This window comes from Rhamphochromis longiceps, linkage group LG16 (assembly GCF_057381845.1).
Source record: "Rhamphochromis longiceps isolate RC_006_pf linkage group LG16, R_longiceps_female_GT1.1, whole genome shotgun sequence".
Classification (NCBI taxonomy): Eukaryota; Metazoa; Chordata; class Actinopteri; order Cichliformes; family Cichlidae; genus Rhamphochromis; species Rhamphochromis longiceps.
This window is the reverse complement of record NC_140572.1, coordinates 23575822-23699173: the sequence shown is the minus strand read 5'-3', so window position 1 is coordinate 23699173 and position 123352 is coordinate 23575822. Positions and strand designations below refer to the sequence as shown.

Genomic DNA, 123352 nt, shown 5'->3' with positions numbered 1-123352 from the left:
TTAACTTTGAAGAATTTGTTTTTGTTTTTTTCCTAAGGTTGTGTTTTGGGTTTACCGTAGATGGCTGGGAAATTTGACTCAAACTCAGTTTAATGGTTGAGGAGGTGTGCGGTCACCAAGTTACACCCACTACACTTTTCATAGCGTTGGCCTTTTCACACTGTTTAACTCAAAACTCCACCTTTAAGACACTCAGCTGTCTTAAGCCTCATCATCACCACCCCCATATAAACATATAAGTCTAAACATTGAGGGAAGGCAAAGAGATCTCACTGCACATCTGGTGTCCTGAGCGTCATGCAAGAGCAAAAATGCTACATGAGTTCTGTCAGTGTTCTCTCGAGGTATGAAACTCTGTGGGAGTTGTGTTGCTTCTGTGAGGATACTGCAGTACTTGTCACTCGTCTGTCTGTGCCATCAGAAAAAGGCTTTCCCTTTACGCTTCTGATTGCCAGGTCATAAACTGCAGTACAGAACATTTATTATTATTATTATTATTATTATTATTAACAACTATCTGTTATACATCATGCATCATGTAGTTGTGGTTTATAGTTGCATTCCAACATTGCAAGACTATCAGACTTGAGTATCTGTTGTACACTGTGCATGACATCCTTTAAGCCACCATTATTTAAGTGTCTTAGCGATTATCATCTTTTTTTTTTTTTTTTCCTGGAAGAGAAGTTTCATCCAGCCGTGCCTGCAAGATTAAGGGGGCCTATTATGCTTATTTCCAGCTCCATGATTTTAAATGAGACTTCATTAGAGAAACTTTGCTTCTTCACAGTTCACAAGAACATAAAAAGCCCCTTATTTATTATCATTTCTTCTTCTTCTTCTTTAAAATGTCTCTTCAAACCTCTGTCAACCTAAAAGCTCACTTTCTTCTGATTGGCTGCCCTTTGCCTGGCGTCCCAAAAACCAAAACCTAGTGCTTGCAAGCTCCGCCTCCTCATCTCACGTTCAAAACTGCAGTTCGGCACAGGAGTTGGGGAAAACTGTTGTGAACTGAGCAGCTTAAAGGAATTAGTTGTTATCAGCATCCAGCACATCAATGACCCAGTTTATTTGTAAATGACAGAAAAAGAGAAAAGGCATAATAGGACCCCCTTTTTTTTAATGCTTACTTTCAGTGATGAGCACACAGCTGATATCCCTGATGTTTGGTTTTGAAATGCTGGGTCACATTGTGCTGCATCGCAGAATCTCTAAGGAACAAGTCGACACTTGAAAAACTTCCTCTTGAATTCATGCATGCTGCTTTTTGTGTTTTTTCCTGTCTCTCTTATTTTTGTTGTACCCACTTCGTTAATGACCGCAACCAAATAGCCAACGATGGGTGTAAATTGTAACTGAAAGCTTTTGTGTGTTTTCCTGTATGAATGGGGAGAGAATACAGTACATTACTGTAGGTGCTGACTCAAACTTTCTGAGTTTGACCAGAAAGTGTGACTTGGGACATTTAATGCAAAATGTAACATATGTGAATAAAATATAAACACAGTGATTTTGTGTCTTTTTTCATTTTTTATGATCATTTTGAACATGACAGTAATTTCTCTGTACTGGATCTCAATCCAATTTATCTCCTTTGGGATGTGGTGGGACAGGAGATTAATATTTTTCTTTCATTTATCTAATCTTGGCTTACTTCAGTCTCTTTTCACTATTGTGACTTGTAGAGGTAATGCAAATGTTATGACACGTACACCTCTGAGCCTGAACAGCAAATTCTGGAGATACTCATTCAGACTTTACTGTATTATTCCTGCTGTGAGAGGATGCTGCCATCCTTCTCTGGGGGTAGACTGGTCTGCAACAATGTTTAGCTAACATTCCCACAGGAAGATTACATTGAAAAGAAATGATATTATTTACTGTGCTGAGTGAAGAAGTGGTGACTAGTCATTGTTCAACTCATAATGAAAACTGCAGGTCTCTGGGCCATTGGTGCTCAAATCCGAGGAGGTAGAGACAGACAGATCTGGTCAGGTTTTCAACAAAGACGAGAATAGAGGTGCTGCAAAAAAAAGTTGAATATATTTTAAAATCCAGTACTCAACCATTATCATTATAAAAAAGAAAAACTACAACACAATTGCAAACAAGTAGCCGTCTGTGCTGGTTTCTCCTTGCACTGCTCCATCTAGTCTCTGGCCCAGTGCTCTGAAAAAGGTTTCACTGCCATGTGACTGAGCAGGATAATTGGTGTGAGGCCCTCTGGGTAAAGACCAATGGTCACACAAAGGCTTTGGTTGCTACCAATTAGGCCAAAAAGAAGTAAGAAAAAAAAAAAAAGAAGTAATCTGCACAGGCTGGGAGTTTTTATGAAGGACACAGCTGAGACCGTGTCACCAGTGTCAGGCTGGGAGATGCTGCTGTTACAGGCCGTCCTCCGGGGGGCCATCACTCGACATCTCCTTCTTTTCCCCCCACGCAGGTAAGTAAAACGCTGCTCTCCACAGCATGAATATACTGTTCAAGGTTACATCAGGTGATACTGGTCAGCCAGTTAACCGTTTCCGGTCTGCAGGACAACATGCTCAGGTGTCCATACTGTTAATAATTAAAGTCTTTGCTGAATAAACAGGGAAATTACTTCGCATATGTTGCTATGGACGGTAAGATGGGTCTAAAGAGTTGATTCAGACAGTGTGCTTTAGGCCTTTATTAAACTCACACGGAGATGGAGATTCAGCTGTGCAGTGATGCTCTGTCTTAAACAGGTTCCTGTTTTGCAGATGACAGAGATGGAAATACTGAGGCGACAATGTTGAGGTAGGTACGAGACTCCTCATCTGTAGCGCTAAAAAAAAAAAAAAAAAATGTACAGCCCTAAATCTTAAACCTAAATATCTTTAATCACTGTGTCAGTTTGGTTTTTACTTTACTCTGTGAAATACTGTAAACCAGCAATCATTCAGGGAAGAAACCAGAAGTTACATGAAAAAAAGTTAAATAGGCTACATTATGATAGTTATGCAAAAATCCCAATATATACAACACTTTTTGTGTTTTACACTTACTTTAGCTTAAAATGCTCCTTTTTCTTTTCTTTTCTCTTTGTCTCTGTTCATTACCACAGTGGGTTTAAAGCAGAACAATAAAGATGTGAAATGTACACTTCCATCTTTAGTACAGAAGCTTCATCACACTCTGAATTTCCTTCTTTTATAGGCTTTGCCAGACCTATACCACCTTCAGTTTTGTCTTTACTTGGTGAAAGACATGGTCAGGTGACTGACTCTGATGTTTAAGAGTATTCTCTTTATTGGCATTAAGAAGCATTGGGCTTCAGCAGGAAGTATAACTCCATGCATTTAAGAAGATGTCCTGCTTCTGGTCAATAAACAGCAGTGACCCAGTTCCGTTGGCAGTCAAACAGGCCCATGTTGTCACACCACCTCTGTGTTTTCAAGGGGTCTGTTTTGCCTCAGAACTGCTGTTGATTTGGTTAGATGCTGTGAAGTGGTTTTCCAAGTAAAAGATTCTGTAATCACCCTCTTTACTGCATTGTTGATTTGGCCACTTCGGAAGCTTCCTGTCTCTCTGATAGGTCAGTTTGGTATTTTTCTGCCTTATGGTAGCCTTCTTTAGCCTTCTTTACTTGGTCTGATGACTCTTTGTGCCTCTATGTTATGAATTCTCATTCTCAACAGCTGCCGAACTTAAACAACTGGAATCAACTCCAGACTTTATATGCCAATAATGTGGAAACAGACCACACATGGCTCAAAGCTGCATGTAAACTGTGTAAAAAATGAACAGACCTTATAAAAAAAGGTTTTAAACCTGTTTCTTAAACCCCTTGAGTTAAAGTTTAAAGTGTACAATTAAATCACTTGCTGATTACATCAGGTGTTGGTGTCCATACACGACACTGTGTGAAACACTTAAAGACCTGACTTCAGGTAACACATTATTAGAGTAACACTAAAGAAAAAAGCACTGGGTCACCTACACATTACATTAACAGGAGCTGCCTGGCCATGGAAACCCCGGCCATGAAGCTCCCAGCACACAGTTTTGGTGCTGATGTTAATGCCAAATGAGGTACAGAGCTATGGACTTATCAGAGCATCGGCAGCTTTTACATGCTATCCGCCTCACTCGACTCCAGTCTGTAAACTTTACGTGGTTTGCTTGTCATGCCTAAATGTTTTCCACTTTACAGTAATACCGCTTACAATAGATCAATTGATTATCCTGAAGGGAAGAAAATTTCACAAACTGCCTGATGACTGACCAAAACAAATGTAAGACCAAAAAATTGCTTCCCTTGCGTTCAAACAGTAGCACAGCCATACTCACATCCATCACAGTGGCACAGCTGTGGTGTTTGTGATGATATGGCTGAGGTTAATTTATAATTAATTATAAATAATAAATTATAATTCATTTAAGACTGATTACTTAGATGGTGATGGTGCCTTTTTGTTATTACAGTTGATGCTTTGTGTATCCAAAGATGTCAATCAGGGATCATTAATCATGCAGGTGCACCGCTAAGATTAAAGATGTTAATGTTTAAAATAAATGCATTTGTGTCTGCTTGTGTGAGGCTTTGGCCTTCCAGGGTGAGAACAAGGGCGAAATGCTTCAGGCCTGACTCATAGCTAGTGGAGGTTTACCGTAAAGCCTCTTCATATCCCCTTAAAAGGGATTATTGGTTTTTTCCCCTCTCCATAGACTTACCAAAGGGGTTTACCCAGCGGACTTCCCATAAGGCTCTGCCACAGAGGGTGGAATTGTGCGAGTTTGATGGAAGCAGAAAATTAGATTACTGCCTTTCACTCTGTACTGTTTCTGGTGACAAAGATGTGCTGCAGCCGGTCACGTCATGTGCAGCTGTTACCGCCTCAGACCTACACTTAGCATTATGTAGATGCACAGAAAATGTGCCCGATGAGCAAAGGCAGAGCAGGGTAGTTTTTCCAAATATAATCACCGTGTTACTATGCACATATTCCTGTTTTGTAACTGAAAATACCATGTACCACTGTGTATCAGACACAGCATCCCTTTTTTAGCTGTGCTGACAAGAATGGTAAACAAAGGGTAACCTGAGCACTGCAATCGAAGAGCAGCGGTGTCCTGTTCTTAAGCGCTATTTCACTGTATCTCCTGCCCATTTAAAGAAATTCTCGTTGCCTTCTTGCAGTAAAAAAGAGCTTGAACAAGTCTTTATTGATCAGATTTGGTTCTCATTTATGTATTTACATTGTTTATTTATTAAGTAGGCATCGAGCGGTTTAACACAGTTCCAGTACAGAGCATAAAACTGATGCTGAGCTGAAAAGAGACATTTTATAGCTGATGCTATTTTTAACCTTAGTTGGCTTCCACAAATACATTGTATAATTTAAATGCTTTAATGGTCACTATTATGCCGATAATCACTTAGCAAACATGTCAAGTGGAATGCAAGAAAAAAAAAAATCAATAAATTGATCTTGTTCTCTTTCAGCATCTGTTTTTTTTTCTTCTCTTAGATGCTATAAAACTTTGCTCAGTCTATTTTGTGATCCCTCGTCATAGATTGTACCTGTCTACAAATTATAGTCAGAAAAGTTTTATTCAAGAAATATAATACCAGTAATTGTGTAGGAGATTAAATGAAGGCATGGTTGTTTGGAGCGGCTGTTTCAGCTCCAAGTACACGCGTGGAGAGAACCTTTTGTGTCTAAAAATGTTTTTAATTTGCACAAAAAACTGAAGAAACATGCTCTCTATGTTTTTAATTAGTTTGTTAAAAAATAATAGTCATATTGTGTTTTTCCCCCCCTTATTTGCTACTGCTGTAGTGATTAATCAAAATGTGACAAATGCCCATATTTGGGAAAACGTTCAAAATGAGGAACGGTATAAAAATGTTAGAAACTTTGTCATATTGCTTTAAGGTTTATAAGGCTGTAGAGCATCAGAAGCTGTCTGAACGAGTGAAGCAGCAGCAGCTCGGTGTGTAAAGGACATTATGAGCTGAGTGAAGATAGGCAGAAACCATGTGACTTAGAAACTGTCACGGACTTCCTGGTTACTGGGCTGCAACAGGGGATGCTTCATATCAGCCACCATTATGAGTGGCTACATCTGCCACCTGAATATTTAACAGCACTGTGCATCAGGTTGCAGATTACTAGTGAATTATTAATCCCTATAGATTGGCATGAACTAGCCTGGAGTGTTTTGTGGTGAGGCAGTGGCAAGCACGTTCACAGTAGCAGGTATGTCTCACTTACAGCTTTATCATCTGCACTTTATTAATTTTAAATGAGTTATGAATAGATTTAAGCGAGTGAGCTAACATGTGGTATGTTTTTGATGGATTCTTTTCAAAAGGTAGGTTTTGGGGAGGGTTTGTTGCTCAAATTGGGTGAGATCAAAGTTCTTGTGCTTCTTGTAAAGTTCTAAAAATCTAATATTTACACATTAATCACTAAATTAATTGTACATTTAACAATAATCTGCATACAGGCTAGTTGGAGGAAAACGTTGCAGATATCTCAGAGAAAAGCTACTGTAGAGAAATATGAGCTGTCTGTTATAGAAAAAAATAGAAGGTGTGGTGGCAACAAGTGGCAGGTGATGTTACAGTACTTACAGAACTTGCAGTAGACATCCTTAAAGAAAAAATATATTATTAAATCTCTATTATTAAAACTGAATGACTGTAATTAGTCTTTACTGCTACTTATGTAAATTCCAACAGTGTGTGCTCCACTTATGTGGGCAAACTAACTTTCTATGTGATGAGATAAAAACATTACAGCTCATGGGGGGAAAACTCTCCACTTTGATGGTTTTGCAAAGAGATGTTGATTGATGGGTAAGACAACATATTTGTTTATAAATAGTAATATATAAGTGATCTGGTATATTTGTATTTAAATGTGTGATGTGAAAAAACTCATAATTACAGCAGGCACTTTGGCTTTTTCTGCGATCACATGCAGCTCCTTGAAGGACACTCTGAAGGGTGTCACTCTGTGCTGCATGTCTGTGCGTCTCTGCAGAATCGTGGTATATCCATCTAATATCAGTTAGCATGCCATTGCTCACGGTGCATGCACAACATTTCATAAATCTGTCCTCATGTGTGAGTTGCTGCGCCCCTGAGGGTTAAACATCATTCACTGTTTTTCCCATCAGTATGCGAACTTCCCCAGCCTTTCTCAGGGTCAACCTCCGTGATGCATAACACATTTATGACAAAAGGAGCATTCGTGGGATTGCACACAAACATCCCTCTCCATCACGCTTATCTGGATTATGTGTCGTTTTGTAAAAATAAGATTCATGCATCCCGACGTGGCTGTATCACTTGCTGATCCATCATGTTATTTGTTCTCAGCTGTTTTGACACTTAATCCTTTGCATCATTGGCCATATATGTTGTATTTTGCCACAGAAGCATCACATGTTGACTACAAGGATGATTTACATTGGTGTTTTCCATTCCCGTTGGTCATTAGTGCTGAAGACGTGCAAACGCTTTATAGTTTTATACAACAGTTTATTTGGAGGTGTGGCAATGCTTCAGTGTTCACTCAGGACAGCGCTTCTCAAGATAATCTCTGACCAATCCGATTGATCTTTAGAAGATTGCACTTCTTAGTGTGCAGTGACAAGGTCCCTGTGGAGAGGGCTAATTCAGTAGCTGTGGGAAATGCCACTTGTTGCCTGTCCTCCCATGGAGGCCATTCCTGTTGCTACTGGTGTTGTTATATTATGATCGCCAGAGAGTCTTTGGTTGTAATTCTTCTCAGCCCAGATGAGTCAGGAGAAAATAACACTTGCCATGTAAGTAGAGTGTTGTCCTCTCCATCCATATCTGTGGACTTATTTTGCTTTGATTTGTCCAGGTCGATGCAGTCATTGGTTTTAGCTGAACAAAAATGCCTCAGGGAATAAATGTACTCTGTGTGCTTTACCTGCACAGTTTATAGGTTTTAATTACTTGCTGCTCTGTCACGGTAAGGTTCAACTGTTATTCACAACAAGCATCCTTTCTGCAAGACGAAGTAGTGAAGGTTTTAAGGGAATTAACATTTCCATTTGTTTCTGTAAACTTTGCAAATTATTCAAGATTTATTTTTTTAAATCTTGGTATGACTGTTTTTATTGTCCAGGAGATCACTATATGGACTGTACCCCTACAAGTCCAGCATGCTTGGACTGGAGACTCTGGGCGATCCATCAGGTGACTGGGATATAGTGGAAACCATTGGCAAAGGAACTTATGGAAAAGTCTACAGAGTGACCAACAAAAAAGATGGGAGTCAGGCAGCTGTGAAAGTGCTGGACCCGATTAATGTAAGTCTGATTAAAGTGTGTTTACTGCTGGACCCGGCTTCTTGTTGACTGTTTTCAATCTCACAGAACTGGTTAGGGTTTAGATGCAGTATCTGTTCAGGCTATTTTTGCAGAATAGTAATGATGTGTATGTATGATGTCAGAAAGTTTGAGGTGTATGAGTTTATGCTGATGCTGTTTGGCAGCGAAGTAATGGCGATCTTAAGGTGTTTTGTTGTGGGAGTAGATCTAGCTCTGGATGAGCACCCATTAGCTCAGTGGTTCCCAGCTTATTTGGTTTATAGCACCCTGAAATGACACTATTTGATTTAACCAAGACAGCAGGCAGAAAGAACAAATGAATGTTTGCAAATGCAGAAGAAATCTGTTGAACAACTCCTCACCTGACTGCCATGACCTTTGTGATTATGCGATTATGAGAGGAATATGCTTTGTAGATTTGAGCTTTTGCTGTTTGCCCTTCCTGGTGCTACCCCCAAGCGATTTGTGTTTCCTCTTGGTCTTGAACCAGGGATCATTTGCATGTTAGGTGAATGTGTAAACCACTACCTACACATGCAGTTAAGACCATGGAAAATTCAAATACCTGAATTTCACTAAACTTGGTGCACAGACTTCTTGGATATGAAGATAACATATAAACTGCACAGCAGTTATTCGTCAGATAATTGCATTTCAATAAGAGAGAGATCATTTGGAAAAATAAATTATTTATTCAAAGACAGAATTTGAATAAAAGCTATTTGGTGATCAGACTCAGATGAACCATTCCAGCAGAGCGGACACCCATCAGTGATAGAAACTGAAGATGAAGATGACAGGTTAGATGGGGCTCCGAGAGACTGGGGTAAAAAAATAATTATAGTTGAGGTCTAACCGACCACCTGTTTAGATACCCACATGTTGCTCAAAGGAACCACACGTGACTTTAAGTCTTAATACAAGTAAAGCATCTGAGTTATAGAAGAATGTATCCCCATGGAGTTGTCACAAAAGGGAGAATTGGAGACAAATCCTTTTTCTTTTTGAAATGTCACTGTCAGCCTCCTAGATTCACTTGCATGGCAGTGGACCGTGCTGTTAATTGAATCTGAGGGCTTTGACCCACATGTTGGGAACCACTGATTTAGATTAGGGCATGCTAATGTAACGTGTAAATACAGCCAGTTCTGCCAGGTGTTATCTCATAGCTAAACAAAAGCATAACTAAACCTGCCTAAAACTCCTAAGAGGTTTAATTACTCTGCAAATCCATTTTTAAACACTTTATTTAGTTGAACCTGCACCTTTTTTATTGTTTGTTACCTTCTATGGCCTTTTTTGGCTCTTTGTACATCACTCACAAGCCTATCCTGTAGAAGTAAAACTTAGCTTAAAGATGTAATTTAACTGCTGGCTTTATGCACATTAAACCTCCAGGTTTTCCCGATGAATGATATGATATCTGACATTGCATGTATGGCTCACTGTAACCTTTTATTATATAGTGTTGGTGAGGAGGTTTCTACCTTGCAGGACCTCATAATACTGCGACAGAAAACTAAAACCACTGTGTTTTTCTTTGTAACCAACTTGTCTCAGCATTCGAACCATTCAAACAGAGTAAGTTGCCGGTACTTTTCCCCCTCTCCATCTTGATGCAGTCGTACTTGCACTTGCTCCTGTGATATATATCAATGTCTCCCCTTTTCATTTATTTCCTGTCGTGCTAAATTTAACGTGCTCTTACCAGAAACTGTAGCTCCTGCATCGCCTGTATCCTCTCTGTATAACCGTCCATTTGTTTGCGTGATAAGGATACTGTAGACTCTGAATTGGCAGCATATTGTGGGAGTGTGACTCGGTCTGAGGCGAGCCTGTGATTGTGTCAGTGGAACAATCCCCATCCTGGCAGCGCTATCCACCATGATGCGCCCCTGATGGCCATGAAGATGAAGCTGCCTCCTCTCCCATCCCTCTCCCTGATTAGACTGCTGACACTATCACTCAGACATCCAGGAAGAGAAATTCTGCCTCTCTGACTGTTGATCTTCCCTCCCACTGAGATTTACTTTGATAGAAAAGTGCTTCCAGAAATAGTTCAGCACAGCGGCCCATCCCTTCCTTATTTACTGAGTTTATAACCCCAATTTTAGGTTTCTTATTATAGTAGCCTAGTTCACTAAAAATGAAACGCAGCCTGAAATATTGAAGCACAAATACACCTTTTATAACACATCACAGTGTTGGTTTATCTCTTTCCTTGCTGTACTTAAACACTGCTTGTTTGCTGATGCTGTTTAAAGGATGTGGATGAGGAGATTGAGGCAGAATACAACATACTGAGGTCCCTGCCCAACCATCCTAACGTGGTGAAGTTTTATGGCATGTTTCATAAGTCCGACAAATTAACTGGCGGACAGCTCTGGCTGATACTGGAGGTGAGCACTTTATTATGTATATTTGTATAACACGTGTTACACTTTTCATACTTTATGAAGGGCTTATTGTCAGTTCTCATTAATGCAACTGTGGTTGGGAAAATTATTGCGACCATGTTCTATAAACTGGCAATCTGAAGAAACTGAAGACAGGGACCAGGTCTGCCACAGCACACAGTTAGTTGCTGTCTTCAAAGTGACGTTGGTGTTTCAAGACAGCCATTAAAACAGTCACTCTGTCAGTCTGTTATCAGTATGTGATCTCATTGGCCCTGACAGGCTAAGATTAAATGTAATGTGTTGGCACTTATTTAGAAACTGGCTGACTGCAGTCTTTCTGAGTCAGACTGCGATTGTTAGGAAATAGGTTGCCTCCCGTCGAGCAACTTGTGCAATCGCTTTGTGATCAACAGCTAGTCTCCTTGCAGTCTGTTGCTTATAGCAAACAAATTCAGTGCAATCACCAAATTTTTCATAGTTGCAAGGAGGTTGCTGTCTAGTTTTTACTCTAGTGTGATTGAGCCATAAGAGTTAGATCCTTATGTTTGTAGGTTAAATATGAATCTACACCATAGCCAGTTAGCTTAGCATAACAAAAGAAACAGCTAGCCTGGCTCTGTCTGAAGCTGTCTAAATCTGGCTCTCAGCCCCTTTAAAACTCGGTAAAGATGATATTCTGTCACTATCATTTAAATCCCTGCAAACAACAGTGTAGAAAGAAACAACACATTTTGGTTTTATTACCAGGTTTATACCACTTGGAAGCTTTTGCTAATGCTTTATGTCTGCTTTGGCTCAGTGGGAAATGGGCCATTTGTGTGTCAGGTGTACTCTTCAGTTCGGCCATAATAATGGTGGATAAAGCTGTCATTTACCTCAAAGACCACCCATGTCTCTGACAGTCAACAAAACGGCAGAAAGGAAGAAGCGTGCTAGTCAATAATAGCATTACAAGTTTCAGAAACAAAGAAATTGAGAGAAAAACACGTTATTAGGCCTGAGGGATACACAGTGTGAGGTTGGTGGGAAATGCCAGGGTTATTCCAAGCTTCAAATTAACCATGCGTGTATGCACAGTTAGTGCAATGATTGTGATACCAAACAATCTGTTACCTGGAGTGTCTTTTTCCTGTATTTCGTCACAATTTCATAATCAAATGGCTCAAGTAAATAAAACCCCTATTTAAAAAATGAAGTTTAAAACTCTTAAATCCTTTTTCACATAGACCGGTGACAAATTAAAGGAAAAACATTAATCCACTGTGGCTCACAGTCTGAGAAACCTGGGAATTAGTTATGCCAGCAGAGACATTTTGCTGGGATAGCTTTTGCCTTTAGTCAGAAGGTCAGTGCAAATCAATATAAAGTGTTCTGAGTTATCAGCTTTACAGCTTTTCAGGATCAGGATCACAGTGACTGGTTTGATTAGAAGTCACCAGTTCTTAACCTGTTTGAATGCTCTGAGACGTTTTGGAGTGATGTGTTAGGTTAGCTGATTCACAGACATGAAGAATCTTTGCATATTGAAGCTGCTCTCTGACCAAGTACTGACCAAACACAATAACACCATACTGAGACACTTTATGTTGGTTTACCCTTTAATTTGTCGCTCTTCTGTATATAAGAAAGCATTGATCTGGGTCTCAGTTAGCCAGGAAACACCACCTACACGAATGTCAATGCTATTGTGCTGCTCTGCTTTCTCTAACTTGTGTGTGTGGGCTAGCTCTTTCCATGAATCATAATCTGGAGTGGTGAGTGATGGACGAGTCACTGGAGTTTCTCTGTCTCCCTCCCAGCTGTGCAACGGCGGCTCTGTCACAGAACTCATCAAAGGCCTGCTGATGCGTGGCCAGCGTCTGCAGGAGCCTGTTATCGCATACATCTTATGCAGTGCCCTCTTGGTAAGATGGCCCTCTGCAAAGCTGCAAATGCAGGGGGAGGAGGTGGGACACCAACATGCAGAGAGCTGGCTGAGGATTTATTTTCAGCTGGGGAAGTGTGACAAGCAGTTATGAATGTCTCTCCTTACGAACAGCTGTGGGAGTTCTTTTATGTAGTTTGTACAGCTCAACTTTTAATGCATCATATGCAGATTTATTTATTTTTTTACGCAAATGACTAATTGTGTGTCGTGATTCATGCTCAGCAGCACCTTGCATTATCTGTCCTCTAATTTAAAAGGGTCTCCAGCATTTGCACAACAACCGGATTATCCATCGTGACGTCAAAGGCAACAACATCCTCCTGACAACTGAGGGAGGAGTCAAACTGGTTGACTTTGGTAATGATCTTTGAAAGAGGCAATTTAGCCGCTCCAATCTTTTCTCTGAAGTGCGCTGTTATAGATAAATGACTCTTTTTTTTGTGAGTGATCTTTTGGAAGTGTCAGCAACATTGTTTGTGAAGGCAAACACAAGCGCAGGATAAATCATTTAACCCACACTTTAGTCCCATGCTCACCATAACGTCTTTTAATTCATGGACCGTAGCCTTAGCCCGAAGCTATTATTGCTCATTTAAATTGCATTATTTGATCCTTTGCATATTAAAAGAAAGCTGCTATGGCAAATGACTTTGAGTCGCCCCCAGGCATGTTTATGTCCCCTGTGTCATGGAGATGAAGTGGACTCACGCTGATAAAAATCTGTCCTACATAATTTGAAATGATTATAGCCCATTATTATTGCTGCTTGGCAGGTTGCCACACTAAATTATATGCCAGGATTTATTGATTAGTTCAAACATTTACTGTCTGCTGTAATTTATCCCAAGAAATATTCACGCTAATGAAGTAAGATCGAATTTTGCGATTCTTTTTCCATTTCCATTTTTTTTTGGTAGGTGTTTCAGCTCAACTGACGAGCGCACGACTGCGGAGGAACACGTCAGTCGGGACACCGTTTTGGATGGCTCCTGAGGTCAGAGTCTAAGGGCTGCACACGCATGTTCATGTCTGGTAATGCAGCAGTAAAACATGCACACGTGTTTTAGTGGCTAATGGATTCTTTTTATATACATGTACAGTGTGATGTAGCTGTTAAACAGAGCGCCTCAGTTATTTCCGTGTGACTCTCCCTCCCATGTGTCATTGTGTATTCCTCTCCACGGGTGCAGCTCTTGAGGTCGCCTCAAGGTTAATAGCTGGGAGTCTGTGGCCCCTCGGCTTACTCTTTTGGCAGAAATGAGGTGCGGTGATTGAGCTGGTAGGGAGGGACCTCGGGGGCAATTAGAATAAACTCAGCTGTAAAATGTAGTGCCAGTTATAATTATTGACTGTGGCAAAGAGAAGCTCGTACCCGGAGCTACTGCACTGACCTGCCTTTCAGTGCTTGTTTTTAAATGGGCTGTGAATGAGCTTGGCTGACTGTTTTTGGCATTAAGAGGATTTTTTCAGGTTCACAATGCTTTTTTTTTTTTTTTTTTAAAGTAATTTTCTTTGAATCATTAATCTGAATTTAATACCCTAAAAATCAAACAAAATTAATCTCACCCCTCTTAAACGGACTTTCCACTCGGTGACTGTCTAAAATGGACCCTGTGAATTGTTTCCAGGTCATAGCCTGTGAACAGCAGTACGACTACTCCTATGATGCCCGCTGCGATGTGTGGTCTCTCGGCATCACAGCCATCGAGCTGGCAGACGGAGATCCCCCTCTGGCTGAGATGCATCCAGTAAAAGCCCTTTTCAAGATCCCACGGTGAGTCCAGTAGAGGGCGCTCCTGCCACACAGCTGGAGGCAGCTGCCACAGGGACATAAAAAAAACCCCTTTCCTTACTGTCAGGAGGAAAATTCTGAACTGAAATTTATGATCAAATGGATAAAAGGTAAAAATCACTGCGGCTTCTCTGACAACTGATTTTGTGCTGAATTTAGAAAATAAAAAGCTGAATCGGTAGGCTCTGCTTCACTCTCCCAGTTGCCGCTGCATTTTCGTCTTTGCTATCTGAAAGGACGCATCTGCTGAATAATCAGTGTTTAAAATCTCCATCATCAGAAACGTAGAAGTGTTTGGCCTTAAAATTAATGCAGTGATTGAATCTGTAAAAATATTCACTGCTGGAAACCGTGTGTGTCTGATGATCATCTGAGAGCTTAGTGGCTACACGCAGTTGACCTTTTGTTATCAGTACAATCGCGCAATTATCTCTCAGTTAGGTAGAGATATGCCCCTTCTGATTGCAATTTGCATTGGTGATTAGCTCCATTCACATTGAGATGAGGCTGTCACCTCCTCCCAGTCACAATATTATCTCCTCCCTGCCAAGACTCGGGAGCAGGCCTTGTGTAGCAGGAATTATGGGAGCTAACGCAGCATTTCATCAGCACCAAATTTTAACCAGAATGTAAAATAATTATACGAGAAATTACAGCTGATGGCAGAGCGCATGGGTGAAGATTTTGTCAGGCTTTGACTCTGTAACACATTTGTAACTCTTTTTCTCGCTTCGGGATCGAGTTTGGAGGATTCATCATTCATGTCTTTATGTTTTGCACGGAAATAAATGCAATTATTTATTGAAATGTGCAAAAAATAAGTAAGGCAAAAACAGAGTTTGTACAATTCCAAGTTTGATTGTCAACACTTGGTATGATTGCATTTTCTTAGAGCAGTCTTCAGGAATAGTTTTCCAGGCTTCTTGAATGATATTCAAAGCTCTTCTTTGGATGTCAGCTGCCTTTTGCTTCAATAATGTTGAGGTTTGGGCTCTGAGGAGGCCAATCCATGACTGATAGTGTCCCACTGTGTGCTTTTCTATTAATGTTTGCTTCTACTGCACTGGCAGTGTGTTTGGGATCATTGTCAGGCTGAAAAATAAATCCGTTGCAAATCATAAACCAGTCTCCGTGATGTTTTACAGACGGCTGTAGACACTCACTGTTGTACCTCTCACCTATACATACATATAGATGAGAATTTGAGACAGAAATGTCAAATTCTTCCCTATTTTTTAAAGACACGACTTTCAGATGCTGTTCATCTGCTGTAGATGTTTTTTAGGCCTGCCATTTCGTCTTTTATCCCTCAGTTTCCTAATATTTGTAAGGACACACTGCACAACATGCTGTTATACATTTTAGGATAATGTCTCTTTGGGAATCACCTCGATAGTGCAAAAACTTTATTTTGGGCCTGTCAAACTGTGCCATCTTTGGCATATTTTGTCAATTCAGCTAAAGACATGGAAACAAAATATGTGTTTTTGTGACAGGCTGCTGGTAAAGGGCCTAAAGATGCACTTTAAAATGTTATGTGTAGATGCGACACTGGTTCATCCCTTGAGTTAAGCGCCTTTCAGATGCATGTATGATTCAGAGGTCAGTGTTAAGTAGCTTAGCAAAAAAAATCCCAAAAGTCCTCTAAAAAATGATGAGGTACCACAACTGAACTGGACTGAAAATGAATATAAAAGCACCCAGTGTCCAAAGAAACGTTTTAAAGACCTTCACAAAGCCGGGACTGTTAGTCAAGACCACAAAAATTAAAAGAAAGTCTGGCTTCTTGGAGGCAAAATATAAAGAAACAAGTTGCAGTCATACTTCCCTATTAATCACCAGCCATAATATTAGACATTTCCATTTCACCAGACAGTTTTCAATCATTCCTTGAGGTTTCTTTGACCTTTCGCCCTTTATGAATAACTCTGATGATGATAGAATTGGAAACAAATACTTCAGTGACATTTCGTCATCTTTTTTCCAATCAAAATGTGTATTTTAGCTTTTTAGTGTAAAACGGGACCTTAAAGGTTTAGAAGTTGTTATAAATCACCATGAATGTGTCGAACCATGAAATGATTCTGTTAACATGTCATTTATCTTAAATATGTTTTCCCCCATTGCTGCAGCGGCGCAGGCAAAATCATGAGAAAAACCTTTTATGACTTTGTGAATAAGGAAATGAGTTTCACCTTTGGGTCTTCGGTGGCAGTGAGAGTGATTCATGAGGAAATCCAAGAGATTCATCGTCACAGGTTTCGATCAATCCACAAATTTTTTTTCCTTCTCAATTTAATACATCACAAACTATTACTAGCCCCTGGAGGATCTTAGAAAAATGCATACGCTATCGGACCTAGAGCCACAAATCGACCACGCCCAAAAAGTGCTATAAAAAATTTATATATTAATATTTTATTCCACTTTAAATTAGCCAATCTTTTAAAACTACTTCTCCCTGAACTATCCATGTAAAGTTTTAATTATATTTCGGGGGTTTTAACCCTTTTAATCGCAGTTTAATTACATGTGCGCACCGTTTTTTTTAGCCCCCCGAAACAAAACGAAATATTTAAAAAAAAAAAAAACATTTGAAGTAATATTTGATTGTTATTATAATTAGGCCTTTAGATGGACTAAAGATTGGCACCAACCTTCATTTCGATCGCCTTTTATTTTTTTTTTCCGGACCAGAAAATGGTCTCCAGGCGGCAAATGCTCCTCCTCTAGGCCGGAATCGGTGCATGCTCCCGGGTTGACTCGCGACGATGACCGGGGCATGTTGCGTCGGACCCCTTTTTCCAACACACACATCCGGTACCACGTCACAACAAATACGTCATTTCCTGTTGATTAAAAAAAAAAAAAAAATCCAACCTCAAACGGTCCTGGGGCCGAAAATTGTCCCGCCCGATCAGCGGGCGAAGCCGCTGCAGCACGCCGGAAATGACGCTTCATTCCCCGCAGGTCTCTTTAAGCAGCCCGCTGTTTTCCAGCCCCGGGTCAAATGTGGAGCAAGGGCGCCACCCGGTGGACAAATAAAAAAATTACAACTCTAAGGCCAGTACTGCAAGCGGAAGCGGAAGCATTACCGATCACGATCGATTTGACCGTAATTTTTTTGCCGTGAAAAATAGCGTTTATAATGGGTTTCAATGGGGCACAAATCGACCACTAGGTCCGATAGCGTAAGTTTATCGATAGCTTAGCCACTGAAGCTAATTTCCGGAAGTCATACTGAAATTTTAACAGTAAATGTGACCGAACTTTTTTTTGCAGACTTTCGCTATATTCCATTCAACACTGTGCAAATGGCAGGTAATCAAAATTTGAAAATAGCCACAAATCGACCCAAGACCCTCTTAAAGGAGCCTCTACCTGGAGTATTGTCCTTGAGTGGTGCATGTTTTATGAAACCTGTGTAAGCGCTAAAACATGTAATGAGCATTTTCATCTCTCTGGTATTTTACAGTTGCACGTAGTAATGTGTTTCCAGGCTAAAGGTTTCACTGTCGGGTAGTTAATCTTTTCTGTATTATCCACTTAGTCATTCTTTCTCAGCTGAAACACATCCAGATAGTAAAAAGGAAGACAAATATGCACAGTTGTGGATCACATTCCTTGCTTTCCTATGCTGTTTGCTGGACAGTCTCTCGAGTCAAGCTGTGGATTTAATTGCCCATGTGTGGGGCCACTCCTGAGCCCAGCAGCAGATAGCCATTATGTCACCGCTTTGGCCGTGCTTTTGGTGGAAATGATTCTCATCCCAGCAGGCTACCATGGATGATAAGAGAAGCACTGACAGCTGTCAGAGAGGACACTGATGAGCTCGATGAATTAGGGGCACCTTGGTAAATGGTCTGTTTGTGCGACAGAAAAATCACACACTTGATGAGTTGTGACACCCTGTTGAAGCATGCATATGCTTGTTGCTTAATTTCTAAATTGAACCCAAGGTGTCCATGATGCTTTTTTAACTATTACCTGCTGTTTTGAGTGCGTATGACAGATGTATGATGATCATGGTGACCATGAATGAAGGTAATGGAGCATGTCAGAGGACAAAGCTGTAAAATCAACTGCAAAACTAATTATAGATACTCAAGACGAAGATGGTGTCTGATATTTAATATGCGGAAAGGTTAATTGCTTGAGCCAGTGCTCTCGTTGCCACACAGCCTCACAGTTTCCATGTAAAGTCAAACCAAAGTGTGTGTAAAATACTTTGTAAAACTTAGAGGCGGCTGGCAAAGATGTCCAAGGTTGTGTTTATTCAGCGTTACCCCTGTCGATATTAGCTACGTATTAGATAGTACATGTATGTGTCTGAGTAAGACCAGGACAAGCAGAATAAAAGTAAGTGATGGCTTGTCAGAGGCAACAAAGGCTAACACAATCATTCAGCTGAAGGAAAGATATCCAGACTTGTGTGCTGTTTTGTATTATAGTGTGTGCAGCAGAACAGATGTCAACAGAAGTGGTGTCCCCTATTGCTTTCAGGACACCATATTTTGAAGCCTTGGTGTCAGCGCTTTTTTCTGCCACCATGCTGGTCGTCTAAATATGGCAAACACTGCCGTATTTAGACCAGAGGATGGAGTGCTAATTCAGCAGCTGATGCTAGCAAGCTCGATCAAGAAGCTGCATTCATAAGCTGCGTGGGTGGAGCGCACAGAAACAGACACCTGCTAATAAAGCAGGATATTAATACTAGTATTACTATCGCTATTTTACTCACCAAAAGTGCAGCATAAACCTGGTTATTTGCCAAATATTAATTTAAAAAAACAAACTTTGAAAGCCACCACAGATAGAGACGAGAGGTCCACATGAGGAACTGGAACTGTTGTGGTTGGCGGCAGCAATAAGTTGAACTCAATATTAGTTTTATTTTTTTTTGTAAATGTTCAAGGGAGATGGAGGTTATTGTAGCTGTCATAGGGCAAGAGGTGGGGTACACTCTGGACAGGTTACCAGTATATCTATAAAAATGTGGACTAGGTAGAGTAAAACCCCAACAGCTAATTAATCAATATTCCCATTTTTTCCCATTTTAGCCTCAGCCTATCCAAGCATACATTTACCTGTGTGAACAAATCACTCTCTGTTGTGGTCCCTTTCACTGATTGCATGCTGCCATCTCCTCTGTAACCTCATGTACACAGATTAGTAGTTGGCATATGCCATGGACATAACAGCTCTCGTCCAGAGCCAAGGAGAAAAGTCAGAATTGCACACTTTGTTTATGGCCATGTTCACGAGTGTTATGGATCCCATCCCTGCTATATAGATTACTTCCTGGTTCCAGACTTATCCGAGTTTCATATTGTAATTTTTTTTGTAGCGATTTCTCCATTAAAGCCACTCTTTAAGCTTTAGCCTTGTCTCAAGAGTCATGCATTTGAGTCATGCATTCAGCCTGTCTCACAGCTACTCTTGACAGATTTCCCGCAATGTCCTCGATCCATCTTGTCACGGTTCACTGCTTCTTTTTTCTCAGAGAATATAAGGACGGCAGAGTCCACCAAACAATCTTTGAGAAATTCTCCATTAAAGAATAACTTATTGTTTTTTGCAGTATTATGGGAAATTGCTGAATTCTGGTCTTCTAGCACAGGAGTGTATGGGGATTGACTCGTGTTTGCAGCCTGCCTCGAGTGGCCATTGAAGGAACTGCAGCTTTGGCACTTTAGCTTGGCTTCATTTTTCAGTCCTGAAGGTTGCTGGTGGATATAGAAATGTTAGCATGTATGTGCCCTGTGCTGCAACCAGTGGTTAGAAATTAGTGAGGTTCCTTATTCCTCAAACTGTGCCCCAGTAGAAAAGGCCATTCTTCTGTAGAGACTAGGTCCTAAAGCTGCAACACAATCAAACCCAGAAATTTTGAAAGCTATAAAGGATTTTATTTTGTACAGCTTCCCTCTTTTGCAGGAGCAACAGTGTCTATAAAAATATGAACGCAGAGTGTTGTTTGTATAAAACAATGAAATAAAACAAAATGTCAAAATACAGATTATTCCTTCCCCTGAAATTAAAATAGCACAAGGGAGAAAATTGCTTACTCAATGGCTCGCTGTGCCTCTGGTTCACCAATTAGGATTCCTCATGAGTTATGCATTGAGCTGACCTCCTAAACGCCAAAACAGAGGCCAACAATTCTCCAATTTTTCCTAAAGTCTTTTCAAAATAAAAGCCGTCTAGGTTGTCAGACTGTCCAAGTGATTTGTACAAATTTCTACTGTATTATTTAAAAGGTCCAGACTTTGGCTGCCTCGTAGCTTGTTATGACAATGATCTGTGCCTAAGGCTGTTTTTAGGCTTTGTTTTAAATGCTATTTTTTTATTGCAATAACTGCTGATGAACATTTAACAGGTTATGGAGCTAAGACTGAGAGAAAACGCATCCATCCTTAGTTGCTTTCTTGGCTCAAAATCCCTCATCCACCAGCAAAAATGAAATATTTTTGTGGATGATCAGGGTTGGAAACCTGCCACATTTTCTGTCACAGATGAATGGCAGAAATAATGCTGAATTTTGAAACCGTGTACCCCACTGATGTTTTATCAAATCGCTCATTGTTACTGTAAAAAACCTGCCACATCGCCTTGATTTTTCTATATTGGCATTTTATGTAGGAAAATAAAGTCAGTGTAGTGAAGTAATTGTACACTTAATGTTCCAAATTTCCCATTATCTGACACTGACGATCCCTGACAGGAAATCACTGTCTGGTTGGATGACTTTCCAATCACGATTAAAGGCTTCTCATATCTCCACCTTTGATGCAGTTATCTTACCGTCTCTGTGTGCTGTCCTGGACTGGAGGCACTGGTGATGTAGCTACCAAGGACATGATAAATGTAGCTGTAGTTTCTCAGTGTTCATGCATGTATGCTCAAAGAAGTACTGGTGCTGTGGCGGCAGTGATGGATGAGCCAAAATTTTAAGTATGTGCTCCATTCGCTGACTAAGTCTTTATTTGGGGCCCTGGTACTCCTTCTCTGTTAAGCTTATATAAAGGCCACTGTGTCTCTGCTTAATGCAAGCTGGAGAATACAACAGCAGTGTGTAAGGTACTGAAACCTTAAGTGTGGCTTTAGTTGATTTGTGAAATTTAAAGGATGTCACTGCTTGTTTCAGATGCTGAAGAACGGTCAGGTTTTATAATGACGATGTTGACTGTAATCACACGTGCTGTTTGCAATGTCTGCATTGTGTGTCCAGGCTGGAGAATAGACTATGGAGAAGCTTAAAGTACTTCTTAAGTTTCTCCTTGAATATAAATTGTAATATTTTATGTCCTATGGTAAATACAGGACTTAAAAATTACACATATCTAGTATCATATTCAGACATTTTACTGACTTTATTTTTGTCTTGCTACAGCTGTCAGGGGTTGTTGACACCTCGATCCACAGTGACTCGAGCCTGACAGTACGAGCTCTGCCTGGTCCAAAATTTGAATAAGCCATTCTTGTTTACAACATTAGCTGGCAGTACTCGCAAAAACTGAAGGAAAAAATGCGGCCTGAGTTCACTAAGCACAATGAGTGCTCTTGACAGTGTTATCAGCAGTGCGCTGCTATATTGACTACGTAACGTATAAGCAGTATGGTACGACGTCAAGGCGAGAACGTGTCTTCGGGCTCATATTAGAGGTTGCATTGAGGCAGTCAGTTACTGGCTTTGATCTGCACTTTGGAAAGGATTGCCTGTCTGAATTCTTATCAAAGACTCGACTAACTTAGTGCTGTAGAAAATGACAGATTTTGTGCCCTAACACCCCCCTTGCCCTTGTATCTTTAAAAAAAGATATTAAACATATGCCGTGTTTTTCATAAACTAAACTGTTTTCATTTTTAATTCAAACTGTGTTTTTCCCTCTTTGCTCTGCCTGTCTGGCAGCTTTCTAGAGCAGCATGTGCGATCTAATTAACACAGTCAGTAAATGCATTGACCAGGTGTGTCACTGTTTGCCTGACAGTGACAGAAAGCTCGGCCTCCGGCTGTCAGGCTGACGGCTCCTGGTGAAGATGACTGTACTCAGGCTCTTTCCAGCCTTGGCTCCTCATACAGACCTGCTTCCTGTCATCGTGCGCACTTGAAAAGTGTTAGGCTCATTATGGATGGCCTCCGTAAATGCTGCTGACAGAGGTATAACTAGCTCCCATAATTTTGGCTCCCAATGGCAGATGCTTCCTGCCAGACAGTGGAGGAGCAGTTATCATTTGTCACTTTTTCTCTGGCTGCCACAGACCTGGACCCCGATCAGCTTGTCCTCGGACCATCAGACTCTCAGAGGAGTCTGATGGTCGCACTCTAACTGTCAGCCGTCATTTGTCAAATGATTCAGGAGACATGCTGACAATCTTGGTCATTTACAGCAATAATCATTTAATGCGAATTTCCTTTAATATCTCCTTAGCTTTTGTTTTTTTTTTTAAATGTTGTTTTGATTTGTGTTTCAGAAATCCCTCACCCACATTACGACATCCTGAAGAGTGGAGCAGGAGTTTCAGCCATTTCATCAGCCAGTAAGTCTCCTCTGACTTCAGCCTGTCAGCCTTTGTCATCTTACAGTCAAGATTTTGTAGAAAAGTGGATGTTTTCACAGAAACGGCTGTGAAGAAAGAAAGATTTAATATTTGGGCCTCCTGCGGGAAATTACAGATTTTGCTGATTTATGGTGACAAGAAACAAATAGAAGCATTACAGGAATTGATTTGGGAAAAAAAAGGTGCTGTGGACAAAAGCTCAGACTTCTATCCACAGCACAAACGGTATTAAGGAGAAAAAAGGAGCAGCATTTCAAGAACAGAACATTTTTACTGTTATCTGCTATGTCATAAAAGTGAAACTGAGACAATATCTGCTCTCACAGCAGGATTATGATCCACAGTGGGCTTCAGCTTTGAAATACAAGCTGTAGCTTATGAATTAACCTTTTAAATGCCACTGAAGATCTTTGAGGTGACCTTAAAGATGCTGTGAGTGCCAAGGCAACCTAAAAATACTGTATCTCAGAACTATGGGTGATCTACATTATGTCGTATTAGTGCCATTGATACTATAACAAATACTGAGCTCAGAGGATAATCATTCTGAGAATTTCTCAGCTTGGGTGCTGGTAAAGCTCAGTGGGTTCAGTAGGCAGACTGTTTGCTGTGAGGCTGCTGCAGAGGACATGGTTAGAATCCACTGCGTGGCCTTATACTGTGTTGTCTGTTGTCTCTCCCAGCTTTTCAGTCTTCTCTCCACTGTCCTATCTCAAAAAAAGGTCTGAGATTAAAGCCATAGATTTACAAGAAGAACTTGACATACACCAAAAGTCTGTAAAATTGTATAGATTTACATTTACTGGATAAAGTAATACTACCTTTCAAAATATGTTCATGAAGAATGTTAAATATTAAATGTTCCTGGAAAAATAATAATACTAATTTTAAATATAATACTTTCATTACATTGCCTCAAATAAAAGAGGAAACTTCAAATAAGAAAAGGTCAAATGTACAAAGCAATAAAAACTGTGGATAATTAATTGAATAATTATTAATTCATTAGTTATTAGTTTTCACATATTGAGATCCCTTCCCAGACGCCTTAAGGCCCACTCACATCCTGGGCCATCTGACCTCAGGAATTTGCATGATAAGGTGGGGCCAGGTTTCACAATGAACACACCCGAAACTCTGGCTGATTGGGACCCACGCCCAGTTTCCCACCTTGGCTCAGGCGATTAGAGGATCATCAGGGGGTCCTTTTGTCCCTCTGTGGGGGGTCACTCCCACTAGGTTTATATCTGGGACTCTCCACCATTTGACCTTAGAACTGAAGAAGCTTCTCGGATGAGAGGTGAAACGTCTTCAAGCAACTTAAAGAAGTCCAGACGCTTTCACAGACATATCACCAGTCGTCTGTTCATGCACAGAGTATACTGAAAGAAGAGCTGGGCTTGTTTTTGTCATAATTATGTGATACACCCAGTGAGTGCTGGTCAGCTGGACCTTCAGATAATTTTATGATGAGAGCTGTTTTCTACAGACAGATAACAAAAAAACAGAATTAATTGAAGAGGTCACTAAAACATGACCTCTGAAATTTAATTTAGACGTGACTCTCGTAAATCTGTTTTCGTTTTGTTTTTGTTTGCTTTTATTATTTTTAGTGCTTTATTAATGTCGTTCTGAAGCGTGTTGATGTGTGTTTTTAATGGAGTCCCCTAAATGATCAGCTGCCCTTACCCTAATGGGAATCCAAATAAACAAATAAAAAATACCATGTCAGTGCCTCCACACATAAGACAAATAATAAGACAAATCTTTTTTCTTTTCTTTTCTTTTTTGCATTACTATTTTAGTAGTGCAATGAGTGTGTGAAACTGTAAAACATATGGAGACAGATCTGTACATCAGGGGGGAATGTGCATGTAAATATAGAGGGAACTGAAATTGATATTTTATTGCCCGATTCTATCAACCTCTCTTTCTATTCATTGACTTTCTTTTGTATAAATCTGCCACAGAGGAACAAACTAATTCACCTGAGTTATCAGTGCTATCTGAGGGCCAGATAACTTATCATTTCCTACACTGTGCAAAGCTAATAATGTCAGAGGTGGCTTGTAGTGGAGGCCTAGAAAATACAACCCTAATATCTACTGCAGAGAGGCGTGCAGGCCTTAACTGTAATGAGAAAATAAATTCAATTTGTTTGGAGGGTTATTTGTGTAGGGATGGTTTCTGATTGCATTGGTGGAAAAAAGAGTAAAAACAAGCAGACGTCATCTGCCTCAAAGGCCTGTTGGATTTTTTTTTATGTCACTTCAGTTTTTGATTGGTCAGGAGGCATATTTCTCCTTAAATCAGCACAGATATTACTTTTTTACAATGTCATTGTCCTGGTTTTTATTGGCTACTCTTTGGATTGCAGCTCTGTAATCTGGGTTAATGGATTGTGTGATATCATATCAAAGTTAATCTCCTCAAACAAAGCCCACCAGAGTTCAATGTGAGGAGGCTGGACAATGTTATCAAGCTTTGCAGGCTTTTTGTGAACCCTCTGACAGTCCTGTCAGGCTTGTTGTGTATATGTGTGTGTATGGAAGGAGGAAACTGAGGCGGAGGGTGGGGGGGATAATAAATCCATCACCGGTGTCTGCACTTGTGCAGCCAAAGAACTGACTCCTATGACAAAGTGGCCTGCCTTTCAGTCTCCCAGCAGCACAGCCTTGCTAATAGCAGCAACCTCCACTTAATGTTCTGACGGTAATGAATTCATGGAATTAACTTTCTGAGCCTAAACTGATAAAAGAAACAGAATTTCAGTGTCGATTAGGTGTTAGAAGCTAGATCAGTGTTTTTACTCCTATCTTTCCTCTGAGTGCAATTGTTGGTGTTCAGAATCTTTTAAGTCTTTGGCTGTAAACGAACAGCACGAATCTGGATGTCTGGTAGATGTATCGTGGCACTCGGGTAGTGATTTCCAGTCTAGCAATATATCAAAACTGTCAGAGGGTGAAGCCAAATGTGTTCTGCGGGTGTTTCAGTGTGTGTGTGTGTGTGGCGCAGAAGAGTCAATATTAGAAGAGCCTTTGTATCAGCAAACTGACATCAGTGGCTGAAGGGTTGCTGCAGGCAGGCCTGTATCACAAAGTGACATCACTTGCTGGCAAACACTGCAGATCACAGATAGGACCTGCCGCTGTGCCACAGCAGGGCTTGTTTGGACTCGGGGCCATGGTGATAGTGACCATGTGGTCCTCGGAGAAGGATCGATTAGTGACCCACGCTTAAAAACACTTGCAAGCGGCACCGCACTGGTATGAGTATCACTCACAGTTGATCCAGACAAATCAGCTCCCCGCAATGTTCAGGTGACTGCACTTAACTGTTTAATTCACTCTGATTTATAGACTGATGAAGGACAGTTTGTCTGTCTGAGGGTTTTAGAGGTAACTGTGTGATATTTTGTTGCTTTAAGGTGTCTGATAAAGGATTTTGAGGCACGTCCATCTGTGACCCACCTTCTGGAGCACCCCTTCATCAAGCAGGCCCATGGCAAGGACATAGCTCTCCGTCAGCAGTTAGCAGCTCTCATCCAAGAGCAGCAACAAATAGGCTGCAAAACCAAATCCAAGTAAGTATCCCAAATCTTATGTTTTGTTTTGTTTTAAATTTCCCTGTTATGAAATAGTAAAGATGCAAACTGTATTAGTTCATTTGGATGTTGAAGATCTCTATTTCACTGATAGGCATGGATTGGGTGCTGATATTTTTTCTGTCCAGTAGGGGGCAGGGTCTCATCTTCTTACACTCCAGCACAGAAATGAAGATGAAACAGAGTAATGGAAATTACAGTATGTGATTAAAGAGAAGTAAGGGCAGTATGACTAATTCAGAAGGAGTTATTGTGCTGAGTAACCTTAGATTAATAAATCCCAATTAGTCCAGTGGATGTACTTAGTACACATCACTTCTCCAACCAATTAACCCAATGATGGAATAATTAAATATAGATTTGCACCCAGAAATAGGTGACATGGCAGCATTACAGCCTGTTCACTTTTAATGAGCTAATTAGTTATTTCCTTCATTAATTAAAATAGCAACTACCTTACAACCTCCTTATGTGTGTAAAAAATGAACGCAGCCATATGAAAAGGCACATGTTGAAAGTTAAATCTTCACCCTGACACTCACATGGCAGCAAGCGACAGAGCAGAAAGTCTCCTGTTTACTGGAGAAATACTGACTTTGGCATTGCTTAATCTTCATTATAAAGGAGTTTGCTGAACCTGCCCTTGACTGAGAGTCTTGATGTTGTGCCAACTCTGTTTACTCCCGGGAGTGTGCAGAGTCTGTGCCTGAGCCTGATCCCGAATTCCTGTCCACAGTGAAAGTGGATAATGGGATTAGGAGCTTGTAGGGTGAGAACTGGGCTCGCCTGGTTTAGTCTCTCATGCCACAGATCAGCAAACAATGACTCCAGATAAGAATAAAGACATAGAGAACTTAAAAGTAGCTGCCGTAGGTGGAATAGTGTGATTTACTTCAAAGCAGGAGCGAGTGAGACGCTAGAGGTCTCAAGTCTTTCTCTAAGGGACATGATGACGGGGATTGACTTTATAGGGACCACATACTGAGCATATTTCTGTGCTGTTGCATTTACACTATATTCAGAATAGAGAATTAATTCAAAAAGTAGATGAGGAAAAAGCTCCTAACCTGAAGCTTGAATTTATATTTCGAGCTAGTCTTATGATTGTATATTTATTATAATGGAATATGGATGCATGTTACAAATGTGACAAAAGAAAAGAAAAAAACTATTGTTTGTGCTTTTGTTGAAGCCCCAAACCACCAAGCATTAAAATTAGGTTGCACAATGCAACCTAACTAGTCCACGTTTAGAGATTACTTGTTACTGTTACTTAACCCTGTTTTATCATAAGCTCTTCAGGCTTACGAGTCAAAGAAGTGAAATTAAATATGGCCCACTTATCTGACCTGACACTTGATTAAATGCTTATTAATATTGTTTGAAAACTGGGACGGCTTTCAGCTGCATGTTAAAAAAAATAGCATAGACAAGTCAAAATGTCATGATACTAATACTGGGCTGGTTAGGTTAAGATATGTTATGGCTATCTCAGTATTACTATATGATTTCGCTGAGTACATTCGGCAATATTATTATTGTGGTTTCTAAAAAAAATGAAAGAAAAAATCTGTCAAGTTCATTTTTAATTGTATTTGCTTTTTTCTTCTTGTTTGGAACGTTAATAACTCTGGAAACAAAAGTGGTGAAAGAAATGTTAACGCTATCCAAAATGCAGTATTGCTCCCTGTGTTGTAGTACCAACCACAAAGCTACTGGTTATTTATAGAAGTGCATGCTGCAGTATTGTTTAGTCTGTCGTGCTGCTAATAAACTGATGTACTTAATCACACTTACAAAAGCAAAAATAAAAAAACCAAAGTAAATAAAAACTAGGGGTGTTAGATGTTGTTTAGATATAAATGCACTGCTTCCCCTTTCAGCCACACACTTTCCACCCCATTCAAGTATATATAATGAAAAATTGGTATGAAAGATTTTGTTCAATCAAATATAAAAATCACAAGGTCAAAGAGGATTTCACAATTACCTATACGTGTAAATAACATGCTGGAATTATATTCCAGCTAGACTCATTCTAGTAGCTTTAAATGCCTTTGCCTTAAAGTACAAATATACAAATATTTTTCTAATATTAAAATCTTGATATGGTCTACAAATACAGAAACCTTGATTTCACAAGGTAATGTGACAGTTAGTGTAATTTATTATATGGAAATGCAAATACAATTTGGAGATGCATAACAAAATGAGTGTATTGGTATTTACTAAAGTAGATGTTACTGTTGTGAAATTAAAACATTACAGAGCTTAAGTGTCTTATAGGAAGATAAGGAAATGGGTCACTCTAGCCCAATGGTGTGTGGTTGCTGTGCAACATGATGTCATAATAGAACCTTCAGTGATTTGGTGTATTATAAAAAGGTTATCATAGGAGGCTGGACAATGAATATTTATATTATTAGCACAATATAAATATTTGATTGCTGAAAAAAAAACCTAAATAACCCCCTAAATTTAAGAAAGATTGTAAGTTTGATTTTTTTATGCTGTCTTAAGCAACTATTTTTGGCAGTTATTCTCAGATTTGTGACACTTTATTTACTTTTTAGACTGTAGATGGCCTTTGACTGGATGTTGCTACAATTGGCTCCCAGCAAGATTTTCACACTAAAGTCTTAATTGGAACAAAGTGGGTTAAGCTCAGCAAAGGGCTAGATTGACTAGCTAGTACTGGTAGTTACTCACTTGTAAAAGGCTTTGTATGCAGACTTAACTATTGGAGTCTGGATTCATGGTAGTATATGGGATTTTTGACTCCACTAAACCATATTACGCTGATAAAAATGGTCTAAATTTTATGGCTGTTAGGTTTGGCTGATGTCAGTCTCTTCTCTGTGGAATTGACTACATTCATGTTGTCCTAAGCGACTATTATTGGTAGTCATGCTAAGATTTGTGATGCATTACATGTTATAGAAATGTCAAAATGTCCACTCTGTGTTGTGCATATACACATACAGCACACAAAGCAGTAGGCACTCACAAGCACCGCTCTGTTTTACTCTCTTTCTCACACTCTGTGGTTTCCCCTGAGGTTTTCGTGGAGCCAGCTGGAGGTTAGTTGACCTCTGTCCACAGGGGCTCTTTGGAGAGTGATAGGTCAAAACATGAATAAAGTGCAACCACATCCTGTGATAATAGGAGTTTTGTCCCCTGGGAAAGCTTAAAGGGCCTCGTGAAAAACATGGAAGTGACTGGGTATTACATTCAGCCAGTCACACTACTGTTTCTCATTTAGTGGTCACTTTACAGGCTTAAAAGGCATCTCGTGTCCTTGACTTCATACAGGCACGTCCGGATCAATACTCGTAAAACCCTCATAATAGAGAGCTGTCCTGATGATGATCTGGTGAACCTGGAGTTCTTAGACGAGGTAGGATTTTATGTGTTTATCTCGTCATGCATTGATGAGCCCAAGCTGAAAAGTTGTTGATTTTAGGCTGTGTGTGTGTGTTTTCTTTTCTGCAGGAGACAATCATCAGCCATCTCCACAAGAGGTATGATGAGCTGCAGGTGTACACTTACGTCGGTGACATCCTCATCGCTCTCAATCCTTTCCAGAATCTCAGCATCTACTCTCCTCAGGTCGGTAACACATCAGTCACAAATAGTTTTTGTGTTTTTTTTACAAACACAGTGGAAATGATGAATGGATGCCAGTCATGATGCAGGTTCTGCTTTAGTGGATACTCTATTTGTAGGGCTAGTTATTGTTGTTATTATTATTATTATTTTGTTTTTATTCACAGTAACAGCAACTATTATGGCAATTGTCATATTAGTTAGTGCAACAATCTGGCCCCCAAATTTTCTGCTCAGTCAGTTTAAATCAACTATTTTTAATCTTTTAAATTACTCTAAACATCTCTAATGCATAGTCAGCAACTTTGCATGCATTTTTCCTCAAATTTTCTCTTCACTGGATATCCGATATTGATATTATGTGACGCTGCAGAGTTTTGTCTTCTCCAAGCTGTTGGTTGTTAATTTCTTCAAAGCCGTAATAAAAATAAAAGTCTTCATGAATACTTTTATGCCCCTTTTAGTTCTCTAAGCTGTACCATGGCGTAAAGCGAGCTGACAACCCTCCACACATCTTTGCTACTGCAGATGCAGCTTACCAAGGCATGGTGACATTCTGCAAAGACCAGGTATCTTCCAGAAAAGTGACTGAATAGGTTGAAGCATTGTACCGTGCAATCCTAAAACTGATAGAATAATAATGAAAATTATTTTGTATAAAGCACTGTAGGTTTTACAAATGCTTTCGAGCAATTTCTTTTAATTACAATCAGTTATTTTTTAATGTCGATTTGGAAACTTTTGGACAAAAGCAAAGGAGCAAGGAAATGTTAGTAAATAACATATGAAAAAATTATGGTATATGATGTCAGTGTTCCCGCTTGATGAACTGTTATCTCGTTTGTTTAGTGTATCATCATTAGTGGAGAAAGCGGTGCTGGGAAAACAGAAAGTGCTCATTTAATTGTTCAGCATCTTACTTTCCTGGGAAAGGTACTGCATAGTAGCTCTTTGGTCACTATTTTTCATCATCATTTCTAACTTGTTAATACCAGACTTAACTACTTGATATAACTACTTCATAAACTATCTTAAAAATCTACCAGAGTTCATGAAATAATTATTTTGTTGCTCTCAGGCAAACAATCGGACACTCCGTGAGAAGATTTTGCAGGTTAACCCTCTCGTCGAGGCCTTTGGAAACGCTTGCACGGCAATCAATGACAACTCCAGTCGCTTCGGCAAGTACTTGGAGATGAAGTTCACGCCGACAGGAGCGGTTATTGGGGCCAAGATATCTGAATACCTGCTGGAGAAGTCGAGGGTCATCAAACAGGCTCCGTAAGCAGCTGCCCTTGCTTTTTTCCTTCCTGCGGTTGGATTTGAGTAATTCATCTAACTTCTGCTTGTTTTTCCTTCAGAGGGGAGGAAAATTTCCACATATTCTATTACATATATGCCGGCCTTTACCACCAAGACGAGCTGAAGACTTACAGGCTGCCAGATGGGACACCTCCCAGGTTTGTGATGCAAATAATCCCATCATTCGCTCCTCACAATGTGGAAACTAATTTGACTGTCATAACATGAATCTGCAGGTACATTGACAGTCAGCACTGCAAAGTGATGCAAGACATTGTGTCAAGGAAACAATATAAAGAGCAGTTTGATGCCATTCAGGAGTGCTTCCGAAATATCGGCTTTACAGAAGAGGTACTAAACACTCAAGCAATCACATATGCAATGTTTGGGCACAGATCTATTGAGAGCTGTAATATATAAAATACGTAATATGTAACAATTTTCTTTTGATATCTTGTTTTTAGGAGGTCGACTCTGCTTACAAAATTCTCTCAGCAATTTTGAATACTGGGAATATTGAATTTGCCTCCATCACATCCCAGCATCAGACCGATATTAGTGAAGTGCCTAACTCAGAGGCCTTAGAGAACGGTGAGATGTTAGGCAATGTGTGTTGTAAGCATTGACTGTAAATAAAAAATGGTCATCGGTGACTCCCATAAACTTGTACGACCTGAAGTGTTTTAGGAAGTTAATCACTGGCTGCAAAAAAACAGGATTGTACATCTTTAGCTGCTTTAAAAACAAGAACTTGTAGGGTGTAGTGTGATTTTGAATGTATCTTGGATATTCTCTAAACCACACATGGTCAAAAGTATGCATATAGGCTCAGACATATACATTACCTCTCACTAATATTTGGTTAAATGCCCCTTAGCAAGCTGCACCATGATCAGCAAGCTTGGATATTTGACCAATCTTGTTGGGAGAATTGGTAGAGCTCAGCTGGCTTTTAAATAAAGTCCACAAATTTTTATCCATCCCCAAAACAGTTTAGATGTGTGTTTGGGATCATTGAGCTGTTGATTTGAGGTGATGTTGTAGAATTTGAGAAAAGGGAATCTTTCCACTTTCCACTTTAAATATCTGCAGTATAACCATGTTATAGTTTGTTATTATAGTATTGTGATAAGATGCAGTAATCTCTTCACTGTGAAACTGATTGACTGTCTCGCCTTTTTCTCAGCTGCGTCTCTCCTCAGCATTGGACCCGAGGAGCTCCAGGAAGCACTTACCTCTCAGTGTGTGGTCACGAGGGGCGAAACCATCATCCGCTCCAACACCGTGGACAAAGCCGCCGATGTCCGAGACGCCATGTCCAAGGCGTTGTACGGACGCCTGTTCAGCTGGATAGTGAATCGCATCAACTCACTCCTGCAGCCTGACATGAATGTCTGGTCAGTGCGTGCTAGTGATGAACAATTTGTTTGCATGCCCACTGTTTTTGTCTTTTCTGTAATTTCTTGGGGTGTAATTTCTCACTCAGTTTCTGCAAAGCTCTGATGACCTTTCTGGAAGTCTGCAGAGGTAGATGCAAACATGAAGAGGGGAATATCAATGGGAAAGCACAAGACAAGCAAAAGGAGAGCAAAAAAGAAAAAAGTTTTAATAAATTTTTGATACAGAGTTGCGTGCAGAGAAAATAATGTTCAGATGATTAAAAAGACTTCAGAGAGACTGCAAAGAGGCTTTTCATTGATCCAAAAGAATTCCTTCATAAATATGAGCATTGACTGTCAAGGAGTCGTCTCTCAGAGATGAAGCCAGAGTTCCCGTCTGCATTCCAGTCATCTTAGCCGTTTCCTTATTGCCATTAATAACCTGGTAGCACTGGTTAAAGGTGACCTCTACATACTGTGGGTAATGACTGATCATGAAAGTAGCAGCTCCAAGCACTGAATATAAAATACAGGATCATAAATAATCTATGCTGTGTTGCAGAAGTGAGTATTGTTAGTGCAGACATTGAAAATAACTGGAGGTTAAATCAATAGAGCCTGAAATAAAAGCCATTTAAGAAGATCTGACTTTTTCAAAGACGGTGTTTATGATTTCTCGTCAGACTAGGCCATCCAGACCAGACTCCGTATTTGGGTGGAACTTGGATTATCATTAAAGTTTTATCAATTAATATGGCTGCTGGGGATTTTCTTGTTCCATCGCATAGAAGAATAAGTTTGTTTGTCCCCCTTTTTTTCCTTTGAAGTGCCGTAGAGAGCGGCATGAATGTGGGAATCCTGGACATCTTTGGATTTGAAAACTTCAAGAAGAACTCGTTTGAGCAATTGTGCATCAACATCGCAAACGAGCAGATTCAGTTTTATTTCAACCAGCACATATTTGCTCTCGAACAGGTGAGTTCTTCATGCATAAATAGGTTTTAAATGATCCGCTCTAATGCACAAAGTAGAAGATACCACTGTAATGTGTTTGGGGTGAAAGAATAACACAAAATATGCAGAGAACATTCCATTTAAAACACTATTATGGAAATTAGTCACTTAAATAAATTTGGTGTTTACACAGTTACCAATTCAGAAAAGCTCTCAACATTAATTTTTCCTACAAGTCACCCCAAATTACTCTCTTAATTGATTTAATGAAGCTGTTTACCCTGAAGTGCGAAAAGCCTTTTTTCCTCGATGGAGATGAATTGACATCAATCAGAAACCCTTTTGTTTGAAGTAACTTTGCAACAGTCTTTTTTAAAGAGAACTCAAGAAAAGTGGCTCGGTTTAGTGATGTGGCACATTTTCTCATTAGATAGCTCAGTGTGCATTTCTTTAGAAAAATACAAACTATTATTTATTGAGGCCAAACTCCGCACGGCATATGGACTAATAATAGCCTCTGCACTTTCATTTACATTCACATTTTTAGCTCTCTCCAGGACCAGAAGTGTTATTGGAAGCTACATTTTCCCCGTTCAGATTAATTATAGCAGTGATCTCTGAAAAAAAGGCCTTTAGCTTGTGGAAAACATCCTCCCCTGATGTAGGGCTAATGCTCGGTGGAAAAGGGATCTTTATTTTGTGTGTGGATGTCTTCAGTCTTGCTGTACACAGAAACTGATTATTCTGACTTAATGATTTAAACATGAGGATGGTTTAGATCCATTGGTTCCACTTTATTAGTAAAATATATATTTAAAACAACTTTTTGATCTGAAATTAAATAGATGCAATAATGTGATTTGACTCTGGGTTATTTGCACATTGAAATAAATTATGAATAAGTAAGTGGCTCTATTTGTTGGTTTGGAGCTGTTCTGTTTTATGCATTCAGTAAAAGAGACTATTACGCTGTAAATTTCAGCCGTAGACACACACAGCTGGCTGCAAGTGTGTGGTTTGCTTGATTAGAAACTTTTTTTTTTTTTTTAAACCACACATGCACATTGCATATTTAGCCTAGATTGTTTAATTGGGTCATTTAGGGAAACCATAACTAGATTATTATTCTGCATTCACTGGTTCTAATTAGATGGAATACCAGAGCGAGGAAGTTGATGCCAGCCTGGTGGAGTATGAGGACAATAGGCCCATTCTGGACATGTTTCTGCAGAAGCCCATGGGTCTGCTGTCCCTGCTGGATGAAGAGAGCCGCTTCCCTCAGGCCACCGACCAGACCCTAGTGGGTAAGATTGGAACTACAGTCGCAAACATGCTGAGATGTAGCACATAAAATAACTCAGTTACATAAGAGTTCACAGATCAATGCATAATGAGCCTTCACGTGCTGTAATTTTCTTCTACATGTCTTCTTTACAGATAAGTTTGAGGACAATTTGCGCTGCAAATTTTTTTTGATACCAAAACGAGTGGAGCTTTGTTTTGGAATTCAGCACTATGCCGGACAGGTATCAGATACTTCATTGGATGTGTTTAACTAACAATCTACTGCCTTGATGATGATGGGTGTGAGCATGTAAACCAGTGTTCAGGCCTTTGAAATGCTTGGTAAAACCTTCTATTCTGATTATGCCTTTACTTTGAGTATTTCATAAACATCTGCATACTTTATGGAAGGATTTTTCTCTACATCTGTTTTGGGGTCTGATTAGGTTTGTTGTGACTTAAAAAAAATTATTACATCCCATATAGAGAAAAATAGGAAACAAAATCCTATAAGTCTGTGAAATTTTACTAAAAAGTCTATCTTAGTTGATCCTTCACATTTTCTCATAATGTTAACTTTTTTCATACTTATTTCTTATAAATATCTTATATGAAGAAAATGTGAAAAGAGACACTTTTTTGAGTGGATTATAATATGAGACATGCGAACATATGAAGAGTGGCACAGTGCAGCAGTGGTTAGGACTGGAGCCTCATAGCAACCAGGTCCTGGGTTCAAATCTACCACCCAGCTGGGGCGCCCTACAATGAGTCTACCCTCTTTCCCTGCACCTGCATAGATTCTCTCTGGGTACCCGAGCTCCCATACTACAAAGATCTGCCTGTGTAGGTAACTGGTGATTCTAATTTGGCCAAAGGGGTGAATGTGAATGGTTGTCTGTTTCTCTGTGTTATCCCTGTGACAGATTAGAAACCCTGCCTGTCAACTCATGACAGCTAGGATAGGCCTCAGCCCTTTTTCCCTGTTTCCCTTCTTTAAGAATGACTTCTTGACAGCCATCCTTCGCTGGGAAACCATTTTTGACGAGGGTTCAGCAAACAGTAGATTTCTTCCTATTTCTTAAGGCCATGACTTTCAGATACTGTTCATCTGCTAGACATTTTTTAGTGCTGCTACTTCTTCCTTTGTCCTTTAGTTGTTCAGTTTCCTCAGATTTTTTAATGACATACTGCACACCATGCCGAGATATGCCAAGCTTTCAGCTAATAGCTCTTTGGGAATCACCAAGCTGTTTGAACTGTGTTATTGGAATTTTTCATAAATCCAGGACTGGATAGCGGCACAGCAAACTTATCGCATGTCACTGAGGAAAAACGCAGGTGTTTCTAAAAACATCTGTATTCCAGTAAGCTTTGACAGTTTGGCAGAAGCAGCATGCGCAACACCGGCAACTGAACCTCAAATGGATTTCAGCCATCAGTATTTTTATTGCTCACACCTGTGGTTTTTCTGTGGTTAAAAGGAACATCAGTTTTCTCTGGGATCTTTTTACCCTCACATAAGATGTGTGTGTGTGTGTACATATATATATATATATATATATATATATATATATATATATATATATTAAACCATAAATTAAACCATACCCCAGCATTAATTTCAGCCTTATCATAGAGTGATGACAATTCAGATTCAGAAAATGTGAATTGACTGTTACACGTACGTGTATTTCTCATGTCCTACTCAACAGGTAATGTACAATGTGAATGGCTTTTTGGAGAAAAACAGAGACACTCTCCCTGCAGACATTGTTGTGGTGTTGAGGACGTCAGAGAACAAACTTTTGCAGCAGCTGTTTTCCAGCCCCTTAACTAAAACAGGTATGATATAATGCTATTTAGAAAATCTCAGCAACTAACCACTAGCCACAGAGGAAATGGAAACTTTCCTTTTGTTAACAATTGCGGGACTATATCACTCAGTGAATAGTGCTGCTGTGTACTCTTCCCATAAATGTTCAGGTAAGTGGGTTTCTTTAAGACGCGACTCCCAGGCATCTGCTGCCCCCCCCCCCCCCCAGCCCCCCTTCATTTCAAGCCTCTGCGTGCCGTGCTCGGATAAATCTGCAGTCTCCATTATCTCTTGAGAGGCTCAGCTCTCCGCATGGCGCTCTGTTTTTATTTTCACTAAGCTGTCCCTCTTGGTTTCCCTCTGCTGAATGCTATCTACAGATTGTGGGTGCAGTGGGATATTTTTATGATAAGGTTTCTAAATACCCAGGGGATGAAAAAAGAGTATTTAGAGAACACAAAAGCAACTCTTCCCACCTCTTTTCTGTTGGTTAAATGAAGGTAGAGTAATGTGCTTGTCATTAGCTGGGGCTGGGGCCCTCCTGGTCACTTGATTTAGCTGAAATGCTAATAGATGTTTTATATTATCAGATTCCCACTTCCTACTTTTATTTCAGCTAAGCCACTTTATGTGATTCACTTCCTTTTTTAGGCACCTGTAAATTCCTGCTTTCTCTCCCAGTGGCATTAGAAGGAGATTCGATTCACAAAAGGCACCTAAGCTGAGACTCCTGTAGAAATCTGTGCAGCGTGTCTGCAAACTTCAATTGCTGGCTGTGCACGAGGGAGCCTTCAGCCACTTCCTTTCTGCAATTACGAGCTTCAGAAAAGTACACTCTATAAAACCCAATTCAGTGAACACTTAATTTCAGTGCACAAAGGCACTGAATAGAAACTAAGATGTGCTGCAGTGTTTACTGCTGCACTCCTGAAAGCTTCTTTATTTCCTTTTTTCTTTTCAACTGTGTTTGTGTCTGTCCTGACTATCCTGAAATGTTTAAGATTCTTTTAGAAACACCGTGCTTACACAGATCTTTTTTAATTTTAGAGTCAGAGGTCCGATTTTCATATTGCAGCTTGTGGACCCGCAGATCATCTCGTTAGATAAAGAGCTATGAAACACTGCTCGGGCTTATCGTGCCGGAAAAGATGGAGCACTGTTTAAGTGAGATACAGTAACGCATGAGAAAATTATAAATCTATTCTTCGGGGTAAAATTTGTGGGGAGATTTAATTTGCATTTTACTCCACATTATGGATTCTCTGTTATCTGTGAAATTACCATTATCTGGGGCAATCTGATGGAAATCTGTTTTACACCAGGGTGGTTTCACTGTCTGGGCCGCCCCCTCAGTGTGTCACCACTAGGGGACATCATCGTAGACCTGCAGCAGCCTGGATGCAGAGATGAAAGCGAAATGCTGGATCTGGGGTTTTGGACTACACATATTGTGCATGAATGCACTGGAGGTTAATGTTTGTGGTGATGCACATGTCACACTGCAGTGAGGACACAATACCTATAAATCAGACAATTTAGCTTTTTGGTTTCTGTCGACTGTAAAACAAGCGACCGCAATTTGAGAATGTGATATCCCGACCGTTCATGATTGAAGGGTAGCAGGGAAGTGTGAAGGCCTCAGAAAGTAAAAAGTTCCCAGGCGGTGAATAGCGAGGGCACTTGAGCCTTGCAGAATGTGGGTCCTTGAGGCTTGGACATGTGGTGGTGTTTTGTCAGAGGAAATGGGATGTATTTGCATGGACAAATTCCTCAGAGCCAGGGCCTTTCCCAGATCAGGGGAATCACAGTGTTTGAATTGGCAGAGCTCACTTGGGTCTACCAGGGCTTGGGCAACCCACGGTCACAGTACAGTGGACGTGTGTGTGTGCGCGTGTGTGTGTGGCCTCAGGGCTGCCTGGCCCTGCTGATTGTAGCATAGCACATCTGCACATGCACACTGCTCATCGAGACTGCCAGTTCTTTGTCAGAGGATGGAGTTCACAGATAGTGGGCCGCGCAGGCACACACATGCTATATTCTCATTCAACCGATAAGGTTTTAACATCTTATACTGTACGCTGAAAAATAACAGGTATGAACGGGACCTGCACTGATGTAATTTGGTGTCATTTTGAATTATTCATTGGCAAGCCACCATTTAAAAAATTAATCACGGGATGATTTCTGTATATAAAGATTTACTATTACATGCCGTCTTTGAAAGGGACGCTATTAGCACCTAATACATAGCATTCGTGACTTCTTATTACCAGCTTCTAAACAAATAAACCCTCCCTGAGTTTGTATGCATCTTTGTATTTTCCTCTTTGTATTTGCAGAATAAATAATTAGATATATCATAGATCCTGCACTATCCTTCAGAACAAATGTGAAATATTTATCCTCTGTCTGAGTTTTTCCCATTTATTTTCAAGTTTATACTATAATTTAATGTCCCTTTGATTACATTTATCTCATACCTAACTCCCCTAGTTATTTTGCAGATTTAAAAGCAAAAAGCTGTTTTTAATGGTCAGTTTTACCACGTCACATCACAATCTGAAGTCTAATATTTGTCAGCTGGAGCATTTATGCCATTTGCCAATTGCTGCAGTTGCTAAAGAAGCTCATGCCGTTAATATGCTCTGCAAGATCTTTAGGGCTGTGGAGTTCATATTGAGCAATTTACATATTGGTTTTACATCTTCACACAAAGCCACAGTTGCAGCTCTCCCATCCTCTGCCATCTCCCTCCGTCTCCCTTCATGTAAGGAGATCCTCCTGTGTGGAAGTGACAGGCTTCTCCCAGCGATATGACATATTTGGCTCTTTGTTCTCTGCCTTTTTTCATCCCAGTCGGCAGACACTGCAGTCTTTCACTGCACTTCCACATATTCTCTCTAGCAGGAGAGACACTCACCAAGTAATACTTTTGTTTGAATTCTCTCCTAATCGCAGTATTGGGGAATGTTTTGAGTCAGCAGAGGGATTTTTTTTTTTTTGACGGGCCTTGCACATCAATAGCAAGAAGCCGGCTCTCCTAAGTCACATGGTACAACATCCTTTGATAAATGCAACACTGTGTTGTGTCACTAAAAGCCAATTACACCATGCTTTTTTATGATTGATCTGCTTTGACAGTAGTGGATGGCATTTAAATCAACAGCCCCCGAAGCCATCTCTAGGCATAACCGGTGGTGGTTATAGAGGGTGGGTAGGGTGGCGGGGGGTTACGGGTGCTTTAATCTAATTTGCTTGGTTGCTGAGTTGAGTTTCTAGATCACATGTTTTCAAAAAGAGAGCGGGAGAGCGGGCAGAAATATCCAGCAAGGCTCTGCTCACTCAGCTCAGGAAGGCTGCTCTCTCTTACAACTTTGATTGTCCCCCGTGTCGACAGCTCGATCCACAGCTTCTGAAGTACAAGGCGCACACTGGCACTCATAAAAGCATGTAGGGAGGTGTCATATTGAACGCGGGATTGCTTTTTAATCCCGAGCACATTGACTATTCTTGTCAATAGAACCCCAATACAACTGCCAGCTTGAGCTTTTTTTTTCCTACAGGATTCTTGCTGGGCTTAATTTTCAAAGTGAACGCACAGATGCCAAGGAAGGGTTTTTTTCTTCTCTTTCTACCCCCCACTCCCCACACGCCGCTCTGCCTCTCTCTGTTTGCGTCTTGGTAGTCCATGCCAAGAGCAACATGCGTGAAGCAGAAACGATCAGTGGGACGCTCCTCCACCTGTTTCTCAAGTCTGAATGACCTGGGAAATATTCCCCTCACCTGCTCGCCCTCCTTTTCAATTATTAACCTCTTATATTTCCACTCCTTTTCTCTTTTCGTTTTATTTTTATCATGAGAACTCTGAGAATAAGGGCTGTCTCCATCTGTAACTTAAAACACATGTAGCCTATTCTTCAGCTGAATCCGCTTTCAAAGAACAAATCTTCCTTTTCTAGCTCGTCTCTGTGTTTGAATAATTATTATCCACATCATTAGACACGCTCCTTACTGTATCTAAATTAGAAGGTCTTCTTTTCAGGCCGGACATCACAGGTGTTCCCTTGGCTTCGTGTCTCAGGAGGCAGAAATCTTTGAGGATACTGACTATTAACCAATGCTCTAATCATCTAGTCAGGAGGGGATATGAAACCCGCCGGAAGAATGAATTAATACGACCCGCCAAGGAATACACGAAGAAAGCAGCGAGTGTCCATTTGCAAGGCTTAGGTACAACTGTCATAGTTTCTCTCATCGCAGCGCAGCCCCTTCATCTCCTCTTGATGGTGTCATGGAAGTGAGAGGCGTAAAAGCACAGTGACACTCCACGAGCCCGTTCCACTCGCAGCCGCTAATTCATCATGACAAATGTGCTCAGATGATCTGGCCCAGCAGCACTAATGGGGAGAAGAGAGAGCGCACTTCATTTGCACAAGACCCACTCCAATTAATCCATCCAGCTTTACTCTGGGCTAATTGGAGCAGGGCCCTCCCTGCCTGTGTGCTGGTAATATACCCGACACAGTTTAACAGCCTCTGTTCTCAAAGATCATACTTTTTGTGCGTGCGTGCGTGCATGTGTGTAGGTTTTGCCGAAGGGGCCTTTGAGGTTGTAAAATCTGTTCCCGGTATCCTAAACACAAGACCTTCTCACAAACATGTGTTCATAATGAGCAATTAACTGCTCACATTTCCATCATATCGGGCTTTACTCTGTCCTTTCTTCTATTTTTGGGTTCCAGTTTTGATCCGTTGGTTATTTTTCCAAACGTATTTACAACAAATATAAAAAGCATATTTTAATATGGCAGAATGTCTTGCATTTAGTTTGTTGCCTGATACAAAAAAAAACTGATTTATTAGCAGAATAAACAAGCAGATGCATAAATAGAAATCGGGAGATAACTGTCAAAAGCTAAAAGCAACATCAGTACTAGCTTAAAAGACTCTTTTGAAGAGTGCTCACATCATATGTTTTTGGTTGTTTTGACTACAGCAGTGTGTGTGTGCACATATTTGTGTGTGTGTGTATCTATGTGTGCTATGAACGGCACATTGCTTTGGCTCAGTGCAAAACCCTTTGGCACCAGTAGGACACCCTTTGTCTAAAGTTAGAAGTGCACTGCCTGTTAATTAATCCATCCTAAATTGATTTTGATCAGTCCGGCTTTTGATTGAAGCTTCTAATACATGTTTGATAGTGCAGCGTCCTCTGGGAAAAGGCAGGCGCTGATCCGGTGTTTAAGTTTCTGGCTCGCTGTCAGACGATGTCCTCACCAACCGATGCGAGTCTTGAAATGATATCGCAGAAGACGAGAGCATATTTGCATTTTCGAAGTTTGTCTGTGTGCGGTAGAAAATCTAGAACAATTGTTGGGCTGTCACTTTGGCTTTATCTTTAAAAAAAAAACTTAAAAAGGTTTTCCTTCTTGCCATACACGGCTGCTCGGGTAATGCTGCCTCCTGTGTCTGCAGACGTATTTTTCTAAAGGTGTGTGTGGCACATCTGTGCAGCTATTGTTTATTCATGGAGTAAACCCTTTGAAATGTGTTAAGATACTTCCCACTCATTATAAAAATCCTGCCACCCATGGATTAGGACTTTGATGTCACCAATCCTGCTTCAAAGGCTTCTTTCACTGCTATTAATCACAGTTTAGCCTCTGAAGATATAGCCAGAGAAAACATTTGGACATCTTGTGCAGAAACTTTGAAATGTTCAGACTGTCTTGCATATGCTATGTTCACATCCTTTCCACTGTGTGTGGGGCTGTTGGACTGCTGTGCACACAGATGCACTCCTGAGCCCATGGATTCAGCTTAGTTTTTTTTTCTTTATACTCTCCTGCTCTATGAACACCAACATAGTGGTGCACGCTTTATACACCTTTTTCTTGTATGTTGAATAAAAAAGAAAAGAAAATCAATCCCGGAGTGTTTACTGAAACGCCGCTGGCTCATTCCCAAATATTATTTGCTTTCTCATATTACTGCATGAAAGTCCACTGGCTTCATTCTTGTGTTCAACAGGAAATCTGGCGACGTCCAAAGCGAGAGTCACCGCCGCCTCCAGATCTCTCCCACCACAGCTTGGTTCAGGACGCACCAAGGTGAGCATTCAGCCGTAGCCCGAATCATCACGTGCAAAAAAAGCCCCATAATGCTTTTTTTACATTTTTTTTTATTTGTTGCTCACAGGCATTGCACCATAAGAAACCCAGTAAAAACCTGTGCTGTGAAGCATAGCCACATTAATTGACTGCCCTGTTATGTTTGCTGTCTTGCTTGTGGTGATACAGCATCGCCATCTGGCACTCAGTGTCTACATCATAAAAGTAGTTTCTGAGACTTAGTGAATATTGTTGTTTTTGTCGCTGGCAGGTAGCGTTTTAAATTTTAAGGATGACTTTTGCAGATTCTCCTAAATCAGCTTAAATCACTGCATTGGCTTGACGGTTTTCTTTCCATGATATTTCATGTAGAATCTCTTGTTGCATCCAGCAATGCTGATTGTTCATGTTCACTCTAAGTTTGTTTGAGCTGAGTCTTGGCAGCATCAGTGGCTGGAAATTTTCTTAAAAGAAAAAGCTCTTACTGCCTCTCCCTCTGAACTTTAACACTTTCATTTCTGGACCTTCTTTGTTTAAGGGGCAGAATTTCACAAGCTAATAATATCTCTAAGATCGCGTTTCTTAAATGACTGAAAATATTCAGCCTATGTTGACTAACTTTAATCTGATCTTTGTGTAGGAAATACGAAGTCACATGATGCTTTAACACTCGAACCTCTCTTAAAACTGAGTTTCAGATTCCTCTTGTCTTTCCATTTCTCTCTTCCTTTCCTTCCATGTTATTCGACAACATGTGCTGTACTCAAAGTCTCCCAAATACCTGTTGAAGGTAAGAGCCCTGTTTGATAATAGTAAAACTTTCTGAATCCAAATGCACCACCACTGAAGCACAGGACAGATCTGAGAAAATAAACCCAACATAGTTCACTGAAGTTATCATCGCATTATTGTAATCCAAAAACTAAAACTTCAAACTGCGCTTCACAGACTGACTGTGCAGCTCCAGTCATAAAACATCAATCACAAGCTGCTTTTGGAAAATGTAAATCATCCCTTTTGAACCATTTTTTCTCCACACAGCCACATTCCTGAGTTATTAATGTAAACAAATGCACTGCGATGTGTCTTTTAGATTATAAAAATGCTTCATGTGAGACGGAAACAAAGGCCAGAATAACAGTGGGAATAATAACAGTCCTACTTTGTTGAGCTTCCACTAAGCACCTACTCAGTTATTCTTGAAGAAGAGAGGACTTCTTAGTAATAACTCTGTGAGACTGATGTAATATGTATGCGTCTCGTTCTCAATCAGAGTTGGAGAAAAGTTGACAGAAACTGACGCTTACGAGAAGCTACCAGTGCGCTCAGATTAAAGTGACAGTTGTTAGAACAGTGGAAGTGAGTCTCTGATAGCCGTTTGCTATTCTGAAAGCAGATCATACAGAAGTACAAAGTGTCGGAGCGTCTCGTTCCTATGCAGCTCGCACAGCCTTTCACGTACCTTCCTTTCTCCGTGCAAGGATGAAATAAAGTATTAAGATATTCACTTACTATAAAATATCTATTGCATCATTAATTTTGATGAAGCCATGAACTGCGAAGGCCATTAGAAAGCTTATATTGTGTCCTCGTTAATCCGCCGTCATCAGGATGACTGTCTGCTCGGTGACGGCTAGTCTCATTACTCAGAATGCTCTGCAATTTTCCCATGCCCCACAGCAGTGCCGAATTATTCTCTAGATTGTTAGCTTTAAGTGTTTATGAGGCTGTGTTATACAGACGGCACAGTTAGTACAGCTGTGTTTTCCCAACTGGCCCATTTAGAGGAAGGGGACCTGCTGTAATAATACCTTTATTTCTGCAGAGCCCGCTGAAGATGTCATGTCGCAAATGAACAGCATCTCATTTGAATCTGCTGCATTTTATGTTGCAGTGGCCTAAGTCTGGCCTGATCATCAGTGCAGCGTGCTTATCGCGACTGTTTGTGTTCAGGTGGACACCATGGAGATGATCCGCCACCCAGAAGAAACCACCAAGATGAGGAGACAGACGGTGGCCTCCTATTTCCGTGTAGGTGTTTGCATTTCTCACTAAAAATGACTGCCCGGATAACACGTACTCCACCATACATCAGCAGGAAAATGAGACTGAAGTCTGCGTGCTGGTCTCATTTTGCCGTTGAGCATTTTTAAACTGTGTACTTTGTTTGTAAGAGTAACAAAGAAAAGCTTCAAATGTGAAAATAAAATGATAGCTGCTTTTCAGGTTCAGCTGAGCAGCTAATGATCTTCATAACATATGAAGCTGCAGACTAATTTGAAGCTCATACAAATATGATTAATTTATGCTGTATCAATAACTCCAAACAGCAAGATTCAATGACGTAAAGCAGGAGCACTGATTGTCTGAAAACAACTAAAAGCCTTCCACTGATGAGTGGATTAACTTGTTATTAATATGATGTTGTAACTGATATCAATGGATCCTTCAGTTATTACTGATATAATATTTACATTAAATGAATTATGGGTATTCATGTGTTCTTTGTCAATTTACCTCTGATGAAAAGCATTAAAAGATGTCCTCAGCTTGCTCTGGGGACTAGCTGGGGAATGTTTGCTGAAGATGGCTGGTGGACAGCAAAATTGAATTTAATGAATTTGTTCTGTGTAAATCAGTAACTGTCTGCCAACAAGTCCACTGCAGCTTTATAAAGTAGGGGTTGTACTCACTTGTGGACACAAATAGTTGCAGACACCATGGATGAGTAGTCATTTCTGTTATATTGCCTTGTAGGACGAGTGTGAAGTTGAACAAGTTAACACAGAATTGGCAGGTACTTGAACGTCTGCAGGGATGTCATGCTCATGGCCTGATGATGAAATGTGCTCTGCTTTGGTCAATTGGATCCAAGTGAGAGGACCTTAGCATACTCATAGACTATGAACCTGTAACACACCTTTCATTTCATAAAATGTAAATACATCTCAGTAAATACATCTTTAATTAGTGCTTAAAAAGAAAGCAAGTGGACTTTTTTGGTTTTTGAAGACGTCACTTCTAAAACAACTGATGGACAAAACCCTATATTTAATCCCAAAGCAGGTCACATACCTTGTTTTTAAGTGCTGAAGACTGCCAGGACCTGGATGAATGAGAATCTACTTGCACACTTTAATTCGTTTTGTTATTACATTGCATTTTTTTTAACATTACCATAACTGATACCAACAATTCTGCAAATAGAATTACACAGTGTTGCTTTTTTTTTCAAATCCCTAAATAATTCATGATGTCTTTTACTTTAGAATTGAAAACACTGTTGTGTCCTGTTGGGATAGATTTGTTTATTGATTCATACTGATTCATTCTCGTGGGTACCATCGAGCTTGTTATGAGACTGTCTGGAAAAAGTTTGAATGCTTCTTCCAGTGCAGATCTGATCTGACCTAAAAACCCTGATAATATGAAACGATATAACTGCTCTCTCGTGTCTTCTCTTGCTTCTGCCCTCATTGTTGTGTTTGTGCAGTACTCCCTGATGGACCTGCTGTCTAAGATGGTCGTGGGCCAGCCACACTTTGTGCGCTGCATCAAACCTAATGACGACAGGCAGGCACTCTGCTTCTGCAAGGAGCGGGTGATGGTGCAGCTGCGTTACACTGGGATCCTGGAGACGGTGAACATCCGCCGCCAAGGCTACTCCCACCGCATCCTGTTTGAAGACTTTGTCAACAGGTAAGAGTGGCGTCGAGACAGGCGGCGCCTCCACTCTGCAGCACGCACGCACGCTGACACAACCCCAGAGATGGCGTAGAACAAGTGAGCCGTGCTCTACATCACACAAAAACACGGGTTCTTTAATTAGATAGGGGTACATGTTGAGCAGAGCAAGAGGCTGACTAATTGGCAGTCATTAGTGATAGTGCAAGACTAAATCCTGCAGCTCTTTTAACTGGGTGGATACTCCAGTCTGGAAGATATGGATTAAATTCAAACAAGGAGGAACTGTGATTATAAGGGGTGATGCATTTTAATAGATTTCCTTTTACTATTCATAAAGAGTTTGTTCTTATACTCGGTGACCTGAAAAAGCTCAAACATAGTCTCCTTGTCCCATCGGTATTACATTAGAGCACAATTAAAACAAGTCTCATCATTAACGGGGGGCTTTACGTAAGGGTGTTGTTTTGGGTTTTTAAAAATATGGGACAGGATCCGTTTAACTGTTACTAAGCACTACACGCTTCCTCCAATTTAAAAGCGTACACCTAAATTTTAAGGGGAAAAAAATCCACACATTTAGATGAGGCTGTGCGAAAATGCCAGAAAGCTTATGTTTGATCAGTGTTCCTTTGAAAAGTATTCCAGCCACCTCTAATGTGGAGACTTTAAGATTATATAAAATTTAATTAACTTAGACTTGTGGAAAGAAGAACTTTGAGATGACTGGTTAGTGTCGTTGCTTCGGGGGAAGCTTTAAAAATGTGGGCCTAATTTTGGCGAGCTGAAACTTTGAATGACCACATGGTGTTTCCCTGCATGTCCTACTTTTGCTCCCAGTATTGAAGGCCGATTACTGGAAGATCGCACACAACCCCCGGCACGATGACGTCCCTGTTGTCTCCTGTGCCTGAAGTGTGCCTGTGTGAGAAGGAGAGTGTGTAAATATATTTTAACCTTGCTATTGAATCCATATCATCCTACCTGAGCCAGGCAGAAGTCATACAGACAGACCTGAATGGCTAAACTGCACCTTTAGTGAAAACTGATTTAAATTTGTGCTCCCATATCAAAGGCTCGTCTGATGTTGCAGTGCTTTGTATTTACCATCAAAGAAATAACAGGTATCAACAGGAATTAGAATGAAAGGCTGTAGACTGAGGCGGGGAGGGGAGTTCAAAGAAGTTTTTCTTCTTGTTGTTGTTCTTCTTTTTGACCACTGCCAGAACACGAAAGATGAACGAGTATTTCTGGAGCCTTGATGTCCCTGAGCAAACAGTTAGAACCACTCTGTCCTATGCTGGTATTTTATAAACAGCAGGATCAGTGGATGGATCCAGACAATGTGAGCAATAAACAGCGGCGTGGGTGATGCACACTGATAGGCCTGCGCTAATGAGGATCTTCTGTGGCCACTGAAATAGGAGACGATGATGCATTGAAAAGAGATCCAGCGCTGGTCTCTGTTAAAGAGTCATGTTTGACTCAGATTTCTGAGCAGCAGGAAGTTTTTAACTGTGGTTCTCTTAACAGTACTTCTAGTAGCAATGTGCAACAAGATGTTGATATTGATAATGTCATTTCTTGAAGACAGTTAAGTAAGTAGGCACTACGTCATCCCCTAGTCTACCAAAACTAAGTTAGCTAAATTATCAATATCTTGTCAAATATTCAACATTTCAAGATTTGTATATCAGATGGCTCCAGTTTCAGACACATGCTTGATTTATTCTCTATAATTTAGTGGTTTATATATTTTCCTAATAAGTGAAAGATTCCTGGTTCAATCCCAGGAGAACACAAAGATCCCTTTGAGCTTGCATTAGGAGGGTATGGAGGCTTATTTCACTTAAAAAATCAGAAGTTTGAAGTTTGAAGCTGTAAGTCAACATTTTTAGATACCTAACTTGAAACTTTTAGACTGCCTAATCAAAAAATAAATGAATAAGTGGCAGAACAATCTTTTATAGGAATGACATACGTTAAAAATGTGTTAAAAAAGTTGCCAAATCAAATATGTGATCCCTTGTCACTAAGAAAGCAGTTGAAAGTAGCTTTTTAAAATTCTTTAAATCTGTTTATATTGTTCTATTATTGGCATGTCAGTGTCTCAGGAGGTAAAGCAGGTTGTCCACAAGTTCATAGTTTGATTCCGGGTCTTCTAGTTTGCACATAGTCTTCTCTGCATCCATCTGACTGCCTGCTACATGCATTTGTGTGCATGCATTTGTACTGCTTAAAGACGTCGAATAAAGCTCTGTCAGTTGTGTGTCAGTGAATCTGTGAATGCAGCTTGTAATAAAAACACCTTCAGCAATTCGTTAGCCTCTTGACACCCTGTGTTCTCATATCGGGACACTGTATTTTGGGTTTTCTGCACAGTTTTTCACTTAACTTAGTGTTTTATCCAACCTTGATTTTATTGTGTTATGCTTTTTGAGGACGTAAAAACTATGTAACAAAGTAACGACTTCCTGTGCAAAGATAATGCTTAGTTTTTATATTTATCAGCTCCAAATACTCCCAGATTTTTTTTTTAATAATAGCAAAACACAATATCTCTGCTTGAGTAACTACATTTGTTCAAAGGTGTCCTTTTTCTCTTCATTATCTCCTCTTCCAGATATTACTATCTTGCATTTCGGGCTCACGAGATGCCTGAAACTAGCAAAGAAAACGCTGTTGCCATACTGGAGAGGGCCAAATTAAAAGACTGGGTGCTGGGAAAGACAAAGGTGGGGTTATTTTTAAAACAAAAAGTTTAATATTGAAGTTATTTGTATTTGTAAAAGACATTAAAGTTTGTAAAGACATAAAAGAAATAGACATAATCAAGCTTTGGATGTCCTAAGCAGAGCAAAATGTCCTGTCAGGTTTTTCTGAAATACTACCATGTGGAACAACTGAACCTGCTGCTGCGGGAAGTAATAGCTCGGGTGGTGGTGATGCAAGCTTACACTAAAGGCTGGCTCGGGGCCCGGCATTATCGAAAAGAGAAGGAGAAGAGAAGCCGTGGGGCCACAATCATCCAGTCAGGTACGCTGGTTTTGATTAAACAGTAAACAGGAAGAGCGATTATTCAAACTTAAGTCAAAAATATGAAAAGAAAGATGAGTTGTGATATATTCTTTTATCGGTCGTGATGAAACAGGTGCAAATTTGATGTGAGGTGGTTTCTTAATGACATCTAGCCTATTATGTGCCTGTGAGTCTTCATAAAAGAGATAGTTTGATAACCACAGCTTGACCTATGAGGGTTAAGAGCAATGCTTCAGAGCAGACAATAAGACCTCAGAGAGTTCAAAGGGATCCATCCCTCTGCCACCTGGTTTAGCAGTGTTTTGAAGTGGGATCTTGTGTAGTATGCGCAGTCTATTTTGTTTCACAGAGGTAGGTCAGCAATCTCTCGCACACACACACGCATACACACACTGTCTCTTTCTTTTCCCCTTAGCCTGGAGGGGCTATGTTGCTCGGCAGAACCTCAAGCAAATCAAAAAAGAGCGGGAAGAGGCAGCTGTCCGCATACAATCAGGTAAAGAAATGTTTAAATTTTCAAGTTCAAATATTCAAGTGGAGACATCTGGAATTTCTCACGCGGCCCCATGTCCGGTGGAAATTCGCGCCACTGTTTTCATACATTTTCAAAAGGAAACGGGATAAAGGCCTGGAAACCTTACATCTTTGTGAAACACCTTTTTGATCTCCATGAGTGGCCTACGAAATAGTAATAATTAATTAATAATGCATACAGAAAAGCTTTTGAAAGTTTGGGCAGCATTTGGTCCCCATGTTTCAGAAGAACAGTGCATACTGAGATCCTTTTTTTCCTTTCATCTCTTTCCCAGTAAAGGCAAGAGAGGGGCTTATCCCTTCTGTTTCCTCACGACTTCCTCTCTCAAATTCCTGGCCTATTACACAGCTCTCACATACCAGAAACAAGATGCCTTTTTATACTGTCAACCTTTTCATCTGAAATGTAAATTAATTCTTACTCAGTGTGCCTTGACGAAGATCAAAGTGGGCACATTAACCTTCCCAGCCCCCCTCCCCCTCCTCGGAGGCTCTCACTGGAGGACAAGGGAGGGTGCCAAAAGGGGCAGGAGAGAGGAGGGCAGGAGGGAGGAGATCTGGCATTGTTTCCCCTGGCTCTCCTAAGGGCTGCCCTCATCTGGCACATGGAGCATCTCAGTCGCCTGCACACCTTGTGTAAATGTCCTCCATTAAACCCTTGTAAATAAAGCTGCAGAATGGGTAAACATGGTTTTGGTGTTGGGAAAGCCTCTCTGTCGCCGCTGTCTTTCTTTTTAGAGAAGCGTGTTTGTGTGTGGCCGCCGGGGTTCGGGAAGGGGATGGAAGGCGGGGTGGGGGGAGAACCTGAACCTGACATAAGTGGGGCCTCAGCCCCCCGGCGGAGCACTCCAGCACATTCACTTTGTGTGTTCTCTGCAGCTTATAGCCTTTGAGGTGGGCTGCATTTGCATTCTGAAAATAAACAGATGCCTTTCAAATGTATGAGCCTGGTGGCTTCTCAGATCTCAGCGGGGCCTGGGGGACATGCTCACCATCGATCAGATTAGACCATGCAAAATAGAACCATTGCTCAACAATGTACTTGAGCCTTCTTTTCCTGTGCATATAATTTTACCAGAAAAACACAAAGCCCGTCGACGGAGTAAGTCAGCAGGCTCCTTTTACCATCCGTCTGAGCTCAGTGTGTCTCAATAATCGCACAAAGTTTCCTCACTGCAGCGCCACAGACCATATATGCATGCTAAACACATCTCACTTCCTCGCGGGTGAATCCAGAGTTTCTTAATACAAAACTGTTTGGTGCTCCTGATTAATATATAATAAATACACTTTGTGTGTAATTGTGTGAGCATGCAACATGTATATGAGGACAGGGGTGAGGCATTTGACCATTTGACAGCGTGTCTGGCATTCATATCCTGTGCAGCTTACAGGGGCCATCGGGTGCGTCGGGACTGTGGACCCCAGGAGCACAGATGTCACCCTGAGGCTGGAGAAAAGACCACCAAAGAGGAGCATTTAGGGTGAGCTTTGACATTTGTTGTCCTTCAGCATCTGTTCTCATTGGTCTCATTTTTCCTGTACTTTGATTTCTTTTGTAATTTCATTTGCTCCTCATTGCACAGACAATAGTCCACCAGTAGCCATGGCTGACTGAGCAAGAGGCCTCCCATGCTTGCCATTCATCTTCAGCCTTTGCTGGATGAGCTGCTTTTGCCTCATAATGAACTGCTGTTTCACCCAAAGGAGAAAGCTCCTCCCTGTGCACCACCTCTTTCAGTTTTATAAACGTAATAAATAACTTTCCACCAAGATAGCACACTTGTCTGACCACAAGCGGGGCTGGGTGCTGCACTGGTGTCCAGATGTACGAGCTTGTGTTTATTCAACATATGGGCAGGCCAGACATTAAGAAAGTATTTGCTAAGCGGGAGAGCAGCCACTGAATGAATAGTGGCACACGAGGTGTTGATGGCAGCTTTTACCTTTTTTTTGTCATTAAAAAAGTCTCTAAGCATCCTAAAAATTGTTTTAAGTATCCCCGAATGATTTCAGACCTTTCACAATAGCTCTTAGAAAGAAAGACGTAAAATTAGAGATGCATTGCATATCTTGTTTAAATCTTCTGCGACATTTTGGTCAAGGTTGCGCATTTCTCTCCCGACTCCAAAACTCCAAAATACTAGATTTACACATCTGAAAATGTTATGCTTGTTGTATACTCAAACCGAGCAGAGCCTCATCTGGGGATTTTTCTCTCCATGTTTACAATCATATTCCTTGGTGGGAAAAAACTTCAAACCTCCACTTAACAATTCTGTTTAATCAGTGTTGGAATCTCTCCATATATATTTATTTTGACATGATCTGGCCCATTTTCCTGCGGTAAGATTTGTGTTCTCACCTACATGCTGTTCTTTTCCCTTTTGATACCCCTCCTGTCTGCCATGCATGAATTCTGTGTTTGCATCCAAACAGCAGAGCCTCCGGTTGCATTGCCAGTTCCAAACTGGATGAGATTTTTGTTTTTCTAGACCCGAAGCATGACTGCCACTGGCTCGCGGCATTGTGCGTGCAGATGTTGTCTCGTTGGTGTTTGCTTTTTAAATAATGCAACATGAGCGAACGGGCGCAGAAACACATCGGCGCTTTTTTGCTCCGCAAATTACATAATCATAAAGTGGAGATGTTTTAGGAGCAAAAAAGACAAATAAAAATCATCCTCAGCTCTGGATTTCTTTGTAATAAGCTGATGCAATATGCTTTATTTTGCAGTGATCATTTTCGTTCATTTTAGTTAAAAGTGCGTCTTAATTTCACAGGTACAGCCCGGACAACAAAGAGGCAGACGGAGATTACACCCATAAAAAAGATGTAAGTAGCAGAATATCAATGAGCATTTTCCTTATGCCTTACTAGCTGTGTATGTAAAAAATAAAATAAAATAAAACAATGCTGCTCCTCTACAAAGCAGCTTTAACCCAGATTATTCTTTGGGAATTTTTTGAGTCCTTGAGACAAAAGAGTTCTCTTGCTCCAACCTCCATCTCAGCGGAGAAGAAGACAGGGTGGTACAGGAACGAGAGAATCAAAAGGCTGGAAATTCACGGCTGAGAATAAATGCTCGCTCTTCCCTGAGGTGATTTGTCTTTGCGCTCTTCTTTCTACAGATGTTAGACCCCTTTTTTAGTAAAGACCTGAGGTTCTTTGGTAGCACTTTGATATCCTGCTCGGATTCAATATGTGAAATAGAAGAGCCACTCCGTGACTTGGAGCACATCACAGTCTTTGAAGTCTGATCCAATTTTTGCTGCTCACCATTTGATGTTGAAAGGATGAAATGAGGAAAATGTACAGTTTTTGCCAGTAACTCTGCTGAGCATATGTAAGATTAAAAAAGCAAAATCCTTTGGAGGATGTACTTAGAAATGTTAAGCAGATTAATACTTTCCTATAGCTCTTTTATTCAAAGATAAAATTAAATATGAGAGGAAGTCTGTATGTGCTGTTTTTCATACTCTCACAATTAAGTCAGTGTGGTGCTGTTTGCTAGGAGGTAGGGCTAGTAAAGGGGGGGATATGCAATTGCATTAGCATTTGATTAACATTGCAAAGCACATTAATGGGTTTGAGTTATATGAGTGCCAAATTGTAAATTGTAAATAAATGAATACAACATCTACATGACTAAATTGAAAAAAAAAAAAAAAAAAAAAAAACGCATTACAGGGCATGCTTTAACTTGTATATATTCATTCAGTGCTTTCATTGACATTGCTCTTCTGGGTGTGTTTACGCCTCCTCTTTCAAGGTTGGCCCTGACAGCCAAGACAGACAAGTGAAAGACATCAAGAGAGACAAAGGCAGAGCAGAAGACAGTGTAACGACGCCGTGCAGGGAGACGGCAAGGCTGCGAGACACGCAGTGTAAACAAGGTAAGCCCGAGCACAGAGCTGGCGGGTGCAGGTAATTACACAAAGAGACAGCAGAAATCCCGCTTTAATGGATAAAGTGCCATTTTTAATACGAGACCCCTTTCAACCTTTCATCCCAGCCAATCCCCTGCTGCCATTCTTTGTTGACAGCAAAAAAGAGCGGCATTATGGGCGATCATTTCTGTGGTATTTTAATAACTCAGGTCAGCTCATCATAAACGTCTCAAGGCAAGTGGAGGGGGGGGAGTTTCGAAGTGGCACGAGCACTTCAAAGCTTTCGTTCTCCTGCATGGCGGGCCCTTCACTAAGGATCTCATCAGTGACTCTAATAGACCTGCACAGTAACGGTGACACGAAAATACACAAACCCTGATTTGTTGAACATATGTTTGGTTTGCTTTTTGCCCCAGGCGACGAATTACATTAATTCCTGCTGCCTGGAAGGCTGAGTGGGTGGCTGTGCAGGGGGCCTCTGATTACGGCCGTCACCCAGCCCACCGCTAGGGTAGCCTTGGTAATGGGGCCCGGCCCTTCATTAATGTTATTAAAGGGGTATGAGGTAAGAGACCGAGGTGGAATAGTGTTTAGCGTTGCGGCTGAGAGATTATGGGGATTAGACATGATAATGTAACACAGACAGGGCTCTCCAGCAGGCCCGGGATTAGTGTCAGCACGCCACAGCAGGTCTGGGTTAGATAGCGGCTAATTCGGTAATGCTGCATACAGGTGACCCCCGCTCCCAGGCATCACTGCCGCTGAAGGGAGGCAGTGTTTGATGAATTTATAATGTCAAAGTGATTATTGAGAGGAAACATGGCGGTGAATGTGAGGGTATTTTGCCTAAACTGGTGCTTTGCTTTGCTTTTTTCCTCCAGTCGGTCCACATGTAAGTTTAAAATAATAGCTGAATGATTTTCTGTTTTTTTGTTTTTCTTTACAGTTTAAAGCCCAAGAATTTGTTCAAATGTAAAACAATGAATTCATAGCATCATTGCATCAATAATAAAGCATGCCCACAGTAAGGCTTCGTGGGTATACCTGTAAAGATGGCTTGTGTCAAATTGCTTTCTTTCCTAGATTAAGTAGTTTGAAGGACATTTTTGGGCGGTGCGAGGTGAAAGGAGAATAAAGCCACTACAAGCAAATGCAGAAGAAATGCTTCTGCAATTGTTTAAGCATCCTTTGATTGCTATGCATAAAATGTCCATCCTTAAGAAATTAAAATGCAAAAGTAATGTTTCTGGAAATGTTCCTCTTTATTTGTAAATAATTTTAAAAAAGCAGGTCGCTCATGTGCACTGAAGAAAAATTACATTTGATTTTGGATCACTGTGAAACATTGTACAAAAGACTTTGGTCAAAAAAGACTTTTAGGGTTCATGTTGATGTAACAAGGGGATTTTTGCAGTGATCTTGCAACCTCTGAGATTTATCCTGGGGGTAAATGAAGGTTAGTCTTTTAGTCTCTTTTCCTGCAGCACATCAAACTCTAATGCTTTTTTTAAGTAGGTAAGTTGTAAGTTTTCTAGATCTGACAGTTCAATTATGTTGAAATTTTCAACAGAAAAAATAGCCTGGACTAATTCCTTAGATATTATATGTGGAGAGATTTTCAGGTATTCATCATTGCCTCTTTTCCTGCTTCATTTATGTTCCTGCTTGTGGCTCTGACGTCTTTCAGGAAACCCCATTTGAATATGTTGAGGGAGGCCACAGTGGCTCATGCACCCAGGGCACACTTTGATCCCTGCAGATCTGAGGGTCTTTTTTTTTCATCCCGAGGTTGAGCGAGTCATGGAAGCCTTGCCCTGCCAGATGTTTGGAGACCAGACTTCTTCCTGTGTCTCATCCTGCCGTCGCCTCTGGTGATCGCATTGGTTCTCTCGACCTGGAGTGTTTCAGGACACCAGTAGAGGGAAAAAAAAACAGAGAATTAACCGTGGTAATTGAATTACTCCACCCCTCCAGACACCCGCGCGCTCTCTACACGCTGCTCCCATTAAAGCCAAAACACCAGGGCGTGACCTGGAACCTCTCAATGTGTTTGACGGACGTTGGGTCTTTCCTGCATGATTTTAAAAAGCCTGGTGTTCAACTGAGAGATCTGTTTCACTGTATATCCGACACCAGGCTAAGCGACTGTTCTCCCTCTTTAGGCAGATACCCACAGTGCTGTATTTTATGATGGGGAGAGAGCATTAAAACACTTTGTACTCCAGGCGCTCGCAGTTGTCTTCAACACCAACCTTTGATTTTTCTTTTTTTCTCTCTCTCGCTCTCTCAGCGGAAAAAGTTACACATACGCAGTGTTGTCTTGTAAGCTACACGTTCAAGGCGATGTCACCTTCCGTCACCTGTCTCCTGAGCACTAAATATTAATGCAACATGTTTGGAAATGAGTCACAGAGATGTGTGCAGAAAGAAAGCCTTTGCTAGCAAGCAGCAGATATGATCAGAGCGCTGCTTATGCTCCTCAGCGTGGTAAACAGGATGGTGCCGAGGATCAGTCAGAGCTGACTTTATGGTTTATGAAAGCTGAGCTACTTATGTTAACAGGCTTTTTGAAGATTATAGTTGTGGTAAACATACATGTCAAGAGAGAGACAGTGATAAAGTGGGGCTACGACACAGCCCAATTACCTCTGTGCCTCAGAAGATGGTTAACCTGCTGGCTTGAAAGGATGAAACAAGAAGAAGAAAAACAGGAAAATAGTTAAAGTAATGTCTTAATGGTTATAGTTGCATCCCCTCTGCACAGAACACGGTACAGTCAATAAGAATTGATTTGGGTTGTTGCTCCGAGCTGTTTCTGTGCTTTATAGCTGCAGCTGGGAGCGCTTGTTGGAAATGTGGGCGCAGTTTTTCCCCACACTGAGGTCATCCCACACTCACAAGAACATTTCACTTTCCTCTCCGCCTGCTCCTTCCCTCAGCTCTTAAACGTCTTCCCGCATGTCCTCCCACAAGGTTTGCAGCCACCAGGTGCTGCTCCACAACGCCCCCCCCCCCCCCCCCCTCATACACCAACACCATCACCACCAAAGCAGCATCACGGTATCAACATGCATCTGCCAGACAAATGATCCACCCTCTCCATGTTCTCTAGACAAATACTCTCCCTCCCTCTCGCTGTCTCTCAGCCTTTTGATTTATCTGTCTGTCTCCACATATCGCCGCGTCTCCACCGGATGCCTTCAGTTTTAGGCAAATTACAGGCTCGACGTAGCGGCAGCAGAGATTTGGAAGGGATAGGAAAGACTCAACTTAACGGAAGGAGTTGCCTCTGTCTGACGCTACCTACGTAATCCTCTTAATGTCAGTGGGAGTAGTTAACAGGATGTACTTCCAAACTACTCATCATCACAATTCCAACAGCATAATCTCCTCAGACATTAAAATCAAGGTGGAAAACGATGCTCAGAGTTCTCTGTGATTTTTCACATGTCGATTGAGTCACTTGGTGTACTTTAGCAAACTTTTCCAAGCACAAAATGCTATTAGGTTGTTATTGTACTAATTTTATTTAGCAAAATTTGCTGGTATTCCACTGATCAAGAGAGAAAAGGCTCAGTGCCCTTCATTTCCATATTTAATCTGTTTTTGGCTTTTCTTGTCATTCATCTCTCCCTCATCGTTCTTTATTCTTTTTTACTTGTCCTTCTTGGTCAGGGTTATAGATTACATGTATTAAGCTCGTGACAAATGATCGACTCCCACAATCAGATTTCTCCTCCTAGCAAGCATTTTTGTCAGGAGTCAAAGTTCCAAAAGTTGCTGTCAGTGGAAATGATTGATTTCAGTGTGAAAAATTGCTTGTAAGTAACAACATCCTCTGCTTGCACTAGTGAAAACAGATGCAGGATCTGCCCCCTTTTTCTGCATTATCTGCGAGGCTTGATCAGTTCGGCTTCTAATTTAAAGCACATGACTGGCTATTAAAGGAATGAGAGAAAGTTCTGGAAATGCTCTTCCACTTTGCATATCTGGTTTGGGTCTTTGTTTGCAAGTTAAGAATAATATCTGTTACTGTTTGCGTGCATGTGTGTGCACGTTTGTGTGCATGCTGTCTGGGCTAATGTGTGCGTGGATGTGTGTGAAGAGGCGGTTGTGAGGTAAAGAGAGGGGTCTGGATTGCACATGCCTCATTTAGACATCAAAGGCCTCTGCTGATGATTTTTCCTTATAATCGATGCCTTTTGGTGCCTCTGCTCTCTCCATCTGAATAAACAAAACCCGAGCGGTTCTCTGTGGTCTGGGAGAAGTCAGGTGATTGCAGCACGTGACTTTGGAAGTAAATCGATACATCTCTAATTTATTCCACTAAAAATCCCTTTTAGCGGCTCTTTTATGTTGTTTCTGAAGAGCGTTCTGATTTTCAAGGGATTTCAAAGTGGTATTTAGAGATGTAATACGTCTCATCTGCTAGTCTTTGAAAATAAAAGAAGTACCTATCTCCCAAAAAAAAAAAAAAGAATTCTTTTTATCTCAAGAAGCAAACATGTACAATATGTAAGTCTTTCACCAAGAAGAGCAAACACTGCTTGGCTTTCTTTTGATAGGGAGAAATCAATATTGCATGAAACTTACTGCCTCTGTATTCCCAGTTGGCTATTATTCCTCCCCACCCCAAACAGCAAACGTTACCCACGATCATTTAGCAAACCCTTGGTGTGAGCCGCTGCCTGACCCCTTCCCAGCTCTGCCCACCCGTGTCCAAGCTGTGCTCCCATGCCAGAAGCCAGTTTGGCAGGCTCCCTGCCTGTAATGTATCTGCAGGAGCAGCATTCCTCTGGGGCTGGCCTGGATCAAATGACAATGATTTCCCAAATGGAGGCACAGAGATGGGAGGCCTGACCCATCCTCTGATCTGCTACACGCTCTGATCGCTGCAGGTCAGGATGGATAAATTGTGAGGCTAAACCTCCTGTGAGATCTGCAGGGTTAGATACAGCACCTGAGAGATAAGAACTGCATCCGTAGAAACAGACACATTAATATCTCATCAATGTCAGTAGGAAAAAAAATGTCTTAGTAGAAACTGATAAAATAATAAAGCTGCTGAGAGATTTTGCAACATTTTCCATTAAAAACATCAAAGAGTGCAGTCGTTGTTGTGTGACTGTGGGTACTAAACTACAAGGTCATTGTCCTACATGATCATTTTTTTTTATCACGTAGGCCCTTATTTTCCAAATTCGCCACCTCTGCCACATTTCAATAAATTTTTATTGAAAGTTCTACGTCACCATCCTGACAAAGAGGAGCTGTAAAAGAGCGAATTCCAGTGCCAGTACCGTATCCCACAAATCTGAAGTAAGCGATCCCGAGCCAATGCTGAATATTTTTCTTCTTTTTGCACAAATGCCACCTCTCAACCAAGTTTCATGAAATCCATCTGAGTAGCTTTTACATAACTTTGCAGGAAAACAGACAAGGTTCCACATTTGGCTTCTGTCTTGATAGTGGTATTTGCAGTAAACACAGCTTCAGTTGTAGGGAATGTAATTTGGAGGTATTTAGTCTTTTCGTTTTAGATCAGTTAATACTTTTCACCTACTGTGACATTTGCTGGGAAAAAAGATATCCTCAAGGGGTTAGAATCTATCCTGACCTGAACACGATTAAAACAAAATTTTCACTAGCTGTTGAGAGTTGTGGGGGGATCGGCCAACAAACAGATGTTGTCATTCCTCGCAGTACGACTAAAAGTGATGCAGAGTTTTGTTTGTTTCGCAAAGCCGTTTGAAGCTCATGTTTACAGACACCAACTGGTAGAAAACAGTGTTTACATTTATTTATCTATTTATTTAGCAGGATTTATGTTAATTAGCTGCAGCTGAGTAAACTTACTGGCCACAGTTTTCTTTACAGCCAGTCATCGGGTTTAGCTTTCACTTGCTACAGTTCTTGGGACACAGTTAAAGCATCAGCTAAAGAAACCTATTATGCTCATTTCCTACCCTATATATTTTTTTAAATGTAAAAGAATAACTGACTGAGAAAGACTCACAGTTTAAAGTAATCCTTGTTCATCTCATAGTAGGCCTTGGCGTGGCCCCCTGAGACTTTTTACCTCCCTTTCCCTTCAGCCCAGCTTCTTTCTGATTGGCTGTCCCTCGCGAACAGAAGATTTGAACAGCAGGTGGGTAGGACTGCTGTGCTCACAGCAAGAGCTGCCTGAGAAGACAATATTGAGGATATTCATAAACAGACATAAAAGCACGAGTAGAAAAAATAGAAAAAAAAAAGAAACAGAGCTTCAAAAGCAGACTGATGTCTGAGCTTTTGGCTCACAGGGATTACTTGTACATACTCTGGCCTCATTATTATCTTTAGCCGTGTTTATAAGGAGTATCCAAAGCTGTAACTGTATATATATATATATATATGTACATGTAAAGAAAGAGGAAAGACATAAATCCCCTTTAATTTAATTTCACTTGAGGTTTCCAAATGTTGTTTTTCTGCATTTTCAACATAATCTATGAATCACTCAAGTCATCAGGGAATTGGGTATTGTCCTAATTGCACTATATGCAGGTAAGAGTTTGCATTATTCTTAAATACTTGTGGACGTGCTGTCACAGCTAATGTGTTTTGTTGAAAGCACAGAGTACGCAGTCTGTTTCATAATACGATTTAATTTCAAAAGTCTGTTCAAGGACGTTAGGATTCATTATTTGTGATTGAGGGCTTTGATGCAATTTCAGGGGAATAAAACATTTGCTTATCAAAACCATTTTCTGCATCATTAGCAGAACAACGTCCTACATACAGACATTGTTTAACTGAGACGTAAAGTGTGAACATTTTATTTGTGCTGATTTTTCTCTTCGTTGCAGCATGTCATGCTCTTTCAGGTTTCAAAGGCTAAGCAAGAGCATAATGTCCAATTAATTTTAATGTGAGACTAAAACCTAAGTGCTTCTGATGCATCCAAACACAGCTGCTTTTTTTTTTCCTGAGCTATTTGCCTCAGTACATGAGATTTCTTCCAAATATCCTCAAATACTCAGGGGTAACGGGGATCCACACAGCGGACAGTTAGCACCTCTGAGGCATGGGTAGATAAGATTCACAGTAAAAGTTGGCTAATATCTCAAAACTGACAGGAACTTTCTGGGCATTTACAAAGTGTGACTTTAGTAAACCTGTGCTGGTTTGAATAACATCAAGAAAGCCGAGGAAAGATTGAAGGGGTGGCGGGGGATCCTGCTCTTTGATGTATAGGATTGAGATGTGATGAGGTCTGTTCAAAGTGAGTACAAAGTAGTGTTAAGATGGAAAAGGCAAATGCAGCTTTAGTCAAGGTAGAGAAGCAGAGGTAGCAAGACATGATGAAGAAATGTCCTGTCTCACATGAAATGCAGGCAAAGAGGATGAAACGTTGTCAGACATTAAATATAGATGGTGAGCTTTAAAAACACACTTTTGTAACCAATGAACTTTGAAATGCTAAGCAAGGTGTAGTAAGGAAGAGCAGCCAGCCCTTATTACTGTGTTATGTTTGAATATCCACATTGTCACATTTCTAATTGTCTTTGGTAAGCCAATAAGATTTCCCTTTCTGTGGTGCAGTTGGGAAGAACAGCCTTCACACATCTGCAGAGAAGAAATCACTCAGTAAGACAGGATCTGAATGTAGTAATTGCTTTTTATTCCTTTTGACACACTGACCGCAGCTTCCATGTGTCACTCATTTGAGTGGAAATTGGAAGGGTGAAAATCTACATCTAGAATCCTGCAGACCTGCTTAGTCAGGCTCTTATTGAAGTGTGCACGGTGAAAATATGTATTTATTGGCCATAAAATAGACGTCACTTCTCTTTAAAACCGCTAAAACTTTTAAATGTTAAATTGCATTCACTTGTGTTTGGGTGGCATAACCATAGACCACATATGGGCATAGCCACAGTGACGTCACCCATTGGTTTATGGACTCCCGCTTGGAAGCCTCGACTTGAGCTTTTTTACCATATTGGAAGAAAGGGGAGGCTCTGACTGAGGGGGAAAAGGGCACTGCACATTCTAACAGCAGTACTTGTCAATTACAAAGTAGCCATGCTCTAAAACATACTCATCTTTATCGTCTCTTGAAGTACAATGGGGGCCACAATTTACAACATGAGCATCAGTTTATATTCTGTAAGACCTAAATCTTGCTATTGAGACTATAAATTTATCAGATAAGTGTTTACCACATACATAGATTAAGTGAGAACTAAGGCCATTTTCCAATAGACTTCCATAAACTAAGATTCCTTTTTTTTTTTTTTTACCCAGAGGAGTCGCCCCCTACTGGATATGAGTAAGAATGCAGGTATTACTGCACTGGTTTTACTATGTTGATCTATGACTTATAAGCTCTGATAGATATGACACTGTAGTATCATCACATTTTTCTCCCTGCAGCCATCCTTCGTCTCATCTAACTAGTGTTTTTCCCCAAAATGTCACCCTGTTGGATTCCACTTTATTTTCCAGTCTTTATTACTTTGTTTGAATTTTACCATCACGCAGAGCTCTCTGCCTCTGCCATTAACACTTTGACATTTTCACTAATTTCAGTTGTGGTACACTGGAAATTGCCACCTGACCCTAATAGTGTATATTGTCAAATAGTTAATTAATTCTGTGTAGCTAATCATAAGCCTCTGCATACTCGTGTAATCCAGAAAACTATCAATGCTCCACTGAACAATCCTCCGCTGACTACTACTGCTGCAATTAGTAGATGTATAACTGATCAGCAGCACACTTTTTGATGTTTCCTTTAATAGGTTAAGGAATTGGATAGAAACAGGCAGTTTTGCATTTTGGAGAATTGTTTTCTGGTTATTAAACTACCACACGTTTCTGGGTAATAAGTCACAGCATTAAACACAATATGTACTCTGTTACCTTTATTTATTCTAAGAAGAATGCTGCAGGCATAAGTCAGCATTAATTCCAGCACTGTGAATAGTATCCTTATGTGTTAAACCATCAACTAATATTACTGTTTTATGAGATTAAGGCCACAAGTTAGTATTTTAAATTTTTAATGCACAGATATTAACATTTTATTGTTAGCAGGTCCTGTTGTTACCAATATACTATTATTAACTGATTTTGCTTCATAATCATACACTTGTTTCCACATTATTACACCCACTTTCTACCCTCTTAGTACCAATTATGTGATATTAGTCTTATAACTACTACTGTTAACTACTTGGCATGTGGCTCTTTTGTCCTGGCTACCTCTCCTCACACCCAACCAGTTATGGCAGATGGCTGGCCTTCCCTAAACCTGAGTTTTTCCTTCCCACTGTTGCAAATTGCTTGCACACAGGGGGCTGTCCGATTGTTGGAGTTTCCTCTGTATTGTAAAGAGTTGAATTGGCTATTACTCGGTAATAATCCCTTATTAACCAAAGTAATACAAAGCTAGACTAGAAGGTGCTGCCCAAATGTTTCTCCTCAAACAACAGATACTAAGATTTCTCATCTTGTAAAGATAGTCATTTAATACCCTATAAACTCTTAAGTACCCAAGATTCCAAATACTTATTTTCCATTTGTTACAATCACACATCCATTGAATATTTGCAATGAGCAGTACTCATTACTGAGTGAAATACAGTTAATGAGATTATCTGCACTTTTAAATGCTGACCTACTTTTTCTGTGCCTACATCCTGCAGAGTTGAGTGATCCAGGACTGTCAGCAACAAATATGAGATCTTTCTTAGCTTAAAACTACTGACGTTATTACCAGGATGAACTCTTCTCTGAGTGTGAAGGTGAACTTTTCATGAACGCACGGTGTCACTTCTGCCTGTTTCTTTTGTAATTCGGCTACTACAAACATCCCCCGCTGTGCACCTGTGATAGATGCGGTTTATGTAATAATAATAAGCTGTTATTGAGTCATCTCATCAATGAAATGACATAATCTCACTTAAGTCAATTTAAAGTGTTTCTGTCACTTTTGCGTCACACACGGGCGCCGATTTAAAAAGAAGGCAGAATCGGTTTACCGCCGCTGTCATCATCGTCGGCATCATGTTGGAGCTTGTTGTTGTTTTTGCCTGGTTGGATCACTGCCCTCGTTTCCTCTGTTGCAGGTCCAGTGATGAAGCTGCAGCAGAGAACTCCTCGCCGGCGGGGCCAGCAGCCCAAGCTGCTCAACAGCCCCGAAGACAGCCTGTACTACAACCAGCTAAATGTGAGTTCAAAGTGCCGATAAAGGCCTTTGTCTGACTTTGGTTCCACATGATAATACAATTAAACCTACCTGTGCCAGACCCTGGAGCCCCACCCCCACGCTTCTCTGCCTCTTGTCTTGAACATGTGCTTATGCTCTTTATCTGTTGCTTTCATGTCAGGATGTCTGCCTTCACGGTGAATAATTGATGTGGTTTATCAAAGCTGAGCAAGATGCATGCTTCATCAGACTCACTTGAGCCCTTTGATCAGAAAAAAATTATGCTGTGACTTCTGATATTATCAGCATCTGCTCGCATTCAACACAAAATCACTTTGAATTAAAAATTAATGACTCTCTGCTCATCTTTTGACTGTGTGCTCTTGGCCCTTTCCTCAGAGAACTCTGGATTACCAGGGGAGCAAGAGGAAGCCGAGAAAACTTGGGTAAATAACTGCTTTCCTACTTACAGCAACTCTAAACAGAGCAGGCCCTTTGTGGAATAGGAGAATCCAGAAATGGAGTTGTTTTCTTATAATGTAAATGGAGAGCCGAAAATAACAGGGTTTTTATGAGGAGATGCTCTGCGTCATTGGAGAGGGGGTTACATATTAGGGCCTTTGTCATCATGCTAATTTTAACTGTTGAAGGTCTGCACTGTGCCTGTACTGTAATTGACGTTCTATTTCAGAGCAGTATGCTTAAGCAAACACCTCATCTCAGGTGCATCTGCAAATAATACTATTGCAAATGTCTAGCTTTACACAATATTAAACTAAAAAAAGGCACCATTCCTCTATCACAGTAATGTCTCACCACTATCTTTTTGTCTCCTTAAAAAAAATCACAGTCAAATCAAAGTGCTGGATGGAGAAGATGAGTACTACAAATTACTGTCAACTGTGGAGTCGATCCCTGAGGAAGAGCACTCAACCACCGCCCCTACCCACCCTTTCTAGTTGGGCCCCTCGTCAGTCAGAGCTGAACCTTACAACCATGTCAGCCGGTAAGACAGACGCTTCAGACGTGTAGACAGACACTCCAAAGAACATCCTCTGCTTTGGATGTGCTTCGGTATGTGGAGCAAGTAGCAGCGGTGCAGAATAAGCGACCTGCGCGAGCCGTGCCCTCGTCTGCTAATGCAAAGCGATCAGAAGGTGTTTACAGGAGCAATTCGCTCGTCATCAGTGACAGTGTTAGGATAGTTTCTTCCTTCGACTCAGAGTTTGGAACACATAGTTCTACTAGATTCTACTAGACTAGACGTACTAGATTTCTACCTCGTGTGCACAATTTTTCCAGTCTTGTTTTTTCTTTTATTACGATAACTTTAACTCTAGTAAGTTACACATCCGAGCTTCTGTTATGTGTGTTCTACTGCATGGTAAAGAATTTTATTTCTAGAGGCTGAAATCCTGCATGTAATCTTCAAATTGCAATAAAAATGGTGCAGAAATTCATAAAAACCCACATAAGAGAAGGATAAAGAGGAAGTAACATTGTCCCAAATATCCAAGCTCCACGGGGCTGCATATAGTGAATATTCCTATTGTCCATGTAGCTGTTAATTGGTTTATTGATTGATTCTTTAGTCTAACTAGTTTAGTTTAAAAAAAGATAAAAGGAAGCACGTCTTATATATCCTCTTATATTCATGACTAGATAAATTATAAGCTCATTAAATGGCCATTGATAATTTTCAGTTGTTTTTCTAAGGGTTGAATTGAGCCATCGTTTCTCTGTTACAATGAAGTGCCCCTCATTTTGCAGGCAGTGCGCTGCTCAGCTCAGTGGGGTTAACTTGACATGGAAACATCTACCTATTCCCGAGCATTACGTCTATTGTCTAAGACGGATCCGGAGACAAATCCTCGTGAAACCCAAAACTCTTTCGACGAGTTCTCCCACAGCGAGTTGCCTGTAGTTAAAGGGGCTTTGTGCTGTCTGAGAGCTGGAATCACCACACATAGCTTCACAGAGGCAGAGCTAGAACTCACTTTGAATTTCACCCTAAATACAGGAATTTTCTTTTAAGATGTGAAGTGTCGGAAATGCAGGGCTGGCGAGTTGATTTGTAGAGCTTTTTTTTTTTTTTTCTTTTCAATTTGCATATCATTTACTGCATCTCCCTTTGTTGACACCCGAGGGCCTGAGAGGAGATTTTGATCTTAATAGGAAGAGTAGGGTGGTATGACTGAGGATCTCATCCTCCTTATACTCAGCGGGGAAAACATTAGAGCTCTGCCTTGATAGCAAACCCAGCTCCACTTAGGTTCAGATTCACAGGAATCCTGGTGGGTTTAACGAGGTCCAGGGTGTTCATCAAATCCTACAGCTCAATGCTGTGAGGGTCAGACTCGGGTTGAGACACTGAGGCTTTACTACTTTACTACTACAAGCTGTAGTAGTAATCTTTGATTTTCCTTCTTTAACCTCTCAAGTCTCCTTTTAATTTTCTGCATGGTTGACGCTTTTGTCTCTATTTTTTTGTCACTTGACACCACTGTGGTTTAAATCTGCCATTTTCCAACCATAACTGTGCTGTTTGTTGTTTTAAACAGCCACAGCGTCTTTAGTGGTGATGTGGTTAATCCACATAGGTTTAAAAGTTGCACATACTGTCTCCTGTGAGGAAGACATAAATAGAGGTAGCTAAAAGGTGTTTACATCTTTCAGTAGACTTACTGCAAGGTACGCATATTTAATGTTATTAAGCCTTTGGTTGAGCTGGTCTTGAGCTGATTGAGCTTTTTATAGCATAACATCAATTGATGAGGGCTTTTTTCTCTATGCTTTATAGCCTTGTGACAAAGTTTGGGAGTTCTGGACAAAAATATCTGAAAATATTTGTGATATTTATAAATTCTGTTCTGATCCAGATTTTTTTTTAGGTAATATTTTAAGAATTAGAGCTATAAAATAAAGAGAAAAGACAAACTAGCATCACAAGAGGCAGACTGATTAGATATTCTGATGATAGACTGAATTGTGCCCACAGTACAAGGGTCATATAAATTGAGTTATGTATCCCAGATCTCCCAGGAGTACTAGACTACAAAATGTGCCCATTATAAATGAAGACATGTGTTGACAGCCACATATTTGGTGAATTTAAGTGGTGAGAGTATAAATATAATGTATAAATAAGTAAAGTATAAATAGCTGAAATACTCTAAAACTGAACACGGCACAGTTTACAATAAAATACGAAAGGAACATTTTTGGTTTTTCTAAATTAAGATTTTATAATTAAGCTAAAAAAAACAAACTATTTTTCAGTTTATTGTCATATTTAAGTCCATAAAAATTCAAAGCGTAAAAACCCCGGACCACTGGCAGTGTTATAATGTAGTGTCACAGTTACTTGAGAAGCATTTCACCTCCAGTCGTAGCCACAGATCCTGCAATAATTAAAATCCTCGTTGTGCATTACTCCCTTGCTGGGATAGTTGGTTCCTCTGAAGAGCAGTCTGAAATAGGTCACCCCAGCACCCTGTAGTGCATCTTAAAAGTACACTGAATCAATTAAGTGTGATCATGCTCCCTTGATTATTTTGGCCCTGTTTTACCACAGAGAGGAATTTCAAATAGGCTCGCTAGTTTGAATAACAAGGTTGGACTGTAGTGACAAATGGTGCCAGAGTGGGTGTTTCTTCCCCTGTTTTCCTCTGCCAAATTAACTCCCTGGCTGATTGCCTGCTTTAGCATATGAGAGGAGGTGAGCAGAGGTGTGCGCGTAATTGCCTCGGATAGCTGATTATGTGTTGCAAAAAGGCAAATGTTATGAAATGCTGTTGTCATTCCGATGAGGGATGTTCTGACCTGACGAACCAAACCCCTTGTGTTTGTTTAGCCTCCGGGTCATTTTGGGGGACAGCGGGTAGGTTAGGCCAGCGTTGGAGGCCTGACACCTGTGTTTTCTTTAATACGTTTTTGTAAAAAAAAAAAAAAAGCCCAAAAAAGCCGCTCCTTCTTGTTTTCCCTCATTAAATCTGACAACATCTGGTGTGCGGGAGAGGACTCCTTTAATGTGGCTAACGTTACTGCTGCTGTTATTCTTGCCATTTTAGCTATTTGCTTCATGTGCTGCACATTCATTAAAGCTACATCCAAGGCAGCTCCAAACACTGTTATCCAAAGTTTTTAAACCACCTTTATGAAAATCGCCTGCGCTGCAGCCTTAACAAATGATGAAAAGCTTTTATTTTCCAAAGAAGCATACTTACCTTTTCACCTAATAGTGATGTCTCACTTCAAAGAGGGAACACGATTAGGCCAACATTGTCCTGTTTCTCTATCCTTTGAGTTCAAAGGGAGAGTTTCGATGCAGCATTTCATGTGCAGCCTTTTCAAATACTGTTTTAATGCAGTTTACGTGCTTTTCATATCCAGATCTGTCACATTTCCACCACACTAAATGTATCTTGCTATATTATGGTTGCATACCATATGTTGGGGTTTTTTGTGAGTAAAGAATTAATGCCTTGCTTCATAATGCAGACTACTAAAATAGCTACAAACTCAGCATTGCAGTGCTGTTTGCTGGCTAGCGTTGGAAAGAGTGACATGCAAGAGTGTCAGCCAGATGTCAGATGTATGTGAAAGGGCAAAAAAAGAGAAACATGCCCTAAGAATGCAGTAATAAAGAAACTTGTTGAGCAGGTTAAAAGCACAGGGAGGAAGAGGAAGAGGAGGAAGAAGGAGATAAAAGAGTCCGTTGAGCACATACATCAAAGGTCTCTTAATGACAAGGGATGCCATTAGGGTTACAGTCGCTTTTGTTTCAGCTTCCTCTCACCTGCAGTTTGTCGAGGGCGCTCCATGCGCTGTTTTTGTTGTTGGCATTTGCATGAATGTAAAATGCATGCATGAGAGGAGGAAAGAGTTTGCTAATCTTACAAGTGACTAAATGTTTTGGTCCAAATTACAGCTACCTTTTCATTTGCAAAGGAGACATCTTACCCTTGATGTGAGAGGGACAAAGCTGGAGAAAGCCAGCATAGAACAATAGGAACAATATGGGAAAGCTGTTATCCTGTATGCCATGAAATTTATTGACTTAAAAGTTTTTTGGGTGCCTCCGGTGCTGGAATGGGATTTGACAAATCAGAGCGTGAAATTATGATTAGCCCCTCTCAGTTTGTCGAGGGAGCGGGGCACTAGCAGACTTGGCATGGCCAAAGGTGTAACCTGTTTTGTTTTGCCCCAGCATTGCTTTCCCAGATGGTGGGACCAGCTGCCGTTGAATAAACGCTGGACTGGTAACAGTGTGAGAATTACCACGGCCTTGTTTCGGTTTGGGATGCATAGCTGAAAGGTTGTCATTTTTGCCACTGCCAGGAGGAACCGGAGCGGTCACCTGGTGTTCAACCAAACAACCTTGATTGAGGTCACACTAAAGTAGTATACAGTGTAATTGTTTTAATACTTTCCTTATATGGGCCATGAAATACTTTTTTTTACCAGAAGACTCTTAAAATAAAGGTGGACATTTGCAAATTGCTTATAAATTGTGTTTTTTAGTTTATTTGCTCAGTTTTCTAAAGTAGAGAAGTGGCTTAACACAGTTCTTGAATAGAAACAGGGTTTTTTTAGGCAAACAAGCTGTAACTATATAGCACATTTCAAACAACTTAAATTAACAACAAAATGGAAATAAAAAATATTTATGTAACACCAATACAAAATTATGAAAGATAGCCATAAAAGACAGGTAGTTAACACAGTATTTATCTTTTATTATTTCAGGTAGATACAATACTTGTGTGAAGAAGGAGGACATTTTTTCCATGCAGATTATTTATCTTTTATTTGTTTTTGCTCCTCCAATATCGGTTAAGTCATACTAACATTAATTTTATATAAATCTGAGCAAATTAAAGATCTTCTAATTAAAGACCCAGGCATTTTTTTGTGACTCCTAATACTATTGTACATGGGGGGAAAACAAAGTTCATTTTGAACAACTCTAAAATCTCAAGAATAGCTTAATAAATGCCTCTCTTCAGAAATGCCATTATATCTGCCAGTGTACCAGTTGATGGGGCGATCCACTTTCTCTGTATATTAACTTTCATGGCTAGCTCTGCATAGTAATCATGGCAACATTCAATGATGTATTATTGACTCTCTGAGGTCAGAGCTACTTTGCCTGTTGTCGGTTTGCCTGATCTGAATTTGTTTCTGCCACTGGAAAATAAATAAGTGGATAAAAATTTGGTTAGTACCTCAAAATTTTGCCTTGCTGACCAAGTATCTTGACATTTTGGCTTACTTCTGATTAACTTGAAATTTTGGGATACATAACTCAAAATTTACAATTTAAAATTTGACTGGCAAAAAAACCTGCAGAGATGCCATATTAATATAAAAATCTATAGAAATACACATATAAAAGGGGGGGGGGGGGGCACTTGCATTGAAACTCCTATAAGGCAAAAACGGCATTAAGCATTGCATAGCTATATAGTGACATATTCTGCCACAATATCTGACAGCTTGTTACGTCTCCTCGAGGGCAGAAGGGGATAACACAACAACTCTGGAAACCCGGTACAGGTGTTATAAAAAAGTTTAATGGCAGCGCGCTCACAAAATAAATAACCCAAATTCAAACAACAAATGCGGGGGAGAAAGGGACAGTTTGGTGTTTTTTTTGGCACAACCTAAAAGACAAAACCAAAACTTAGCTGAGCTATTATCCTAGAAAAACAAAAAAAGGGGGGAAAGACTCTAAACCTCAATTCAAAACAAGCTCAAAATTACATGGGTGGCACCAACCTACTTACCTAGTGTTTCTAACAAAAAGACTCTACGTGAGTAAATGTATGGGGTCCCCAAACTTACCTAGTCCACTTTACTCCCACCACAACCATCAAACAAAAGAAATACAGCAGAGGCGTTTTAGACATGTGCCAAACAATTCGAAGGAGGGAAGAGAGCCGCGCCCAGCCACAGGTCAGTCTCCTTATCAAGGTGTGCCCTCCTGGTTTGTCCAATCAGGGTCTCCCTCCTCTAATTAGTTGGAGATCCCCAAATTGACATCAGCCTGCAGTCTGCGTACCTAAGGGAATGGCAAACAAAAGGAGAGGGAAAGAAAACATGCAGCCTGCAGACACGTAACACAGCTTTATGTTAAAGCAAAGTTACAAAACTGAGTTGAACATACATAACTTTGTAAATATTTATATTCCAACTTCTAGTGCTGTTATTTTCTTGTGTTTTTGCTTTTTGAGGATGACAAGAATTTCTAGTGTAAGGTTCAAATTTCTCACAGTTATGTCGTTGCCACCTGCTGCTTAGTAGATCGTGGAAAAAGGTGATATATTTGTAGCAGCTCACAAACATTTCCAACAAAAGATGACGGTCATATAATAAACAAATGTTTAAAAAGCTAAGTGCAGTAAACTGAAGGGTTGATAGCACTTGATTATCACAGGAGTGTCCATTGGATCTGAGTTTGGTGATTGGAGGTGAGGTTGCTTTATTATAATGTTCCTGGGAGAGCGCTGCAGGCTGTAACTCACTCTGTTCAAGTCTGTACATCATCATCATCATAGAGGGGAGAGAGTTTTCCTCTTTAAGGCTGGACTGGATTAGCACATTCAGGGTGGGCTGAGAGAAGGTAAAACGACCTGTCCCGCCTTACTTGACCCCCAAGCCAACCCTGCACATTGCCAAGGCTTTGCTGTTTGCTCTTGAATATGCAGAGATCCCCGGCTTCATAGGCCTGGAAGAGGGAGAGAGAGGGGAAAAAAAAAAAGACTTGTATCGCGTTGCAGGGAAAATTAGTGAGACCAAAGTTGGAGTTTCTGTGTGTTGGGGGCTGTGAACAATGGCAGCTTTCTGTCAGACAGCAACTTCAAAGGTCTGCTGAGTGACTGTTCTGAGTTATACTTTGTTGTAGATCACTGAGGAAATTCACAGATGTTTTCTCATACGAGACACCATTATAGCGGCTCAAGTACCCAGTAGCCTCGAGCGCCTCTCCCTCTCTCCCCGTCTTTCTCTGTTTCTCCCACACATTCACACTCCCTCTCACACATGCAGCACCCCATCACCCACCTCCACTCATCCCCAAGTCTCTGATATCTCTTGCATGAGACAGATGTGGAACCTGTTTTCTCTCCAACTGTCCAGAGAATATGGAAAGTTAAAAAGGGCTCGTGTTGTGGCGTCGCCCCGCGACTCTGTCAGATCCTCTCTTCTCGCTGTCAGTTCACTCAAAAATGTCAAGACCGTACACAGCTACACTTTTTCACATCCAAAGTTAGAGGTCAATAGAATAAGGTGGAATTCTCCCTGCTAAAATAGGATGTTAGTGCAAACCTGGGTAAAGATAATGAAAAGCATTTTAACATCTTTATTTTTCTCTCTTATCCTGCAGATTGCCTTCATTTGTCTTATGGATCAAAACAACCTGCTTCCCAACATCGCACTTGACATCTGTTGTAAATTTATATTTATTTCATGTAAATTGTTGTTTTATAAGAGTCAAATAAATGTGTCTAAATGTTTTTTAATTCATATTTATTACTGATGTATAACGGTATTTTGATATTGTAGGCAAAACAATTTACCCGCCACAAATCTGTTGTTTTATACATTTTTTTTCCTCATTTTAGATTGATGAATTATTTCCCTCTCCCCTTTTAGATCAGACACAATAGTTTGGTTACAGCTAATTGTTTCAGCGCGTGCTGGCACTTGCACATACTGTTAAAAACTTATGGCAATAAAAACTTAATGAGTCGTTCTTTCTTCGCCTTAATTGCCCTTTACAGAAATGATTGTCACCTGTTGAACGTCTATGATCCACCCCACTGTTTTCTTTGATTTGCACTGTCAAGAAAGTGTAAAATATATATATATATAACTACTATGAGTGGGGTTTTTTTTGTTCTTCTATATACAGATTCCTGAATGCAGGTTCCTGCATATCTGCACCCTGAACATTATTTCTGATGCTCAGCTCTCCACTTTATACTAGAAAAGGCTGTATGAAGTACATAGTTGGTGCTGACTGAGTCCATGTTCAAACCTTTCCAGGCAACAAACTGTTGCAGGGGGGGGGGGTCCCTCCAAGTTAATTTTACCCATCAAATGCTGCGGGCAGAAATTTCCTTTAGCCAAACTGTCGCTGAGGCGGCCCTGTAAAACTTGAGGCATGGCCATAAGATGGTGACGGTTTGGAGCAAGTAAATTACCTCAGGGACCAGACAATGTGTTAAGCACACTGTTATGAATTTCTTACAAACTATATCAAAGTCCTGCTTAGCCAAATCCTTCCCTCAGGTGGCGTCCTATTGAGATGCATTAAAATGTAAGAGCCCACATTTAGGGGTGAAACGAACATCTCAAAGGAAGATATCAATAATTTCTGACTGCTGATGGTTCGCAGAATTCATGCAGCTGTCACATATGGCTGAAATATGCCTTGCATGGCATATGACAGCTCGCATGTAAAGCTGATTTAAGTGGAAATCCACCTTAAATCAGAATTAACATTTGATGTTTTTAAAGCCTATGAACCAGGCTGCTGTAGTAGAAAAATGTTGTTTTAGGGTGGATTCCTCCTTTACTGTTGGCATAAGAGAGCAGATTGCAACTTTTGACATTTATCTGACATTTAAACCTGGAAGTAAAAACTAACTGACAGCACTTTGCTGCACAAATACATCTTTACAGAACAGACTATGGATATTTTTTTAACCAGTGACATCTGAAGTCTTACAAATAGCTGGTTAAGCAAATTTTACAGCATCCTGTAGTTTTATCGTGTACCTTTCATGTAGTTTGAGCTCCTTTGTGCTAAGATCCTTCAAACAGTTTCGCACCAGTGAAGCTCACAAAAATTTGCAGTGAGGTATCATTTATGAAGCCTTTATAAGTTTTAACAGCTTTATAAAAATTTTAAACCTGCATTTATTCTTCTCCTTCTTTTGCTTGCTCCTTTTAGGTGTACACATAAACCCGTTATTAATGTGTTATAAATCTTTTTATAACAGGTTTTTCTTCTGCCTACACTTCCTTGGCTACACTTGTTTAAAAAAAATAATATTTATAGTATTGGTGACTAAATTATTAGCAAATATAAACCAAAAGCACAAATGAGAGGATACTTTTCACAACCTGGCAACCCCAAACTACATCTTATCAATGTCTCCTAATTCGGTTATTCAATAAATCTGTTTTGAGCTTTAATAAAGCTATGCAGTGTCTTAATTGGTCATCATCTCATGATAAGTTGAAAACAAAGTGTGATTTTAGAGGATCAACGGTTGGGGCGATTTTAAAGTGACACATTAAAAGTAAATAGCACCATTTTTTAGTACTGCTTGTTCAGATTTATAATTTCATGAAATCTGCGAGGTGATTTTCAAGCTTGTTGTCTTAAAACCTTCCTGATTGCCACATTTTTTGCATATTTTGAAGCAGCATCGAGCTCTGTGGCTGCCACAGCTTGATGTAAACAAGGTTAACAGTGTGACTACACCACTCACTCCTGTAGCCACTCTTGTAGTTTAGCATGGCTCCAGTGAAGCCCAGCAGGACTCCCCCTTTCCCTCATGACTGTGTGTAAAGCCGTGGGAGAGAACTGGGAACATTAATCCCTTCAAAGGAACAGATCTAATTCAAAATCTGCCGCTCCAAACTAGTTGAGAGGACAGTGATTGTTTCTGCAGGGAAGCCAGATAAAGATCAGAGAGTTGAACTACAACTTCCATTTTTTTCCAGCTCGGCAAAACATTTAAAAAGAAGTTCCGGATGTTATCTTATGAAAACTGCATACTTTTGCCTTCATTAAATGCTCTGAAACAAAAAGGATGCAGTATTACAGGATGTGTTAGCTCAGGTTTCTTTTTTTTTTCTTTTCGAGAAGCTGCAGTGGATGGGATCATTAGTTTCTTTCTGGTTTTCGGGACCTGTTCAGTCATAAAGACATAAGAAGAAAACATAATTGAGATGTCCACATTTTAAGTGCTACCTTTGTCACCTCACTTATCTAACAAGTTAAAAACGTTCATTTAAATTACCTGCTGGGAGTTTTTTTTTTTTTTTTTCCTTCAGGCTTTTAGTTTGGGTTGGGAAAGAATGAACTGGATTGAGGTTCTGATAAAACAACTGATTGAAATGAGTGAAGGGGAAATAAGTATTTAAATAATTCAGAGAGGGCATAATTAAGTGTTTCAGTTCAAAGGCACAACAAAGATTTTTTTTTTTTTTTTTTTTTTTTTTGTAATTTAAGCTTGAAATGTAAAAGAGACGCAGATTCTTCAGAGATGAGAACTTTGTGTTGAGTCACTTGATTTGGTCTCTTTCCTCCATCAAACAGTGAGGCAACGCTCTTGGAGATCTCCAGAGATAACAATGTCACATTGTCACATAGGGTTCTGCTACAAATCCTTAATTACAAAAAAGAGGATCAGATGACTACAGCATCCAATACTGGGGTCTCCAGGCGGCATGGGGGTCTTTGATCAAGAAAATCCAATTATTTGTGTATATACATTTCCCACATAGTGATTACTTCATTAATTGTCCCGCCTTTATCTCCTCCCTTCCCAGCCCCCCTAATAATCAGCTCCTTTATCCAGACCAACAAACACACCATAGGAGCTTTGTGGATTCAAAGGATTTGCTTTCCCCTCTCAAAGAGCCGCTATTCTTTGATGATTGGGCAGCGGCAAACTTCAAAGTAATAAATCTTATTTCTGACTGGCTGGCGGCCCACCAAAGTCCTTATCAAATTCTAAGAAGTGATCCCTCACTCTTCAGATAGACCAAGGATATATCGGAGAGAGGAAGCACTGGAGAGTGACGCCCTGCTCGACAAGATATATTTTTTGTGTACCGCGAATGAGCATATTTGTCTAAATTAGTGCTTTTATTTTTTATTCGTCTTTATCGAGCGGAGGAGGACGTTTACCATGGCAGCAGTGGCTGTACTGCGGAATGAAACACTTCAGGCTTTTCTTCAGGTTTGTGCGCAAGTTTCTCTTCACTTTTCACCACTTTTAAGAACTTGTGAAGTTGCTAAATCCAGTTTATGCTCAAAATACGTGTCTTCTCATTTCCGACGCTAATTGTTTGGGGGCTTAATGAGTCCTGCTGCAACATGCCACCAACTTTTGTGTCGCATCATCACGATTGACTTCATCATTTAGATTCAGATTTCAGACCGACCATTTCGTCATAATTAAAAGTGGCATAAATGTGTCATAAATGTGTTAAACTGAGATCATAACGTTAAAAAAATGTGTGTCTCGGTTATCCAGGATCGCACTCCAAACTCTTCCCCAGAGAACTGTAAGCACTCTCCGCTGGCTCTCCTGGCTGCCACTTGCAACAGGATCGGGCATAACCACGGATCAAATCCCGCTGATTTCCTCCAGGTCCCCTACGATCCCACGCTGGGTTCTCCTTCGCGTTTATTTCACCCGTGGACTAACGAGGGAAACCCTCAGAGCAGCCTGGCCAACAACTCTACTTTCGGACTATCCTCCAAGCCCCAGCTCTCTGCGCACATCCAGAGCCCCTTCAGCTCCCACCACGAACTGCCCCTCACCCCTCCGGCGGACCCCTCGTACCCCTATGACTTCTCCCCCGTGAAGATGCTGCCTTGCTCCATGCAGTCCACCTGCCCTCCAACCTACGTCCCCGCCGTCAGCTACGCGGCTCCAGCGCCCATTCCGCCCGCGATGCCAAGTTTTGTCACGGGACCCTCCGGCCTTGTGCACCAGCAGCAGAGACAGTTGTCCCCAAACCCTGGAGAGGATATTCCGTGGTGGAGCCTCCAGCAGGGGAACCACGTAAGCCACTCTTCCTCACTCGGTCCTCACCGCTTCCAGCTGCAGAGAGGCTTGGTTCTGGGACACACGGACTTTGCGCAATACCAGACGCAAATCGCCGCTCTGCTGCACACAAAGTCCCCCCTCGCGACTGCGCGGCGGTGCAGGAGGTGCAGGTGTCCGAACTGCCAGTCCTCCACGTCCAGCGACGAGCCCGGGAAGAAGAAGCAGCACATTTGCCACATACCGGGTTGCGGGAAAGTTTATGGGAAAACTTCTCACCTCAAAGCGCACCTGAGGTGGCACTCGGGGGAGCGGCCGTTTGTGTGCAACTGGCTGTTCTGTGGCAAGAGTTTCACCAGGTCGGATGAGCTGCAGAGACACCTGAGGACTCACACAGGGGAGAAGCGCTTTGTTTGCCCGGACTGCTGCAAAAGGTTCATGAGGAGTGACCACTTGGCAAAACACGTCAAAACTCACCAGAACAAAAAGAGCAAATGCCACGACAAGACATTAGATCACGTGAAAAGAGAGGACACCAGGATGTTGTAACACACCTTATAGTCATCTTAAACAGTAGACTTTAAAATAGTGCAATACAGTCAGTGCTACACTAGTTACAAGTTCACAGTGAGCTGCATTTTTGTAGGGTACTTGATTAATTTTGTTGGTCGATTTCTTACATCCTGACAATAGTTTCTAACATTGCTGGTCTGTGTAGCACATTTGTGTGTGTGTGTGTGTATATATATATATATATATATAAAGTTTCATAAGTTAATTTGGGACCATGGAGGAGCTCATAAGTTTGAATTCACTGTCTATATCATATCAAGGAAGACAAGTTTTCAACTTGTGTTTTGATCAATGTCTTCGGTGGAAGATTTCACTCCCCTGTAAATGATATTTAATAGCTTTTGTTGAATGAAAGTGTCTGTTTTTGCTCCATATGGGGTGTTTATAAAAGCATGCTCTCCAGAAGATCTGCTATTGTTAATATGACCTAAATGCTGTGTGAGAATAAAAGTTATGACGTTTTCCTCATCTCAGAACAATTCATTTAATATCCCTCAGTTATATGAGTGATGATGAGGCATCCAGGCGGTATATATATTTTTTATTCATATCACCTGGAATAATGTGTGTGCTTTGTAAAATGTTGCAGACTTAATGTTGTCAAAGTTTCCTGCCAGTAAAATCCAGTCATTAATTTTAGACTATATATTTTAAATACTCGTTATTCTAAATGTAAATGTTTCCATCTTTTGATTACGGTAAAAAAAGAAAAAGTAGCAGGACAGTGATTTTTTTATGACTATTATTAGTATTATCATTACTTTTGAGGCTGTTCTGAAAATTTGCTGCTGTTTTTTAAAACAAAAGCCCAGAAAATTTTAGGCGAAGAGGCGACAGAATTTGATTTGGTGGGGAGTGAATTTTGAAAATCGCCACAGAAATAATGGAAAAATGTGCAGCCACCTTGTCAAGATGTACCTGTGAGTGCTGAAATTAGGCCACCAACTGGGTAAAAAGATGGATAAATAAATATTAAACATCCGTCTTCGTAAAAGGAATGAAAAGGACCGCTTCAAATATTTAATTAAGCTCCAAATTTCTGTATCAGAAGTGTTTTCCAGACCTGTAACACTGTCATGTTTGGGCTATTGCACATAAGCTCATATTATCATGGTTTCTTATTCTCAGACATTCAATTGCAGGAACGCTCTTCAGTATTTATGCACTCTGATAGGTGGTGGATTTGTTTTGTGCCACTGTGTTGGACATTTCCTGTATTGCAGTGTCATTGTAATTGGAAATGTGACCAATCAACAGAAAAACTCTTACTCTGAACATGTGATAGAATAGGTGACCCCGGGATATGCAGCAGCTGGATTTTTATGGCACTTGTGGCATACTAGATGTCACATTTACCACTGTGGTAATGCCTTGCTCAAAAGCATTTCTCTGTTTTACGACTGCATGCTCATGTGCTGCTTTCTCATCAGTTATTTCAAGTGTTTCACTTTGACTTCCTCCGCCCACGTCATCTCTTGGTTGTTGGGGAGTAAAAGTGTCGACCTTCGGAGAAAAAAAAAATCCTGGGTTTCGAACCTTGAGGCTCTTCCTTTTCATACAACTTATCAACACAACAAAAAGTATTGAACTTTTTACAGATCAGATAGTGATACAGATCCAGTCATCTGATTTACTCATTCAGTAAGTAAAGCAGAGCAGCATCACTGCCTGCCAGCAGTCACTCTGTTTGCCTCTATGTGGGATCTCTGAGAATGTCAGCATGAAAAGGAGGGCTGCCATTCAGAGGAGTTTTCAGAAAGAGTTTTCTGCCTCAACAGCGCCCTCTTTTGTAAGTTGCTGTTATCCATAAAAGCAGGCAAATATTATTCTTAGAATTGTAACAATAACATTTGCTCTCACAGATCTTTTTCCCTGTTTTTCTAACGCTCAGAGTGTAGTCACGGACAATTTAGAAAACACGACCTACTGAGCCAATGTTTCAGTCACTTTGTCGAACTTTATCCACCAGTGCACATGCAGCTTTAGCTCTTGTTTAGTTTACTTAATTATTCTGTTGCAAACTATTTTATGTGTTGATTTAAATTCAAGTATTGTTCCTTCACCAGAATTGAAAATTCAGGATGCAAACATGCCGTCATTCTTTAAACTTTAAATTCTTTAAAAGGACAAACCACAAACGGGCTGAATCCAGGTGGAATAAACTTGAAAAAGTTTATTAAGTGGCAGGAATTCATCCCATTAGTTTTAATGAATAATCACATGAAAAATGCTAAATATAGTATGGTCATCACTACTTGAAATGTTCAGGTATATTCAGTACGCCACCAATAATTGTAAACTGGGCCTTAAATACCCAACAGATGATCACAACTGTTGCAGTTCTATGTTGAATTAAATGTTTTAAAAGTGGTATTTAGACCGGTTTTTGTCACTCCCTTATGACGTGTTGTTCGTGTGAGGCTGTGAGTTTCATTAGCCTGCTTCTAGTTTTCCAAAGAATCTGCAGGATATGAACGTATCACATTCGGCCAAAGAAGAAGAATAAAGTAGAAAAAATATCAAAAGCTACCATATAAAGTGTGATTTGACCACTTGAACTGTAAAAGTCTTTATCCAAATTTCATGATCCTATTATAAAACGAAGCCTATGGATGGATGTGTTGATTGCACCCAACCCGGCTCCTCACAATGGCTGCGATTTGGCTGCTATTCTTCGACTCTGCTGGAGGCCATAACGCTTAACCGTTTGTAGTGAGGATATCATATGTTGTGGCTTAAGTTTATCTTCTGAAAGTTGAATGAAAGATTTATGAAGTTTTTAAATTCCATATCACAAATACCTCCTTAAATATGACTGACAGAAAAGCTTCATTAGCTTTGCTGGGATAGGTATAATCACAGGTTAAATGTTCATTCCCATCATTATACTCAGTGTGATTCCCCTTCTTTAACCCACTTTAAGACTGTCTATAAGTGGTTTATAAATATATAAATTAATCATCCAGACAGAAGGATGTTTTTACCCAGTGATATATATTTTTTTATTCTTAAATGGACTGCTTACTTTAACAAATAGACTAAGACGGTAAGCTAAAGATGTGTGTAAAACCGGTACCTTTTAAAGTACTGGGTCCAAATAACAAGTAATAGTATAAAATTATAAACAGTATATAGTTACATGGTATAGTTAACCCAATCTCAAGCCAAGTAGGGTACAGTTTTAAACTACTGATTGTTGTTGCAACCATAATGAATGACTGACTATAAAGCAGCCGTTACCATATGAGAACATTAGTGAATTTGCCTTGAAAATATTTATAACTGTGTCTGTTTATTCATTAAGTATTTATTCATAAAAGTCCATTTTCACTCTCAGTGACTATTTCACAGGCAAGATCCACTAAAGCTCCAGATACGTTTTGTAAGTGAAACTTCTGCTGATTATGAGTGCACATGTGACCAGATTTATATTTGTGATTGAATCTTTTTTAGCTTTCTAAAAGTTCACTTACTTAACAGCTCTTGACAAATACATCTGTATCTGCATGTTGTGAGTGGTTACATCTTCGTATGCCGCTCCGCAAATGTGAATCTGCTGTAACTGCAGCGTTAATACAAAAGCTGGGTAAATGATCAAAGAACATTGCTAATACTTTAGTGTAACATTAGGATATTCAAAGCCATCATAGCAGTTCAGCCAGTGATCCTTCCTCACTCTGCAGACGTTCAGAATAAAATGACTGACGAGCAAAAACCTGATACCAGCAACTCTGCTGCAGTCAGTGGAGGACACACATGTACAGCCGATAATCTTACAGCCTTGGAGCTGATGCTACGTTTTAGTTCAGCAAGAAGAGAAAAGGTTTGTGTAGACATTTTATAGGTACTGAGTCTGTAAGCTGAAATCAAGACAGCTATATTTGTCAATAACGCTGGGTTTCCTAGGCAACCGGATTGGCTGAATTGTCCTTGCATCCAGTCTACAGCTACAGAGTGATGCATGATGAGGGAATCACTTCCTATGTGGATGACCCATTAAGCATAAATTATTTTATAGCTATGATTTAAAACAGTTTTCACAGTCAAATAAAAACATTGTCAACATTTTGAAGATTGATGGCTATTGTTTGTTTTTGTTTGTGTTTTTTTAAGAACAGAGAGTAGTGTGCTTTTAGACAGTGGCCTAAAAAAGCTGGAGCCACCGTGATGTCATCTCTCGGTTTTAGACTCCACAGTTTAAAGCTTTAGATCTAACTATCTGTCTGCTGCCATGTTGGCTTCTTTAAGACAGAAGTTAACTGTCATCTTTCGGGGTCTGTGACCACCCAAGTTTAGTATTTAAGTTTTGTTTATTTTGATATTTTCTGTTATTTATATTTTCATATTCAGGCCTTATTGTCTTTTTTTTTCTTTTGGCTTTTTCATGATATTTCCAGGTTGTGTTTTCTTAGTACTTTTAGTAACTATTTATTCCACGAAGTCATTTTTCCTCTCCTTCTGTGTTTGCATTTATGCGTCCTGTGTTTAATCACTTCCTGTTTTAATTTGTTAACTGCTAATTTAGTGTTTTCTTTAGTTTTGTTTCCCCTTGACTTCTTAGCTAGATTCTGTGCACCTGTGTTTTGTTTTACACAGCTGTGTCCCCTCTCCCCAATAACCTAGTGTGTATCTATTTAAGCCCTTAGTTTTCCTCAGCTCTTCATCACATTGTATCGCTCATACTGTTCTCCTGCTGTCTGGTTTCCCTTGTTTGGATTTATGGACATTTGGTTTCTGCTGCTTACCTGAATATAGATTAGTTTTTTCATTAAGTTTGGCCTCAAGTCTTTATTCTGAGTCAAAATTATTCACCAAATATGCCATTAACTTAGCTACATTATAATCAGTGGGTGGAGCACTAAGTTATCAGCTAACACTCGTTAGCTTGGGTAGCAAACAGTAATCACAAACTGTACTACTAAAGCACAAGTAAATGCTGGAATTTCTCTCACTAAAACAGAAGCAAGCCATAAATTAGCTGGGCTCCCGCATCACACACACAGAGCGAAGAGGTCCAATTTAATCACTCAAAGTAGTGGATGAAGCCTAGCAGACACCAGCTGGCTCCAGATACCAATATTGGGATGTCTGTCAATCAAAACAGCCACACCCTTCAGTCAAATATTCATGTGGATGAGTTATAAATACATCCAGCACACTCAGAGTTCATATAATGGGGGGAAAATATCCATAGAAGGTAAAAATGTTTTGTACCAGGATCTAAACATGACTCTTTTTTTTAATGAGGTAAAGTTTTAACGTTTTACATGGGCGTCTAAAGGGATTGACTCCATGTTTGAGCCAGTGGAGGAACTACCACTTTTGTGTTAGCTTAATTTTTAGCTCGGAAGGTTGCCAAGCTAGTCAGTGCTAGCAAGCTACATCCATCCATCAAGTCCTAAGCAAGAAAAGTTTCACTAACAAAAACAGGAGCATATATGGGCTGTACCACACAGCGGGCCAGATCATTTGTTTGTCAGATAATTTCATCAAGATGCTCCAATAAGAAACCAGCACCCCCCAAACACTGTCAAGAGATCCAGTTTAGCGGCCTCCATTGGAAGAACTGCAGTTTTTGGTGCTTCGGTGCTGGAGACAGAAGACTGCAGAGGTTTGTGTTTTCCTCTTTATTGGTGATGTCTTGCAAAGACTGGAGCCAGTAAAAGGCTTTCTGTCCTGTTTATCATTATCCGCATGAATAACACATTTGTGACTGAGCTTAGCTGCTGTTTGTCATTATTAGATGGAAAATATTAAACCTCCTTATTTTAAATCTGAATGCTAGCCTGCCAGCTGAAACGAGGGGCCTTACCTTGTGGTTTCCTTGCTTGGCTAATTTCTGAATACTTGGCGCTTCCCTTTTTGTGAAAAGCAATAGTTTCACATACTGTGAATTTGCGAGGCTTGGATAAAAGTGAGCAAACAAATCATTGAAAACAAATAGTCAGCAAATTGATTTGTAATTTCCGCCCTTATCCTGAAACTGTCTTCATAGGAATGAAAGATGCTTTCTGACACTTTAATCGCTGAGGAAATGCATCACACGAGAAATTCGATTTCAGCTCTTCTATGCATTCACAGCCGAGTGTCCCTAACTGCGAGAAGGAGATTGTGATTTTCATGTCTCACAGGAGGCCCGTTTAAACCGTATTCAGTGGTTAAAAAACGGACTCGATCAGGCGACGGTAGTAAACCTCATATTGTAGTTTAATCAGGATGACCTCATCCCATTTGTAAAGCAAAACAGTGAGAAAGAGAATCAGAAACACGAAAGAAATATAATCCCTATGTTGTACTTCTCCTACATCGCAGATGTCATTGCTGTATGATTATATGGAGACGCTGAGATTTATTTTCCAGTGTGAAATAATTCCTCTGATTGCTACCAGTCATTTTGAGCCATTTACATTTTTATGAGAAAATTAAAGGATTGTACTTTTGTACGTTTTAATTGGCTCTTAAGGGGGAAAAAAGGCTATTGGGTATTTAAACCATGAAAAATTGTTAAATTGGATTCTAACTTTGACTTCTTGCATCGAGACATATAAAAGTGTTTTGATAAAGAGAAAATTTCATGCTAGTTGTGATTAAAAAGGGGGACTCGTGAATGGAGATTTATGTGTAAGAGGTCAGACAGACTGAGTCTCACGCTGGGCCCCATGTTTTATACATCAGTACACAGTGATTAAAATGTAATTAAAACATGTCATTTTCTTTATAACTAATTCCCTTTTCTCCTTTATTGATTACATAAATATGTTTAAATGCTGATAAGCATTTACTCAGCTGCTCAGTGTATGCCCCAGTAACACAATGCAGTGCAGTGACTGGAACCAGCAGCTCCCCTTGGACATGTTTTATTCCCTAAGGAGTCAGGATCTAACAGTGTTTATATTCTGTCCTTGACCCTGTTTAAATTTGACCCACACTGAGGAATTATTTTTCTGTGAACTTCAACTAAAGAAGTAAAAAGCCGTTTTTATTCCTAACAGCTTAAACAGTTTGTTTGTATTGTTTTCTGTATAGTGACTAAAGATGCCACTCTTATGTCTGTACATTAAATGTGTACACTCATTAGACACTTTATATGTACACCTTGCTTAAAAAAGGGTAGTAGCCCCTTTAGCCTTCAGAACTGCCTTAATTCTTTGTGGCATTGATTCAACAATGTGCTGCAAACATTTAGATTTTGGTCCATGTTGACATGATAGCGTTGCAGATTTGCAATAGATTTATCACGTGCACATTCATGATGTGAATCTCCTTTGCCACCACATCCCAAATACGTTTTGGTTTGAGATTCATTTATTTTTTTAACCGTCGAGGCCTTTGAGTACAATGAAGTCATTGTTATGAGCAAGAAAGCAGTTTTAGATGATGACAGGAGTGGGAAACAGTGTGGTCTTCTGCTGCCGTAACCCGTCTGCTCCAAGGTTTGACGTGTGGAGATGCTCTCGGAGATGCTCTTCTGTTGTATTGATGTCAGCTTGAAGCGGTCTGGGCATTCTCCCTGACAGCAACAAGGCATTTATCTTTTTTTGTTTTTTTATTTTTTGCCTTTAACGTTCATTGGCAGGATAGTAGAGCAGACAGGAAAGCGGGAAATGATATGTGGGAAATGGCTTTGGCCAAATGCAAATCTGGGCCTCTGCAGTAGCCAACATGTTTTTTTGGCCCAGAGAACTGCAACTCATTGGATATTTTCACTTTTTCAGGTTATTCCCTGTAAACTCTAGGGATGGTTGCTTGGGAAAATCCAAGTACATCAGCAGTTTCTGAAATACTCAAACCAGCCTTTCTTGATGTTTCCATTTTCAGAGTTTCAGAGTTGATACAAACACCTGAAATATTTATGCTTTTTTAACTTAAATTAGATTAAAATGTACAAAATAAACCTCATGTCCTGTTAAATAAGACTTGAAACCATCGACTCAGACCATGAACTAATCAGAAACGTGTTTATTGATGTTTTAAAGCAAGTTAGCAAGTGTGCCCCTCTCCGATGGTATATTTATTTGTGAAAACAGAGAATATGCCCCCTGCTGGCTGGTATAGTGAATTAGGGCATTTTTGCACTGACTTCCTTTTTCAGATGCAGGCTGAATCTGAGCATCATCCTAAATGAACAAAACTCTACTGGGTGCACTTATGGCGCATGCTTAGTTATCATGTTGTCATGTGGTGTAAAGGTAATCATGAATGACTGAGCAAGCAGCATACAGTAGTATGTAAATTTACAGATATCTATCATTTAATCATTAACAGAAGATGTCTTTAAAGTGGATCTGTTGTTTTTTTCCTTATTTTTTGTCAGAGATTATTATTGTTATTATTATAAAGATCACAAGTTTCAGATAATGAGGTTAGTGCAGATATAACCAATACCTGTGAGCCACAAGCTTGGGCTTCAGTTTCCCTGATGAGAGCTGATTATCTTTAGCAGTAAGCCCCACCCACAGTCTGTCCAAACCTTCTGTTTTCACAGGACAGCCAATCAGGTCAAAGATGGCTTAAATATAGAGGGCTGCACAAAGGCCTTCTATAAGTTAATTTTTGATTAAGCTGTTCCTCATTGATTCCAAGATAACTACTTAGTATTTTATTTTACATGCTGCATTGTAAACAACTAGCAATTAAATGCTTAATTGAATAATTCTATTTGTGAAAGAAATAAAAGCAGTTTTAAACACTTTCGTTTTGGTTTTGGAGAAGAGGAGAAACTCTGGGATTTGGACTGATAGCTTGAGGTCTTCTAAACATCCTGGCTACGGCCCTGAAAGTTTTATGATTGCTGTTGATGGTGTCATAGTTTCACCTGCTTTAATAAGATCAAACGATGATTTTCACACAGTGCAGTGTTAGCCCATTTTACCCTTAATCCACAGTGCTGAGCTCCAGGTTAAGAGCTGAACGTCACCTTGCTTCGTCTCTCAGCAGGGGTCTGTTCGCTGCAGGCAAAAGAAGAGTTGTTTTTCTGGGTTTAACTGTTAGCAAAAGATGTGACCGTAATGGCAAATGATTAATCTGTGCTGTTTAAATGTAATTTCGTCTCTTGTCTGCATATTGTTATGTGAGAACTTTATAATGTACGACTTGGTAAAGTCATTGATTATAAAGTGGCACTTGAGATCTGTGCAGCCTTGACTCAGAGATGGAAAGACTAAAGTCAGGATCAAAGGAGATTCACTTCCAGCTCCAAGCTCAGGGGGAAGCAACTGGACCCCGCACGGTCTCCTTCTTACTGCCACAAAAACAGAAATGGATAAACAGTTTTCCTCCTTGAAAGCTCCTTCATTCCTCCTTCTCACTTAGCTATATATAGTAGACGCTTGAATTCTGCCCCCTCTTGTGGACAGTTTAAACAGCTTCTGGTGGAGATCAACTTTAACTCTTATTCCTTCTGGTTTTTAATCATTTGTTGTTGTTGTTGTTGTTGTTGTTTTATAATTCCTCCTTTTCAGGTTACACTCTCCCTGTTTAACACTTCAGCAGCTGCTTCTTAGTAAAGACCTCCTGGAAGCAGATAGGTGTATAAAGATGTGACTGAGAAGAAATGCATAAAGCTGGAAGTGAAGTGAAATGATAGCAAATTACTGAATGCTATACATTTTTTTTAAATAATTATACATTTGCTAAAGCTTGTTTGCTTTTGATATTTGCAAAATATCAATTTTCTTCTGCTTATCCAATTTAGGGTGACAGAGGTGCTGGGGCATATCACAGGACAAGTTTTCAGTCAGTCTCTTGAGGCACCTGTTCTTTTCATTTGGAGCTATATAAATAAATTAAACTGAAATTGAATTGTTTTAGCCCTAACCCAGAGATACAGACAAAGACTCACGTGCATGTCTTTGGTCTTTGAGAGGAAGCCAGAGTGCCCAGAGGGTATCAATGCAGGCACGAGGAGAAAATACAAACTCTACACAGAAAGGACCCCAGCCAATCGGTAGATTCAGAACCAGGAACCTTAAATTATTTGCACATTAGCTATAATTTGTATATAGAAGATTAAAAGTAGCAGCAGCCAAGGCTTCTAAAGCCTTTGTTTTAGCATTTCTGAGTTATGAAACATATCTGGATGAGAGGCTGAAGTGCCAAGTTATGAGTTAATATTAGCAAGCTTGGTTAGCAAAGTGCATCCTCAGAAACTAATTAGTGCTGAGTAGGACACAAAAAAATGCTGCATTTTCCCTCAGAACAAAATGGGACCACTTACAATCTGTTAGTATAATTAAGTACACAGCAGCATCTCAATGAGTGAATCTTGGATATACAAATTATTGCATGTCCCACAGTTTATTGGAGTTATACAGGTCCAAAACTGAGGTCATATTTTTTGGCCTTCCAGTATTAATTGATGGACTGAAGGATAACTTGGGCTCTTTAAGTTCTTTTATTGAAGCACAGATTAAAAACAGATTTTCCCACTTTGGGATGCTCTTGCACACTAATTTGAAATTCGACAGATGAATTAATACTGCGATCAAAAGCTGGTTCTTTGAGCTCAGAACCATCTCCAGACTAAAATCTTTCTTAAAACAATGAGATCTGGAAATGGTTGTATGTGATTTTGTTACATCCAGACTGAACTGCTGTAATGCACCACACTGTGGAGTTAATCAGTCAGCTCTTGCTTGTCTACAATACTCCAAAATCCAAAAGAAAAAGAGAGAGAGATTACATTACTTCAGTGTTGGCAGCCTTGTATTGGCTCTGCGTTACACAATCCAGTATAAAGGGAGACTGTTTGTGTTCATAGCCTTAAATGTTTCCACACCTGCATATGTGGTAGATACACTTCATCCATGCACTCCCTCAAGATCATTAAGGCCTGCTTCCCAGTCACTCTGTCCCATTCTTCAGTCAAAGCTTCTTTTAAAAAAGGGGGTTGTGCCTTTGCTGTCGCTGTACCAAGAATCTGGAATGATCCTCAGAAATGCGTCAACTGTGACTGTCTTTGAACCCAAGCTAAATACATGCCTTTTTGTGTTTCAAGGTCTTGGAAACAGCTGATCTGAACTGTGGTTGGCAGATAAGTTGTTACTGCACTGAACCATTTATTTAACCATAAAGCACTTTGGTTTTAAATATCCTACATAAATAAAATGTACCTACTTACTTATATTCTTGATGTTTATTAGATAATTGCCTTTAACCACAACCACACAGCCACAATCCAAGTTTATCCAATAAATCCAATTATTAGTTTGGCAGAAAGCTTAGTAATAATTTGAAATTCTTAAATGTCATATTTTTTCATAGTATGAGGACTTTAAATTGTACCCTGTAAATCTTCTTCTTTCTTTAAGTCTTGCCACAGATCATCTGCTTCCATCTCACCCAGTCCCTATTACCCCCTTCTGCCACACCAGCCCTCTGCATGTCCTCCTCCACTACATCCATGAACCTTTTAGCATTAGCATGATGTAGAGTTAAAGTGGTCAATGATGCTTTAGACATGGACATGTGGATATTGTTAAAGTTCAAGCAATTCAACTTCCCCTGCCTGTAGTTGTAGGTTATTCCGGCCCTGACTGTCTTCAGGGAAGTCAGAGCTGGGCAGCTGTAGGCTTCTTAAAGCCTTTTCCACAGACTGTAATGGAGCTGTCCAGTGCTGAAAACACCACAGTCTCAAAAACAGTTTTTATAGATCGTGACACAGCGTGTGATGTGACCTTTAATCGGTTTCAAGATGATCCATCATCAGAAGAACAAGGATAACAAATCTCCCAGAATCCAGGAGTGGGTGATCTTTGCTCCTGATTGGCCGCCTCGTGCGTGTCCACTCATGTCCCGTGCCTTCACGTATGACGGTGACGTGTTCCAGATTAATGGGCCAGTTTATAATTAGATTCATGGAGTATTTCTGGAAATAGACCACTTGTGCTGGGCTCCTGGAGTACCCATTCTTGGTTTCTCACTGCCACCTTGTGGATTTTTCGCCCGTGTCAGCGCGCCGCTGGTGTCGTAGGTTACATCTTCACCGCTCAGCACCGATCTGTCTGCACAGAAAGTGTGGAAATAAGATGTTTGTGACAGCTCTATGTTCTGCATTTAATCACACGTGGCGTTGGGACTGCTCGGCGTGGCTTCTTATTGATTCCCCGTTCGATGTGCTGAAATAGAAGAATCCCTCGTGGTGTTCGTGGGGTTCTAACAAATAAATAAATAAACAAGAGCAACAAAATGAGTGTTTCAGGCTCGTGATTGTGTCGCTTTGTGTGATGCCCTCTTGTTTTTTTCCACAAGAGCAAAAAAAAAAAAAAAGCAGCGCTCCCCCCTCCTCCCCCCTTTAAAGATCCTGATCCCTCCTCATGCTCACGGAATCAAACTTCAACTCCATGTTCGTGACTAGGATTCAGACCAGAGCTGTATAGATCCGGAGACAAGCAACCCCCCCACAGACCCCAAAAAAGTGGCTCTTTAGGGGGGCGAAAGCGGCGCCATTCAGTGTCACACCTGCAGACTGCTCTGCTGCCTCACAGATATGCTGCACCACTGGAGGTAGCACCGTGAGTCATCCGTGCGCAGTGACAAAAGAAAGACAAAGCTCGCTTTAAATGTCAGCAAATCAAAGTCTCATCAACACAAGCAAGGTCACCTTGTGTCGGATCTAACGGAGAGCCGGGACTCGGGTCTATTGTTTCTTCTTCGTCTTGTTTGAGTGGAAGAGCGCGGCAGGCTCTCGTCCAGGATTCAGTTTAGTCACAAAAAATTTTCTTTTTCTTTTTTGTTTTTTGGACTGTACCTGTTCACCTGGACACACATAGGCGCGGTAAGTAGCTTCATTCTTCATTTTCAGGGTTTACTGTAGGAAGCCAGCACGCAACAAAAGTCTCCTTTATTGCCATCGATGCTCTAACAGGTGTTTTTATAAAGCGGGAGAAGTTCCTTTGACACTTCTAGGTTTAAATTACACGTTGGCCCAGTTTGCACGCAAATTGCACGTATTTGTATTTGTTATTTTTGAAAAGGTTTCGAATATAAAAATAATATTTGAATATTTAATAACCGCATGGGGGGAGGGAATGAAGATGCACGTCGTCTATTTCCGTGGGTTGACTTTAACCTGGGCCGGTGAGAGGAATGATCACCTTGAACTAATATTTGTCATTGATATTAGTGTGGCTCAAGCTAATGACTGATTACCAATAAGGCCATGATATTAATTGGAGAAAGTATAAATAAATAAATAATAGTATTAATATTATTATTATTATATTATTTGCATTTTTTTTTTTACTTTCGGCCTAACATCCAGAAACAATATGGTTAAATGTTTTACATTTTTAATAGCTTAGCCAGAATAATTAGGGTTATTAATAAGCTCTGTTGTGGTAAAAAAAATAACCATCATTCAGATCTCCTGAGCAGTGAGCGATGTTACTGAAATGATGTGATTCTGTCAGAAAGGGTTTAATTAAATAGTTAACTGTTAGTTGTGCGTAAACGTAAAGTGGTAATGTTTTAGTTATACATTTATTTTTGTAGCTTGGGCTGAGAATTTGAAGCCCCAAATCAACTTGTTAGAGAGACTGTGCCCTTGTCGTCCAGAGTCTCCAAGTTGAGCATCTCTTTCAGTGTTAAAGAGGAAGAGGCACATTTTTGTTTTTTAAGTCATACACGCGGTATTGTTTCTGTTCCCCTGTCATTGGATAGCCCAGAGACAGCTTTGGGAGGGGAATAAAGGAGAAAAAAAAAGTGACCAGGCTTTTTGAGGTGAGGACTTTGGCACAGGGTCTCGGGAGTGATGGCGGCGTCTGCACCCTCCTCTTCTGGCGGCGATCCGGATCCCAACTCGACAAATTTACGGCCACCGGGCTCAAGTAGGTCCATTACAGATAAAATGCTATTTCACGTGTGCTATTTACTTTGTGGGCAATGCCATTAATCATTTTCATCGAGGGAGGGAGAGAAAGAGAGAGTGGTGGTGGAGGAGGGGGAGGAGGGGGGGGGGGGTGGAGAAAGAAAGAGAAAAATTCCGCTGCCATTTGCGAGAGAGAGAGAGAGAGAGAGCTTCCTTCGCCACAAATCACCGCTGCATTTCATTCACCATACGGTCCCCTCACCCCCACCCTCCACCCCTCCCGGCATCTGCGTGGCAGACCAGTGCTGCTGTCAGAAAATGATGTCCTCTACTAACATCACACTGCAGGCGATTAGCCTGGAAGACAAGCCCAGAGGAGCACCACCGGAGAGAGAGAGAGAGAGGATTTATTATTATTATTATTATTATTATTAATTTTATGTTTTTACTCATTTCTAAATTAAAGTGCCTTCATGGAATAATAGAAATTGCGTCTGAAGTTGCTGTTAAAAGCCTGCCCTAATAAATTGCTCCTAATGGCACACTTGAGCGCTGTAGCCTTCGATAAAGGGCACTGTGCAGTCATTTCACTGGCAGCGGTTATACAAGCACGAGTCTGGGGTCTAAAATCATGTAACAGGTGTAGACGTGAAATAAGCACAGATGCTGGTGAATTTAAGGTTTTGCTGTGTTTCTTCCAGTCCTGTGTGATCTTGGATAACCTGTAGGAATGGCTTTGCGCGTGCAGTATATGTGTCTCTAATGCACTGCGCTGGTTGCTTCACATTAGGCCCATGCATTGCCTGGCTTTTCTATATATCTGCACGTCTGCAAATGTATTGTGTGCTTTTAATCCTATATGAAAATGCTTGTTCAGCCTGTTTTTATTTATTTATCTATTTATTTTTCATTTTTCTATTTTTCTTTTCTCTGTCTCATTTCTACTGGCTTGGGGGGGGGGGGGGTCTGTTAAAGTGCGTCCAGTGAGCTGAGCCCAGCGATGATTTATCTAATGAGCCAAAGCAAGGGTTAAATTGGGATGTGGGAATGGGACCGATCACCACCTCCTCCTCCTATCTCCCCACTCCTACCACCCCACCCCTGCACTCCCTCCTCCCCTAAATTGCTGTGTTTTTCTTTTTTTTTCTCGAGGATTTCGCCTTTGCTTCCCATCCAAGGTGCCCCATCCCCTCTCTGGCTGGAAGCACTTGATAACACAGTAATTCTCTATCTGTCACTGGCCGGCAGGCTCATGTCTACCCACGCTTGCATTTTTAACCAGCATCTTTTCACTCAATCAGGCTGGCATGGGATCAAAGAGCTAATTAATTTTAAGTCCTTGCCCAGGTCATGAACGGTGACAGGCGCTGAAAATACAGCACTGCCCCCCAGAGTGCGGCTAAATGTTAAAATACTCCAAAGAAACTATTTCTTTTGCTTTAGCATTCTTCATCATTCTCATTTTCTTCTCATCATTTATTTTCATGTGTAACTGTTCAAGCTAAAAAATAAATAAATGCATTCAAAATGAAAGAGTGCATTTCTTTCTGTGAGGCCGTCTCTAATAGTTTTCCCTCCTTTAAATGTCAGGTTATGATGCTTGGTGTGGAGTTGCGCATGGCTGTACTAGAAAATTGGGGATGAAAATATGTGGTAAGTTCGCCCTTTTTTTCCAATATTATATTTTTTTCTGAATAAATCTGCATCTCTCAATGATCGAAGCTAATATTCTACAAACATGACTGTAGGCTTCACGGCCTGCATCGTTTTACTCGCGGCTCGTTTGGAAACAGCGCTGATTGCTGCTCTAATTAGATTTTTAATTCCCTTCCTCGCGAAAAAAAAACCCCGCAAGACTAACCAGCATTATGCAGTTTATTAAATTACCCCCACCCCCCAATATCATCTCGCCATTTTACACAAAATGGGAAAAAATGCTTCAGCTGCCAAAAACCCATCAATTGATGCCCGAGTCAGAGCTGATGAAATTAAAGAGGGAATTATGCGGGATGGATTTTCCGATTTCCATCTTCAGAGTCCATTTGAGCCTGACACTAACTAACCAAGGACAGTTACCATACTGGTGAATGACACGCACCAGTGCGCGCTCCAATTATTTTTTTGGTATCTTTCACCGACACGTTTTACTGGTTTTTGTTATGGTCATTAAATAGAATCCACAACTACGCGCCAAAATAGAGAAAGAAACACAAAAACAACGATTTCTTATTTAGAATTAAAGTAAGACTGTAAATGTCAGAGGTTTTTAGCTGTATTATTTTATTTGTATTCATATATTCGTATGAATGTATGACTACTTGTGTTCTCCGCTGCACAGTAAAGTGCACAACGTGTCTTAATAAGAATGTACATCCACTAAACGACAGCCATTTGTTTTTGCCTGGCTGGAGTTTGGTGCTGATGTCACTGGCTTCAACCTCCCAGAGAGGTATCAAACCCCACCCGTCCGTGAATAGGACAGAATGGGAGCCTCTTCTCATTCAAAATAAAGGCAGAGAAAGGACAGAGCGAGAGAGAAAGCGGGAGAGACGAGATAAACTGGAGAAACACGAAAACAGAAGTACTCGTTATTGTGCATGTTATAGTGGGGAAAGCTGCAGCTCTCATCATGTTTGGGAAGTGTTTTCATCCTCCGGACTCCCCTTCTTCATATTTAGGATTCCTGCAGAAGAACAACAATCTGGAGGAGAGGAGCAGGATTGTGAGTTCCTTCAAGGAGCGCACAGCCAAGAACCTGCTGTCCTGCGATAACAGCGGCGGAGAGGCGCGTTTCAGGCGAACAGAGTCCGACTTCTCCAATCTGTACGCCAGAGGTAGGCTTAAAATACAAAGAAAACCCGTATGTTCGTTATATTTTAACATCATCATTATATATTAGGCCTAAATTCACCCATAAACCTGTGGGAAATTCTTGGATTCTTGTGCAAGAATAATTTTCTCAAAAATGTCTTTATTGAATTTGATGGTTTAAGAAAATGAAAACATAAAAGTAATAAGTTGTAGGGAGATCCTGAGGTTTCCAAAAAATAAAAATAAAATTGTAAAACATGTAAAAATCAGAAAGAATAATTAAAAAAAACAAACAAAACACAAATGAATGCAGATGACCTTTGTCATTTTTTAGAGCTGCTACCTGCCAAAAATGGAGAGGAGCCAACCATGCAGTTCTTGCTGGAGGTCGTGGAAATCCTCACCAGCTACATCCGGAAGACCTTTGACAGGTCTACCAAGGTTCTGGACTTCCACCATCCCCACCAGCTGCTAGAGGGCATCGAGGGCTTCAACCTGGAGCTCTCTGACCAGCCTGAGTCTCTGGAGCAGATCCTAGTGGATTGCAGAGACACGCTAAAATATGGAGTGAGAACAGGTATGAGGCCTGCAGGCTGTAGTGCTAATCAATAACTTTCATTAACTCACACAAATTCTTAGATAATAAAGTGTTTTCTGAGTATCTTTATTGCATCTTCATCAATCGCAGGTCACCCCAGGTTCTTTAACCAGCTCTCCACCGGATTAGATATTGTGGGGTTGGCAGGAGAGTGGCTTACATCTACAGCCAACACTAATATGTGAGTACTCCAATACAGCCGGGATCAGCGCAATAAAAATGTGATGTTTTTGAAGTTATTAGGTTCATTAGATTCAGCCTATTTTAAAGCTCTTTTTTTGTACTCACTGTTTTTAATGGCCCATGAAGAGAGAGGCTCCCAGTAAGAGGAATACTTCAAGGGACATACAGTAATTACTGTGTTTGGCAGAGGAATGCCCAGCATGCTCTAATAGATTGTCAGTCAAGCAAGAAAATAAAGAGCACAAAAGAAGACATTCAGATGGCTACTCACTGGCAGTATTGTCGATGTTGTCCTGCGCTTAGGCTGTGGTCACATAATTCAGCCCTGCAGGCAAACTAAATTGCATATTGATTTGCATTCACAGTTTACATGTTGTCTTTGTTCCATGTGCTGCTGGTTCCTGTGACATAACAATGCCGGGAGAGAAAAATGAGTCTTTTCCCTTCACAGGATCGGTACAGCAGCCATTATTGGGGCTCTGCTCAGTTTTGCTATAGTGCAATCAATCCTGAACGTGAGTTCTAAATGACTCTTTGTCAGAGAAGACTGTGCAGGTGGTCGCAGTCAGGGCTGTAGTCTGTGGACATGTTGGACTGCATTACGTCATACTTTATAGACTGAGAAGAATGAGTGGTGTTTTGCCACCTAATGCGTTCAAAGGGGAAGGAACAAAACATACCATACATAGCAATAGTGCTGCATTTGCATGCATCAGCGTAAAATAAAAAAGATGAGCGATTAGTTTTGTTGGTAATTTCTGCAAAATCTAGCCGATGAATAAAATAACAGGTGGAAATACTTAAACATTGCAGGTCTGTTTATCAGAGCTGGAAGGTCTGAGGGATGTCTGATCAAATCAGTATTGTACATTGTACCAATGTAACAGGGCGAGCTGTATCACTGAGCACCCCAACAAACAGGACTCACAAATCAGTGTCATACTGAAAATGTTACCAAGCTTAGTGAATATGTTCATATAGAGCACGGTTAGATTTCTGTCCACAAATGAAGTTATGCAAGAAAACAAATTTTTATAAAGCAAACATCACAAATTTCTCAGTCCCATTCCAGATATTTATATTTACTGACATCTTCAATACACTCAACGTTAATGGATACATGTCAGTGCACCTGTTTGATCTGCAGTCAAATATCATTTATTTATATAGGAGAAAAAGGACACCTTTATTATTCCTAAGGGGAAATTTATTGTAAAAAAAACAACAAAAACAAAACATCAAACGGGTATTAAATATTCAAAAAAGCAACAGTATGAAATTACTTTTTCCAGTCTATTTTTCCTGCATGTTGGAATACAGAGACATAAACAAGTTAAACTCCTTTGATAGAGGGAGGCTAGGATCAGCCGGGAGGTCATTCGGGGTCACAGTGTAATGATACCTTAAAGTCTCTTATTGGTTTTTTTTTTAGGTTTAGTGACCCGAACGAGCTGAGAATATAATAAAACATTCTCATAAAAGTGCTATCGACATGAAAACGACAAAGCTTGTGATAAAACTACATGTGCTGGTGATTTTTGAACTTCAGGTAGACATCATCCACCTGAACGTCAAAGGTCAGCTTATGTAGAAATCTGTCATGATCCCGAGAAGTGCCGAAGATGAGACGTGCAGAAGCGTCGGATGCCTGGTTTGATTTTAGCCATGGACCTTGTTTCCTGTCTCCTATTAGAAATTAAATGATCTTTAAAAACAAAAAGAAAAAGTGCTTTTACATTACATTACAATCTCACTGTTAAATGGCAATACATGCATCTATCAGCTAAAACCACTTATATACTAAACAGACGAGGAAGGTTGGCAGCATGGACAAGTCATCTGTGAATCACACTGCTTGCACTCCAGATGAAAATTGGACTTTGCTTGTGATTAAGCTACATAAAAAAGCCGACAGAGGGTTGTAAAAAATGGCTGTTGACATAACTTAATTGTTCATTAAGGTCTTATAGATCAGTCCATTGTTAAGAACAAATTATGGGTTGCCAAACTGAAAAATCCCTTTGCCTCATTGGTCAGCTTAGTTATTCTCCTTCAGCACAATAAATGACGGCAATTTTCTTTTTTTTTAAAGTTTATAACCGATCTGTCATCATTTCTGAGCGGAGCTCATCCTTCACAACAGATTATCTAGAGATTAGTGGAGCTTTTAGAGGGTAATAGATGTGAAGGTTTATAGTAGACTAATGCTTTTCAAAGTCTTCTTCCCTCTCATTGGTTGAGACATCAGTCCATCATGTGGCTTTTAAAAAGTACCCTCACCTTTTGTGTTGCTAACAACACCCCTGTGGAGGAGTTGAACCCACGGGTGGAGGTTGCTTACACACCAATTTACCTTTATTAATTACTCTATCAACCCTAATTACCCCTGGCAGATATTGACTGACACTAATAGACTGACAATCACATCCTGGTCTTACATAATCAGAATGAGTGAGCCTCGTCTGCATGAACGAATCTGACTTGTTTATGTTTTTCCCCCTTCATGTTGCCATGGGTCTATACATGTTGAAGATGCTGTGAGTTACAGTGTGACATACTGCAATGTTCCTAATGATTTAGTTACTGTCTTTACATGAATGGATAGATGTTTGTGCAAGCAGAAGAATACTGGTTTGGAGAATTTGGATGAGTCTTTTTGTGCTGCAATTCCAAATTGGCTGTGTGCTTCTTTGAGGTTGTTGGTTTTCATCTTGTTTCGTTATATGACAAATCTTATACAGTCAGGGTGAAGAGAAAGTACACCTTCTTTCAGTTACAAAATTTTAATAACTTCAATTTCAACATAAGGTCTGGACTTTGACCGGTCCTTTGCAGCATCTTGATTCTTTTCTTTTTTACCCATTCTGTTGTAACTTGTCAATTTAGGCCAAACCTTAGGTGCTGGAGCGATAGCCTCACATTTGTCTTTAGAATACTTTGGAGGAGTTTGTGTTGGACTATGTTTGACAAACCTAAATCCTTACCCCTCCACATCCATGCTTGACAGTTGGTATGAGGCGTTTGTGTTGAAGTCTTGTGATTTGTTCAAATCGAACTTTGCAAACCTAGGACACATTGCCATGTTCTTTGGTCACCAGGAGAGGCTTTTTCTTGGCAACCCTTCCAAACCATACTTGTTCAGTCTTTTCCTAATTGTACTATCATGAAGTTTAACATTTAACATGCTACCCATAGCCTGTAGAGTCTGAGATGTAGCTCTCTGTGGGGAGTTTTAAGTTTGTCTGAGCATTGTGTGGTCTGACCTCTGGGTGAATTCGTCCACTCCTTATAACCCCTGATGGGCACATATTGGTCTTATCCTTCCAGAGCTGCAAAATTTCCGCTTAAGATGATCTGCTGTGGTGACCCCTAAAAGCTAAAAGAAGAAGAAGAGCTTTATGGCATACAAAAATAAGATGAATTTCATATTGTTTTTAAGCAGCAGCCAAGTGCTGGCATCTCCAACAACCGTTTTTTCACCCCATGAGTATAACAGATGACTACTTTCCTTTAAAAAATACTCTTTGTTCTGACCAAGACTGGCCCTTTCAGTGTCACCAAAAATTAACTTACTGCTCATGCTGTATACAATTAAAGTATCCAAATGCACTTCATGCTGCCCCTCACCTCACAACTGAGCTGATGTTTTGTTTTTTAATCTAATACTGTCCATCTCTAAAACATTAATTAGAGTTAAAGACTGTGCTACATTTTTAAGTGGAAATCAAACAGCCGGGTTTCATTTACATGTAGCTCTTCAAGTTCTCTGCTTTTGGTTTGGTTCAGGTTCACCTACGAGATCGCCCCCGTTTTTGTGCTAATGGAGCAGCTGACTCTGAAAAAAATGAGAGAGATTGTTGGCTGGCCAGATGGAGAGGGTGATGGGATATTTTCTCCAGGTAAAATCTCAACCAATGATCAACCTCCAATGGAAGCACATGTGCATGAAAACAGTAAAAATGCAATCATCAAACTATACTCATGATGCAAAGTGTCCCATTTTAAAGACAAAAGAAACAGACATTGGGATTATAAAATTACAAATGTGTAAAAAAATAAAAGGTGAGGTTAGTATTAACTGCTTCATATACAGCTGGCTGCTTTACCATTATCAATGTATCATAATTATTTTTAAGTATGTGAATCTACAAAGTTATTAGTAACTGTCAGGGACAAATAAAGAAAGTAGTAGAAGAAGTTTTGCCTTTGAAATATCCATATTATCACATATGTAGCAAATTTTTAAGCCATGTTTTGATTCTGCAGGTGGAGCAATTTCCAACATGTACAGTGTGATGATTGCCAGATACAAGTTCTTCCCAGAAGTGAAGACCAAAGGCATGGCAGCTGCACCCAGACTGGTCCTCTTCACCTCAGAGCATGTTAGTCAAACACTAACGGTGTCACTGAATATTAACATCTCACCACCCATATTTACATTAGGTGGGCAAATAAATATCAGCATCATAGTGATGAGTGATGAACTCCTGTCCCTGCAGAGCCACTACTCCATCAAGAAAGCAAGCGCAGCTCTGGGCTTCGGAACAGAGAACCTGATCCTTTTGAACACAGATGAAAGGTTTGTTTTGTTATTTAACCTACCTGCACATAGTTTAGGAAAAATATTTAACATCTAGATGAGATACTACTGCATATCCTCTTCTTTTCCAGAGGGAGAGTCATTCCTGATGACTTAGAAGCCAAAGTAATAGAGGCCAAGCGAAAGGTAAATGTCTGCAGCAATGACTCAGATATCGCCCTGCTAACATTTTTATTCCCTCTGTTCAGCTACTGCTTAAAATAAGAAACACTTACATGAGCTGCAGAATTTGCTTGTAGCAAAGAAAACACTCGGTATGCTGGAGCAGTGAGGCTATTTCAATAAAGTTAATGCTTCTGTCTGTTCACATACGACGCTCCCTCTGCTTTTAAGTATCTCTTTCCTTCAAAGGCAAAGTGATGCGTAGACTAGAAGAAATGGGGAAGCAATTTTGCCCCAACAATAGGTGCAGATGGAAAGAGAGCGTCATTTGAGCAACGTGTTTTAGCCGATCTCTTTGATGTCAACAATCAGGCAGAAAGAAAAGAACATAACAACCTGAATTCAACCAAGAATTGTCTTTTTTTGTTGTTGTGTGTGCTGTGCCTTTGCATCGTAGGGGTATGTTCCACTGTTTGTGACTGCCACCGCTGGTACCACCGTCTACGGAGCCTTTGATCCCATCAATGAAATTGCCGACATCTGTGAAAAGTACAATATGTGGCTTCATGTGGATGTAAGAGAATATTGATCTCCAAGGAAAAAATGAACACAAAGCTGTACAAATCAGCAGTCTGCTGTGGCATTATGATCAATATCAATATGTTCAGTGTTATTACCATGTTGTGACCCGTGCAGGGTGCGTGGGGAGGAGGTTTGCTGATGTCCAGGAAACACAGACACAAGCTGAATGGAGTGGAGAGGTAAATGAACACATCGCCTGAACTTGCAAACACGGGTTTAGACGAATTTCTTGCACATCTGCTTCACTACTCAGCCTGTAAAAAGCAGCATCTTTTCTATATTATTTAAGACAGTCATTTTGTCTAATGAGCACAAATCAAGAGCTTGCCTACCAGGCGTTTTCAAGCTGCATATAATGAGAAAAAAATCTCAACACTCTAATTTAACAAAGGAAGCACACTTTACTCAAAACACACAAAGAGAAAGACAAGAGTCAGGCGATAAGAGGGCCAAAACAAGAATCTGAATGCCTTGTGAAGCACGACAAGCAAAAAAAAAAACCCAAAAGTTCTGGATAGCTGTTTCATGACGATCTCAGCTATGTCGTGTTAGTGAAAAGAGGCATTCTTGGTGACCTCATTTATTCTTTCAGCCACTTAAAAAATTTAGGTGCTGGAAATTATGTAACTTTGAGCTTTTCAGAGAAGACCAGCAGGCCAGAATATACAGGCACATACAGATGAGTAGCATATATTGTGATAAATGTGATCAAATTTACAGAGAGAGAAAATAATGAGGTGCAGAGCCTTAAGACAGCCCATATGTCTTTTTCTTTCTTTTTTTGAGTATTATATGTTCTGTCATTGAGAATTTTAAACATTCCTGTCTCAATAAGATGTAAGAAGAGTGCAAGTCCTAAAAAAAACAGGCAAAGATTTTGAAAAATGTTTCAAAACTTGTCAAAAGAGGCACTGTCTGGCATTCAAGAAGTATTTTTTATTTGCTTTTTGGGAAAGTTTGACAATAGTTGCATTGAACATAAATAGGCAAACCCAGAGAGACACATCAGTAATTTCAAAGATACTAAGAGACACCATTTGATTGAAATCAGTGTCTTTAGTAGAGTGTGTTTCTTTGGCCAGAGAGGAAACTGGAAAATCTGTATTTTAGTCTTAAGCCAAGACTGCAATCTGTTCTCAGCTCCAGCTACAGATTGCAGACTCCATATTTCAAAATGCAAACATGCAAAATTATTACATTCAAATCTTGAGAGGGTCGGTGTCGTTTTACCTTTCACTACCAGACTCCATAAGCACACACACACACATTTCCACACCCTCACAGAGCTGTGTTTACTGTTTCAATATCTCTGCAGGGCCAACTCAGTCACCTGGAACCCTCACAAGATGATGGGAGTGCCACTGCAGTGCTCTGCCATTCTAGTCAGAGAGCGGGTGAGTATGTGTTTGTTTCACTTTCCTGCTCCGGACCATACCACCTCTGCACACACAAACGAATCTGTGCACTTTCACCAAAACCATCTTGTTCATGTCTCATCACGATCGCTTCCGTTGCAGGGACTGTTACAAGGCTGCAACTCTATGTGTGCTGGATACCTCTTCCAGCCAGACAAACAGTACGACGTTACATACGACACCGGTGACAAAGCCATTCAGTGTGGGCGGCATGTCGATATCTTCAAGTTCTGGCTGATGTGGAAGGCAAAGGTGTGCTTTAATCTGCAGGGCTTCTGTCAGCTTTGCTGCCATATGCAGAAGCAGATGGTAACAGCTTCTTTTTTTTCCCCTTACAGGGAACAGTAGGATTTGAGCAGCATATTGATAAGTGCCTGGATCTGTCAGCCTACCTCTACAATAAAATCAAAAACAGAGAGGGATTCAAGATGGTGTTCAAAGGAGAGGTGAGATGACTGTTTCCACAGCAAACATTTTAAAAATGAACATCCAGAGATTCCCTGCAGCGCTAATTCGAACAGATGAAAAATGTCTGTGCTTTATTTTATCCGAGTTTTCTGCTCCACAAAAGATATTTTTCATTTGTGATGAATAACCGCAATAATTCAGCACTTGATGCCTTAATTTGGTTTTGGGATTGATTGGGTCGCTTTGCTTTGCTGACATGTTGACAAGAAACGCTGAAAATACAGAAGGCAGCTTTTTATCAGCACTCATTACAAATGTTGTTCCCATTTTCTCTTATCAGCCGCAGCACACTAATGTCTGCTTCTGGTACATTCCACCGAGCCTGCGCAGTTTACCTGATGGTGAAGAGAGACGTCAGAGGTTGCACAAGGTAATTACTCCTCAATCTGCAGCTCCCCTGCTCTCTTAGATTGATTTACGCACCACTTTTCTGCCAGGTTTTATGGATTCATAAAGTCAAATATGAATATGTATACATATACATTTGCTTTGAATGTATTCTCTCATTGACCACTTTGTTAGGTACACCTTGCCAGTACCAAGTTGGTCAGTCTTTTACTTTCAGAACTGGATTAATTAATTGTAGTGTAGATTCAACAGGGTGCTGGAAACATTCCTCAGTGATCTTGGTCCATATTGATGAGAACACACGGTCGACTTTTCAGCTGAACATCATTGATGTGATTGAGATCTGGTGACTGTGGAGTGAACTCGTTGTCATGTTCAAGAAGCCAGCTTGAGATGATTTGATGACTTTGACTGTTCTTTAGCAACAACAGCCTGAACCAGCCATACGAGACAGAATGGATCTATGCTTTAATTTTATTTACACAAGATTCTGACTCTACCGTCTGAATGCTGCAGCACAAATTCATCCTAGTGTGGTCTTCTGCTGCTGTAGCCCATGTGCTTTGTGGTTCAACATGCTGTGTATTCAGAAATGCTCTTCTGCATACCTTGGTTGTAATGAGTGGTTATTTATTTTAGTGGTCACTGTTGCTTTCCTACCATCTTGAAGCAGTCTGGTCATTCTCCTCTGACGTTTGGCCTCAAGAAGATATTTTCACTCACTGGATATTTTTGGTGTTTTTGACCATTCCCGGTGAATTCTGGAGATCGTTATGTGGGAACATTATTTGTTTCTGAAATACTCAGATTAGCCCATGTGGCACCAAGAAACATGCAACATTTAAAGTCACTTAAATCGCCTTTGTTTGTCATTCTGATGCTCTGTTTGAAAATTCAGCATGTCGTCGTGACAATGTCTACATGCCTAATGCACTGAGTAGCTGCAATGTGATTGGCTGATTATATAGGTGGTGTGGCAGGTTAGTGTTTTGATCATTCTGAACTTTTTTTTTTTTTTTTTTTTGCAACAGGTGGCTCCGAAGATCAAAGCAATGATGATGGAGTCTGGCACTACGATGGTGGGTTACCAGCCACAAGGAGATAAGGTCAACTTCTTTCGCATGGTCATCTCCAACCCTGCCGCCACCAGGTCAGACATCGATTTCCTGGTCGAGGAGATTGAGCGACTGGGGCATGACTTGTAAGAGTCATACCTGTATTTTTTTTCTTAACATTTTGTCTTTTCCAACTCTGGAGAGACTCAGGCTTGGCTTCGTATCCCGTCTATCTCCTCAAGACATATAGAGATGTTGCTTATGGGTCTTTTCTGCTAATGCACAACAAATAATAACGCCATGCCCTGTGTGTTTCTGTCTCTTGTCTTTTGCAACCGTGACATATACTTAACATATTTGCACAACAGGTTCTCTGAGTGAAAAGGTTTAAGAACAGTGGTATTCTTGATAAAAACATACATGAAGAGGAGATGAAGCTGAGTTTAACATGGGTTACTTTTTCAATGAAATATGCAATAGCAAGAATGTCTGAACACTTGATGATTCTGTATATAGCTGCTATGAAAAATGAAAGACTGGTCAGGATCTAAAATTTAAATATTTTTTTCACAGATGACAGTTCGGGGCGCTATATAGTATATATGTACTATATGTGATAATTATCATTCGATAAAAGGTAAATATTAAGACAGTTGCACCATGACATTTTAGCTAATATTTCCCTTTGATATACACAAGTGGGAATATATATAACACAGTCACTGTAACAGGTTCTGTACTTGGTTGCTGTGTTTTTAGAATTTTTTGTGTAGATTGTGTAAAGTACTGTTACATTGCCTTTGTGCCAAATGTGTCCTAGTTTTACAGTGAGAAAATCCTATATGTAAATCAACCATATGTTATGTGGTAGCTACATGACTTTATTTATATTGAGAGATTATAATTGTGAATAGGTTGTCTGCTATTTGTAACCTGCCTTCCTTCCTTTTTGGGAAACGCTGCTGTATTATATCGCAATGTTTTGAATAACAGTCATGTCTTTTAGTGTATTTGTGAACCAAAGAAGAGTTATGAATATGTACATGTTCCTTGTTCTCCCTTACAGAGAGACTCAGATGTTTATATAAGAGTACTTCATTTAATGCCTTTAACTTTAGTGCAATCAGTGTTGTGTAACCGTGCAATGTCATTGTGATTCACTGACTGGCAGTGTGGCCACTACTGCCGGTGCTTTGTTAATGATAAAAAAGCACAATGCTAAACCTTGATCGTGGGGCAGCTTTGATTCGAGGGACACATGATTGTCTGTATTATAATGTGTGGAGTGGAGTAAAAGTATAATATGCAAACTTTTGTCTGTCTGAACGTCGTCGCCATAGGAATGTTTTTGTGTTGAGAAATGGGGATTGTTTATCATAGTATGTTTTGCCTGAACAATGAAGTGCACAGTGTTTGCTACTATAACAAGCCATATTAAACAACTGTACACTCCCGAATTAGAGGGACGCAATGTCTCTTGTCATATTCAATGTAAGTACTTTGGCAAATCATTTGCAAAGTATTACTGGTGTATCTACAAGGCTAATAAAAACACAAGCTTTAGGGTGTCTGTGATCACAGTTCTTTGTCAGAATGGCTTTTTTAGGTTAACAAAACTGGTGTTACATCTTTATTCCTTTAGGTTGAACAGACCCCACTGTTGTACATACAATAATAGTTATAATTATTATTATTATAAAGTAAGCATTTTTCTTCTATAACAATCCAGTTATATTCAACAAACATCCAATCCCTTTACCAGAAACTGGGCTTCCACATTGTGCACATTGAGGGAGAAAAAAATACAGAAATGATCTCAAAGTATTACAAATACATCAAATAAAGAAAAGTTGTGTGTTTTATGGTTATGTGAATTGACTATATGTAATATACACTGCATAACTGAGACATCCCAGTGATAATAGAAGTCCAAAGTGGTCCCAGTGGGTAATAAATTGATTAAGAGCTGTAACCCCCTTTACCTGGAAGACTGGCTCCACCAGATTCCAAACTCAACATCAGAGGTCTCTGTTCAGAAAATGCAGTGCTGGGAAAGCTACGGTGCTTCTAGATAACCCAAGCTTGAGGAAGACACCCATACACCACCAGGTTTTTTTGATAGAATATGCAGTAATGTGCCTTATTGTGTGAATGCAGTTGTAGTCAAAATGTCAAAAATGTAGTTTGTGTAGTTTTGTCTCCGTACACCATCACAGGAGATTTTTAATGAAACAATTAAGATATGATTGAAGTGCAGACTTTCTGCTTTATTTCAAATTCTCACGAATAATGGGACAAATGACTGACAAGCATTCTCATGGCCAGGTGAGGTGTTCTTGCTTGTACAACTGAAATGTATGTTGACATTATTGTAAAAGTCTACAATCAAGAGAATCCTTCATGAATGGAAATATAGAGGGTTTACAACAAAGTGCAAGCCAGTGGTTACACGCAAGAACAGAACGACCAGAATATAGACTTTGCATCTACATCTAAAAGATCCTGCAAGGCTCTGAAAAAGAATCTTTGGACCGATGAAATCAAGATTCATTTGAGCCAGAATGATGGGAAACAGCTCATGATATGAAATTATACCACATAATCTGTTAAACATGACGGAGACATGAGCATGTAGGGCTGCCAACAGTATTGGGTCACTAGTGTTCATTGATGATGTAACTGCTGATAGAAGTCAGTGACTAAATGGGATTTTCATCCAAGTATAAAAAACAATCCTTCTGTTAGTTTGTTCAGTCAATTTGAATGATGTGTATAAAAATCTCTGTGATTCCCAAACATCTAGAAAGATAATTGTCCAACAACTTATGGACCTATTGGTGTCGCCATAAAGATGCACTTTAAAGTAATAAACAGTTTATGGACACAGTAGGAACACTAAAATAAATGATTGAAACAGATGATAATATTATACAGTAAAGCTTAATTTAACAACACTGTAAAATGACGGTTTAATGCTGGACAGTCCAGCTGCCAGTATTTTGCTGTAATTTAATAGGATATTTTTACTGTGTATAGTGCTGTAACTTTATTGTCACTTAGATGACAGACAGGTTTCTAGGATATCTCATCAGTTCATCATCATAATGATTTTTCATCATGTTTTCACAAAAGAAAAAAAAGGCCTCCAGGATATTCACGGTCCAAAGATTTATTGAATGCATCAAAATGGGTAAGACGTAAAGGATCACTGATAACTAAACTGAACATATGAAAAAAAATGTAGCAGAATATTTGGAGAAAAGAAAGAGAAGCTGACATGATTTTCCCCTTTATTTCTTCTGGTACATCTTTCCAGTCCACTTAGCTGTCACCAGTCGCCGGTCAGATTAATCACCCTGGAGGGACTTTTTATTGGCTGACCATCTCACAGCTGAGATTTCCTGAGCGACCCCTGCCAATCCTTTCACTTCCCTCATCACTCACACTTTTATCATAAAATGCATTAGACTGTGGTTTCTTAACATTTCCCCCCCGCAGAGCCCATTTCGAGGATCTGCCTGGCTGTGTTTTATTTCGACTGTTTTAGCGGCTCTCCTCCCTTCCTCCACCCGGCAGACGCTGGTTCTTCGTTTCACGCTTCAGTGCAGCGATCATTACAGAGCTGATGTCAGGGGTTGCTTTGTAAAGTTACAGAGAGCAGAGAATTAAAGGAATAATCATGTATTTCAAAAGAAATAATCACTTCTTGCCACATCTACAAGGGGGAGAGCTTTTTCTTTTGGCTTGCAGCTCTATGGATGGGGGCATTGTTGAAGTTTAAATGTGCCAAAGGATAATAACATGGCTAATTTGGGAGCAGGTGCTGGAGAATGTTATAATGATTAAATGCAAATGAAACCCAATCTTCAGCTACTATAGGCTGTTACAGTCTAGTAACTCCGGACTGGATGCTCCTCATCATCAGACAAGTAAGACTATCCCATTAATACATGTAATGTTGAAAGAGGAGGTTTATGGTTGATTTACACTATAGAAACAATATTTGAAGGACTTTGATCCAATATCAGTAACTCCATCAGTTTTAATTATAGGCATAATTAAACATTGGTGAAAAGAAGATTAGGGGGAGTGAAATAAAAGGAGGATGTAGCAGCTCTGTTTTCGCAGTAATCTGTGCAGTGTGGCCAGCCCGCCTCTCTAAACACCAGACCGTGAAACACTTAATGTCTGTCTCTGAACTAGTCTGTTCACCCTCCATTTCACACCTGGCACACACGCGCTGAGGATTCAGCACTCGTTATGAGACTGCAAGTGAAGTGAAATAAAAGGCTGTGATCATTCTCTCTGCGTTTTTGTTTCCGTGGTTTTGTTTTGTTTTCTTCATTTCCACAGCGGACACATTTTTAGTTTAGTTGAATATTTTGTGGTTAATGCAGAAGTTTCCTCCTACACCCACTTTACCCATTCAGCCCCCCTCAGCTGCTGCTCCCCTCTCTTATATATCTATGATTCTTGTCAGTGGTTTCCCAATGTGCCAAATATATCTCCCACCCCTGGGAATCACTGCCACATTAGCTTCCTGATAGATACTGACAGTCCCATTGTGTGAGGCAAGTCTAATGAAATGATGATGATGATGATATTGACTGCAGGCTGCTTGCCAGCCCTCACCCTCCCCCTCCCACTTCTTTTTTCTCCACACAACATCAATACACACATGCAGCAAACAATTTATGTTTTATTATCAAAAGTAAAAATGTTCCTGCTTCTATTCTTTTTGGTTAAGGGCGATAATCCTGTGCTCCTCTCTCCTTTAAAAGGTGTTTATGTGCTAATGAAATCCGTGCATGCTCTCAAATTCAAGCCTCGCTTGACAACAGGGTGATAAGAGAATCAATTATCAAACCTTGGCGCCTTTCACTTCTAAAGTAATTATAATGGGTTAAACTTATCTAAATAGCTTGCTCTTATTGACTGCGCGCCCCCAGCTTGATTAATCCTGGCAGAAAGTAGAAAATTAATAGTGCAGAGACTGTAACTTGCTCGTCTCCATAGCTGGGGAGTGTAAACCTAATGTGGTGCTTGTTAAAATTGAAAGGCTGCTAGTAAATGTCTCTGCTGGAAATTTTCTAAAGGAATAAGCGCAAGCCCTGGAGCAATTACAAAGCAGCTTACCAAGTTTCCCCATGGTGATTGCTACCACGCATGCTAGATGAACTAAAAAACCCCTCGGCAAAAGTGTTGGCGCTGTTTTCTGCACAATACCACACAGTGAACCATCATAGTTTTCCTCTTTTGAACAGGAACAATAGTGCGGGAAACGTGTGTCTGGCCATGCTGCTTAAATTAAAATGATAAACAGCAACAATAATAATAATAACGCAACAAAGGCCTGTCCAGGTATTTGGCTCCACTGCTTTGTCATCTTAACGCAGGTCTTTCTAATTCACTTAGCATTTTATCTCTACCTCCCAGAACAGCAGAGTACATTATGTCAGCAGAGAGCATGTATTTATTAGATGCTTTCATGCTACAAAAACTGACCTCTCGCAGATGCTCGGCATTAAGCAAGTAACCCTGACAGTAATGGCTTTTTATGTTTGTAGCTCTGGCTTTGCTTTCTGTGTCGAAATGCAGTGTACGTGTTCATGTGTGCATGTTTGTGTGTGTGTGTGGACACCAGAGAGGGGCCATTAATGTCTTCCTCACCAGCTCAAACTAGGAATCTGTGGTAAAAACGCCTGAACAAAAGGACGGTGCATTTCTTTGCAGCTTTAGCTGTAAATTCGTTGAGGGACTGAAGAAGTATAAATCTGAGAACCAGATCCAGATCAGTGATTGTGCAGTTTTCAGGCGTCAGCAAGCTGCTGCTGAAATACAGCGTTTATTTATCTGCTTCTGGAAGGAGCAAGCGTCAACATGTAAAGTATATTTCTAACTGGCATACAAGGTGACACGAGGAATCGCTGTGTACAATGAAAGGTTTAAGTGTGAATGAATGGTTTATTAGCATGCTGTTGATCACAGTGCATGATAAATGAAAGGGACATGAAGCCAAAGGCCTTCAACTTCATAAATAGCATAAAATAAGAAAATAACATAAAATAATGATAAGTAATCATAATAATAATGAGAATAAGTAATGCAAATAGTCAATACATTACAATTTGGCCAGTGATAAAAATGGTAATCACCAGGGAGTTTTTAAATCAAAGAATTTATTGTGCTTTTATCTGAAAAGTTGTTCCAGCTACTGATATCATATTGCTTTTAAATGGAATTTGAAATAAAATGCTTATTTACTTAGAAGATTGAACACATGAGTTGTTTACATTTTTCTTGAAGCAATGATGAAGTCTTATATTCTAGCAGCAGCTATATTTGCATAAACTCCTCATGGCCACTTAAAGGACAAGCGGCTGCCATCTCTTCATCCATCCGGACCTTGATTATTTGGGCCGAAGTACTCAGTGCCATACACTCTCTTTATTTTGCTGGCCAGCTAATACCATTGTTTTTTTTTGTTTGTTTTGTTTTGTTTGCATTCACAAAGACTATCCAAAGACATTTTGGTTATTGTCAAATAGACACTCTCTGATTATGGACTGAGGAGGTTGTGGTGTTACAACCCCAGGACTGAGAAAAAGGACTCTACATAATATATTCACTTGTCTCCTGGTTAGAAGTGACTATTGATGGAAATATTTTTCTTCTTCTTGTCTTTGTTTACATTGTATCCCAGAGAAGTTTTAAGTTGTTCAGGTTGAAACATTTGCACTTAAAGTCGGTTAAGTTTCCTTTGATATATCAGTGTCAAGCTGATGTTTAAGAGGGTATGTTAAGGACAGATGTGCTCCAGTCCATCAATCCTTTAAAGTGCTGGACACCGATGGTAAATTGCCATCAGGCCCTAAATAAATTGTCCTCTGCTGTTATCCATATTGCTTCTCTCATTCTTTGGTGAGTAGACGTATTGGTTACATAGGCATCAGGAAATAGATATTTTTTATTTTGCTTCTTTTTATTCAGATTCAAGCTGAGTACGATTAAAAGTTGTTGGGGTTTGTTTTTATTTAGACTGAAGTTTGTATTCCTATCTACTGATATTAATTCATTGTTATCTTAATATAGCTTAAGGTGGGGTGCATGCATACCCATATGGAAACGATATATACATAAATCTTATAAAGTCTGTATCTGTCTTGTGTGAAACTTGTATGAAAAGCATACAAGAGTGAAAAACAGATATAAGATCTAATCTGATATTCCATTCTAGGCAAATTGACAGCAAATAAAACTAAGTACACTTTTAAAACTTTTTTCTTTTATTCATTTTTATTTGAATTCAATTCAATTTTATTTATATAGCGCCTAATCACAACAACAGTTGCCTCAAGGCGCTTTCTATTGTAAGGTAGACCCTACAATAGTACAGAACCCAACAATCATATGACCCCCTGTGAGCAAGCACTTTGGCGACAGTGGGAAGGAAAAACTCCCTTTTAACAGGAAGAAACCTCCAGCAGAACCAGGCTCAGGGAGGGGCGGCCATCTGCTGCGACCGGTTGGGGTGAGAGAAGGAAGACGGAATAAAGGACAGAAAAATGTTATAATGTAATGTGGTGAAATTATTATCAACCAGGTGGTTCATGAGACAATTATTTTAAAGTAGTCTGGTTTTAACATTAACAATGAAGAATTATAATAAAAATGTAATGCATCTAGGCTACGTCCACATGTACCCAGGTATTTTTGAAAACGCAGCTTTTTAGATGCAGGTGTCAGGTAAACTTTAACGTGTTCGTGAGAAAACCCTAGAGAAGAAATTAGGTCTCTTCAATGGGGCATTTCTTTTGAAACTTTTGACAATCACGTTTTCAATATTGTCTTGGCCATTAAACATTAACTCCAGGACAGTGTTTGGATTTTTCCACTTTTGCCGGAGTTCATTGTACACTTTCACACTGACTTCTTCAGTGTTCTCTAAGGACATTTTAAGCTTTTGGGACAAAATTTTAGCCCAAATCCTGTGGGTAAACCTGTTCATGATGGCTTTATCTGCCCCTGGAGGCAATTTCCTTGCCTCATTTGCGTTGCTTATAGCGTGCAGAACCAAATCTTTAGTGAAGCTTTCAACAACTTTTACGTACTCTTCTCGGTTTTTATATATAGTGAGTACTCTTTTTGGTAAGGCCAACAGGTGTTTTGTAAATGTTGGGACAGTAATATCGTCAAGCCGTTCGCTCAGATATAAAATCAAATACTTCTCCCTGCAGTTATGTGCTTTGCAAAGATTGGTGAAAATGTCCTTGTTGATATTGGTCAGCCTTTTTGGAGATAGATCCAAATCCCTCTCGTCAATCTGAGGCCAGATTTTTTCAAGCAGGCGATCGCTGATAGAGTCGGAGTTGTGGCACCGTGTGAAGTCCTTGTATTTAGACGAGGCTTTGCCTGCGGCTTCTGAAACTACCAACTGAATAACTTTGTAAACACACATCTTTTCTTCAGACAGATAATCAGATGCCAGAGTGACATCATAAGAACCAAAATCTGAATCAGACTTACGGACTGACCTATGTAGTGTTTTCTTCACAGGCTTTTCCAGGGGGGAAGCTTCTATGTTGTCCAAGTCTTTTGTATCAGCTGAGTAGTTTTTCTTCGGTTCTACTGTGGCTGCGGTGAGGGTTTGAGGAGGAAACCTCTGGGATGACACAGACGCTTCTTCCTCAGATGACTCACAGCTGAAACCTATTAAAATATCTGGATATATGCAAGGTGGTGCAGGTACACGATGCAGTGTTAGAATTTCTCTGTTTTCACTGTCATCTGTGGATGTTTCATCAAGACTGCTCTCCTCTGCAGTCAAATGCAGCTTGAGGTTTTTTGAGTCTGAAGAGTCCTCCAGTCCTGGAGTTTCTGTTTCTTCATTATCACCGTGGTCATCTACAGAAATTTCTTTCAGGATGCTGTCCTTTGCTCCTGTTTCTTCTGTTTTCTCAGGGGACTCTGTGTGCACTGAGTGAAGAGAAGGCTCATTATTCTGCGTGGACACTGCATCTCCCTTCTCCACGGTTGTGTCCATTGCATCCACTAACATGGAACAAAGTTTCAACATGTCTTTCAGCAAAGTGGAAGGCAGCTCAGTGTTGCAGTACTCTGGGTTGAACTGCAGAGATTGCCACTGTGGTACAATTGTACCAAAAAAGTGGTCACTTAAGGACTTCCATGTTTCCACTGAGGTGTTACTGTGTGGAGTTGTCATGTTTAAGTTTGTATTACTATTTCTCTGACTCTGAAATGTAGAAGAGGAAATAAATTGTTGGCTGGTTGGAGTTGGACTAGGCATGTGTGCTCTTTGTAAACCAAATGCTTGAGAGTCTGGACGGCTCCTTTATATAGGTTTAAGCCCCGCCCACGTTCGGCTGCAGCCACTGTGACGTCATCCACTTTTCTTTGACGTTGAACCTTCAAAGGTTTGGGGGCGGGGTTTAAGCTAATCTCTGACACAGCTGCATGACATTTAAATGGCATAAACTATTAATTTAAATTACCCATTGTAAATGTTGTTCTTAAAGCAGACTGGTTAATAATAATTTCACCACATGATATTTTCAAATTATTTTGTATTTGCTTAAATAAATGCATAATTCAAAGACTGTAATTTTTCATTGTATATCAAATTACAATTGGACATTTTAGGTGTTCCCTAAATTTTAATGTAGGCATCAGGACATAGATATTTTTTATTTTGCTTCTTTTTATTCAGATTCAAGCTGAGTACGATTAAAAGTTGTTGGGGTTTGTTTTTACTTAGACTGAAGTTTGTATTCCTATCTACTGATATTAATTCATTGTTATCTTAATATAGCTTAAGGTGGGGTGCATGCATACCCATATGGAAACGATATATACATAAATCTTATAAAGTCTGTATCTGTCTTGTGTGAAACTTGTATGAAAAGCATACAAGAGTGAAAACAGATATAAGATCCCTTGAAAAATTATATACATGAAACTTGTATATTTTGGATACTTACTAAAACAATATATGAAAGTAATGAGAAAGTGGCCACCTTCATGAGTGAATCGCATAAGCCTTATATGATTCACTATATGAAGTAGGCCACATCTTATGCAAGTCTTTTATACGTTTTTTCTATTTCTTTTCCATATGGGTATACTTGAGCTTGTATGTATACTTTTTACCCTGTGTGAATAAATTCAAACTTCTGCACCCAATTCTTCCTTTTTAAAGTCATTAAAATGTATACTGTAAAGTTAGAGAAATCATTAAAAGCCCCAAACTACAATATAATATTCATAATCATTATAAGAGCCTCTAAACTTCTCACCACATCTGTATGAAACTCCTGGCACTATTTTTGGTGATCCCAGCATCTGTTGACAAATTTGGGGCGGACATCATAGTAATTTAACCTTAGTTATGGTTCATACTAGGTTTTGCAATATTATTTTATAATTTTACACATTTGACTTTCTTATATATTTCATTATTTTACTATCACTTACCACACTTTATATTTTATCAAAACATTTCTTTCTTATAGCATTTTGTGAGCTGATTTTGGTCCAACTGTAATTATTACAAAAGGACATCTTAACTGTATAATCAGTGTGTTGTTTATACAGTTAAGATGTCCACAACCAACAATGAAAAGAATAAAAATAAACCTTTGAACCTCTCAAGGCGCACCCTTGTAGTTTGATCAGGTGCTTGTCGGTTTACAGAACTTCTCTGAATGGCTGACACCCTTACCAAACGCCGGGTAACTTTACAGTTCTTAATCATACTTGCCCCTTAAAAACCCTCAATAAAATCTGAAATTCAAGTTGGTCTCAGCTGCTCTCCACTCTGGATTCTTTAATAATTGAGATTTCAGCGGTGACTCTGTCTGATCTCAGTTGCCACGCACTCGCCTTCTCCATACTTTGCTCAGACATAAGCGCTCTTTCAGACTCATTGAGTCTACCTGCAGGTTTCCTGGAATCAAAATGAAAGTAGAGAACAAAAATCACTCAAGAAATCTCATCCTCGTCACCAAGATTGTTGTGGAAAAATACACTGAGCATCGACCCAAACTGACTCAGATTTATCGAAAGAAACTTCAAACCTCTGCAAAAGGATCAACACAGCACCAACGGGGTTCGTACCAGCACTGACAAACAGGCAAAATAATAACAGCTCCTCTATAGCCATACAGATACAGTGAAAATGAAAGTGTTTTTGAATTTTATTTTCTGTAAATCATTTGATTTATTTAATAAATTAAATATTATATTTTAGAGGCCGTTCTAATCTGATATTCCATTCTAGGCAAATTGACAGCAAATAAAACTAAGTACACTTTTAAAACTTTTTTTTAAATTCATTTTTATTTGAATTCAATTCAATTTTATTTATATAGCGCCTAATCACAACAACAGTTGCCTCAAGGCGCTTTCTATTGTAAGGTAGACCCTACAATAGTACAGAACCCAACAATCATATGACCCCCTGTGAGCAAGCACTTTGGCGACAGTGGGAAGGAAAAACTCCCTTTTAACAGGAAGAAACCTCCAGCAGAACCAGGCTCAGGGAGGGGCGGCCATCTGCTGCGACCGGTTGGGGTGAGAGAAGGAAGACGGAATAAAGGACAGAAAAATGCTATAATGTAATGTGGTGAAATTATTATCAACCAGGTGGTTCATGAGACAATTATTTTAAAGTAGTCTGGTTTTAACATTAACAATGAAGAATTATAATAAAAATGTAATGCATCTAGGCTACGTCCACATGTACCCAGGTATTTTTGAAAACGCAGCTTTTTAGATGCAGGTGTCAGGTAAACTTTAACGTGTTCGTGAGAAAACCCTAGAGAAGAAATTAGGTCTCTTCAATGGGGCATTTCTTTTGAAACTTTTGACAATCACGTTTTCAATATTGTCTTGGCCATTAAACATTAACTCCAGGACAGTGTTTGGATTTTTCCACTTTTGCCGGAGTTCATTGTACACTTTCACACTGACTTCTTCAGTGTTCTCTAAGGACATTTTAAGCTTTTGGGACAAAATTTTAGCCCAAATCCTGTGGGTAAACCTGTTCATGATGGCTTTATCTGCCCCTGGAGGCAATTTCCTTGCCTCATTTGCGTTGCTTATAGCGTGCAGAACCAAATCTTTAGTGAAGCTTTCAACAACTTTTACGTACTCTTCTCGGTTTTTATATATAGTGAGTACTCTTTTTGGTAAGGCCAACAGGTGTTTTGTAAATGTTGGGACAGTAATATCGTCAAGCCGTTCGCTCAGATATAAAATCAAATACTTCTCCCTGCAGTTATGTGCTTTGCAAAGATTGGTGAAAATGTCCTTGTTGATATTGGTCAGCCTTTTTGGAGATAGATCCAAATCCCTCTCGTCAATCTGAGGCCAGATTTTTTCAAGCAGGCGATCGCTGATAGAGTCGGAGTTGTGGCACCGTGTGAAGTCCTTGTATTTAGACGAGGCTTTGCCTGTGGCTTCTGAAACTACCAACTGAATAACTTTGTAAACACACATCTTTTCTTCAGACAGATAATCAGATGCCAGAGTGACATCATAAGAACCAAAATCTGAATCAGACTTACGGACTGACCTATGTAGTGTTTTCTTCACAGGCTTTTCCAGGGGGGAAGCTTCTATGTTGTCCAAGTCTTTTGTATCAGCTGAGTAGTTTTTCTTCGGTTCTACTGTGGCTGCGGTGAGGGTTTGAGGAGGAAACCTCTGGGATGACACAGACGCTTCTTCCTCAGATGACTCACAGCTGAAACCTATTAAAATATCTGGATATATGCAAGGTGGTGCAGGTACACGATGCAGTGTTAGAATTTCTCTGTTTTCACTGTCATCTGTGGATGTTTCATCAAGACTGCTCTCCTCTGCAGTCAAATGCAGCTTGAGGTTTTTTGACTCTGAAGAGTCCTCCAGTCCTGGAGTTTCTGTTTCTTCATTATCACCGTGGTCATCTACAGAAATTTCTTTCAGGATGCTGTCCTTTGCTCCTGTTTCTTCTGTTTTCTCAGGGGACTCTGTGTGCACTGAGTGAAGAGAAGGCTCATTATTCTGCGTGGACACTGCATCTCCCTTCTCCACGGTTGTGTCCATTGCATCCACTAACATGGAACAAAGTTTCAACATGTCTTTCAGCAAAGTGGAAGGCAGCTCAGTGTTGCAGTACTCTGGGTTGAACTGCAGAGATTGCCACTGTGGTACAATTGTACCAAAAAAGTGGTCACTTAAGGACTTCCATGTTTCCACTGAGGTGTTACTGTGTGGAGTTGTCATGTTTAATTAAGTGTGCCTATGCGAAGGCACACTTATTACTATTGCTCGGATTTATTATTATTATTATTCTTTTTCCGCCTGAAATTTTGGACCTTAACTCGCCCCACAGTTTTGAGACAAGGTTCACATATGATATATCATTGTGTGCGGCTGGAGCTGGAATGAGTTGCTATGACTTTTGGTGTTTATTACTTCTATAGTTTTTTAAATATGAATATTTTAATGCAAGTTTTTGCCCATTCAAATGAATGGGAACGAACGAAAGTGAAACTTTACTTACTTTGTGGTGTGTTTGCTCACTCACTTAATTTGTGGTGTGTTGGCTCACTCTAGTGGTATGTCCCCGTATTTGGATTACCATAATGACAACAATACGAACGGCGCGCACAGCGTTGGTGCTTTCAGGAACCATTGGAATTCTTAAGGTTGCACGAAGCATTGAATAGTTACGGTAACGGCAATGGTGTACGCTTGGTGGAAAACTGCATATCCCACAATTCAAAGCACGCCTCTACCAGTCAAACAATGGCGGCTGCCACTTGGTTTAATATATTCCTCTTATTTGTGTTTCTAGGTCACAAAGTAAACTTTTAAGATATTTTCAGGTGAGAATGTAGGTGTGTAAACGTCAAATATCTGCTCGTTTTGTCAAAACATCCCATATTAGCAACAGATTTCTCACGATGTTGCTGCTAGCCGGCTAGCTAGTTCGGCCGGCTAGCTAGCTCGGCTAGCTAGCGCCGCTTCGCTCAAAAGCACCCAGGCTTGGCTTTCAGTGAGGCGTCTCTAACTCCTTTCACCCCCGATCGCTCCGCAAACAGTCTTTGTCTTAGCTGGACTTATTTTTCGTTTATATGGGCCGATGATGCTGGTCGATGTGGAAAAAAATAACTGAGTTGTTCATATACCGGTGGCTAGCTAGCTCCGCGTTAGCCACCGGTATATGTCTCTTCCCCTCGTATGCGGGGAAAGAAACACCGATCGACCGGTGGTGGCTAACGCGGAGCTCAATCGTGGATAAGGGAAACCCAATGCAGGAGAAGCAGGCGGCTGGTGAACTGAATTTCAGGTAAGACGTTATTAACTGCACTCTATTTGGGTCAGATATAAACCGAGTTTAGGTGTAGTTTATTTTCGTTGTGCTGACAGTTACAATAACTGTACTGCGTGCTAGCTAGCACGACGGAGTTTCTATACAGCTGTGCGCGCTAAGTTACTGATGTTGAACTTTATGACAGCCTCCCCTATTTTCAGGCGAGAATGTAGGGGTGTAAACTTCAAATATCTGCTCGTTTTATCAAGAAGTCCCATATTTTATCAAGAAGTCCCATATCTCTCACGATGTTACTGCTAGCGCCGCATGGCAGCTAGCTGGCTAGGGCGGCTTGGCTGACACCTAGGCCGGGCTGACTGATACCCAGGCCGGCTCACGCTCACGTTTCACCGCCGCATGGCAGCTAGCCGGCTAGCTGGCTAGCGCGGCTTGGCTGCCACCCAGGTCGGGCTGGCTGACACCCAGGCTGGGCTGGCTGACACCCAGGCCCGCTCACGCTGTCGTGTTATTTTTCATTTATATGGGCTGGTGATTCAGTATGAGTGTCCGGTGAACTGAATGTCAGGTAAGACGTTATGTATATGTAAGGTAGTGACTGGAATAAGTCACAAGGTGTCGCTGTTGAGCTGCATATATGTTGTAAATTTTAGCAATTTTGACCATTTGTCCTCTGCAGGACACCGTAGTTCAGATTTCTCGTTCGCGTGGGCGCCATCTTGGTTCAGTGTTTACTGTGATGTGCAAAGGTAAGCACTGTCAGTGGCGAACTGCATTGGTTTTGTTTAAAAATAAGTGTTCCACTGTGTAAAATAGCGGTTTGTCATTTAAGCCGAGCAAATATTTTGTTTATTGAGAGGTTCATGTATTGTCTGATGAGAGTATGAGACAAAGATATACTTTTCTTTCTTACTCTCATATAAAATATTTAGCTTTTATTAAATAGTTATCTGAATCTTACAACCAAAGTTTGTATAATAATACACAAGATTGGCTGTAGACCATTGTTAATCATTCAGAACACTGTGTAAAAATAACAAAAAACAAAAAGTGAATGAAAAGTGCATAAATATTTATTTTACGTGTTTGATGTGTGTGGCAGGGCGTGGTCTGCAGTGCCGCTGCAGGGGAGGTGGACCCACCTCAGCGGCATCTGCAATCACGCCTCTCAGGTGTAAAGTCTGTGCTCTCTCTGCTTTTTTTTTTTTTTGTGTGTATGTGTTGGGCTATGAGATGAAAAGCTACAGCCGGCTGTGTGGGTACAGCAACTATGTGTGAAAAGTGGTCCATAACGTAATGCTTCAAAGTGTGTTCATGCAAACATTGTCGGGTCTGCTTATGAACCTCTGCGCACAGCGTCTACAAATTGGGGCTGTACGAAGTCACCTCATCTTTACACAAAACTGTAAGCTGTCATCTGTGAGGCGCGAGCGGTGTTTGGTTTTACCATAGTTCATGGTGGAGAATGGCTGCTCTGCTGAGTTTTGCTCTCTGTAGCCGTTTGAATGGCAAACTATACTGATTAGCGGCGGCATAGGCACACTTAAAATTTCTTCAGAAATTTTCGCTTTCTAGGTTTGTATTACTATTTCTCTGACTCTGAAATGTAGAAGAGGAAATAAATTGTTGGCTGGTTGGAGTTGGACTAGGCATGTGTGCTCTTTGTAAACCAAATGCTTGAGAGTCTGGACGGCTCCTTTATATAGGTTTAAGCCCCGCCCACGTTCGGCTGCAGCCACTGTGACGTCATCCACTTTCCTTTGAAGTTGAACCTTCAAAGGTTTGGGGGCGGGGTTTAAGCTAATCTCTGACACAGCTGCATGACATTTAAATGGCATAAACTATTAATTTAAATTACCCATTGTAAATGTTGTTCTTAAAGCAGACTGGTTAATAATAATTTCACCACATGATATTTTCAAATTATTTTGTATTTGCTTAAATAAATGCATAATTCAAAGACTGTAATTTTTCATTGTATATCAAATTACAATTGGACATTTTAGGTGTTCCCTAAATTTTAATGTAGGCATCAGGACATAGATATTTTTTATTTTGCTTCTTTTTATTCAGATTCAAGCTGAGTACGATTAAAAGTTGTTGGGGTTTGTTTTTACTTAGACTGAAGTTTGTATTCCTATCTACTGATATTAATTCATTGTTATCTTAATATAGCTTAAGGTGGGGTGCATGCATACCCATATGGAAACGATATATACATAAATCTTATAAAGTCTGTATCTGTCTTGTGTGAAACTTGTATGAAAAGCATACAAGAGTGAAAACAGATATAAGATCCCTTGAAAAATTATATACATGAAACTTGTATATTTTGGATACTTACTAAAACAATATATGAAAGTAATGAGAAAGTGGCCACCTTCATGAGTGAATCGCATAAGCCTTATATGATTCACTATATGAAGTAGGCCACATCTTATGCAAGTCTTTTATACGTTTTTTCTATTTCTTTTCCATATGGGTATACTTGAGCTTGTATGTATACTTTTTACCCTGTGTGAATAAATTCAAACTTCTGCACCCAATTCTTCCTTTTTAAAGTCATTAAAATGTATACTGTAAAGTTAGAGAAATCATTAAAAGCCCCAAACTACAATATAATATTCATAATCATTATAAGAGCCTCTAAACTTCTCACCACATCTGTATGAAACTCCTGGCACTATTTTTGGTGATCCCAGCATCTGTTGACAAATTTGGGGCGGACATCATAGTAATTTAACCTTAGTTATGGTTCATACTAGGTTTTGCAATATTATTTTATAATTTTACACATTTGACTTTCTTATATATTTCATTATTTTACTATCACTTACCACACTTTATATTTTATCAAAACATTTCTTTCTTATAGCATTTTGTGAGCTGATTTTGGTCCAACTGTAATTATTACAAAAGGACATCTTAACTGTATAATCAGTGTGTTGTTTATACAGTTAAGATGTCCACAACCAACAATGAAAAGAATAAAAATAAACCTTTGAACCTCTCAAGGCGCACCCTTGTAGTTTGATCAGGTGCTTGTCGGTTTACAGAACTTCTCTGAATGGCTGACACCCTTACCAAACGCCGGGTAACTTTACAGTTCTTAATCATACTTGCCCCTTAAAAACCCTCAATAAACTCTGAAATTCAAGTTGGTCTCAGCTGCTCTCCACTCTGGATTCTTTAATAATTGAGATTTCAGCGGTGACTCTGTCTGATCTCAGTTGCCACGCACTCGCCTTCTCCATACTTTGCTCAGACATAAGCGCTCTTTCAGACTCATTGAGTCTACCTGCAGGTTTCCTGGAATCAAAATGAAAGTAGAGAACAAAAATCACTCAAGAAATCTCATCCTCGTCACCAAGATTGTTGTGGAAAAATACACTGAGCATCGACCCAAACTGACTCAGATTTATCGAAAGAAACTTCAAACCTCTGCAAAAGGATCAACACAGCACCAACGGGGTTCGTACCAGCACTGACAAACAGGCAAAATAATAACAGCTCCTCTATAGCCATACAGATACAGTGAAAATGAAAGTGTTTTTGAATTTTATTTTCTGTAAATCATTTGATTTATTTAATAAATTAAATATTATATTTTAGAGGCCGTTCTAATCTGATATTCCATTCTAGGCAAATTGACAGCAAATAAAACTAAGTACACTTTTAAAACTTTTTTTTAAATTCATTTTTATTTGAATTCAATTCAATTTTATTTATATAGCGCCTAATCACAACAACAGTTGCCTCAAGGCGCTTTCTATTGTAAGGTAGACCCTACAATAGTACAGAACCCAACAATCATATGACCCCCTGTGAGCAAGCACTTTGGCGACAGTGGGAAGGAAAAACTCCCTTTTAACAGGAAGAAACCTCCAGCAGAACCAGGCTCAGGGAGGGGCGGCCATCTGCTGCGACCGGTTGGGGTGAGAGAAGGAAGACGGGATAAAGGACAGAAAAATGTTATAATGTAATGTGGTGAAATTATTATCAACCAGGTGGTTCATGAGACAATTATTTTAAAGTAGTCTGGTTTTAACATTAACAATGAAGAATTATAATAAAAATGTAATGCATCTAGGCTACGTCCACATGTACCCAGGTATTTTTGAAAACGCAGCTTTTTAGATGCAGGTGTCAGGTAAACTTTAACGTGTTCGTGAGAAAACCCTAGAGAAGAAATTAGGTCTCTTCAATGGGGCATTTCTTTTGAAACTTTTGACAATCACGTTTTCAATATTGTCTTGGCCATTAAACATTAACTCCAGGACAGTGTTTGGATTTTTCCACTTTTGCCGGAGTTCATTGTACACTTTCACACTGACTTCTTCAGTGTTCTCTAAGGACATTTTAAGCTTTTGGGACAAAATTTTAGCCCAAATCCTGTGGGTAAACCTGTTCATGATGGCTTTATCTGCCCCTGGAGGCAATTTCCTTGCCTCATTTGCGTTGCTTATAGCGTGCAGAACCAAATCTTTAGTGAAGCTTTCAACAACTTTTACGTACTCTTCTCGGTTTTTATATATAGTGAGTACTCTTTTTGGTAAGGCCAACAGGTGTTTTGTAAATGTTGGGACAGTAATATCGTCAAGCCGTTCGCTCAGATATAAAATCAAATACTTCTCCCTGCAGTTATGTGCTTTGCAAAGATTGGTGAAAATGTCCTTGTTGATATTGGTCAGCCTTTTTGGAGATAGATCCAAATCCCTCTCGTCAATCTGAGGCCAGATTTTTTCAAGCAGACGATCGCTGATAGAGTCGGAGTTGTGGCACCGTGTGAAGTCCTTGTATTTAGACGAGGCTTTGCCTGTGGCTTCTGAAACTACCAACTGAATAACTTTGTAAACACACATCTTTTCTTCAGACAGATAATCAGATGCCAGAGTGACATCATAAGAACCAAAATCTGAATCAGACTTATGGACTGACCTATGTAGTGTTTTCTTCACAGGCTTTTCCAGGGGGGAAGCTTCTATGTTGTCCAAGTCTTTTGTATCAGCTGAGTAGTTTTTCTTCGGTTCTACTGTGGCTGCGGTGAGGGTTTGAGGAGGAAACCTCTGGGATGACACAGACGCTTCTTCCTCAGATGACTCACAGCTGAAACCTATTAAAATATCTGGATATATGCAAGGTGGTGCAGGTACACGATGCAGTGTTAGAATTTCTCTGTTTTCACTGTCATCTGTGGATGTTTCATCAAGACTGCTCTCCTCTGCAGTCAAATGCAGCTTGAGGTTTTTTGAGTCTGAAGAGTCCTCCAGTCC

At 40.1% G+C, this 123352-nt stretch overlaps 3 protein-coding genes across 3 annotated transcripts; all 3 read left to right on the top strand.

Annotated features, from left to right (window-relative positions):
- The first annotated feature begins 2754 nt into the window (after nt 1–2754).
- Nucleotides 2755–73290, top strand: myo3b (myosin IIIB). The gene is made up of 36 exons (XM_085384578.1): nt 2755–2781; nt 8133–8316; nt 10602–10736; nt 12536–12640; nt 12921–13020; nt 13581–13657; nt 14292–14437; nt 22928–22993; nt 26442–26597; nt 29931–30015; nt 30111–30227; nt 30689–30793; nt 31074–31157; nt 31303–31505; nt 31586–31684; nt 31763–31877; nt 31991–32117; nt 32713–32923; nt 33733–33880; nt 35010–35163; nt 35297–35385; nt 36859–36988; nt 42990–43069; nt 43839–43859; nt 45023–45100; nt 46563–46768; nt 49377–49488; nt 49627–49789; nt 50208–50288; nt 51714–51810; nt 53110–53161; nt 54099–54222; nt 64332–64432; nt 64811–64857; nt 65262–65417; nt 72798–73290. The coding sequence occupies exons 1-35, from the start codon at nt 2774–2776 to the stop codon at nt 65368–65370; spliced, it is 3915 nt and encodes a 1304-aa protein (XP_085240704.1). The 5' UTR covers nt 2755–2773; the 3' UTR covers nt 65371–65417; nt 72798–73290.
- Nucleotides 73291–74958: 1668 nt separating this feature from the next.
- Nucleotides 74959–78329, top strand: sp5a (Sp5 transcription factor a). Its single transcript, XM_085384577.1, has 2 exons — nt 74959–76392; nt 76690–78329. The coding sequence occupies exons 1-2, from the start codon at nt 76342–76344 to the stop codon at nt 77752–77754; spliced, it is 1116 nt and encodes a 371-aa protein (XP_085240703.1). The 5' UTR covers nt 74959–76341; the 3' UTR covers nt 77755–78329.
- A 10368-nt stretch (nt 78330–88697) lies between these two features.
- On the top strand, nt 88698–105299 carry LOC146651152 (glutamate decarboxylase 1-like). Its single transcript, XM_085384280.1, has 17 exons — nt 88698–90553; nt 91438–91604; nt 93176–93238; nt 94264–94419; nt 94731–94973; nt 95085–95175; nt 98964–99076; nt 99444–99559; nt 99677–99756; nt 99849–99903; nt 100337–100453; nt 100576–100640; nt 101777–101855; nt 101979–102128; nt 102215–102322; nt 102625–102714; nt 103724–105299. The coding sequence occupies exons 2-17, from the start codon at nt 91529–91531 to the stop codon at nt 103895–103897; spliced, it is 1776 nt and encodes a 591-aa protein (XP_085240406.1). The 5' UTR covers nt 88698–90553; nt 91438–91528; the 3' UTR covers nt 103898–105299.
- Nucleotides 105300–123352: the final 18053 nt, after the last annotated feature.

Coding starts and splice junctions, on each gene's coding strand:
- myo3b (XM_085384578.1), top strand. Junction 30,228..30,688: donor TCAGCATCTACTCTCCTCAG/GTCGGTAACACA, acceptor TGCCCCTTTTAG/TTCTCTAAGCTGTACCATGG. Junction 32,924..33,732: donor CAGCCTGACATGAATGTCTG/GTCAGTGCGTGC, acceptor TTTCCTTTGAAG/TGCCGTAGAGAGCGGCATGA.
- sp5a (XM_085384577.1), top strand. CDS start 76,342: ATGGCAGCAGTGGCTGTACTGCGGAATGAAACACTTCAGGCTTTTCTT. Junction 76,393..76,689: donor CACTTCAGGCTTTTCTTCAG/GTTTGTGCGCAA, acceptor TCGGTTATCCAG/GATCGCACTCCAAACTCTTC.
- LOC146651152 (XM_085384280.1), top strand. CDS start 91,529: ATGGCGGCGTCTGCACCCTCCTCTTCTGGCGGCGATCCGGATCCCAAC. Junction 94,974..95,084: donor AAAATATGGAGTGAGAACAG/GTATGAGGCCTG, acceptor CATCAATCGCAG/GTCACCCCAGGTTCTTTAAC. Junction 102,323..102,624: donor AGATGGTGTTCAAAGGAGAG/GTGAGATGACTG, acceptor TTCTCTTATCAG/CCGCAGCACACTAATGTCTG.